At 43.8% G+C, this 144,179-nt stretch overlaps 1 protein-coding gene and 1 long non-coding RNA gene across 13 annotated transcripts; both read left to right on the plus strand.

Annotated features, from left to right (window-relative positions):
- Window positions 1-3,788: 3,788 nt before the first annotated feature.
- Window positions 3,789-93,895, plus strand: LOC139181669 (uncharacterized). Of its 10 annotated transcripts, none has more exons than XR_011565445.1 (11): window positions 3,789-4,031; window positions 7,649-7,763; window positions 10,700-10,775; window positions 11,375-11,398; window positions 11,861-11,938; window positions 29,957-30,080; window positions 31,827-31,868; window positions 43,790-43,881; window positions 64,861-64,938; window positions 81,674-81,843; window positions 84,614-85,103. It is a non-coding gene; the product is annotated as an uncharacterized lncRNA (long non-coding RNA). The 10 variants fall into 10 exon arrangements; XR_011565447.1 differs by having other exon boundaries at window positions 81,778-81,843; XR_011565448.1 differs by lacking the exons at window positions 81,674-81,843; window positions 84,614-85,103 and adding an exon at window positions 92,722-93,895.
- Window positions 93,896-97,949: 4,054 nt separating this feature from the next.
- Window positions 97,950-137,644, plus strand: LONRF3 (LON peptidase N-terminal domain and ring finger 3). Of its 3 annotated transcripts, none has more exons than XM_070784107.1 (12): window positions 97,950-99,209; window positions 101,895-102,013; window positions 105,546-105,668; window positions 109,793-109,948; window positions 112,114-112,378; window positions 113,128-113,218; window positions 122,389-122,503; window positions 124,691-124,812; window positions 127,106-127,264; window positions 128,152-128,314; window positions 129,343-129,492; window positions 132,799-137,644. In XM_070784107.1, the coding sequence occupies exons 1-12, from the start codon at window positions 98,393-98,395 to the stop codon at window positions 132,952-132,954; spliced, it is 2,436 nt and encodes an 811-aa protein (XP_070640208.1). In that variant the 5' UTR covers window positions 97,950-98,392; the 3' UTR covers window positions 132,955-137,644. The 3 variants fall into 3 exon arrangements, with proteins under 3 accessions (XP_070640208.1, XP_070640209.1, XP_070640210.1); XM_070784109.1 differs by lacking the exon at window positions 97,950-99,209 and adding an exon at window positions 99,266-100,558; XM_070784108.1 differs by lacking the exon at window positions 109,793-109,948 and having other exon boundaries at window positions 97,958-99,209.
- Window positions 137,645-144,179: the final 6,535 nt, after the last annotated feature.

Consider the following 144,179-nt stretch of genomic DNA (forward strand, 5'->3'; position numbering starts at 1 on the left):
ATGATCTCCATTTTTGAATGTGGAGTTTTAAGCCAGCTTTTCCATTCTCCTCTTTCACTTTTATCAAGAGGCTCTTTAGTTCCTCTTCACTGTCTGCCATAAGGGTAGTGTCCTCTGCATATCTGAGGTTATTGATAATTCTCCTGGCAATCGTGATTCCAGCTTGTGCTTCATCCAGCCTGGCATGTCTCATGATCTACTCTGCATATAAGTTAAATAACAGGGTGACAGTATACAGCGTTAAGGTCTTCTTGTCCCAATTTGGAACCAGTCCATTGTTCCACGTTCAGATCTAACTGTTGCTTATTGACGTGCATACAGATTTCTCAGGAGGCAGGTGAAGTGGTCTGGTATTCCCATTTCTTGAAGAATTTTCCACAGTTTGTTGTGAATCACACAGTCAAAGATTTTGGCACAGTCAATGAAACAGAAGTAGATGTCTTTCTGGACTTCTCTAGCTTTTTCGATGATCCAACGGATGTTGGCAATTTGATCTCTGGTTCCTCTGCCTTTTCGAAATCCAGCTTGAACATCTGGAATTTCTCAGTTCGTGTACTGTTGAAGCCTAGCTTGGAAAATTTTGAGCATTACTTTGCTAGCATGTGAGATGAGTGCAATTGTGTGGTAGTTTGAGCATTCTTGGGCATTGTCTTTTGTGGGGATTGGAATGAAAATGGACCTTTTCCAGTCCTGTGGCCACTGCTGAGTTTTCCAAATTTGCTGGCATATTGAGTGCAGCACTTTCACAGCATCATCTTTCAGGATTTGAAATAGCTCAGCTGGAATTCCATCCCCTCCACTAGCTTTGTTCATAGTGACGCTTCCTAAGGCACACTTGAGTTCGCACTCAGGGATGGTGGGTTCTAGGTGAGTGATCACACCATCGTGATTATCTGGGTCCTGAAGATCTTTTTTGTACAGTTCTTTTGTGTATTCTTGCCACCTCTTCTTAATATCTTCTGCTTCTGTTAGTTCCATACCATTTCTGTCCTTTATCGAGCCCATCTTTGCATGAAATGTTCCCTTGGTATCTCTAATTTTCTTGAAGAGATCTCTAGTCTTTCCCCTTCTATTGTTTTCCTCTATTTCTTTGCATTGATCACTGAGGAAGGCTTTCTTATCTCTTTTTGCTATTCTTTGGAACTCTGCATTCAGATGGATATATTTTTCCTTTTCTCCTTTGTCTTTTGCTTCTCTTCTTTTCTCAGCTATTTGTAAGGCCTCCTCAGACAACCATTTTGCTTTTTGCATTTCTTTTTCTTGGGGATCATTTTGCTCACAGGCTCCAGTACAATGTTACGAACCTCTGTTCATAGTTCTTTAGGTACATTATCATCTGATTACTTGAATCTATTTGTCACTTCCACTGTATAATCATAAGGGATTTGATTTAGGTCATACCTGAATGTTCTAGTGTTTTTCCCTACTTTCTTCAATTTCAGTCTGAATTTTGCAATAAGGAGTTCATGATCTGAGCCACAGTCAGCTCCCCATCTTATTTTTGCTGATTATATTTTCAGCTGCAAAGAATATAATCAATCTGATTTCGGTATTGACTGTCTGGTGATGTCCATGTGTAGAGTCGCTTCTCGTGTTGTTGGAAGAGAATATTTGCTATGACCAGTGTGTTCTTTTTGAAAAACTGTTAGCCTTTGTCCTGCTTAATTTTGTATTCCAAGGCCAAACTTGCTTCTTACTCTAGGTATTTCTTTTCTTTTTTTTTATTTAATTTATTTTATTTTTTAACTTTACAGTATTGTATTGGTTTTGCCATATATCAGGATGGGGAACTCTAGGTATTTCTTGAATTCCTGCTTTTGCATTCCAGTCCCCTATGATGAAAAGGACATCTTTTATTTTTTTTTTTTTATTTTTTTGGTGTTGTAGAATATCTTGTAGGTCATTGCAGAACCATTCAATTCAGCTTTTTTGGGCATTAGGTGTTGGGGCATAGACTTGGATTATTGTGATATTGAATGGTTTGCCTTGGAAACGAACAGAGATCATTTTGTCGTTTTTGAGATTATACCCAAGTACTGCATTTTGGACTCTTTTGTTGACTATGAGGGCTACTCCATTTCTTCTAAGGGATTCTTGCTGACAGTAGTAGATATAATGGTCATCTGAATCAAATTCGCCCATTCCAGTCCATTTTAGTTCACTAATTCCTAAAATGTCAAGGTCACTCTTGCCATCTTCTGTTTGACCACTTCCAATTTTCTTTGATTCCTGGACCCAACATTCCAGGTTCCTACGCAATATTGTTCTTTACAGCTGGGCGTTGTTTTCCCTTTGGTTCAGCCTGTTCATTCTTTCTGGAGCTATTTCTCCACTCTTCTCCAGTAGCATATTGGGTACCTACTGACCTGGGGAGTTCATCTTTCAGTGTCATATCTTTTTGCCTTTTCATACTGTTCATGGGGTTCTCAAGGCAAGAGTACTGAAGTGGTTTGCCATTCCCTTCTCCAGTGGACCACATTTTGTCAGAACTCTCCACCTGTGACCCATCCATCTTGGTTGACCCTACACGGCATGGCTCATAGTTTCATTGTGTTAGACAAGGCTGTGATCTATGTGATCAGTTTGGTTAGTTTTCTGTGACTGTGGTTTTCATTCTCTCTGCCCTCTGGTGTATAAGGCTAGGAGGCTTGTGGAAGCTTCCTGATGGGAGGAACTTCCTGGAAAGGTAATGTCAGTGAAGACAGTGGACTAACAAAGTCACATTTATGTAGCTAATTCCCTGGTGGTTCAGACGGTAAAGCATCTGCCTGCAATGTGGGAGACCTGGGTTCGATTCCTGGGTCGGGAAGATCCCCTGGAGAAGGAAATGGCAATCCACTCCAGCACTCTTACCTGGAAAATCCCATAGACAGAGCAGCCTGATAGGCTACAGTCCATGGGGTCGCAAAGAGTCGGACACCACTGACTGACATCACTTTCACTTAGTTTCTTAGTGTCCAGGCTGAGTGTGGGGATGGACTGTTTTAATTCTCATACACAAAACATTTTACAAATAATTGACCTTAGGTATGCGTTTATTTTGTAGTGTCATGATCCTTCTGTTCCCCTGAACCCCGGGGAATGACACCTACTCTTCTTACTAGGTGTTTGCTAAGCCCTGAGATACTAATTAAATACCTAGCTTTAACAGTTTGCTAAGCCGTTTAGGTGGATTATTTATTTAATTCTCACAAACACCTTGTGAAGTTGGCACTAATTCATTTTTTCAGAACATCAGGAAAACACAACTTCAACAAAGCTGCCTTATTCTATTCGTTTCCCCCCCCCCCCTGAAGGGATCCAGGTTCAAGATTATTTGGCCATTCTGTCCTCTTTGAGGAAGTGATGGAGGCAGCCTCCATCTGCTCCACTTTGGATCTGGGTCACCCCTCCTTGGGATTCCTGGTGGCCCAGATGGTAAAGAATCCGCCTGCAGTGCGGCAGATCTGGGTTTGATCCCTGGGTTGGGAAGATCCCCTGGAGGAGGGCATGGCAACCCACTCCAGTATTCTAGCCATGGGGAGAATCCCCATAAACAGAGGAGCCTGGCAGGCTACAGTCCATGGGGTGGCAAAGAGGTGGACACGACTGAGTAACTAAGCAACAGCAGCACCATCAACTTCCTTCGACGTGGCGGCTTCACCCTGGGGTCGGTGACCCCTCTCATTGCAGAGGTCCCCGCCTCGGATTTGGCTGCTCGGCAGACCGGAAGCCACCCCACCCCCTCCCGCGCATGCTCCGACCATCAGGTGCCCGCCGCGCCGGTTTTTCTGGTTTCCGGCTACCAGGGGGCGCTAGGACCCAATCGCACGTGCTGGGAGGGGCGGCGGCCAAGTGGTCCGGGAGCCGCGCGTTGGGGCGTAGGGGACCGTGGCTTGGAGCCCGGGAGGGCTGCGAGCCTACTCAAGCTGCTTTTCTTCTTCCATCACCTTCTCCTTTCGCTGTGCACGGGCCACGCAGTGGAACTGCAGCGGTGAAAACGACTGAATTTGGGGCCCTGTAACCTCCTGGCAACCCTGAGGAGCGGCAGCGTGAGTTTCCCGGGTACCAGGAGGCCCTGGGAGGAGACACCTCACCCTGACTTTGTGGCAGTTTTTGCCATCCTGTAACGCAAAGGAGGGACTTGGTCCCAACCTTTCGCTTAGATCGGAGAGGTGCCCTTCCATCCTCTTGCCCTTGGAGGGGTGTGCTCTCCTCTGGAGTATCCCAGGAGACGGGCCTGGGGGAGTGGAGTTTGTATCTTTCAGCTGTTCTGGCAGTACTTCCTAGCCCTGTAAGGATTAACCAAATTGCTAGAAAACCCCCAAACAAACAAAGAAAAATCATTAACATTTTCACAGATATGCTAGAATAGAACAATTCACCGTTTATGAACAGGGCTTGAGAGCTGCAAGAAATGAACTTGTTACCTGACTACAGTTTATTGCTTGGAGTAGGGGCCTAGGCACACTCACACTTAAACTGGCAGGCCACAGATTGTCCAGAGTACACACTGGGATCACCCAATCGGAAATGGATTCTACACCTCATCGTGCAGTATTCAGAGATGCTGACTTTGCTGTTTCTGTCAGCACAACCCAAAGCCCCAGTCGACAAAAATGCATCCGAAATTTCATTCACCACAATTCTTACCAGGTCTTGCCATGGAGGACAAAAGTTAATTTAGATAAAAACGAAATAATGTAATAAATTAATGGTATAAGAGCCTTATATTTTGGATACCATTAAATTCACTCATTTTGAGTGTACACTTGTTTTTAGTAAACTTTAGTAATTGTCACCACAGTCCAGTTTTAGAGCATTTTTATCACCCCACTCCACCCCCTAAATTCACAAAAGACTATTTGTAGTTTATCTCTCCTCCCGCCTCTAGTCCTGAGCAGCCATGTAAACTGCCTTCTGTCTCTGTAGTTGCTTTTTCTGAACAGTTCATGTGAATGGAATCATACAATATGTAGTCTTTTGTGAATGACTTCTTTCACTTAACATAATGTTTTTCAGGTTCATCCATGTTGTGACATATATCAGTACATCATTGCTTTTTATGGCTAAATAGTATTCCATGGTATGGATATAGCACATTTGTTACCCATCTATTGGCCGAAGGACATTTATTTCCACTTTTTGGTTATCATGAATAATCCTATTGTGAACACATATGACGACATATGTGTTCAGTTCTCTTGATTTCACTGCTCTGCTCCGGTGCTGCCATATCACCCTTAGCAGGCCCTTGTTATAACACTTAGCACACTGCAGAGTAAGCTTGGATTCATTTTCTGTCTCTCCTCTAGAGAGGGCAAGGACCATGTTCACTTGTTCCCTGGTCTAGGAGTGGTATTTCTGGATCATAAGGTAACTGCATGTTTAACTTCTTTAGGAATTTCCGGACTTTTCTAAAGTGGCTGCCATGTAATATTCCCACTGGTAAATGTATGAAGGTTCCAGTTTCTCCACATCCTCACCAACACTTGTTTTGTCTTATTGTCAGTATCTCATTGTGATGTTAATTTGACTAGACTGAGTGGTAGTTGGTTTAGCTAGTTTTACTTCACTTTAATGAATACCTGTTTTAATATTTTACTGAAGGAGCTGAAATGAATAACACATGGTCACTCTTTGCAAGGAGCTGATGTATAGTTCCTTCAGGGAGACAGGTAGAGAAACAGATAATTACAGTTACAGTGTGTTAAATGCTCTGAAGGAGTTGAGCACAGCTCCCCAGGAGCTGTGGGGAGCAGAAGAAACCTAACGTAGCCTGGGGAGAGGATGGAGGAAAGTATTAATTTTTTTAATTGAAATATAGTTGGTGTACAATATTGTGTTAGTTTCAGGTATACAACAAAGTGATTCAGTTCTATACATATGTTTTCAGATTCTTTTCCATTGTAGATATTGAATACATACAAGATATTGGATATAGTTCGCTGCATTGTACATAAGTCCTTGTTGTTTATCTATTTGATATATAGTAGTGTGTATCTGTTAATCCCAAGCTCAATCATAATGAAAAAAGTGTAATTTTTCAATTCCATTTTTTTCATTAATAGACCATATTACAAAACCATGTAATCAATTATTATTATATTTTGGGTTTCATCAATAAAAAATTATGGAAATTTGTTTTTTTCTGTTGTTATATAAGTACCTACATAGTATTTTCAATTTTGCTTCTTGGCCCATATAGCCTAAAATATTTACTATCTGACCTTCACAGAAAAAGTTTGCCAACTCCTGGTTTAGTAGAATAAACAGACGTAGAAAGCAGTTGCCATGTACTTGTTGGGTGACCTTGGGAAGTCACTTTACTTCTCTGGCCTTGATTTTTATTATCTATAAAATAGAGATAAAGGGTGATGGGTGGATGAGATAAGCTCTAGAGTGAAAACCCGCCCATCCCCTAAATTTTTATAAATGATTTAGTTTTGCAAATATTTGACATACTACTGTGTTCTAAGAACTTGTTAGAGGTATTGAGGATACAGCAGGAAATAATGTTCTTGTCCTGAAGAAGGATACTGCTCTAAATGAAAGGAGATTTAGGTTGCAATGTGTGATCTGAGATTGGATCTTTAATTTGAATAAACTAGCTTTATAGGGAATTTTGGGGGAAAGTAGGCAAATATAAGTATGGATGGGTCTTAGATGAGATGAAAACTTTTTTTTAAGTGTTTTGACTATGCCTCATGGCACCCCACTCTGATACTCTTGCCTGGAGAATCCCATGGATGAAGGAGCCTGGTAGGCTGCAGTCCATGGGGTCGCTAGGAGTCGGACACGACTGAGCGACTTCACTTTCACTTTTCACTTTCATGCATTGGAGAAGGAAATGGCAACCCACTCCAGTGTTCTTGCCTGGAGAATCCCAGGGACGGATGAGCCTGGTGGGCTACTGTCCATGGGGTCGCATAGAGTCGGACACGACTGAAACAATTTAGCAGCAGCAGCAGCATGGCATGTGGGATCTTAGGTTCACTGCAGTGGAAGCTTCTTAACATGGAATGGTAGAGGTTGATAATTGAGAAAAAGCAGTTATAGAGTTACAAAGCATTGTGTGCATGTGTTATGTCATTTTGGTAGAAAATACATATATATATTATATATACTTAGAAAAAGATCTGAAAGGATATATACTTAGCCGTTAATAGTGACACTTTCTGGGTGATAGAAATAGACAGTTTGTTAATTTTAATTTAAATTTATTTGTTTTTAATTGGAGGATAATTGTTTACAATATTGTATTGGTTTCTGCCTTATAGCAATATGAATCAGCCACAGGTATACATATGTCCTCTCCCTCCTGAACCTCCCGCCCACCTCCCTGCCCATCCCACCCACTCAGCACCGGTTTGAGCTTCCTGCAACATACAGCAAATACCCACTGGCTATCTGTTTTACATATGTAATATATATGTTTCAATGCTACTCTCTCAATTCATCCCACCTTCTCCTTCCCCCACTGTGTCCACAAGTCTGTTCTTGTTTCTAATATTTTTATTTTCTAATTTTCCACAATGAACAAATACACATTGCTTTTGTAAAAATAAAAGATTCTTTCTAATTTAAAGCATAATCTGTCTTCATGGTGCTTACCTGCTAGTGCCCCTTTAAGTATTAATATTGCCAAATCTGTCGTTTTTTTTCCTAGGGAAACACAAGTAAGAATGGAGGGTGCTCTTCTCCCCAGAAGCTAACAAAGGGTCAGTCTTTCTCTGTGAAATGGCTGTAGAATATAAACGGAGGCTCCTGGCATTTCCCTACTGGTAAGTAGAGCTTTCTTATACCCTGGGCTTTAAAATGGGGTGGGATTCTGTAGGATGGCTGGCATTAAAAAAGAAGGCCTAGCAAGGCCAAGGTTGACTATGTTCAGCTAAGCACCATGCCTAATCTGATAGTGGATACAGGTTTATCTCCTCCAGTGATGGACACATCAGGATACTGAAGCCAGATGTGATCAAGCATTTAAATCATGTAACTCCTACTCCTTTTATTCTAGGCCAGGGATCCATAGACCCTGACAGCTATTTTTGTAAATAAAGTCTTACTGCAACACTTTACATATTGTCTATCACTGCTTTTGCCTCACCATGCTAGAGTTGAGTAGTTGTGACAGATGTAAGTATATGACCCACAAAAAAAAAAAAAAAAAATTACCATCTGGCCCTTTAAAAAAGAACAAGTTTATGGATCTCTGTTCTAGGCTCACAAGAAAACTGTCTTAGTAGGTGAGCCTGTGGGGGAGAGAATACCCATTTTACAGTTAAATTAATAAATTGATGTTCTAATTTATAAACTTCATTCTCTTCTAAGCTTTATTAGCATGTGTCAGTATTCCCAGTTTCAGATGACTCTAGATTACTCTTTAGATTGGATTTCTTTTTTTTTCAAATTGAAATATAGTTGACATGAAATATTATGTTAGTTTCAGTTGTACTATATAGTGATTTGATATTTGCATGCCTTACAAAAGGATTGCCCTGGTTAAGTCTAGGAACCATCTGTTCCCATACAGTTATTATGTGTTATGAACCATATTCCTTATACTGTATATTACATTCATGTGACTTACTTATTTTATAACTGGAGGTTTGCACCTCTTTATTCCCTTCATCTATTTTGCTCCCACCACCCTCCTTCCCTCTGGTAGCTACCCATTTGTTTTCTGTATCTGTGAATCTGCTTTCATTTTGTTTGTTTTTTAAGATTCTATGTATGAGTGAGAGCTCACAGTATTTGTCTTTCTCTGTCTGACTTATTTCACTTAGCATAATATTCTCCAGGCTCATCCACATTGCTGCAAATGGGAGAACTTTTATGGCTGAGTATACTCCATCGTGTGTGTGTGTGTGTGTGTGTGTGTGTGTGTGTGTGTGTATAGCACATCTACTTTAGCCATTCATGTATCAACGGACCCTTTAGCTTGCTTCCATACCTTTGCTTTTGTTTTAATAAATAGTGCTGCAGTGAAAATTGGGGTGCGTGTATCTTTCCAAATGAGTGTTTTTGTTTTCTTCATATCAATACTCAGAAGTCAATTCCTGGGCCATATGGCAGTTCTACTGGTAATTTTGAGGTACATTCCACAAAATGCTTATTCATTACAAAGGGCAACCTAGTAACTTCACTGTGGAGAAACCTGGCAGACACCACCTTAACCAAATGATCAGTTAAGATTAATAGTTATGGAACAAACTGATATCATATGCCTCTTGATAGGATGCACTGAAAAGGACACAGTGTCACATCTCTAGTATTCTTGCCAAAACAAATCGTCTACATTGAGTCATGATGAACCATCAGAGAAACCCAAAATTGAAACAGCCAGTATTTTTCAAAAGTGTCATGGTAATGAAAGACCAAAAAACAAACAAACAAAAAGACTAGGGAACTATGCCAGGTTAAAGGAGCTGAAAGGGACAGGTGTGATCCTAGACCAGGAAAAGGACATTGTTGGGGCAATTGAAGGAAACTGAATACAGTCTATTGATTCGATAATTGTGTTGTATGAATGTTAATTTCTTGATCTATATTAATAGTATTATTTTATGATTATGGCAGATGTTAACATTTGGAGAATCTGGGTGAAAGATATGTGAGGATTCTTGGGGCTATTTTGCAGCTGTTTTTTGTTTTCTGTAGTTTCAAAATGAAAAGGTGAAAGTGACATGGGAGTCATTTACCACACCCCCAAATAGCCATAGGTGATCTGACTGCAATCTGCAGTTTGGCTTATAGGGGAACCAGAGTATAAGTGGGGGATCAGTCAGGAGACAGTCGCAGTAGACCAGGAGAAAGATGATGATGGCTCAGACAAGGGGATGGCAGTGGAGATCGAGATGGGTGGATGGATTCAGGATACTTGTTGGCATCTCCACCAGAAGGACATTGAGTAGGAAGGAATAGAAGGGAGAACCATCTCCTCTGAAAAGGATGTTCTCTGGGCATTATCTTCAGATAAAATATAGAGCAGAAGAGACCCTGCATGTCCATATGGGTTCTTTTTGTTGTTGTTAGTTTTCTGGATTCTAAATTCTTGAGTATGGAAACTATATTTTATCTTTTTTTCCTCTCTGGTTTTCAGTAGTGTTCCTCTCATCCAAGGGAAAACTAGGAAAGAAGCTTTCTTTGGTTCCCTCCTGTGTTTGCTTCTGCCAAGGACTTTTCTCTTGAGAATCCCTCTCTGCTCTTTTTTTAAACTTAGGACTATATCTTTTTTGTCAATGATTTTATTTATTTATTTATGGGTGTGCTGGGTCTTAGTTGCTGCTTTTCTGTAGTTGCAGTGAGGCGCTGGCTACTCTAGTTGTGGTGCGTGGGCTTCTCATTGCGGTGGCTTCTCTTGCTGTGGAGCTTGGCCTCTAGGGCACGCAGGCTTCACTAGTTGCGGCTCCTGGGCTCTAGAGCCCAGGCTCAGTAGTTGTGGCGTACAGGCTTAGCTGGTCTATGGCATGTAGGGTCTCCCTGGACTAGGGATCGAGCCCGTGTCTCCTCCATTGGCAGGCGGAGTTTTTACCACCAAGCCACCAGGGAAACCCTGTCTCTGCTTTTATTATGAAAGGGTTTGAATTCTGTGTTCTCACTCAAATTGTGACCTTTACAGAGCCCCATTGGTTAGTTTGGGTTTCCCTGTGATGTGCCTTTCTCTACATTTAGGTCTTTACCTGGAATACACTCAATAAAATTTTATCTGTTTTGCAAGGCTCAGTTCAAGAACCACCCACTCCGAGTTGTCTTCCTGGATTTTCTCAGCCCAAAGTAATCCTTCTTTTTCTGAGGTAAGTCATAAATCTTGTTGTTGTTCAGTTGCTAAGTTGTGTCCAACTCTTTGTGACCCCATGGACTGCAGCATGCCAGGCCTCCCTGTTCATCACCATCTCTTGGAGTTTGCCCAAGTTCATGTCCATTGAATCGGTGATGCCATCCAACCATTTCATCCTCTGTCACCCCCTTCTCCTCCTGCCCTCAATCTTCCCCAGCATCAGGGTCTTTTCCAGTGAGTCAGCTCTTTATATCAGGTGGCCAAAGTATTAGAGCTTCAGCTTGAGCATGAGTCCTTCCAATGAATATTGACGGTTGATTTCCTTTAGGATTGACTGAATTGATCTCCTTGCTGTCCAAGGGATTCTCATAGCTCTTAGTTTATTTGTTTTATTTAGACCCCATTCACTTTTTTACAGTCATACTCACTGCTTTGTGCTTATTTGGCTTTGTTTTGGGCCATGCCGCAGCATGTGGGATCTTAGTTCCCCTGCCAGGGAAGTCCCTGTACTTGTTCATATTCATGACTTATATCCTCTACCTGATTTTAAATTCCTTAAGGGAAGGTACTTAGGTTGTTCAACTTTAAATGAATAATTTTCTTTCTCATCATCAGGTACAAAAGAGGTTCAACAGTGAGGTAAGTTGATAAGTTCCCCAGTGTACTTGGAATCTAATCTTTAGTTTCTCTTGTTTCTAGTGAGGACTTTTCCTGTGAAAATACTAGAGTCATTTCCTTTGTCCCCAGCAATCTCCTTTGTAACTTAAAGCCTGTGTTCTATGATTTTCTTTGCCATGGTGTTGATGGAACTGCTTCCACCAGGGGGAGCTCCTTACTATATCTAGGTTAATTTCTTTTTCTTTAGAGGCAAAAGAAAGGAGACTTCATCAGGCAAAATATTGAAGCAATGGGAATACAAACAATAGGAAGTAGGAACTTGGGACTTGGGACTTGATTTGCTTCCAGCACCAGTTGGCCCAAATACCATTTAATTTGTCATATTGGGTCTCAGTATGATTCTGGCCCATGTGTAAAGATTTCCCTCTCCCCAGTCATTTATTTCATCTACAGATATATAATAATCATGTACTTTCTGTCAAGTATTGTAGATGCTGAGCTTCATCTGTGAACAAAACCTACCAAGTCTCTGACCACATGGAATTCATGAGGTGGACGCAGGTGGGTAACAGATAATATGTAAGATAGATAGATACAATGTGTAGTATATTAGATGGCGATGAGTGCTAAAGGAGAAAGACAATGCAAGGTCTAATAGGCCATTGTAAGAACTCTGATTTTTACTATAAATGACATGGGAAGCATTGGGGAATTTTGACTGGGAATGGTATGATCTGACACGTTTTAAAAGGATCACTATTGTTTTCTGTATAATACATTATATCTAAGAGAATAAGCTTGGGCCAGACTGGTAACAGTGAAATTTGGGAGAACTTGTTGGATTTGGGGGTGCATCTTGAAGTTGGATTTGCTGACAGATTAGATGTGGGATGTGAAAGAGGAGTCAAGGAAAACAGAGTCACCATGTTGCATAGCACCAATAGCATTGCCTAAAATGTGGCTGGTGCTCTCTGGAGTGACACAACACAGTGTTTCTGTTTGAGACAATGCCAAGGTTTTCATCCTGAGTAGCTGAAATGATGGAGTTAGCACTAACTGCAGTGGTAAAGACTGTGGGAAAAACAGTATAAAAGAAGTTAAATTGAGGATGTGTTGAATTTGAGACGCCAGTCAGACATCTAAGTGGGGTTGATGAGTGAGCTGTAGGGTACAGGAACATGGCACTCACAGGCGTGGTTAGGGCAGGAGGTAAATGTTACGAAGTCACAGATGTCCAGATAGTATTTCAAGCTCTGAGACGGATGAAATCTCCAGGAGTGAGGATAGTTAAGAGGAGGGGACCACGGACCCTGCCTTGGGGCACTCTGCCAGCCAGAGATTAGGAAGATGATGAGGAACTAGCAAAGGAGACTGACAAGGAGTGGCCAGTAAGGTGGAAGGAAAACCAGAAGAATGTGGTGCAGCCGAAGCCTCGTGAAGAAGGTGCTTCCAGGAAGAGGGGATGATCAACTGTGATAAGTGCTTCTGGTTGGCCAGGCAAGGTGAGGGCCCAGAATGTTCGATGGACTCTCGCAACATAGAGGCCCCTAGTGACCTGGATAAAAGCCTTTTCAGTGGACAAAAGCTTGATGGGAGTGCGGCCAAGAGAGAAGGGAAGGAGAAAAATTGTACCTGGGGAATATAGACAAATATTTTGAAGAATTTTGCTGTCAAGAATAGGAGAGAGATGAGGCAGTAACTGGAAGGGTGTGTGGGAGGATCAAGAGAAAGTATCAGAATAGGAGAAAATAGAGTCCAGAAATAAACCCACACACCTATGGTCAATTAATCTACAACAAAGGAGGCAAGAAAATATGCTGGGAAAAACAGTTTCTTCAGCAAGTGCTGCTGGGAAAGCTGGCCAGCTACATGCAGAACAATGAAGTCAGAACATACCTTCACACCATAGACAAAAATAAACTCACGGTGGGAGGAATAATGGAACGTTTGCCCCAGGAGTACTCACCAGTCATCGGAGTTCACTAGTCCTTGGTCACATACGTTTCTGGTAATTCTCAGAGAAGCAAGGTGTTGAGGGAGGGGAAATTGCCAGCAGGTTTGACTGGAACAAACTCCAAGGAAACCCGTGGACAGCCTTTAATAAAACTTGACCCAGAACCTCCACAGTTAGGAAAGGGGAGAGTACCTCCACGTGTGGAAGCAAACAGTTGGGGTCATGAGCTATAGCCAGCCCCCTAGTCTATTGGGTGATTCTAGCCTCCTGTGCCCACTTTGGTGGATCTGGCCTCCATTATACTGAAGACAGCCTGTACATCTACCTCCAGAAACATTATCTATTATTATTTACAGAAGGGAGAGGGAAATAAATTCTTGTAGATGCTGTGAACATGACAAAACCCCAGGTGGGGTGTGAAGCAAGTAGGAAAACTGACATAAAATTTAAGGTCACAGTACCACAGTACCACTAATGCCTTTGACTGTGTGGATCACAATAAACTGTGGAAAATTCTTCAAGAGATGGGAATACCAGACCACCTGACCTGGCTCCTGAGAAATGTGTATGCAGGTCAGGAAGTAACACTTAGAACTGGACATGGAACAACAGACTGGTTCCAAATAGGGAAAGGAGTATGTCAAGGATGTATATTGTCACCCTGCTTATTTAACTTATATGCAGTGTACATCATGCAATATGCCGGGCTGGATGAAGCACAAGCTGGAATCAAGATTTCGGGGAGAAATAGCAATAACCTCAGATACATAGATGATATTACCATTATGGCAGAAAGCAAAGAAGAACTAAAGAGCTTCTTGATGAAAGTGAAAGAAGAGAGTGAAAAAGTTGGCTTAAAATTCAACATTCAGAAAACTAAGATCATGGCATCCAGTCCCATCAGATCAGATCAGATCAGTCACTCAGTCGTGTCCGACTCTTTGCGACCCCCTGAATCGCAGCACACCAGGCCTCCCTGTCCATCACCAACTCCCAGAGTTCACTCAGACTCACATCCATCGAGTCAGCAATGCCATCCAGCCATCTCATCCTCTGTCGTCCCCTTCTCCTCCTGCCCCCAATCCCTGCCAGCATCAGAGTCTTTTCCAGTGAGTCAACTCTTCGCATGAGGTGGCCAAAGTACTGGAGTTTCAGCTTTAGCATCATTCCTTCCAAAGAAATCCCAGGGCTGATCTCCTTCAGAATGGACTGGTTGGATCTCCATGCAGTCCAAGGGACTCTCAAGAGTCTTCTCCATAGCAAGTCCTAGAGAACAGCACATTGGGAAACTGGACCATTGTCTTGGATTCCTGATGTTCTTGTGTGTCTCATTAACAGCCCAGTCTTCCCAGTATTTTAGGGCTTATCATAGAAAAATATCTATTACTCTAGAAATTTTGGTCTGCCATTTTTGATGCCCACCTCTCTGATTCCACCTTTTAATAAATTGGCATGAGGTTTTGGTATAATCTGAAAATGACATTTTAGAATAAATTTAATTGGGCAGAACCACTTAGGCTTTACTCTTGGTTGTCTTTTGATATGAATTGTTTCTGGACCAGTTTGTCTAAGTCCTGGCTCTTATTGGTTCATATGAAATAATGTTATCTTCACTTCTTTGTATATTATGTATAAATTAGAAAATGAAAAATGTGTGAATAACATTGTATGAAATAAAAAAAAAAAAAAAAGAGTCTTCTCCAACACCACAGTTCAAAAGCATCAATTCTTCGGCACTCAGCCTTCTTCACAGTCCAACTCTCACATCCATACATGACCACAGGAAAAACCATAGCCTTGACTAGAAGAACCTTTGTTGGCAAAGTAACGTCTCTGCTTTTGAATATGCTATCTAGGTTGGTCATAACTTTCCTTCCAAGGAGTCAGCGTCTTTTAATTTCATGACTGCAGTCACCATCTGCAGTGATTTTGGAGCCCAGAAAAATAAAGTCTGACACCGTTTCCACTGTTTCCCCATCTATTTCCCATGAAGTGATGGGACCAGATGCCATGATCTTCGTTTTCTGAATGTTGAGCTTTAAGCCAACTTTTTCACTCTCCACTTTCACTTTCATCAAGATGCTTTTGAGTTCCTCTTCACTTTCTGCCATCCCATCACTTGATGGCAAATAGATGGGGAAACAGTGGAAACAGTGAGAGACTTTATTTTCTTGGGCTCCAAAATCACTGCAGATGGTGACTTCAGCCATGAAATTAAAAGATGCTTGCTCCTTGGAAGAAAAGCTATGACCAACCTAGACAGCATATTAAAAAGCAGAGACATTACTTTGCCAACAAAGGTCCGTCTAGTCAAAGCTATGGTTTTTCCAGTGGTCATGTGTGGATGTGAGAGTTGAACTATAAAAAAAGCTGAGCACCAAAGAATTGATGCTTTTGAACTGTGGTGCTGGAGAAGACTCTTGAGAGTCCCTTAGACTGCAAAGAGATCCAACCAGTCCATCCTAAAGGAGATCAGTCCTGAATATTCATTGGAAGGACTGATGCTGAAACTGAAACTCCAATACTTTGGCCACCTGATGTGAAGAACCAACTCATCAGGAAAAGACACTGATACTGGGAAAGATTGAAGGCGGGAGGAGAAGGGTATGACAGAGGATGAGATGGTTGGATGGCATCACCAACTTGATGGACATGAGTTTGAGTAGGCTCCAGGAGTTGGTGATGGACAGAGAAGCCTGGCGTGCTGCAATCCATGGGGTCACAAAGAGTCAGACACGACTGAACAACTGAACTGAACTGACCACTAATGATGTCCTTATTCCCTGGGCAGAAGTGGGCTTCACAGCAGAACCCCCTGTCTAGCTGGGCTCAATTCTTAGCTGTGTGTACTAGGAGCGATGGCTTTGAGAACACATACAAGTTTCACTGATCACCAGTCACCATGTTCTTTTTTTGTATTTGAACTTGTTTCCATGTCTCATGTCTTCAAGGCCCAGCTCAAGTGTCACTTGTTCTGCAAAACCTTCTGTGAGCCCCATCTCAGACAAAATGCATCATTTCCTTCCCTGAGTTTCCAGACCACTTTTTCTCTTTCTCTCTTCTCACACCTGTAACACTGAGGTGTGTCTGCCTGTGAATGCAAGAGATGGCAGAGTACAGTGGATAAGAACACAGGCTTTGGAGCAAGGATGCTTGGGTTTATATAAATAATATATATATATATATAATATAATATATAATAACATATATAATATATAATTATAATGATATAATATTATATATATATATATATATATATATATATATATATATATATATATTTGGCTGTACCAAGTCTAAGTTGCAGCACATGAGATCTTTAGTTGTGGCATGTGGGATCTAGTTTCTTGACCAGGGATCAAACCCAGGCCCCCTGCATTGGGAGCATTGAGTCTTAGCCACTGGACCACCGGGGAAGTCCTGGCTGCATCTCCTTGTGCCTCAGTTTCTCCTCTGTCTCATCCAAATAGAAAAGTAGTAAGATGAAAGCAATGAATACATGTGAAGTACTTAGAACAGTGCCCAGCATGTAATAAGTGCTCAATAAGCTTTAAAAAATATTTTTATGGGAGTAGAGTTGATTTACAATGTGGTGTTACTTTTAGGTGTACAGCAGTATAAGCTTTTGTTATTTGTCTCTCTTCTCCTTGAGGAATAAGACCACGCCCTTTTGTTAGCACTGAGCTTGGCACAGAGTACTAGGTGCTTAATACATATTTGTGTGACTCAACAGGTTTCTAAATCAAATTCAAGTTCGTGTTTAACAGTTTCATATGTGTATGGCCCTTTCATCAGCTCACTTATTTATTGCTGTGTTCCACAATGTGTAGTGGTTAAGAATGAAGGTTCTAGAACCTGATGCCTTGGTCTGTGTTGTTGCTTAGTAACTTACTAGCTTGTTAGCCTCAGCTTCCTCATCTGGAAAATGAGAAAAAAATATAGGAAGTTAAACAGTTACTAAACATTCAAATGTTAACTATATCTATTTCTAATCTTATTAATTAAGTGACTTAATATATACCTCTAATGTTCTATGGACTGTGTTGGACAACAGAGATACAGAAATGAGTAAGGCTTGGTTCCTGCTCTAAGAGAACCCCTCTGCTGGGGAAGGCAGCAAGTCAGTAGGTATAGAGCCTAGCAGAGGAAGGGAGCAACTTTTTGAGAGGGACCAGTGAGGGGAAAAGGGAGGGTCATAAGGTTTTTTTAGGGTTTTCCCTGGTGGCTCAGTGGTACAGAATCTGCCTGCAATGCAGGAGATGCAGGAGACCTGGATTTGATCCCTGGGTCGGGAAGATCCTCTGGAGTAGGAAATGGCAACAAACTCCAGTATTCTTGCCTGGAGAATCCCGTGGACAGAGGAGCCTAATGGGCTGCAGTCCATAGGGTAGCAAAGAGTCAGGCATGACTGAGCCACTGAGGACCCATGTAAGGCTTTTTGGAGCAGATACATCCTGAGCTTTGAAATCTGTGGGTTGCGGATCCTGGAATAAGAATGTCAAATAGGTATCAAAATCCTTTTTGTGGTTCATTGGAAATGAGTTTTAGAACAGACGTCTCCCACTGATTTCCTGAATAAGACCCCTTTATGAGAGGTCCCACCCTCTATTTTGAAACCGAGAGAAACTGTTCTGGGCCAACAACAACGCATCATCAGTCCAACCTAAGTGCACCAAAAATGGTTTTAAACAGTTTTCCTTCAGCAAAACTCCTCTTTCCTTTTGTCGTTAAGCCAGAGGGCCCGCATGAGCAGAGGAGCACATCCCACAGGCCTCTGGCCTGCCTTCATCCTCCCTCCCAGTGGATTTTCTGAAAAGGTTGGCACTCTCTTCCCTTCGTCACCCCCACCATCAGGTGACAGGCAAAGCAGAGAGACATGTTTTCTAAGAAAAGGCCAGGACCCTTTTCTCACTCCCACCTCTCATAGAGATCTCTCCGAGATGGTGGGATGGGGCTATATTAACATTTTTGAGATCAAGGACAGGGTAGGGGTAGATGAAAATGTTGGTCTTTTCTCTTAGAAAACCAATAAAGCCAGTGACGCTTGTCTATATTCCCCAAGTAGTTCATAAGAACAATAGAATTCAAAGTTCCTGGTGTTCCTCTGGAGCTGATTTTGGCAAGTGATAAGCAGCTTGTAAAAGGGCTTATTATTGAGTGGAGCTTTGGCTGCCTGACTTTTAAGGTTGGTTATTTATTTTGCATGTTGTATAACAGGAGCATTGGGCAATGCTCAGAAGAGGCCTTCTGGGTCAGGGAGTAAGGGCTGCTCTGTCTCCTCCTGCCAGAAGCAGATTCCAGCGCGGAGTGCGAACCCAAGCCATGGCTTTCCTGCAACCCCTAACCACCAGACAGGCCTTCTCCTTAGGGGTTGAACATTTCCATCAAGTCCCAGCCCCAGAAAAATAGATGTGTGTGTAATTTCTCCAACTCACACTGATAACGTGACCTGCCTTTGAAAGACCTGTTTTTAAAGACACACTGTGGTCATTTGCAACAGACAGTCATATATAGGGTCCCTGGCATCTCCGTAGGTAGATGCTCTGAAATGTAGGACTTTGAAGAGTGCCCAGCCCAAATTGTCCCCAGTCCTTTTGGTTCTAACGTTAAAGCACGTACCTCCTATCTCCTGCTGGTCTCAACTGGCTCCCTGAGAAACATACAGACATTTTAGAGACAGTGAATGAGGGAAGTTCTTCTTTCTCCTGTTCTAAACTTTAGGAAACTGAGCCAAGGCTCTCAAGAACCTGCGATGGTCTTGATAGAGAAAAACTTAGTTGTGGCTCTTTTTTTTTTTCACTTTTCTCTTGTTTGATTTTTATGGCAACCTGAATTTATGAGGATGTTGTGTTTATAGAGGCTATAAGCCAGCGTTTGTGTCTGGTCATATTAGTACATTGGGAGACAGCAGGAGATTATAGGTGCCTGGGCAGAGGTTTCATGAGCTATTGAACGAGTTGTAGATGCTTTATGATATTTAGAAGACACATGTCTTGGGAGAGGCAGCCTTTACACTTGAAGTTACTGTTTCAGGATGGACCCTCCTTTCTCAGAGACAAGGTTTTGTTGAAGAAAGTCTTGGAAAACATGTGAGAAACAGTCATCCTCATAGAGTTTATGAGTGTGACTAGGTTAATTTCGTGCACTAAAGTCTCAAGCATCGGGGATGGCCCAATGCTTTGTCTCCTATATTAGTCAGGATAAGCTAGATTCTGCAGGGACTCCTGCTCAGTCGTTCAGTCATATCTGACTCTTTGCAACCCCATGGAGTGTAGCCCACCAGGCTCTTCTATCCATGGGATTCTCCAAGCAAGAATACTGGAGTGGGTGGTCATGTCCTGCTCCAGGGCATCTTCCCAACCTGGGGATCAAACCCAAATCTCCTGTATCTCCTGCATTGGTAGGCGGACTCTTTACCACTGAGCCACCTGGGAAGCCCCAGACTCTGATGCAGTAACAAATAAGGAACACATATGTCGCTCACATAAATAAGACTTGATGCAGAATGGTTGGCTCTCTTTAATCTTGTAGTAGTGCCATCTGGCACACATGACCTCCAAGGGCACTGTGGCAGAGGAAAAGACAGCTGGAAGCCCACAGGCCTTCATTGCCTCACCCTGGCATTGACACATCACTTCTGCACATATTTCAGTGGCAAGAACTTATCACTTTGCCCGGTCTAGTGGCAGGGTCATGTAGAAGCATACCTGGTCTATCTGGTGGCTGTGAAGAGTCTCTCCTATATCCTCTGGGGACCAGCTGACCCTTAACTTGCCACCACACTCTCAGGGAATGTATGAGTGATGTTGATTTCCTAATTCTGCAAACACCAAACCAGCTCTCCAACCTGACAGACAGCGCTAGTTGTAGCTAACGAGAGGACACAGGACAGGCAGTGCTTACCTGTTTGTCAGCTGCAATCCTTTGCCTTGTCCTCCCTCATCGCTCACATCCTCATTCTGCTTCTGTGTCAAGACTCACACTCATGTAAATGTAAGAATGGCTCCCAGCTTAGACACCTTTGCCACTCTGGTCCCAGGATCCAGGTCTGACTGGAGCTGTGGGAGTATTAAGTGAGAAAGTGGAAGAGCTGCTCTTTCCAAAGTTCTCACAGGCTGGGCAGGCATTCCCTGTCTCTAGTGGTCCTCAGGCCCCAGAGTTGAGGCACCATAAATTAATCTACAGCAAACCCTCTGACGAGACTGAGGGAGCAGAGTTCCCCAGTGTCCACGAGTATCACTGAGAGCCAGGACTTACTCCCCTCCCAATGCCGAGTTCTCTTTAGTTATGGTGGCCCTTCTCCCAGGAGGAGGATGACCAATGGAGCCATTTCCAGATTTCTCTCTAGAGGTGAAGACCAAATTCCCAGAAGGGACCTGAGAGTTAAAAAGTGGTTGGCTGCTCCTGACCTGACTTATCATGTGTAGCTGAACCATAACCACTAGAGTATATTAGAGTGTGTGTGTGTGTAAAAATCAATCCTGTGGTGCTTGGGGACTTTGGTTGCCCAGCCCTTGGAACAATTTGCTTCTTTTTGTTGTTGTTTTCCCTTGGAATCTCAGGTGCAAGCAAACTAAGGAAATAATTGAGTCTTCTGGCTTTTAGTGTCTTCCAGAGGATAGGGGTGGCTGGGGTCAGTGTAGACCAATCCAAGGAGTGTATATTTGCCAGAGTTGCTGCCCATCTTCCTTGTTTCTGGCATGTGTATCTCTCTGCAAGATGAGCCCTGGACCCGATGTAAGTTATCCACAGGGTAGCTGGGTGGCTGATGACCTGGTTGGCTTCGAAGGGTATGAGGGTCAGCAATGTAATGAGGTAGGGGTTAGCATGGCTGTATCTGAAAGAGAGTCATGATGATGAGTTTTTCCTTTCTCTCCTTTGACTTCATTGTGATATTCTGTGTGGGTCCTGTTAGCTTGAATCTGGGCGAGACTCATCCAAATAGTTCTTAGATACAAATCACATCCCTTTACCTTCTCGAGTCACTGCCAAGCTCATTATGGTTAAAAGATTTCTAAGACGAGGTACAGCACTCACCTCGGTTAGAGTCTACCATTTAAATGTATTTCATACATATGAGCATTATGTCCTTTATATGTTTTTCATTGTTTCACAGTTATTCCAGATTGAACCACTTTTTTAAATGTCTTTGTTTTCTTTATTGGGAAAACATCATTCAATGGTGGTTGTTTATGTTCCTCTCTTTCTTTCCCAGTAACAAAATTTTAATTCTTCACTTTGACATTTTCATGTCTTCCTCTTTGTGTTTCATATTCCTGCTGTTAATTGCCACTCTCCTCACTAAGTTTTCTCCCCCTTCCCAACATTGAAACCTAAGCCTTCTTCTCTTTTCCATGTCTTCAGTTTGAGATGTTGTGTATGAATTCTAGTAAAACTTTTTTTTTAAGTGATCAAAGATATTTAACTTTGAGCCAGTTAGAATCTCACTGACTTATGTGATCTTTCTAAGGACTTCAAAGTAATTCACCTTAAAACTAAAATAGTCCATTGTAGTACTGTGTTTATCATCTCTATCTGGGAACTAGGTAGGGGCACATTTTATCCCTTCTGTCTTTCCTTTTGTTGTTGTTAGTTTTTTTTTTTTTTTTTTTTTTTAACGTGTTTAATACTATGTTCAATGAACATAGCATCATTAAATGCTAAACCTGTCTATTTATCCTTGTGGGGTCTTAGTTAAGGCATTTGGGATCTTTGATCTTCACTGCAGCATGCTAGATGCGGGATCATTATTTGTGGCATGCAAACTCTTAGACGAAGCATGTGGGATCTAGTTCCCTGACCAGGGATCAAACCTGGGCCCCCTGCGTTTGGAGTACAGAGTCTTAGCCACTGGACCACCGTGGAAGTCCCTTCCTTCTCTCTCAAGAATGGTCAAATCAAGGTGCAGAGGTGATAACTTTTCCGTTGTCATCATCCTGATTGTTGTTTGATGTCCAGGCCAAAGTAAGAAATTGCTAGCCTATGGATTCTGCATTATTCCCTCCATTGTAAGCTAAAAATGATGCTAGGACAGGCTGAGGGAGACTGCTTTCCATCATGTGTGGATTAATGGTCTGGCAGAGGCAGGACTCTGGATTTAGAGGCCCCCAGAAGATAGGGACCCCAGCATCTAGGCAATCCTACTTTCATATTTTGTGCGTAGCTGGGTCTTCGGGGCCTGACCCAGCACTCCCAGCAGAATCCTGTGGTCATACTTTTATACATAGAATGTGGACACAGTGGGGGTTTAGCTGTCAATAATATTATAAACAGTAGAAAATTTCAAGTGTTGCTTCTTAAAGTAACAAGTGATGGCTGAGGGTGCAAGGGAGAATGACCTTCTCGGCAGCTTATCAAACGAAGTGTCAAGTGTGAAATGGTTTCTAAATTGTAAAAGTATGAAACACATGATGGCCATTGGTATTGCATTATAAATTGCATGAGTTGCTTTTCTGCCAAGATTTTAAAGAAGGACATCAAAGATCTCAAGTATTGCTGTAGTTCAGTTCAGTTCAGTTCAGTCGCTCAGTCGTGTCCGACTCTTTGCGACTGCACGGACCGCAGCACACCAGGCCTCCCTGTCCATCACCAACTCCCAGAGTTTACCCAAACTCATGTCCATTGAGTCGGTGATGCCATCCAGCCATCTCATCCTCTGTCGTCCCCTTCTCCTCCTGCCCTCAATCTTTCCCAGCATCAGGATCTTTTCCAGTGAGTCAGCTCTTTGCATCAGGTGGCCATCTGCAGTGATTTTGGAGCCCAAAAAAATAAAGTCAGCCACTGTTTCCACTGTTTCCCCATCTATTTGCCATGAAGTGATGGGACCAGATGCCATGGTCTTCGTTTTCTGAATGTTGAGCTTTAAGCCAAGTTTTTCACTCTCCTCTTTCACTTTCATCAAGAGGCTCTTCAGTTCTTCTTCACTTTCTGCCATAAGGGTGGTGTCATCTGCATATCTGAGATTATTGATATTTCTCCTGGCAATCTTGATTCCAGATTGTGCCTCATCCAGTCCAGCGTTTCTCATGATGTACTCTGCGTGTAAGTTAAATAAGCAGGGTGACAATATACAGCCTTCACGTACTCCTTTTCCTATTTGGAACCAGTCTGTTTTTCCATGTCCAGTTCTAACTGTTGCTTCCTGACCTGCATACAGATTTCTCAAGAGGCAGGTTAAGAAACTTCAAAATTCACTTTGCTTACCTTCTGATTAGGGCATTTTTGTTTTGCTTGAACGTAGAGCCCATGGCTGAGTTATTTTTTCTCCAGCTTCACTGAGGTATAATTGTATGCCAAAAACTGCAAATAATTAATATATATAATCTGGTGAGTTTGGACACATGAATGGACCTAGAAAACATTAGGCTAAGTAAGATAAGTCAGTCACAGAAGGACAAATACGACATGAGATTCCTCTTAGATGAGACCTCTAAAATAGTCAAAAGTAAGGATGGTGGTTGCCAGGGGGTGGGAAGATGGGGGTATGGGGGAGGGGTTGGTATTCAATGGATAGAAAGTTACAGCTATACAGTATGAGAACGTTCCAGAGACCTGAATTACAAATAGTGTTTACAGTTAACAATAAGGTTCAGTTCAGTTCAGTTCAGTTCAGTTGCTCAGTCGTGTCTGACTCTTTGCGACCCCGTGGATTGCAGCACGCCAGGCTTCCCTGTCCATCATCAACTCCCAGAGCCTGCTCAAACTCATGTCTATCGAGTCAGTGATGCCGTCCAACCATCTCATCCTCTGTCATCCCCTTCTCCTCCTGCCGTCAATCTTTCCCAGCATCAGGGTATTTTCCAGTGAGTCAATTCTTCACATCAGGTGGCCCAAGTATTGGAGCTTCAGCTTCAGCATCAGTGCTTCCAGTGAATATTCAAGACTGATTTCCTTTAGGATTGACTGGTTTGATCTTCTTGCAGTCCAAGGGGCTCTCAGGAATCTTCTCTGACACCACAGTTCAAAAGCATCAATTCTTTGGCACTCAGCTTTCTTTATGGTCCAACTCTCACATCCATACATGACTACTGGGAAAGCCATAGCCTTAACTAGATGGACCTTTGTTGGCAAAGTAATGTCTCTGCTTTTCAGTATGCTATCTAGGTTGGTCATAACTTTTCTTCCAAGGAGCAAGCATCTTTTAGTTTCATGGCTGCAGTCAACATGTGCAGTGATTTTCAGGCCCAAGAAAAGAAAGTCTCTCACTGTTTCCATTGTTTCCCATCTATTTGCCATGAAGTGATGGGACCAGATGCCATGATCTTCATTTTTTAATGTTGAGTTTTAAGCCAACTTTTTCACTCTCCTCTTTCACTTTTATCAAGAGGCTCCTCAGTTCCTCTTTGCTTTCTGCCATAAGGGTGGTGGGGTGGTGTCATCTACATATCTGAGGTTATTGATATTTCTCCCATAAATCTTGATTCCAGCTTGTGCTTCATCCAGCCTGGCATTTTGCATGATATACTCTGCATATAAGTTAAATAAGCAGGGTGACAATATACAGCCTTGACATACTCTTTTCCCAATTTGGAAGCAGCCTGTTGTTCATATGTGGTTCTAACTGTTGCTTCTTGACCTTCCTACAGGTTTCTCAGGAGGCAGGTCAGGTGGTCTGGTATTCCCATCTCTTGAAGAATTTTCCACAGTTTGTTGTGATCTACACAGTCAAAGGCTTTGGCATAGTCAATAAAGCAGAAGTAGATGTTTTTCTGGAACTCTCTTGCTTTTTCTATGATCAAACAGACGTTGGCAATTTGATCTCTGGTTCCTCTGTTGTTTCTACATTCTGCTTGAACATCTGGAAGTTCTTGGTTCATGTACTGTTGAAACCTAACTTGGAAAATTTTGAGCATTACTTTGCTAGCGTGTGAGATGAGTGCAATTGTGTGGTAGTTTGAACATTCTTTGGCATTGCCTTTCTTTGGGACTGAAATGCAATAAGGTATCACAGGCTTAAAAATTTATCAGTGCATTTTTTTTTAATATCATCTGGTTTCTCTCTGGATCTGCCTAAGGTCAAGATGTCACCTTTTTAATTTCCTCAGCATTCCACAGTTTTGGGGAAAAGGCAGAGGTGTTCCTCAGTTGCAGGTTAGAGCAGATTCCCCAAGCTCATGTTACCCCCACTTTGTTGGCACTTCCCTTTCTTATTTTTTTCAATTTATTTGTTTTTAATTGAAGGATAATTGCTCTACAGTATTGCGTTGGCTCTCTGAAAGAAGAATCTGGCACAGCTTCATGTTTATTCTTGGTTATTCTTCCCAATTTACTGTCACTCAGAGCTGTCTGAGCCAGGGAGTTGGTGTGGGGACAGGGGATTTTGAGGCCTGGCCTGATTCCAGGCAGATATCCAGTAGCACAGCACTTAACCCCAGGTCAGGCTTCTGGCAACTTCTGTCCTCTGGAATTTTGCTCTAAACCTAGAAAGAAGAAAATAGACATAAACTCCCTCAAACACAGAGCGATAGCACTGGAGTCACCAACTTTATTCCCCAGGCCTTTTCTAGTGCCTTGCTTACAACATAGCTCTAAAGAATGTTGTCATCTGGTTCCTAGCTATACAGATTAAAAGCAACAGGAAGAGATATTGGAGTGGGGGATGGCGTGGGCGGCCGGGGGAAGAAGCTCAGATATACTGATGGGAAGTCATACTGACAAAATAGCACAACATAATAAAGCATGTTGATTCTGATTACCCTGAGTTAGCTGGGAAAAGATTCAAGTGAATTAAGAACTCTGGGAAGCATGTAATATATACATGTATATTTCATGTCATCAGAGATAATCTTTAAACATTTTGGTGTTTAAAGGATACGATTTGCTTATCTGTACAAATCCAGTTGTTTCTAACTGCTATACCTTGCCTAAGCCAGAATTATGAACTATTTCTTGCAATGACAATATAATGCTTTTTGATAGTAAGATTTGAAGCCCTGAGCAAAGCTGAAATTGTCTTGTCTTATAAGAGTGATTCGGAGAAGGCAATGGTAACCCACTCCAGTACTCTTGCCTGGAAAATCCCATGGATGGAGGAGCCTGGTAGGCTGCAGTCCATGGGGTCGCTAAGAGTCGGGCACGACTGAGCGACTTCACTTTCACTTTTCACTTTCATGCATTGGAGAGGGAAATGGCAACCCACTCCAATGTTCTTGCCTGGAGAATCCCAGGGACAGAGGAGCCTGGTGGGCTGCCATCTACGGGGTCGCACAGAGTCGGAAACGACTGAAGCGACTTAGCAGCAGCAGCAGCAGCATGAGAGTGATTCAGGCATTGAGCAAGAATGTGATTTGAATCCTAAATTCATTCATTCTCAGATTTGGTCCTCAGTAGAGGCATCCCATTTCAGACTTCATCTGAGGCTCCCTCAGCTACCTCGAGGCTTTTGCTCACATTTTGGTGATTGGCCTAGGAGCTGCCTGTGATCCTGCATGGAGGCCCGAGCTGCATGGGAGGGCAGCTCAGGGCTTGGGGATACCAAACCGGAAGTGACCTCAGGCCTCAAAGAAGTCACTGCCAGCCTGTTGCCTGGGTTCACTGTGCCAATGAACCAGCCCAGCCTCGTTGTCACCACCTCTGAGTCAGAAGTCTGGGCAGGGTGCAGAGGCTAATATGCAGACTCCACTCTGGCAGCCTGTCCCATTCTCATGGCCTTGAGCTCTCTGCCCAGCTGCTGTGAACTGGCAGTCCTTGGGTGGGAGGGACACTGGTTGGGCCAGGGCTTTCTGCTGCTGTCAGAGGCATCTGTGATCAGTTCAGTCCAGTCGCTCAGTCGTGTCTGACTCTTTGCAACCCCATGGACTGCAGCACGCCAGGCCTCCCTGTCCATCATCAACTCCCGGAGCTTACTCAAACTCATGTCCATTGGGTTGGTTATGCCATCCAACCATCTCATCCTCTGTCATCCCCTTCTCCTCCCACCTTCAGTCTTTCCCAACATCAGTGTCTTTTCAAATGAGTCAGTTCTTCACATCAGGTGGCCAAAGTTTTGGAGCTTCAGCTTCAGCATCAGTCTGTCCAATGAATTTTCAGGACCGATCTCCTTTAGGATGGACTGGTTGTATCTCTTGCAGTCCAAGGGACTCTCAAGAGTCTTCTCCATCACCACAGTTCAAAAGCATCAATTCTTCGGTGCTCAGCTTTCTTCACAGTCCAACTCTCACATCCATACATGACCACTGGAAAAACCATAGCCTTGACTAGACAGACCTTTGTTGGCAATGTCTCTGCTTTTTAATGTGCTGTCTAGGTTATTCATAACTTTTCTTCCAAGGAGCAAGCCCCTTTTAATTTCATGGCTGCAGTCACCATCTGCAGTGATTTTTGGAGCCCCCCAAAATAAAAAGTCTGTCACTGTTTTCATTGTTTCATCCATTTGCCATGAAGTGATGGGACCAGATACCATGATCTTCGTTTTCTGAATGTTGAGTTTTAAGCCAATCATGTGCAATCACCTCCCTCCTTTTGCTGGTTGATTAATAGTCTGGGCACACACCTCTGCTGGCAGCAAAGTCTTTTGTTCACCCCTCTCACTGCCTGACTCCCCACCCTATGACACAGAGCGTGATTGCCTCAGCTCAAAGCACAAGAAGAGTGAGGCTGCAGAGCCCATGCAGCAGGCAGAACTGTGGCTCCCTTAGCCCTCGCCAGCATGATGCCCTGGCCCAGCCCTTTACCTCCGCCCTGTTCTGTCCCTTAATGCACTTCACCAAGGGGTGCTTGCTAATTGGTCCATTTACCCCATCCTCCTTGTTTGGGAATGACTCTCATGGCAGTAGGACTACTGAATGGGGCACTAAAACGTGGTAAAGCACTGGACTGGAAATCAGGAAAGCTGGGTTCTGGTCCTGGATCAGCTGTGGGGTCTTAGAGCTCTTACTCCTCTGCCCAAGGGGGAGGGGCAGTGGTTGCATTCAATGATCTCGAAGGTCCAAGTGCTCACTCTTCTATTCTCTGTCCTGTTCATACAGACAGAAATGGGCCATTTTTGAGCATACCTTCTCTTTTCCTCTGTCTCCATATCTCGCTTCACCTGAGCTTCTCTTGTGGTGAAGAAATTCTGAATCTCTTTCTTTGAAAAGCTGGCCAGGGAATATGGCAAGATTGTATTCTCGATGCCTGAGTTCTGGGAGTTTTTATTTTGGAACTGATGTGGAATCCAGGATTAATACAAATACGGTAGTCCCATCTGAAAGTTTATCATTGAACAGCAGGCAGACCAGCCCAGCTACCCGTCTATGTCACAGTGAGGTTTGGAACTCGACATCTCAGCCTCAGTTTACTCTCTTGCACGTGAGTTGAGCGGGTGCAGGAGGACTAGGCTGTGCCCTTCCCTCTCATCCTCAGCACTTCCCAGAAAGGAAAGGGAAGGCTGGAGAGGGTGTGGCAGCAAGCTGGGTCATGGATACCTGACAAATGGCCGACTTTATTAAATGCCTACTGTCTGGTAACTGAGCCAGAGATTGTGGAGCAGGGAGGCTAAGAAGGCAGCTTTTGACAAACAAACCCTGCCTGTTCTTGGCTTTTGGGCCTGCATCAAGTTGTTTTCTCCATTTGGCATGCCCTTCCTCTCTTCTTAGCTTATTTAAAACCCTCACAATCCAGCAAGTTCCACCTCTTGCCTGAAGTTCAGCAACCTTTTACTGAGGACCTCGCCATTCCCCAGCCCTGTTTGGGGGATACAAAGATGAATAGATATGTAGTCCCTTTCCTGAGGCAGACTGTACTGTATATATTTTCCTGCTTGGGTCATGGTGGCTTCATATTTCTTCCTTTCTTCTCTCCAGCTAAAACTGAAGCCCCATTGAGGACAGAGGCTATATTTTGTGGGCTCCACAATGGCAAATAGATGGGGAAAATATGGAAATAGTGTTAGATTTCATTTTCTTGGACTCCAAAATCAGTGTGGATGGTGACTGCAGCCACAAAATTAAAAGAGGCTTGCTCCTTGGAAGAATAGCTATGACAGACCTAGACAGTGTATTAAAAAGCAGAGACATCACTTTGTCAACAAAGGTCTGTATAGTCCAAGCTATGGCTTTTCCAATAGTCAGGTATGGATGTGAGAATGGACTATAAAGAAAGCTGAGCACTGAAGAATTGATGCTTTTGAACTGTGGTGTTGGAGAAGACTCTTGAGAGTCCCTTGGACAGCAAGGAGATCCAACCAGTCAATCCTAAAAGAAAGCCCTGAACATTCATTGGAAGGACTGATACTGAAGCTGAAACTCTAATACTTTGGCCACCTGATGCAAACAGCCAACTCATTTGAAAAGACCCTGATGCTGGGAAAGACTGAGGGCAAGAGGATAAGGGGGCAACAGAGGATGAGATGGTTGAATGGTATCACTGACTCAGTGGACATGAGTTTGTACAAGCTCTGGGAGTTGGTGATGGACAGAGAAGCCTGGCATGCTGAGGTCCATGGGGTCACAAAGTATCTGACATGACTTAGTGACTGAACAACAACAACCACTTCAAGTTGGGTGATTCACTAGAAGGATGACTCACAAGATGCAACAGCAGGTTTTAGTCACAGCTGAGGTCTTACAGCAAAGGATACAGAGGAAGGCAGTGGGAAAAATACACACATCGCTCGAGGATAACCTTCTGAATTTTTCCCTACCCAGGGCCACACAGGAACAACTCACAGCAAACTACAGGGACACTCATGACATGTCTGTGCCCAGGGAAGTCCACCAAGTCTCCAGGTCTGAGGCATTTATGAGACAAAACTCAAGTCTCAAATGAAAGGTACTTAAAGCCAGGTACATCATAACTCTTCTTAAACACGCCTGAGAGGACCTCCTGAGCTGGTACAATACACACCATTTCTCTGGACAGCATGGTCAGAGACATAAAGAACCTGCTGAGGGCCATTGTCCCAGGGGTATAGGTCACAGGTCAGTTATGATGCCAGGGTCCCTTGGAGACATACAAGGACTGATACACGAGACTTTCTGTATTAACTCTTTCTTCTAAACTGTGTCTGATACAGTTCATGTCCCCTCTCAGTGTGCCCAGCGTGAAGCTACACAAGACCTGGCCTCTTCTTTGAGCTCCGCTCAGATACACGTCACTATCTACTTGTCTTCTCCAGTCCCCTAGACACTGGCATGTGAATATGTCAAAATCTGAACCTCAACACCCCCCACCCCGCCACCACTCTTCCCCATCTCAGTAACTGTCAGCATCATTCACTCTATTGCTTGAGCCCCAAACCTGGGCATCATCCTTGATTCTCCTCTTCCTTTCACCCCCTCATCCACAGTCGATCCATAATTCCTATTTTTAAATTTTTTTTTATGTATTTGGGTGCGCCAGGTCTTAGTTGCAGCACTTGGGATTTTTAGTTGTGGCATAACTCTTAGTTGCAGCATGTGGGATCTAGTTCCCTGACCAGGGATCAAACCTGGGCCCCCTGCATTGGGAGCGTGAAGTCTTAGCCACTGGACCACCAGGGAAGTCCCTGTAATTACTATTGATTCTCACTCTGAGGTGTATCCCAAATGTGACCACCTCTCATTCTGTCAACCAGTCTGGTCCAAACCACCATCGTCTTTCATTTGAAATACTCATCTGCTTGGGCTTCCCTGATGGCTCAGTGGTAAAGAATCTGCCTTCCAGTGCAGGAGATGCAGGAGACACAGGTTCAATCCCTGATCTGGGAAGATCCGCTGGAGTAGGTAATGGCCTACCCACTCCAGTATTGCCTGGAAAATCCCATGGAGAGAAGAGCCTGGCAGGCTACTGTCCAGGGGGTTGCAAAGAGTTGGACACGATAACTAAATGACAACATCAAAGCTCCATTTTTTTTTAAAGCATTTGTTTCTTTCAGTTATGTGCTGATATAATCCAGTGTAACTTTTATTATAAGTATTTCAGTTATTAAGAAAAAGAGACTTAATATATTTTTAAAAAGTAAAACTAAAGTTTAGTGCTTAAGGTTGCAACTTGCTGCTACTGCTAAGTCGCTTCAGTTGTATCTGACTCTGTGGGACCCCATAGACGGCAGCCCACCAGGCTCCCCCATCCCTGGGATTCTCCAGGCAAGAACACTGGAGTGGGTTGCCATTGCCTTCTCCATTGTGTGAAAGTGAAAAGTGAAAGTGAAGTCGCTCAGTCGCGTCCGACTTATAGTGACCCCATGGACTGCAGCCTACCAGGCTCCTCCATCCATGGGATTTTCTAGGCAAGAGTACTGGAGTGGCTTGCCATTGCCTTCTCCGAGGTTGCAACTTGGGTACAAATTAAAAAAGAAAACTAAAAGAATGCAAAGAGGGATTGGGATGGTATATATATCAGGTTTCTGAGGTAGCTGGCAAGGTTCTACTTCTTGACCTAGATGAGAATAAGAAGGTATGACTTTATAATGCTCTATTAAGATGTGCAGTGTTTTATATGTTATACTTTATAATTTAAAGTAATTACAAATATGTATATCAACTATTCAAATGTCAATTATTTTAATGCAGATACCCTTGTGTGTTTTCATTTCAGGATCCCTGAAGACTTCCTTATGGATTTTGTCTCTGGGAACACGTAAGTTCCTGTATGAGTTTAACAGAGAATTTAAAATGTGTATCATCACTTATAGTCAGAGTCTTACAAATGAAAACAAAACATCATTTCCCTTATCAAATTGGCAGAGACTTTTCAAAAATGTTGTTACTCAGTGTCAGCCAAAGTATGAAGATACAGGTACTTATATGCCCTGCTGGTAGAAATGTAAATGAATACAACCTTTCTAGAAACCCAGTTTGTAGTCTGGAACAAGGGTCTGAAAATGTTCATATTCTTTTTCCCAGTAAGTTCAATTCTAGGAGATTTATGTGAAGGAAATGATCAGAGATTACATGCAAGAATGTGCCTTGCAACAATTTTGTAATGCTGAAATCTTGGAAACAACAGAGATGTTTAACACTCAGGAAATAGTATCATCACATGGTGGAATATTGTGCAGCCATCAGCATGGATGGTTTTGAATATTGGCACATAGAATAATGATGATGGTAGTGGTGGCCAGGATTTATTAATCACTTACTATTTGCCAGGGATGACTATACCTCTTTAAATGAATTCTTGTATCGTTGCAGCAGTGCTTTGAGGTGAGTACTATGATTATTCACATTTTGCAGATAAGAAAACTGAGGTTCAGAAAGTTATAGAACTTGCCCAAAGTCACACTATAAGTAGCAGTAGAGCCAGAGCTTGCATCCAGGCCTGAATACTCTAAATTTACATATAGGCTGTTAATAGTAATAATCTTTAAGTGATAGGATTATAGTGATTTCTTTTTTCTACTTTAAATTATCTTTTATACTCTTAATTTTATACAACCATCACTTATCAGTTTTATAATCAGAAAAAAACAGCAGCTCCTCCCAGGTATTCCTGCCACCCAAGGATATACCGACTTCTGGCAGAAGTCTCTAGGAGCAAAGGGAGGGCCAAGGGCCTTGGGGCGGGAAATACTGAAGAGTTTCCTGAGGCTCGGCCTCCCCAGCTCCGTGGCTAGTCCACACTTTTCCTGAGAACACTGCCCCTTCACTGGACTGGACAAGCAGCCACCTTGGTCTGCGTTCTTTGCTTCTGTACAAGTAGAATCTTGCTGAGAAAAGGAATAGCATATGGGCAGAGACAAGGGCAGGAATGGCCTGCTTTTTTAATTTCCTACTAAAATTGCCTCCCTGAATTCCTGTGTCTCACACTGCTTGCCTCGTAGCTGTGCCCTATGTAACAGGAGTTCCAACTTGGCATCTCTGGTATGCTCTACCACCTCTACCCTTATACCAGGGCTCAGGCAGCCTCCTTCTGGCTCTGACTAACCAGCAACCTTGTTTAGGGGGCTTCATGTGGCTGCCAGTGGGTCATCACCACTTTGTCTTATTTCCATGCGTGTATCCGCTACTCCACCTTCCTCCTGATCACAACTGGTGTTTTCCCTAAACTGGGATCTTTTAAGGGAAGATGAGGCCAGAAAACGCAACAGACTCAGTGTGACACCCACCACCCCCCACCTTTCTGTAGACCTGGGAAGACTTACTCAGTGCTCCTGCCTTACGAAGAACAAATTGGTCCATGAAAGAAAGACATTCTGGGAGTCTGCCCCAGGTTAGCCAAGAGACCTGGGCATGAAACTGAGCGCTCTGGCTTCCTGGGCCCCCTGTGCTGTCTATATTTAGCCAAGCTGCCCCGAGCCTTGTCCACCTTGACTGAAAGCCAAAGCAGGCAGTTTGCTTATAAATGTTCTGTGCCTGCCAGCTCATGCCAGCCAACCATTTAGATATCAGTTTTAAAATGCGAGGCTCCCCTTGCACCCAACTCCGAGGGTCTGCAGAGAATACACACCAAGGGCTCCACAGCCCAAGTTTTTCCCAAGGCCAAGAGTGACCTCAGCCAAGTGCCTGAAAACGAAAGGCGTGTCTCTCACCGCTTCATCTTGGCAGGGCTTAGCCAGCAGCTCCCTCTCAGTCCCACTGTTCCTGGTCACAGTTCTTTGAGTGTGTTGACCTACTTTCTCCCCTTCAGAGGAAAGACAGAAACCAATAAATGTCTCGCTAGAACTCTTGCTCAGAGGAATGGTGACTCTGTCTTCTGGCCCCTCATCCTTTCCCTGCTCCATTATCACTCTGCTCTGCCCACTTCAAGCATGACTGGAGAAGAACCCTGAGTGTTGCTTGCTGTCCCCATTTTACAGCTGTATTTTCAGAGGCAGCATGGCCCACATATCACAGGGATGGGGACAGACCCTGCCCACCTTTCCTTCCTTTCTTTTTTCTTCTTTTTTTAAAAAAATATTTATTTACTGAGCTGTGTTGGGTCTTAGCTGTGATGCATGAGATCTCCACTGTGTCATTTGAGATCTTCCCTTGCCGTGCATGGACTCTCCAGTTTTGTTGCATGGGCTAGGTTGCCCCATAGCATGTTGGATCTTAGTTCTTCAACTAGGAATCGAACCTGTGTCCCCTGCATTGCAAGGCAGATTCTTAACCAATGAACCACCACTTTCTTTCCCTAGTACAGCCCCCACTGTTAAGTGCCATGTGCTGTAGTGAGCTTGCTTCTGCATGAGAACCTTTTGGAGATCTGCAGGGTGTCTCTGATTTTGTGACTGGTGGCATGTTGAACTAAGAGACATCCAGCTTGACCATTTCCTACATCTTTGGCTTGGGCCTCTGAAAAGTGTCTCAGGTGTCTCAACTCTGTAGTTGCCTTGACAGGCAGAATCCTTCTTTGGACGGTGTACACAGGTGACTCTGCAATACTCTCCATTGAGATTTTTAGTGGCAAATTGATCATTTTAAGCTGTCTTTACACTTCCTAGTCTGCATGCCATTGCCCACTTCATCTAGCCATCAGTTACAATCAGCTTGGAAAATACATGCCCATTTTAGTATCAGTCTGAGAAAAATTAATTAGGTGGATAAGTCTGCTGCGGTTCAGAGGTAGGGTATGGCTACGTCATATAATGAATTCCAGAGTGCCTTTGGGATTATCAAGGGGCTTTAATAAGCTGCCATGTCTATTCTCCATGACTGTAGATAATCAAATTGATCTTATTTAGCTCCCCTATTCCTGGCTGCTTTGTCTCCTTTCTTCCCAACTCGTCCCTGTGTGCATAGCAGATTATATACAACCAGCCTGTCTTCTAGCATCCTATCAGATTTCATTGACATTGGGTAACATGTGGTTTCAAAAAGATTGCAGGTCCTTTTCACCAGCTCTAAACTTATATTAGAGTCATGGTGGCCACAGGAGCCTGCACCTCTGCAGCAAGCTGGGCCAGGGGTGGGGTGAGCCCTCCCCAAGAGAGCTGAGCCAGCAGCAGGTGAGGAGACAGGGCATAGTTGCAGACAACAGTTGGGGATCTCTGCTTTTGGGGGACCTTTCCTACTTGTGGCTGTGAAGTGTCTGTCCCCCCGCCCGACCATCTGGGTTGATTGGAGGCAAAATGAGAATGAATAACAACAGGACCTCTGTCTCCCCAGGACTGGAGAGGGGCGGGGGTAACTGGGATGAACTGTGGGCAGTGGATAGAAAGAGTGATGTTACTGAAGAGGTGAATGATGGAAAGGATGATAATGAAAATTATTACCTTAAAGGATACCTCAGAGTTTCCTCAAGACTCTGAAGTGAGAAGAGCCAATCTTGTCATAGGCAGCGCACTTCGATGCCTCACTGGCCTAGGAGCCCTCCTGTAATGAGGGCAGTGTTTCTTTGTGCTCTCTAATATGGTGGTCAATAGCCACATGTGGCTTTGGAGCACATAACATGTGGCTGGTGTGACTGAGGAACTGAATTTTTAGTTGTAGTTAATTTTAATTAAATTGACCTACATGAAATGATGCTCATCATCACTAATTATTACAGAAATGCAAATCAAAACTACAGTGAGGTGTCACCTCACACCAGTCAGAATGGCAATCATTAAAAACTCTAATAAATGTTGGAGAGGGTATAAAGAAAAGCTAACCCTCCTACACTGTTGATGAAAGTATAGGTTAGTACAGCCACTATGGAAAACAGTATGGCAGTTCCTCAGAAGACTAAAAATAGAATTACCATATGATCCAGCAATCTCACTCCTGGGCATATATCCAGACAAAGCTCTAATCTGAAAAGATAACACGCACCCCTATACTTGTAGTAGCACTATTCACAAAAGCCAAGACATGGGAATAAACCTAAATGTCCAGTGACAGAGGAATGGATAAAGATTTGGTGTATATATACAGTGGAATATTACTCAACCATAAAAAGAAGGAAATAATGTCATATGCAGCAACTGAACGAATCAGGAGAGTATTACACTAAGTGAAGTAAATAGCAAAGACAAATACCATGATGCCACTTACATGCGAAATCTAAACTATGACACAAATGAACTTACTTACAAAATAGACCCACAGACATAGAAAGCAAACTTATGCTTATCAAAGGGGAAAGGGGGTGGGGGAGAGAGAGATTGGGAGTTTGGGATTAGCAGATGCAGACTACTATATATAGGATGGATAAACAATAAGGTCCTAGTGTAGAGCACAGGGAACTATATTCAATATCCTGTGATAAACCATGATATAAAAGAATATGAAAAAGAATGTGTGTATATGTATGCGTGTGTGTATGTGTATATATAATGTATGTATAAATGACTCACTTTGCTGTACAGCAGAAATTAACACAATATTGTAAATAAATTACACCTCAATAAAATGTAAAAAATAAATACATAAATTGACCTACCTGCATGTGGTTAGTGTTTCTCCAGTGGGGCATCACAGCCCTAGAGTCACAGTTGACTCAGGCAAATGGGGCCGTCCACTGCAGAGCTGTAAAGTACCGACTACAGCCGACAGCCCTGGCATAAATCCTGGTTTGCCATTTACTAACTTTGTAACCTTGCAGAAGTTACCCAACCTCTTTGAGCTTATTTTCTCATCTGTAAAATGGAGAGTCTAACAGTGCATAAACCACAGAAAGCTGTTGGAAAGATTGAATGAGGTAATTCATGTAAAACTCTCAGCAAAGTGCCTGACATCTGTGACGTGCTCACTAAATGGTTACTGTCAGGATGTTTTGATGTTAAGATGTAATGATGTTTAGACCTATCTTATTTTTCTGTGCTTTGGTCCTAGTCATTGAACATCAGTAAATCAACCTGACTTGCTAAGTGCCTGGAGGTGTGAGGATGATGACATTTGCCCTTATTGGCTCCTTTGAGCTCCATAGCACAGGATCTGTTATTTGATTTTGTAGCTTTATTGAGTCTGAGCTCTGAATGAAATGAGGTTTTTTAATGAAAGAAAAGATGAAATTGTCAAGGTCAGAATAACATGAAAAAAAATCACATGTCCCACGTTCCCAATTTTCCATTCATTGAACAGGCATTTATTTGCTGAGAGACTAGTGATTACAAGCACAGACATTGGAGCTAGATTGACTGGGCTTGTATCCATTACTTACTAGCTGTGTGACTTGGACAAAGTTACTTAACCTCTCTGTGTCTATTTCCTACTTCTCAGTTGAGCATAGTAATAGCAGCTGCCTCATAGGGCTGTTGTACATATTAAATGAATCATACAATGGAATATTGCTCCACCATAAAAAGAGTGAAATAATGCCATTTGCAGCAACATGGATGGACCTAGAGACTGTCATACTGGACAAAGTAAGTCAGAGAGAGACAAATACCATATAATACTGATACATGGAACCTTAAAAAGTGGTACAAATAAACTTATTTGCAAAACAAATAGAGTCACAGATGCAGAAAATTATGGTTACTAGCGGGAAACTGGGGTGGCGTATGTGTGTTTTCATTCACTCAGTCATGTCTGACTCTTTTGCGACCCCATAAACTATAGGCCACAAGGCTCCTTTTGAAATCTCCATGGAATTCTCCAGGCAAGAATACTGGAGTGGGTTGCCATTTCCTTTTCCAGGGGATCTTCCAGACCTAGGGATTGAACCCAAGACTCCTGCATTGGCAGACTGATTCTTTATCACTGAGCCACCTGGGAAGCCCCATACACTACTGTATATAAAATAGATAACTAATAAGAACCTACGCAGTAAAGAACTCTACACAATACTCTGTAGTGGCCTAAATGGGAAAAGAATCTAAAAAAGAATGGATATATATCTATGTATAACTGATTGACTTGCTGTACACCTGAAACTAACACATTATTGTAAATCAACTATACACCAATAAGTTTTTTTTAAAGATTAAATGAATCAGTGCATGTAAAGCACTTATCAAATCACTTAGCACTAATAATAAACTGTGAAGAAAGCTGAGTACTGAAGAATTGATACTTTTGAACTGTGGTGCTGGAGAAGACTCTTGAGAGTCCCTTGGACTGCAAGGAGATCCAACCAGTCCATCCTAAAGGAGATCAGTCCTGGGTGTTCATTGGAAGGACTGATGCTGAGGCTGAAACTCCAATACTTTGGCCACCTCATGTGAAGAGTTGACTCATTGGAAAAGACCCTGATGCTGGGAGGGATTGGGGGCAGGAGGAGAAGGGGACGACAGAGGATAAGATGGTTGGATGGCATCACCGACTCAATGCACATGAGTTTGGGTGAACTCCTGGTGTTGGTGATGGATAGGGAGGCCTGGCGTGCTGCAATTCATGGGGAAACAAAGAGTCGGACACAACTGAGCGACTGAACTGAATTCAATAATAAGCACTTGATAAATATTGGCTGATGTAATTAACTATATGCTCGGCACCATATTAAGTGCTGGTAAAACAAGCACCATCACTGCTTAAGGTTATCGGCTAGTAGAGGGAGAAAGCTACATGGAAATAAAAATATAATAAGATATAGACAATAAAGACGGAAGCATGCTCAGGATACTGAAGGGACATCAAGAAAGAAGAGATCCAAGTTGGCTTGGAGGGCAATATGAAAACTTTTAATAGAGCTGGAGAACAGTTAGTGGTGAACAGTTAGTGGTGGGGTGCGTTGAAGGTAGGTACATGTTTGTAGAAATAAATAAGAATGATGTGTCCAGAGAACTAAAGGCAGTTGATCAATTGGTATGCCTAGGATGTAAAGGAGAGGGAATAAATGGAAGATAAGGTTGAAAAGGTCAGCAGGAAACAAATCCTAAAAGACCTTATACATTAGGTTTAAGAATTTGTACTTTATCTTGAACAATGGAAAATCATCAAAAGGTTTTAAGTAGGGAAATACCATGATTGGGCATTTTAGAAGGACCCTGCTGGCATCGGAGAAGGCAGTGGGAGCCCACTCCAGTACTCTTGCTGGAAAATCCCATGGATGGAGGAGCCTGGTGGGCTGCAGTCCATAGGGTCGCTAAGAGTCGGACACGACTGAGCGACTTCACTTTCACTTTTCACTTTCATGCATTGGAGAAGGAAATGGCAACCCACTCCAGTGTTCTTGCCTGGAGAATCCCAGGGACAGTGGAGCCTGGTGGGCTGCCATCTATGGGGTCGCACAGAGTCGGAAACGACTGAAGCGACTTAGCAGCAGTACTGGCATCAGTTGGGGGGAAATACTAGAGGCAGAGATGCCAAGCTAAGAAATTACTGTAGTCATCCAGGCATAAGATGATGAGGTTGATGACCTAAAGTAACTGTCATGGGGATGGAAAGATGGGGAATAGTACTGGAGATTGAATTGACTGATGAATACAGAAGGAGGACCAGTTTTGAAGAGGAAGTTGATGGAATCATTTGGGGCCATATCAGGTTTATATAAGGCATTTGGAACTCGTGGAAGAAGGAGGTTAGCACTGGACATACAAATATGGGAGAAATTAGAACTCTGCATCAGGCCCCTTTTTTCTCATTCTCCACTTTCTTCCTAGGTTATTTATTCCCAGGGCTTTAAATACTATATCTATATTGATAAGTTCAGTTTCTAAACTTCCATCTCTAGCCCTGACCACCTCACTGAGGTCTATCTAGACTTCTATAGCCAGCCATCTACTTAGGATCTCCAGTTGGATGACTCACACACATCTCAAATTTAATATGTCCAGAACTTGCTTGCTCCTCCCCTTGTCTTCCAGTCTCAGTGGCACACACTGTCTGTCTAGTTGCTTCAGTGAGAAACAAGGGTCAGACACTCTGGTTGTTCCTTCAAGTTGCCTTTGTAAAAATTCCTTCCTCTTAGTCCAACAAATGGACTTAGGAACAAACTGGACTTATGAATGCATTCTTGGAATGGAACTCATTCATAGGTAGGGGTCTTACTGTATGTTTATTGGAGAGGGGACTGGTGGAATTTGCTGGGTGAGGGATGGGAGGTGAGGGAAAGGAAGGATCAAAGGTACTTGTACAGTACCTGGTAGGTGCTCAATGAATATTTGCTGAATGAATGGGTCGGGATATGGATGGAAGTTGAAGCTGTGGGAAATGTGTGATCTTAGGATCACTTCAAGGAGAGCCTGAAGAGTAAAATGAGATTCTAAAGAGATGTGCAGAGGAAGGGATGCTTACAAAAGCAACTTGAAGGAACAACCAGGGTGGTAGGAGGAGAAGCCAGAAAGTGTGAGAGTACAGAAGGCAGTCCTGCTTCCCTCTCCAGAAGTAACCAATGCTAACAGATGGGTGGGGAGCCTTCCAAATCATCTTCTATATATTTACATACATTCACAAATGTTTATATTGCATGCATATGTAGTTTGGGGTTTTATGTAAATGAACTCATAGTACATGCATTATTCTAGTGCTTGCTTTTTTAAAAAAATAACAGCTTTATTGAATTGAGCTGTACTTTGCACACCATACAATTCACACATTAAAACTGTACAATTCAGTGGTTTTTAGTATATTCATGGATGTATACAACCACCATCATAGTCAGTTTTTGGAACATGTTCATCACCTCAAAACAAAACCCTGAGCCCTTTAACTGTTACTCACTTATCCCCAGTGCCCACCCACAGCCCAAAGACACCACTGATCTCCTTTCTGTCTCTATAGATTAGCCTATTTTGGACTTGCCTATAAATGGAAGCATGTAATACATGGTCTTTTCTGACGGGCCTATTTCTCTTAGCACATGTTTTCGAGGCTCATCTATGTTATAGCATGAATCAGAGCTTCATTCTTTTTACTGCTGAATAACATTCCATTGTACATGTACACCACATTGTTTTTATCAGTTCATCAGTTAGTGGACACTGGGTTGTTTCCACATTTTCAGTTCAGTTCAGTTCAGTCGCTCAGTCGTGTCCAACTCTTTGCAACCCCATGGACTGCAGCACAGCAGGCCTCCCTGTCCATCACCAACTCCCGGAGTTCACTGAAACTCATGTCCATTGAGGCGGTGATGCCATCCAGCCACCTCATCCTCTGTCATCCCCTTCTCCTCCTGCCCCCAATCCCTCCCAGCATCAGGGTCTTTTCCAATGACTCAACTCTTCACATGAGGTGGCCAAAGTACTGGAGTTTCAGCTTTAGCATCAGTCCTTGCAATGAACACCCAGAACTGATCTCCTTTAGAATGGACTGGTTGGATCTCCTTGCAGTCCAAGGGACTCTCAAAAGTCTTCTCCAGCACTACGGTTCAAAAGCATCAATTCTTCGGCGCTCAGCTTTATTTACAGTTCAACTCTCACATCCATACACGACCACTGGAAAAACCATAGCCTTGACTAGACGGACCTTTGTTGGGAAAGTAATATCTCTGCTTTATAATATGCTATCTAGGTTGGTCATAACTTTCCTTCCAAAGAGTAAGCGTCTTTTAATTTCATGGCTGCAATCACCATCTACAGTGATTTTGGAGCCCAAAAAAATAAAGTCTGACATTCTTTCCACTATTTCCCCATCTATTTGCCATGAAGTGATGGGACCACATGTCATGATCTTAGTTTTCTGAATGTTGAGCTTTAGGCCAACTTTTTCACTCTCCTCTTTCACCTTCATCAAGAGGCTTTTTAGTTCCTCTTCACTTTCTGCCATAAGGGTGGTGTCATCTGCACATCTGAGGTTATTGATATTTCTCCCAGCAATCTTGATTCCAGCTTGTGCTTCTTCCAGTCCAGTGTTTCTCATGATGTACTCTGCATATCAGTTAAATAAGCAGGGTGACAATATACAGCCTTGATGTACTCCTTTTCCTATTTGGAACCAGTCCAACCAGTCTGTTGTTCCATGTCCAGTTCTAACTGTTGCTTCCTGACCTGCATATAGGTTTCTCAAGAGGCAGGTCAGGTGGTCTGGTATTCCCATCTCTTTCAGAATTTTTCACAGTTTGTTGTGATCCACACAGTCAAAGGCTTTGGCATAGTCAATAAAGCAGAAATAGATGTTTTTCTGGAACTCTCTTGCTTTTTCCATGATCCAGCGGATGGTGGCAATTTAATCTCTGGTTCCTCTGCCTTTTCTAAAACCACCTTGAACATCTGGAAGTTCACAGTTCACATATTGCTATCTGTCATGAATAATACTGTTATGAACATTCAATTACAAGTTTTTGTGTGGACGTTTATTTCCATATCTCTTGAATATATACCAAGGAGTGGAATCGCTGGTGTTTTGCTGAAAGTTTTCACTTTTGTCTCAGGTTCAAAGGATTTGTTAACAAAATAAGCCACTCGTTATATACAAATAAATAATACAGATATTTATTAGAGGATTATCTAATAAATATAGATAATTTTTATAAATTATATAAATTTAAAGATAAATATAAATAATTTTCAACATACTAGCATTAAAAGAAAAGAGAACTAGAAAGAGCAGAGAATACATCAAAAAATTGGGTTTTGACCAACATCCAGACTTAAAGTCCTGTGTCACAGCACATCTGGAGTCCCGAATGGGAAAAGGGTCCCAGGCAGTGTGTCCACTCCGTGGGTGAGACGTCAAAGATGGCAGTTCAGCATTCCTGCTTATAATCCCAGGATGGACACAAACTGATATCATCATCAATCTGTGACCAAATTGCAAGCCTGGTTTCCTGTTAAGGCTGTGTGTTTTGTCTTGTAAAACTTGGAATGTTGCTAAGCCTATAGCAACACTTCTGTAAAGAAAGCTGAGTGCTAAAGAATTGATGCCTTTGAACTGTGGTTGGAGAAGACTCTTGAGAGTCCCTTGGACTGCAAGGAGATCCAACCAGTCCATCCTAAAGGAGATCAGTCCTTGGTGTTCATTGGAAGGACTGATGCTGAGGCTGAAACTCCAATAATTTGGCCACCTCATGCAAAGAGTTGACTCATTGGAAAAGACCCTGACGCTGGGATGGATTGGGGGCAGGAGGAGAAGGGGACAACAGAGGATGAGATGGGTGGATGGCATCACCGACTCGATGGACATGGGTTTGGGTGAACTCCAGGTGTGGGTGATGGACAGGGAGGCCTGGCGTGCTGCGATTCATGGGGTCACAAAGAGTTGGACACGACTGAGCGACTGAACTGAACTGCTAAGCCTGGGGCTTGGTTGGCCAGGCCCCCTCCAGGTTCTCAACAATCTCAAGATTCCGCCCCCATCTTATCTATGGTGCTGCACGTCTTGCACTCACAGCAGGCAGTCACTCCCAGTCACTCCCAGTCAGGGCAGTGTCCAGGCAGGTTAGAAGCAAGGTCAGAGATCTGCTCTGCTTTGTCTCTGAAGCCTATACAAGACTATTCATTAAATTTCCCTAACACTGGAACGTGCAGTAGCTCTATGTTTGAAATTTTGAGAAACTACCACACATTTTCAAAGTGGCTGTACCATTTTACATTCTCACCAGGAACCCAAGAGGACTGCAGGTTCTCCACATCTTCAGCGACATTTGTTATCTATCTTTTTGATGATTGCCATACTCAGGGTGTGATATCACTTGCTTTTTAATTTAGGGTGCGTTGAATATTTGTCCATATCAGCACTTATAGATTTCTTGCATATATAACCACATGTAATATTCCACAGAGACCATCCTTTTCAAGATGATCCTGTCCTGTACCACTCTGCTCTTTCCTCCCCCAGGGCTCAGCAGCATGGACACAGAAACAGCAGTGGTGGCTGATTGCATTGATCCAGATTTGGAAGTTGTGTGGCAGTTAAAGCAGAAGGATAAGGTGAGAATGGTGTTGTGGTAATGGTGAGAGAATGCTTGAAGTGAGTTACCAACCCTGGTGCATATCATGATGGTGACAGCCACAGAGACAAAGAGCTGGAATGGGTGACATAGCACAGTGGCCAGTACCTTAAAAGTAGGGGTTCTGCCCATGTTCATTGCAGCACTGTTGACAATAGCCAAACATGGAAGCAACCTTTATGTCCATCAATGGGGGAATGGATGAAGAAGATGTGGTGTGTGTGTGTGTGTGTGTGTGTGTGTGTGTGTGTAATAGTATTCAGCCATTAAAAAGAACACAACAAATGTCATTTTCAACATGGATGGACCTAGAGATTGCCATACAGAGTGAAGATGCTTGGGGCTGGTGCACTGGGACGGCCCAGAGGGATGGTATGGGGAGGGAGGAGGGAGGAGGGTTCGGGATGGGGAACACATGTATACCTGTGGCAGATTCATTTTGATATTTGGCAAAACTTATACAATTATGTAAAGTTTAAAAATAAAATAAAATTAGAAAAAAAAAAGAGTGAAGTAAGTCAGACACAGAAATTATATGATATCACTTATACGTGGAATCTAAAAAGCAATGATACAAATAAACCTACAAAACAGAGACTCACAGACTTAGAGAATGAACTTATGGTTACCAGGAGAAAGAGGGGGGATAGTTAGAAAGTTTGGGATGGACATATACACACTGCTGTATTCAAAATGGATAACCAGCAGGAATGACTATATAGCACATGGGACTCTGCTCAGTATTATGTGGCATCCTGGATGGGAGGGGGTTTGGAAGAGAATGGATACATGTGTATGTATGGCTGAGTCCCTTTGGCACTCACCCGAAACTATCACAATGTTGTTAACCAGCTATACTCCAGTACAAAATAAAAAGTTTAAGAAAAAAAGTAGGGGTTTTGCATGACACTGGAAACATAGTTTTTTGTTTTATTTTGCATTTACCCATTTTCTTTGTTAAGGTTTTCTTTCTTTTTTTAATTGCATCATTCACTGTTTGCCTTCTTAAACAGATGGCTCAGAACATAATATAACCTTGCTTTGTGACTCAGAGTCGCCATTATGACCATCTGCTTTTGCCCTGGACCTCTGAGGCATGTAGTAATATGTCTTTCCCTGTTAAATGGGTCCCAGATTTCTGTGCTTTTGAAATTCTATCTTGTTTCGTTTCCAGCTTTACTCTTTTTGGTGTCAGAGGCTGGGACCAGTGTATTCTAGGTTCTTCTAATGTATAGATGTTTCACCAAGGGCTGACCTCATATATCTCCTGTGAAGTTCATGGATTTTATGATAGCAGTTTGGCAGTTTGTTTAGATGTTTTTTCCTCTTCCAGGTTTGTGCTTGTGTTATGGCAGAGGTTATGAGAAATCTGATCTCCAGAGAAGTGTTTGTGCTTCTTTAATTTGATACAAGCTGTTTTTGGCAAGCTAGTTTTCTAGCATTGAAGAATTGAATGAATAAGTTTGTATTTACCTTATCCACGCTCTTTTTAATGGTAGAGACCTGCTTAGTCCAATACAAGCAGCCACTAGCTACATGAAACTTTTGAAATTTAAATGTAATTAAGTAAATCAGATTAAAAATTCATTTCCTCATTAGCCCTAGCCACATTTCAGGTTCTCAGTAGTCACATGTGCCTAATAATGGCTAGTGTATTGGAAAGTGCAGATACAGAACCTTCCCATCATCATAAAAAGTTCTAATTTTCAGCCATGGTCTAGACTTTGAATCAGTCTCCTCTCAGACTGGAGTTTTAAACATGAAACTTGTGCAGCAAACATTTAAACAGCGGCCATCTTCCTACTACTCTACAGTACTCTTTGACCTTCCACCCCCATCATGACCCTTCCTTGCCCTCTGTTAGTGTATTACTTCCTGTTGCTACTATAATAAATTACCACAAGCTTCATGGCTTAAAACAACATAAATGTATTATCTTACACTTCTGGAGATTAGAAGTCTAAAATTATCCATTTTTCAGCTTCCAGAAGCCCCAGGCATTCCTTGGCTCCTGGCCCCTTCTTCTATCTTCAAAGCCAGCACATAGCATCTTCAAACCTCTCTCTGGGTGTCTGACCCCTGCTTCACATTGCCTTCGTTAATTCTAACCCTGCTGTTTCTCCCTTATGTGGACTCTGTAATTAGATTAGGCCCACCTGGATAATCCAGGATAATATCCCCATCTTAAATCCTTAACTTAATCACACCTGCAAAGTCCATGTAAGGTAACATCTTCACAGATCCCAAGGATTAGGACGTGGACATCTCTGGGGGTCACGATTCAGCATACTGGAACGGGCAGTCTTCTCCAGTGGCCTCTTGTTTTCCTTGAAGATCAGTGCTGCACAGAGTATGCTGCACACTGATATGCCAAGGTTTTCTGCAGAGAAAGGAGAATATTTTAAAATCTTATTTTCTGATTTTCTGCCTACATCCTGTCTGGAAATATTAATGCCAAATTTTGGTTGTTCTGACTCCTCAAAATATGATCCTGTGAGTACAGGGCCACTAGAGTGTCATATAGGCCAGACAGATCCACAGCTGATTCAGCCTCCAATCAAGAGTGTTTCCCCATGGTAACACAGTTGCTGCTTCAGGGCTGGTCTCTGCCAGCCTTTCTTCTAAAAAACAAACAGACCACAGTCATAAACAGAAAAAACCCTCCTGAACTGAGAACTTGTTATATTACCCAAAGCAAAGCCTCCTGAGCATCTCTTTACCAAGAGAAGGGTGGCAGATGAAAGCCGGAGTCATTCCTAGGAGAAGCAGAAGCAGAAACCAATGTGAAATTGGACTTCTACTTTCAGTCTGGACAAGATGGCGTAGACTCATTGCTCCCTATTCCTCTGAGCTGAGTATAATTATGAATCCTAGAAATAATTCAAGAGGCAACCAAAGGAGAATTCTAAAAGAGGTAAAGAAGAAGGCATAGTGGCTGGGAATTCCAGGACTGGAGAAACACCATGGTAGCCTTATGACTTAACACCCAACAGAAGGCAACACAGGCCCAGCATTTCCCAGCTCCCAACCTAGCAACAGATGGTTGCTCAGGTAGGCTCCTCTGGATTGAATGGGAGTCCTGCTGACAATACCAAGTGAACATGGCAACTCCAGCAAGGAAATGTAGCAGGGAGCCCCACTGACAATAAGCAGTCAGGAGAAGTGCTTTCCTTTCCCACCAGGCCAGAGACTCCCCTAGCCCTCGAAAAGATACTGTGCAAACAGGGCACCATCAAGGGGAAATCCTATTGGAACAAGCAGTCTGGCTCAGGAAGCCTTTTGTCCTTATGATCTTAAGGATTCCCTTCTCCCCAAAAGATATACCAGGCATACAGCACTGGCAAGGGGTGGGGGAGTTGCCACCAGAATAAGCAAAGCCAGGTAAGATGTGCTGTTTTTAAAGACTAGAGACTCACCTCCTCCACCTAGAGACATGAGGCAGCGCAGCCTGGTGAAGCATCTTCTGCTCCCTCAGGCAGCACCAGCAGGGACCAGTGAGGTCCCCGTCAGCACCATGTTAACCAAGCTGAACAAAATTGCACCACAGAGGCTCTGAAAAGTAAATTGTCATTGAAACCATAGCCTACAAAGTAGGCTAAGATTTGTGTGCTAAAACTAAACATTGTCCACTCAAATAAAAGATTTAAATTGTCTCCTAACATAGAAGCCAAATGTCCAGAATACAATGAAAAATCACCCATCATACCAAGAACGAGAGAATCACAACTAGAGTGAGAAAAGACAATCAACTGACATCACTACCAAGATGAATCAGATGTTAGGATTATCTGACAAGGATTTATTATTTTTTTACTGAATGATAATTGCTTTACAGAATTTTGTTGTTTTCTGTCAAACCTCAACATGAATAAGCCATAGGTATACATATGTCCCCTCCGTTTTGAAACCTCCCATCTCCCTCCCCATCCCACCCTTCTAGGTTGATACAGAGCCCCTGTTTGAGTTTCCTGAGCCATACAGCAAATTCCCTTTGGCTATCTATTTTACATATGTATGGCACCCCACTCCAGTACTCTTGCTTGGAAAATCCCATGGACGGAGGAGCCTGTTAGGCTGCAGTCCATGGGGTCGCTAAGAGTTGGACACGACTGAGCGACTTCACTTTCACTTTCACTTTTCACTTTCGTGCATTGGAGAAGGAAATGGCAACCCACTCCAGTGTTCTTGCCTGGAGAATCCCAGGGACGGGGGAGCCTGGTGAGCTGCCGTCTATGGGGTCTCACAGAGTCGGACACAACTGAAGTGACTTAGCATAGCATAGCATAGCATAACAATGTAAGTTTCCGGAGAAGGCAATGGCACCCCACTCCTGTATTCTTGCCTGGAAAATCCCATGGACGGAGGAGCCTGGTAGGCTGCAATCCATGGGGTCACTAAGAGTCGGACACGACTGAGCGACTTCACTTTCACTTTTCACTTTCATGCATTGGAGAAGGAAATGGCACCCCACTCCAGTACTCTTGCCTAGAGAATCCCAGGGATGGGGGAGCCTGGTGGCCTGCCATCTATGGAGTCGCACAGAGTCAGACACGACTGAAGTGACTTAGTAGCAGACTTAGCAGCATGGGGAGAGGGGAGGAGAGGGTGAGATTATGGAAAGAGTAACATGGAAACTTACATTGCTGCTGCTACTAAGTCACTTCAGTTATGTCCGACTCTGTGTGACCCCATAGAGGCAACCCACCAGGCTCCCCCATCCCTGGGATTCTCCAGGCAAGAACACTGGAGTGGGTTGCCGTTTCCTTCTCCAATGCATGAAAGTGAAAAGTGAAAGTGAAGTCACTCAGTCGTGTCTTACTCTTCAAGACCCCATGGACTTCAGCCTACCAGGCTCCTCCATCCATGGGATTTTCCAGGCAAGAGTACTGGAGTAGGGTGCCATTGCCTTCTCCACCTCTCCCCATGTCCGTAAGTCTATTCTCTATGTCTGTTTCTCCATTGCTGCCCTGTAAATAAATTCTTCAGTACCGTTTTTCTAGATTCTGTATATGTGTGTTAGAATACAATATTTATCTTTCTCTTTCTGACTCACTTCACTGTATAATAGGTCTAGCTTCATCCAGCTCATTAGAACTGACTCAAATGCATTCCTTTTTATTTCTGAGTAATATTCCATTGTAAAGAGTGCTGCAGTGAACAATGGGATACATGTGTCTTTTTCAATTTTGGTTTCCTCGGGGTATATGCCTAGGAGTGGGATTGCTGGGTCGTATGGTGGTTTTATTCCTAGTTTTTTAAGAAATCTCCATACCATCTTCCATAGTGGCTGTGTCAATTTACATTCCCACCAACAGTGCAAGAGGGGTCCCTTTCCTCCACACCCTCTCCAGCATTTATTGTTTGTACACGTTTTGATGATGGCCATTCTGACCAGTGTGAGGTGATATCTCATTATAGTTTTGATTTGCATTTCTCTAATAATGAGTGATGTAAAGCACCTTTTCATGTGTTTGTTAGACATCTGTATGTCTTCTTTGGAGAGATGTCTGTTTAGGTCTTTTTCCCACTTTTTGATTGGGTTGTTTGTTTTTCTGGTATTGAGTTGTAGGAGCTGCTTGTATATTTTGGAAATTAATCCTTTGTCAGTTGTTTCATTAGCTATTATGTTCTCCCATTCTAAGGGTTGTCTTTTCACCTTGCTTATAGTTTCCTTTGCTGTGCAAAAGCTTTTAAGTTTCATCAGGTCCCACTTGTTTACTTTTGTTTTTATTTCCATTACTCTAGGAGATGGGTCTGGAGAAGGCAGTGGCACCCCACTCCAGTACTCTTGCCTGGAAAATCCCATGGATGGAGGAGCCTGGTAGGCTGCAGTCCATGGGGTTGCTAAGAGTCAGACACAACTGAGCGACTTCACTTTCGCTTTTCACTTTCATGCACTGGAGAAGGTAATGGCAACCCACTCCAGTGTTCTTGCCTGGAGAATCCCAGGGATGGGGGAGCCTGGTGGGCTGCTGTCTATGTGGTCACACAGAGTCGGACACGACTGAAGCGACTTAGCAGCAGCAGCAGCAGGAGGAGGTGGGTCATAGAGGATCTTGCTTTGATTTATGTCATCGAGTGTTCTGCCTGTTTTCCTCTAAGAGTTTTATAGGTTCTGGTCTTACTTTTAGGTCTTTAATCCATCTTGAGTTTATCTTTGTGTGTGCTGTTAGGAAGTATTCTAATTTCATTCTTTTACATGTAGCTGTCCAGTTTTCCCAGGACCATTTATTGAAGAGGCTGTCTTTGCCCCTTTGTATATTCTTGCCTCCTCTGTCAAAAATAAGGTACCCATAGGTGCATGTGTTTATTTCTGGGCTTTCTATCTTGTTCCATTGGTCTATATTTCTGTTTTTGTGCCAGTACCATACTGAGAATTATCTGACAAGGATTTTAATGCAGCACCACAAAAAAGCTTCAATAAGCAATTGCCATGTCTCTTCCAAAAAATGAAGGCAAAAAAAATAGGAAGTCAGAGCAAAGAAACAACAAGTTATAAAAAAGAAACAGCAATTATAAAACTGAAGAATACAATAGCAGAAATTAAAAACTTGCTGGTTAAGTTCAATAGTGTAGTGGAGATGACAAAGGATAGAATCAGTGAACTTGAGGATACACCAATAGAATTTACTCAATCTGAGCAACACAGAAAAACATAGACTGGAAAAAAAATAGAGCCTCTGAAACCTGTGGGAAATTACAAAAGATCCATGTCAGAGTCCCAGAAGCATACTAAAATCAAAGTGCAGAAAAGGGAGAAAGCTATAGACAAATATCTCATGAACTTAGAAAAATGTTCAACAAAACATTAGCAAAATGAAACCAACAATGTATAAAAGAATTATACACCACGACCAAGTGCAATTTATTAAGGTATGCAAATCTGGTTCAATATTTTTAAAATCAACATATAAAAACTTGAAAAAAAATCAGTCAACATAGGCTACCATATATATCTGACTCTTTACGACCCCATGAACTGTAGCCCACCAGGCTCCTCTGTCATGGTACTCTCCAGGCAAGAATACTGGAGTGGGTTGCCCTTCCCTTCTCCAGGGCATCTTCCTGAACCAGGGATTGAACCCAGGTCTCCTGCATTGCAGGAGGATTCTTTACCTCCTGAGCCACCAGGGAAGCCCCATCCACATGCCCATATCAATTAGCAAAGAAAAACACATTTGATAAAATTCAACACTTATTCATGATAAAAACCCTCAGTATACTAGGGGTAGAGGGGGACTTCCTTAACTTCATAAAGAACATCTAAACATAACAGCTAACATTATGTTTAATGGTGAAAGACTGAATGCTTTCCCTCTTAAGATTGGAACGAGGGAAGCATGTCTGTTCTTATCGTTTCTAGTCAACATTGTGCTGGAAGTTCTGGACAGTATAACAAGATAAGAAAAAGAAATTTAAAAAATACAGATTAGAAATAATCAAGCAAAACTGTCTTGCAGAAAATTTGATCATCTGCACAACAAATCACAAGAAATCTTTAAAAAAAAAAACCTTCTAGAACTAAAAATTGAACTCAGCAAGTCCATATGATATAAAATCAACACAAAAATCAGTTGCATTTCTATATAGTAATTGGAAATCTAAAATAACACCATTTACAATTGCCCCAAAGACAATGAAATATCAATATTTAGGTATAAACTTAACAAAGCAGGTACAGGATTTGTATGCTGAAAATTACAAAACATTAATGAAAGAACTTGAGATTGACTGTGTTCATGGACTGGAAGATTAAACATACTAAAGATGTCGGTTCTCCCCAGATTGATTTATAGGTTAATGAAGTCTCTATCAGAACCCCTGCAAGGATTTTTGTAGACAGAGATAGGCTTATTATAAAATTTATGTGGAAGAAATTCCCTGATTGCCTAGTGGTTAGGGTTCCGTGCTTTTACTGCTGTGACCCGGGTTCAGTACCTGACCAGGGTACTGAGATCCCACAAGCCACTCTGTGCAACACCCCCCGCCAAATTATATGAAATAGCAAAGGACCTAGAGTAGCTAAAAAAGATTTTTATAAAGAGCAAACTTTTATAAAGCATAAACCAATGTAAAGGCTTACAATATAGCTACACTAATTAAGCCAGTATGATAACACAGATAAATGGAACAGAATAGAGAACCCAGAAACACATCCACACTAATTTGTTCAATTGATTTTTGAAAGTTATCAAATCAGTTCAGTGGAGGAAGGATAGCCTTTTAAACAAATAGTGCAGGAGCAATTGACATCCATGGGCAAAATAAGTGAATTTTGACCTAAACATCACACTGTATATAAAGACTAATTCAACAAGGATCACAGACTTAAAGTGTAAAACTATGAAACTTGTAGAACAAAAGCCACAGGAGAAAATCTTCATGGTCTAGGGCTCAACAAAGTGTTCTTAGACTCGATAACCACAAACATGATCCATAAAAGGAAAAACTATTAATCATATTTCATCAAAATAATGAAGTTTGTTCTATGAAAGATCCTATTAATATGAGCTACAAACTAGAGAAATTATTTGCAAAGTACATATCTGAAAATTATTTTATTTCTTTATTTTTTGGAGGCTCATTACAGTATTGTATTGGTTTTGCCATACATTGACATGAATCTGCCACGGGTGCACATGTGTTCTCCATCCTGAACCCCCCCTCCCACCTCCCTCCCCATCCCATCCCTCTGGGTCATCCCAGTGCACCCTGTATCATGCATCAAACCTGGACTGGCGATCCATTTCACATATGATAATATACATGTTTCAATGCCATTCTCCCAAACCATCCCACCCTCGCCCTCTCCCACAGAGTCCAAAAGACTGTTCTATACATCTGTGACAAGGATTTTTATCCAGAATATATAAAGAACTCTGAAAACTCAAACAATCCTGTTAGAAAATGGACAGAAGATATAAACAAACTTTTCACTAAAGAGGATATACAGATGACACATAACGCATGAAAAGATATTCAACATCATTAGTCATCAGGAAAGTGCAAATCACAGCCACAGTCTGATATTACTACACACCTATCACTTCAGTTCAGTTACTCAGTCGTGTCCGACTCTTTGCGATCCCATGGACTGCAGCATGCCAGGCTTCCCTGTCCATCACCAATTCCCAAAGCTTGCTCAAACTCATGTCCATTGAGTCAGTGATGCCATCCAACCATCTCATCCTCTGTTGTCCCCTTCTCCTCCTGCCCCCAATCCCTCCCAGCATCAGGGTCTTTTCCAATGAGTCAGTTCTTCGCATGAGGTGGCCAAAGTACTGGAGTTTCAGCTTCAGCATTAGTCCTTTCAATGAATATTCAGGACCAATTTCCTTTAGGATGGACTGGTTGGATCTCCTTGCAGTCTAAGGGAATCTCAAGAGTCTTCTCCAACACCACAATTCAAAAGCATCAATTCTTCAATGCTCAGCTTTCTTTATAGTCCAACTCTCACATCCATACATGACCACTGGAAAAACCATAGCTTTGACACACCTATCAGAACAGCTAAAATAAAAAATATTGATACCAAATGCTGGAGAGGATGCAGAGAAACTGGATCATTCATATGTGTATTCTTCAACATATTAATGTTTAAATTAACTGTAGGACATATGTGCCATGGAATCTCAGCAATAAAAAGAAATAGGGTATCCGTTCATGTAATAACTTGGATGAATACGTCTTAAAGAGTTATATACTGTATGATTGTTTATATAATACTAATGAAATGACAAACTGTATAGCGATGGAGGACAGTTAGTGGGTGCCACAGGGGTTAGAAAATGGGGTAGATAGAAGGTAAGTATGAATGCACAGGGAGCAGCTGGAAGGATCCTTGTGATCGTACAGTTCTGACCTTATTGGTTGATTCATGAACCTACACATGTGATAGAATTGCAAACAACTCAATCCACAGACATATACAAACAAATGATTACAGGTAAAGCTGGGGATATCTAGGCAGGATCAATGGTTCATGGGCAGTATTGGTGCCATGGTTGTGGTATTGTACTACAGTTTTATTAGCTGTTCCCACTTTGGGAAACTGGGTAAAGTATGCATGGTGTATCACTGCATGATTTCTTACAATTGCATGTGACTCTACAATGATCTCAAAATACAAAGTTCAATTAAAAAAAAAAAAAACAAAAACAATTGGGGCCTTGAATATTTCTCCAGAAGCTGAACTATGGAATCTGGCTCATTTGCGGGCATGAAACTAGTTGGCCATCTGACTACAGAGTAGATAGTTATGAAGAACAGTAACTCCCCCAACTTGGGGATACAGTCCCTTTGGGAGCCTGTAATAATCCAAAGAGGTATTGTTCACCTTCTGGAAATTCTCAATGACCAAATGTAATTGAAAATCACTTTCATGAAATAACAAACATTTGCTATATAAATCTTCATCTTGGAGAACCACACTAGAAAATCAAAATAGGGTATCTCTAACCTCTCCATACCCTAGCTCTTCCAAAACAGGAATCACCAGCCTGATCATTCTTCATACAGTCAATGTCTGAGATCTGAATGGGCCTGTTAAGTCTGTATAGTGAACAGCTGTCACCCCTAACCCTGGGCAACCAGAAGGCTCAGACCATTGAGAAACGCTGAGGGGGAATGAGAAGCTGTGGACGATTGGCTGCAAACCCCATTCCATTGCTCGGCCAAGGGCTCCAAACGGATACGCCACCTTAAGATTCAACATCTTCCTTAAGAGGAGCTTAGAGGGTTTTTATGATCTTTTCCTAAAAGCTCTTTTCCTGCTTGTTCTTCAGACCTGGAACATCTTGAACTTATCACTTGCTTTGATCAAAGAGAAACCTCATTTCACAGAGGACTAAACAAACAGTGGGGAAAGCACATTTCCCCTTAATAGTAGTTTTTTTTTTTTCTTTAGTGACTCAAATTTAATCTTGGCAACATTGGCTTTTTTTTTTTTTAAAGTCCTCACAAATTTTTTGTCTGCAAAAGAGATCATTTGGAAGTTTGCTTTGGTTTTATGATTTAATATCTAAATTACTAAATTGGCCAGGTTAAAAACCTTGACCTTCCGTAAGGTTTTAGGTTCTGAGGCAAGAATACTAGAGTGGGTAACCATTCACTTCTCCATGGGATCTTCCCGACCCAAGGATCGAACCTGGGTCTCCTGCATTGCAGGCAGATTCTTTACTATCTGAGCCACCAGGGAAATGCCTATATCAGGATTCCCCCCAAACTCCCTCATGCTGCCCCTTTGTAGTTACACCCCCCCCCCAAACCCTGGCAACCACTGATGTGTTTCCCATCACTGTAGTTTTCTCTCTTTGAGAAAGTCATAGAACTGGAATCATACAGTAGAGAACTTTAAAACTGGCTTCTCTCAGCATCATGTCTTCAGGATTCATCACATTGGTGTATCTATCAGTAGTTCATTTAAGATCCTTTTTTACTTAAGAATTACTCCCCAATTTCATTAGTTTTCTAAGCAGGCTTTGTAGTAGTGTAGCAACAGAATAATCTATATGCAATGAAATCACCTTTGGTAAAATGACTGACAGTTACTAAGGTTTTTCTTATCCAGTTCTTCATCCGTTTCTGCTGATAAAAAAAGCAGAAGAGGCAAGAAGTAGATAATAATTTCTAAACAAGCATCATAGAGTTCTAAAACCAGCAAGCAGCACCCTTGACTGCCTGAACTGTTCTCAAACCACTTCTCTCACCACTTGAGAAACCTACCAGGACAGCAGTGGCCCTCTAGACACATGCCTCCTGCGCAGAAGCCTTCCTGTTGATTCTCGAGCCAGCTTCACACAGAAGAATGAGTACAATTGTCTAGAAAGTCACATCCCCACCACCACCCATCCACGGATCCCACCCATACCCCCTGATGACACCCACATCCCCTGCAGTGAAATCATGGAGTTTCAACCACTGGACTGTCAGGGAAGTCCCTAAGGTGACTTTTTAAGGAATTCTTGAACTGCCCTCCTGAGGAACCCCAAATGTCTTTTACTAAAGATTTGTCATAGCAGAAACTTCTACCATTAGAATCACTCATTTAGGCTAAGGAGTTCCAGAAGACCTCTCTTTAAAAAATGCAAACATGTCACATAGGAGGATATCCCGTTATGAAGTTGGGCCCTGAAGGGCTGAAACAAAACCTTCTGATCTGAGGCAGAGGCCAGATTTGGAGTGGAGCTCAGTGCTAAGACCTGGGACCCCAGCTTAAATTAGAGGTGAGGTCAGATGACTCTACAGGGCCAAGTGGCAGTGGTGTAACAAGCAGGACTTTATGAGGCCTTCCCAGGAGAGCTCTTCCCCCATGTCCTCTGCTTTAGCTCCTCTCTGAAGTACCTAGATGATAGGATTTGATGCAGATTTCCTCAGTTGTTTTGCAGATGTGAAAGTTCAGTTCAGTCGCTCAGTCGTGTCCGACTCTTTGCGACTCCGTGAATCGCAGCACAGCAGGCCTCCCTGTCCATCACCAACTCCCGGAGTTTACTCAAACTCATGTCCATCGAGTCAGTGATGCCATCCAGCCATCTCATCCTCTGTCGTCCCCTTCTCCTCCTGCCCCCAATCCCTCCCAGCACCAGAGTCTTTTCCAATGAGTCAACTCTTCACATGAGGTGGCCAAAGTATTGGAGTTTCAGCTTTAGCATCAGTCCTTCCAATGAACACCCAGAACTGATCTCCTTTAGAATGGACTGGTTGGATCTCCTTGCAGTCCAAGGGACTCTCAAAGTCTTCCCCAACACCACAGTTCAAAAGCATCAATTCTTCGGCACTCAGCTTTCTTCACAGTCCAACTCTCATCCATACATGAGCACTGGAAAAACCATAGCCTTGACTAGACGGACCTTTGTTGGCAAAGTAATGTCTCTGCTTTTGAATATGCTATCTAGATTGTTCATAACTTTCCTTCCAAGGAGTAAGTGTCTTTTAATTTCATGGCTGCAATCACCATCTACAGTGATTTTGGAGCCCCCAAAAATAAAGTCTGACACTGTTTCCACTGTTTCCCCATCTATTTCCCATGAAGTGATGGGACCACATGACATGATCTTCGTTTTCTGAATGTTGAGCTTTAGGCCAACTTTTTCAGTCTCCTCTTTCACCTTCATCAAGAGGCTTTTTAGTTCCTCTTCACTTTCTGCCATAAGGGTGGTGTCATCTGCATATCTGAAGTTATTTATATTTCTCCCAGCAATCTTGATTCCAGCTTGTGCTTCTTCCAGCCCAGCGTTTCTCATGATGTACTCTGCATATCAGTTAAATAAGCAGGGTGACAATACACAGCCTTGACGTACTCCTTTTCACACAGATGTGAAAACCCCCCACCAAATTGAAAATGTTAAGTACTTGATGATCAGGAACACATAGCCCCAGGCCTCCCGGAGCCTAAGGACTTAACCCCTGTGACACTATCCTCTTCCCTAGCCATCAGAGAATCCTGTGTGAGTTGATCACATACCTGTGGACCCTGTGCCCCACCTGACTTTTTAAAAGTGCTTTGTAGAAACCCTTCAGAGAGCTCAAGGCTTTTTCGAGCAGGAGCCACCCGCCCCCTGGCATGGCCCTGCAGTAAACCTTTCCCTATTCCAAACTCCACCTTTTCAGTTTGTTTAACCTCACTGTCAGGTGCACGAACTTGCATTAACAGCAGGAGACACTGGGACCCAGGGAAGTGGGCTGAAAAGGGGTGGGGAGAATGTGTCAAAAGAGGCAGTGGGACATGCTAAGAACAAACATTGCCTGTGTCCTCAGTACAGCCAGGTCATGCCCTGGTGGCCCCACTCTGGAGTCAGATCGCTAGATGCTGTGTTTGCTTCTGTCTTATCTATCTACTAAGTCAATATGAGGTCGAAGCTCTGAAACCCAATTCAATAAGAGTGTTTATGAATCCAGTGTACTTAGCCAGTGTGAAGGAGGAAGCCACCTTCCGACTGCAGGAGGGCTTTCCTTTTTTATTCAGTTTCCCTTTCTTTTGTGTTTATAGTCTTTTCTCCTTCTCCCCAAAGGCACGTCACTCTGAAAGTCCTGCTTGTATTAATAAAAGCAACTCGATGGCCAAGTATCAGAGACTCTAGGTGGAGGGTAAACCAACTCATTTCCTGTGAGGGAGGGAACTCAGCCTCGAGTGGTCAGACTTACCCCGAACTGAGGGCAGTAGGACGACCCTTGCACACCCATTTAGCAAGCCAGGGCCCCCTTAGCCTGGGGTTAGCTGGGGCCTTGGTCTTCTTCACCACTGTTATTTTACAACCTCTTGCTCCACGCAGACACGTACAACTAATGAAGTAACTGTTGGCACGTCTGCCAGTAACACAGCTCATTTCTGTTGATTAGTCATAGACCAACAATCAGTAAATTGGTAGATTGCACTTGAGCTGACACATTTTCAATCTAACGGTTCATAAAACAGAGGGCCACTTATTTTATGTATATATAAGTGGCTCTTAGTGCATCAAAAGGATGTTTAAAACAACAAAGGAATAGTCAAAAGTGCAGTTTATCATCTTGGTAACATTCAACGGCAGCCCTTGGTTAAATAAGCAAAGCAGCACACAGGCAGAGGGTGGAAGCGCTGGGGCAAGCGCAGGCTCCTTCCTAAGGGCTTCTGGCCATGGCACCTAGGGCTCTAGGCAGGTGTGCTGAGGGGCTGCCCAGGGAGCAGGAGAACTGAGTTGCAAGATGGTTCAAACCTTTGCAAAGAAAGAATCGCAGAGACAGTGCTTTCTGAGAAAGAGCAGAAATAAAGTAGACCTAGGAAGCTAGTTGGGCGTCCCTGGTGACTCAGTGGTAAAGAATCCGCCTGCCAATGCAGGAGGTGCGGGTTCAACCCCTGGGTCAGGATGATCTTCTGGAGACTAAAATTGCAATCCACTCCAGCATTCTTGCCTGGGAAATCGCATGGACAGAGAAGCCTGGCGGGCTACAGTACACGGGGTCTCAAAGAGTCAGACATGACTTAGCTACTCAACAGCAGGAAGCTAGTTAAGTGTTTGAGACCCAAATGCCAATGGAAAAAGCTCTGCATCTTTAGAGCTGATGCAATTGGAGCCTTTCATGTTGAGGCATGAACATTTACAGCTGGGCCACAATCTCCCCTACATTTCTGTTCATCTGATTTTCAATTTCAGTTGTTCATTCTCTATACCCAGCCCCACTGTGGGACTGCGCACTAATTATCTCATGGTGGTGATACCATCTGCTGAAAAGGCTGGCAGCTGAGCCATTACCATCTCCCTGCCTCTACCTGCCCTGGTACATGAACCAGAAGGCAGTGTACTGTCCCCTGTGCCCTACTCAGGGGACTGACTCAGCCTCACAGATTGAAGCAGAAACTGAGAACTTGACCCATTCTCCAGACTGGAGCCTTTGCCTATGATGTTTAATACTGAAGTTGGGGGACTCAGCCTGTGTGGTGAAATATTTGGCTAAACTACCTTCCTGTGTGGGTCCATGCACCTGTGATTGATTCATGGGCCTAGGTCTGATCTACATGAACAAGGGAATTTCTTGACCACCACTTTTACCTCTCTCCCTGGCCACCTGGACACAATTAAAAGCCATCTGGTCACAAGAGGGTTGAGGGTGTAGACAAGACTGAATAATCCTATCCTTGACCCTGGGAAAAGAACTGAAAGGATCTGATGTATACACAAATCAGTTGTACCATCTTTTTGTAGAAATGGCAGCATGATCTTTCTTTGTAATCCCACTCAAAGTATTTTTAAACTTCAGACTAGGAGTGAGGAATCCAGGCGTTGACACTGGTAAATTGTTGCAAGCAGGCAGCATGGAAGAAGGTGGACAGGGCATACAGTCCCTAGTCTAATCTCCCCCTGCCCATGAAGTTCTGAAAGTTTGGTGAGAATAGTTGGTGAGTTAGAATAATAATTAAGCATATATTCTTTTATATATGTTAAAATACTCTTAATGCTTATGACAACTGTGAGGGATGTTACAGAGAGAGGAACATGTTCACTGTCTCCTCAAAAGTTAGCAGGGACAGGGAAAAAGTCTTGATTTTTTTAAGTTATTCTTTATTTTTACTTATTTTTAATTTTATTTTTATTGGAGTAGAAAATCTTGATTTGACCAGAGAAAAAAGGTGGTTTGTTTTCCCCTTTTGAGCCATTGATTTGATCTCCAGGGAACACAGCCTTACTGTTGCAAGGCTGGGCACGGACATTAGTAGCAAGAAGCCAATCACATTTTTTTCCTTTTGACTCTCCTTTTCTTTTACTGATCATATTTTGTGATTGTTCAGGTTCCTTGGATTTTTTCCCCTGTTATCATTAGCTTGTAAAAGAATGTAGTCAGCTTCCCCCATTTGTATGAATGTAGGAGAATATTAATACAGCTACAAGAAGAGCAGAGATAAGCCAGAAGTCAAAGAATCAGAGTGTTCCAGCCAGAGGAGCCAGAGAAACAACTGAGACCAGCCCTTCACTTGTTTATGTGTTTTTTGTTGTTGTTGTTGTTTTTTATTTTGTTTTGTTTTGTTTTTTTGCCGCTCTTCCCTCATAGCTCAGTTGGTAAAGAAACTGCCTGCAATGCAGGAGACCTGCGTTCAATCCCTGGGTTGGGAAGATCCCTTGGAGAAGGGAAAGGCTACCTACTCCAGTATTCTGGCCTGGAGAATTCCACGAACTGTATAGTCCATGGGGTTGCAAATAATGGGACACGACTGAGCGACTCACTTTCACTTTCACTGTTCAGTATGTGGGATCTCAGTTCCCCTTCCAGGGATTGACCCCCTGCAGTGGTAGCTCAGAGTCTTAACCACTGGACCGCCAGGGAAGTCCCAGCCCTTCACTTTCACCATGGGGAAACAGAGACCCCGAGAGGGAAGGTGGGTCATAATTCCCCTTTCTGTCCTCTTTCTGGAATGTGATATATGATTTTAGTGCTCCATACTTTCCTTTCTGATGATAATTTGTAAAAGTTATTATTAGGCACTCCTGGGGCACAAAGCCAATTAGGTTAAGGAGTGGTACAGAGCTGTATGATGGTAGGGAACCTAGACCCAAAGTAAACATTCCCCCTGGACCATCAGATCTGGAGTTGGCGCTCGTTTGTGTTGTGTTGGCATTCCCCTAGGTACTAGGTACTGTCCTTGGCCTGATTGTCTTCTGTTGGGTTGGCCAAAAGTTTCATTTGGGTTTTCTGTAAAATGTTACTGCAGTTCTTAGGCTGTTCTACCTGTCTCAGCGGATAACTCATCCCTTCTCTAGTTCAACACCCACCTTGTCACCTGTCCATCTCTTTACAAATCTCTGCTCTTCCCTTATACCCTGCTGTACTTGTAACCGCAACAAAACCTCTGTTTTGTTTGAATAAAAACAAGCAAAAATCTTTTCAACCTATGTCTCCCTGCCCTCCAAGCCTTGCCAGCCAAGCCTCTTGAAAGAATGGTTTGTATTTGATGTTCTAAGTCCTTCCCTTTCATTCACCCCAGTGCCAAACTCAACGGGCACCTTTTAAGTCTTTATTTTACAGGATCTTGCTCTGCAGCATTTCTCACTGTATTTGTCTGCCTGAAACTCTTTTTCCTGACTTTTCTTCTCTGGATTCTTCTACTCCTCTGTCCCTCAAGGATCTTAATCGATAGTAGTTATATCTTGGGTTCATACCCAGCTTACATCTCCTTTACTGCAGTACTTCCCAAACCCATAATCTCTCAGGAAGGGATGGTAAAGCCCCCGACACAGTCAATAGGTCTAGTGATGGCTCTCTAATGGGAGGTGGATACCATACCTGTGGGAGTCCGTTCTTTCTCCCCCAGAATGCAGTGAGATAAAGGAAGCAGACGGCAGGGAACTCGGGTGAGGGGTCACACCGACTCAGAGGCTGACCCTATGGTTGTGATTGTGTGAGTGGATGAGTGACTAGAAGGCACTTCCGGGCAGAGGAGGCAGCGTGAGAAATAAAGGCACTCTGCCTGAGAAACAGGGAAGAGATCCCGAAACAGGGAGGGGTACAGAGGAGCAGACAGAGTAGCAGAGGGGGAAGCATGGTGAGAGGAACAGGAGGGAGATGGGACTGAGGAGAGGAAGCATGGGAGAGGGCACCCAGGGGAGTTTTGACTCTCTGTGAGGGGCTGTGGTGCTGGCTGCACTACATTTCCACGTGACTTCCTGGATCCTTGTAATGACTCTCTCTTTTCACTACCTTATTTTAGTGGGGTTTTGTTTCTTGCCACTTTTATCCTAAGGTACCTCTTCTTTTGTGGTGTTGGAGAAGACTCTTGAGAGTCCCTTGGACTGCAAGAAGATCAAATCAGTCAATCCTAAAGGAAATCAACCCTGAAAATTCATTGGAAGGACTGATGCTGAAGCTGAAGCTCAAGCTTCAATACTTTGGCCACCTGATGTGAAGAGCCAACTCACTGGAAAAGACCCTGATGCTGGGAAAGATTGAAGGCAGGAGGAGAAGGGGACGACAGAAGACGAAATGGTTGGATGGCAACACCGACTCAATAGGCATGAACTTGGACAAACTCCGGGAGATAGTGGAGGATAGAGGAGCCTGGCGTGCTGGGATCCATGAGGTCTCAAAGAATCAGACATGACTTAGCGATTGAACAACAACAATCTCTTCTTCCACCACTTCCTCAACCTCACCCTGAGTGATCTCCTCCACTCTTTTTTCAGTTTAAAATGTTTTTATTTGATGCATATAGTTTTTTTCTTTTTAAAAAAGCATACCAAAGGCTTATACAAAAAAAAAAAAAAGGCTTATACAAAGTGATAAGCAGAAGACCCTATGCCCACCCCTTTCATGCTTCCCAAAAGCAATCTCTCTTTGAAGTATTCCTTATGGTGTTTACCTCAGTCATTGAAAAGAATATGATTATCCCACTGTTTCTTTGTTTTTTTTCCAGTAAAATATACATTGCACAGATTTACCATTTCGACTATTTTATGTGTACAGTGGCATTAAGCACAGTTGTGTTGTGGTACAGTCATCACCACAAGCCATCTACAGAAGTTTTTCATTCTCTCAAACTGAACTTCTGTATCCAGTAAACAATAACTTCTCATTCCCTTCCTGCCCAGCCCCTGGTAATGACTCTTCTAGGTCATGTCACTATAAATTTTATTCTAGGTACATCATATAAATGGAATCATACAATATTTGTCCTCTATTGTCACACTTATTTCACTTAGCAGATGTCTTCCAGGGTTGTCTATGTTGTCATATATATCAGAATTTCATTCCTTTTTAAAGGTTGAAACATATTCTATTTTGTACACATACAACATCATATTTTATTTATCTTTTCATTCATTGATGGACATTTGATCTATTTCCATCTTTGGCTATTATGAATGTGCTGCTGTGAACTCAAGTGTATAATATCTGTTTGAGCCTCTGCTATCATTTTTTTGGGATATATATATATCTCCAGAAATGGAATTATTGGATCATATGGTAATTCAGTGTTTGCTTTTCTGAGGAGCACTGTGTTGTTTTCCACATTCTACTGTTTTCTTATCAAACACTTTTTAAACATCATTTACTGATTTTGTGTTATGGTAGCTGAAGATCCATCCACTCTTGAAGTATTCTCTAGGCCTTGTGTGCTGATGACTTTCCATCTATATTTCCAACCCTCACTTTCCCTTGAGCTTCAGGCTTATATTATCCAAATGCTTGCTGGACATCTCCATGTGGATGTTAAGCTCAGCGTATGCAGAGCATAATTAAAATGCTTGCCCCTGGTCCTTCCCAGACTTTCTCTTCCTCTGGTTATTATATGCCCCTTCATCAGTGAATGTCACTAATGTCTACCTAATAACTCAAACAAGAAACCTGTAGAGGGGTGGGAAGGGGTGGGTGGGAGGGAGATTCAAGAAGTAGGGGATATATGTATACTAATAGCTGATTTACTTTGTTGTAAGGCATAAACTAACACAACATTGTAAAGCAATTATCCTTCAATAATAATAATAACAAAGAAACTTGGAGGTTATCACAAATTGTTCCTGGACCTTACCATCCAATGGCTCGCCAAGACTTCCAGATTTTACCTCTGAAATATTTCTAAACTCCGTTCTCTTTTCTTCTTACTCACTGTCACTGCCCTAGTTGAGATCTTCATCATCTATTGATTGAACCACTTGCAGCAGCCTCCTCCTAACTTGTCTCCCTGCCTCCATTCTTGCCCTCATTTAATTCTATTGCAGACTGACCTAGGCCAATTTAGCCTCTAGCACCATCAGGTACTTTTCAGTGAATATCAGTAGTTTCCAATGTCTAGAATTATCTGTGGGTTGTAGTCTTCATCCCTCAGGGCCTCCATACCGGCTGGTATGTTCCACTGAAAACAGGACTTCGACCCAATTCTGCCAAGCATACATTTATTAGCAGTTGGGCATAGTCCTACAACCTGTCCTCATAAGCTCCAGGAAGCCCCACGCAGGAAAGGTTCATTTGAAGCACATTTAGCAATTCTCCAGCAATATCATTTTAGCTAAACTTCTGGTCAAATCAGGCAGCAGACTCATCCATCAAGTGTCAGGAGCCAGGACCGAATGGATTTCTAGACCTAGAATGTCACTCTGGAAGTACCAGTGTTTTAGGCCCCCTTGATGCAAGGGCAGACAAAAGCAACAGTCCATAAATCTGGAACACTATTTATTTAACAAGTGAAAGTTTATTTCTACCATCCTGTATGTAATGAGCAAACCCTCTAGTGTAGATTTAGGTAGAGTGGTTGAAGCTTTCCAGTAGCTGCTTCTGGAGCATGAACTCATAATTAGAGCCCTTCAGATGCAAACTAAGCACTGCTAGAATGTGTTCCTCTTTGAGGTGCTTCAGACAGTAACTGTCCTTAGAATTTATCTATATGTTCATGTATATGTATAGGGGTGTGTGTATCTTGCATTGTCTGTGCTGAGGTTTTTGTTGTTTTGTTTTTTGGCTGCATGGCATGTGGGATCTTATTTCGCCAACCAAGGATCAAACCTACAGCCCCTGCAGTGGAAGCGAAGTCTTAACCTCTGGATCACCAGGGAAGTCCCTGTGCTGAGTCAAGGTAAATTTCAGGCTATATAACAAATCTATCCTCCCCATGGACATCTGTCCATATTGTTCCCCTGCATAAAACCCTTCCCTTTCATGGTTCCCTGTTGTCTATAAAATCAAGTCCAAACTCTTTCAAGTGACATGCAAGGCCTTGCCAGACAACCCCCTACCACTTTCTTTTCTGTACTTTACACTCTAGTCTAGAATTACCAAGTCACTTGTAGTGAAGCCCCACCCATGATGCTCTCCCCACCTGCCTAGCCCACCTTTGCTCTTTCCTTCACCTGGCTTATACTCACTCACCCTCTATGACTCAATTCAGGCAATTAACCCTTTAAAGAAGTCTTCCCTGGAACCTGATGGAGTTAAGCACAGAGCTGGACACAACTGAAGCAACTTAGCATGCACGCATGCATTTAACATTTGAATAGCACTTACATATGCCAGGAACTATTCTAAGCACTTTTCAACCTCAAAACAACTCTGTGAATTAGGTTCTATTATTATCCCTCTTTTTAGATAAGGAAACTGAGGCAGATGAAGGTTTAACTTGTCCAAGTTCACATAATTGATGAGTGGCAAGTCACACTTCAAACCCAGGCTGTCTGGCTGCAGAGTCTGTGTGTATAGAAATCCATAAGCGATGCTCTGTGTTTTCATAGCACCATATACATACCTCTATCTCAGCATTTAGTATAGTAGTTTGAAGTTCCTTCTTTGAGTATGTGCCTGCGGCTTTGCCATCAGGACCTTAAAGCTTAATAGTCTCTGAAGTATGGTGTAGGGTTAGATCATGAAGTTTGGAATTAGCCATACCTGGGGTTGAGTCCCACCTCTGCTCTGTACTAAGCTGTCTAACCTTACTCAACCTTTCCATGCTTCCTTTTCCTTATCTGTAAAGTGAGAATAAGAATACCTCATGGGGCAATGGAAAAACTGAAATGAGATGATATGTCTAAAGCACCTAGCACAGGGTCTGACATAGCTTTAAAAAAAAAAAAAAGAAAAACTCTTGGTAATGCTTGACTATTACAAATAGTTATTATCTCCACATCTCTAGCAACTGGCACAGTGCCTGAAAAACAAACATTTGAGAAATACTTGTTGAACTGAACTATTATGGAAATCAGTAGACTGACATAGATATCTGAAGTATATCTTGTGTGTACGACTTCAGAATTGCTCCCCTGTAGTTAAAACAGGATGTGCCGTCTCACTTTGCTAGGGAACTTATGAGTTTTACCTCCAAAGGATAGATAGCCCTGGAACTCTCCAGGTATATAATGAACAAGCGTATCATTCTGGTCCTTGCAACCATTAGTTTTATTGTAGCTGAAGCTCAAAGAGGATAGCTCATCACCTTGAAGTGAGTCTTGTTATCCTAAGTCATCTCATCATCTTTCAAACTGAAAAGAGAACTCCATTTCATTTCCTTTTCTTAGAAAAGGCTTCAGGACTTCCCTGATGGTCCAGTAGATAAGAATCTGCCTGCCAACGCAGGGGACGTGGATTTGATCTCTGGTCCTGGAAGATCCCACATGCTGCAGGGCAACTAAGCGCAAGCACTTCAACTAGTGAAGCCTGCATGCTCTAGAGCCCATGTTCTGTAACAAGAGAAGCCACCGCAATGAGAAGCCCGCACACCACAACTAGAGAAAGCCCGCGTGCAGCAATGAAAACCCAGTACAGCTAAAAAATTAAAATGAAAAAGACCAAGAGATTCAGAACTCCCCAGGGCTATCCATTCTTATCAAATCTCTGACCTTTTGGGGTTCTGAAATTCCTATGTAAATTTCCTTCCCAGTATCCCAGAGATTTGAATTGTTGATGAAAAAATTCAATAGTCAATCTATGAACAGAATGGAAATTTTTTAAAAATTTATTTTATTTTTAAACTTTACATAATTGTATTAGTTTTGCCAAATATCAAAAAGAATGGAAATTTTTAAGCCAACCTGAAGATTATAACCTGGGAGACAATCTCTCTCAGAGAACTCAGAACTGTTCTGCCAATTAGAGATCAAAGAACAGTTACATCCATTTTTGAGACAAAGGGTTATACATCAGATATTGATGGTTTACATAATTCAGATGTGTACCTATAAAGTACTGGGTTACTGTGACCCCTTACAGTGTTAAAAAGGAATATTATCCCCTAAAGGAGTTATCGAGTAATATGTCATCATGACCCCTTACAAGATGAAGAAGGAATGTTGGTCTCCTAAAAAGTGATTTTGCCAGCATTAAGACAGAATATTATCTCCTAAAGGAGTTATCCAGTAATATGTCATCATGACCTCTTTCAAGATTAAGAAAGAATGTTGGTCTCCTTAGAAGTGATCTTGCCCACACCGGGAGAACATTGTTCTTTATGGTTGAACAGGTATTTCTGTCACTGGGGAGATCTGGTTGGTGCATAATGCACACTAGATGTGAGGGAGGAGGTCAGAAGGCAGAGAAAAATTTTATGTTTATGCTTTTCTTTACTTGCCTTAAAATGTGAATTTTTATTTCATCAGTATTAATCCTGGTCATAACCTAAAATCTTACAGTTTGATTAAAGCTCTGATTGTTACGCTATCATTTTTCTCTTTTTTAGAAGAACCTCACCCATTAACACAAAAAATGTGCAACTAACTGAGGATTCTGGATGCTTAGATGCTAAAGGAATAATGCCTGGAGTGTGGGTTTGGTCAGGGCAGGCTGCCCGAAGAAGGTCTCCAGGCAGATGGTGAAGAGTTGGTAGATTTCTGATGGCAGGGGCTTCCCAAGTTGAGGAAAAGGCGTTGGGCATGAGTCAGAGACCATAGAGCGTGTAATAAACTAGAGGTGAGGCTAGCAGTTTTATGCTTAGAGCAAAACCTGGGATTCCCCTCTCTTTTTCTGTCCAGATGATCAGAAATAAATCCTGGAGGGTCCAGAAACACAGAGATCAGAAATGTTCATCTCTAGAAAAGTGCACTGGGCCAGACATGAGGAGATGCGGTCTCTCATTCTGGTTCTACCACCAGTTTGTCCCATAATGGCGGGCAGGTCATATATACCCATTTTAGACCATTTTCTTGACAGTTAATTAGAGATAGATATGTAATCAGACTATCACACAGAGCTGGTGGGAGGATTCAGTGGAAACTTACAAATATCCATCAGATATAAGTTACTGAGATACTATTATGAAAATGTAGATACCACAGGAAGAGAGACCACTTTCAGCCTTGCAGTCTTGCATGTTATTGAATAATAAATGCCAGCTGCTCAGAGACTCCAAGAAATAGGTGTCAGGTGCACTGAAGATAAAGGATTCTTTTTAACAAATGAAGAAACCAAAGTTCAGAGAGGTTAAATCACTCCTCAGTTATTGAGCAGGAACTGTGCTAAAGCCAAATGTGAACTACTTCACTGCTTTGTTTTCAGAGCCTGAAAACCTAGTTGGATTCCTTTGGCAGGCCCTTTAAGAGGGAGAATTGGTGGGAATTTCAGGAATAGTGGAGAACTAATGAGGGCAGTATTTTGGAGGTTGGCAGCTGATCTCAGATACAGGTAGCTTAATCTTTTTGTGTGCCTTAATCCACTCTGACCCCTAGAACTAGAGGTTCATAGACCTCTAGTACGTATGACGGAGAAGGCAGTGGCAACCCACTCCAGTACTCTTGCCTGGAAAACCCCATGGATGGAGGAGCCTGGTGTGCTGCAGTCCATGGGGTTGCTAAGAGTCGGGCAGGACTGAATGACTTCGCGTTCACTTTTCCCTGTCATTCATTGGAGAAGGAAATGGCAACCCACTCCAGTGTTCTTGCCTGGAGAATCCCAGGGACAGGGGATCCTGGTGGGCAGCCGTCTATGGGGTCGCACAGTCGGACACGACTGAAGTGACTTAGCAGCAGCAGCAGTATGTATGAACTATGTATCACTCCTTTTGAGCCTCACTTGGAAGAAGGAACCGGCAGTTGATAACACTGAAAAGAGTGGCAATATCCTTTTAAATCAGTAAGTATTTCTGAAGTGAGGACTGGGCAGAGAGAAAGCAAGTGAAAGGAAAGCGAGCTGGCGTGGAGAAGATCTGCACTCCAGTGGATCAATGTGCAGAGTGGGAATTCAGGTCTATACAAGAGAGCGTGTCCATGGCACTAGTGGTGAGAGGGAGAAAGACAGAGACATCTTCATTATCTTCCAAAACAGAGTTGTACAGTTCTGGAAGACCTTCGGGCCACTCCATGAAGACACTGGTATAGATCCTCTTTCCATTCTCTCTGGCCTCTTTAGCCAACACTCAACATGAATATCATGAGAGGTTGCTGACTGTCTTTCTAGAAACATATTTAACCAGTTTCTTCATGCTATTTCAAAATCTGAAAGTAGAAATTCTAAACTTTATAACCATCTAAAAAGGAATTTAGGGCAATCTTATGACATTGTTGTGGAGGTTCCAGGCTTCCTCTTGTAATGCATGGAAGGTTTTAAAGCAACTGTTCTCTTTGACTAGCTCAAAAAATCCTCTTTCCTCCATCTCCTGTTTTTTAAGATTTTTTTTATGTGGACCATTTTTATAGTCTTCCTGAGCACCACAATGAAAAGCAGCCCCTGCTCACCACAACTAGAGAAAGCCTGAGCACAGCAATGAAAACCCAGTGCAACCAAAAATAAAAATAAATAAATTATCTTTTAAAAAAAGATTGGGAAAGTCCAGAGGAACTGGCAGTGAAAATATAAGCCAGTCATGGGTATATCATGACAATGGCAATAGCAAGTACAAAGACCCTAAGGTGGGCTTCACTGATGCATGTTTTCCAGATGTGGCCTCAGTGAGGACTCCACCACACTGAGAAACTGGTAGCATTAGCCCAAGGTTTCTTGGTGGCTCAGTCAGTAAAGAATCTGCCTGCAATATGGAAGACCTGGGTTCAGTCCCTGGGTTGGAAAGATCCCCTGGAGGAAGGCATGGCAACCCACTCCAGTATTCTTGCCTGGAGAATCCCCATGGACAGAGGAGCCTAGCAGGCTACAGTCCATAGGGTTGCAAAGAGTTGGACACAACTGAGCACAGCACACAATATTGCTTCTGTTTTATGTTCTTTGGGTTTTTTGGATGGAAGGCATGTGGGATCTTCACTCCCCATCTAGGGATTGAACCTGCACCTGCTGCACCACTGGGGAAGTCCCTCTCCATCTCCTTGAATCTAGTCTGCACATCTGAGAGAATTCTGATTATACTTTACATGACATTGGCATCTGCTCCTATCACTTCATGGCAAATAGAAGGGGAAAAGGTGGAAGCAGTGACAGATTTTGTTTTGTTGGGCTCCAATCACTGCAGACGGTGACTGCAGCCATGAAATTAAAGGATGCTTGCTCCCTTGGAAGGAAAGCTATGAGATAGCTAGACAAGGTATTAGAAAGCAGAGACATCACTTTGCTGACAAAAGTCCGTGTAGTCAAAGCTATGGTTTTTCCAATAGTGTACAGATGTGAGAGTTGGGCCGTAAAGAAGGTTGAGTGCCAAAGAATTGATACTTTCGAATTGTGTTGCTGAAGACTCTTGAGAGTCCTTTGGACAACAAGATCAAACCAGTCAATCCTAAAGGAAATCAACCCTGAATATTCACTGGAAGGACTGATGCTGAAGCTGAAGCTCCAATACTTTGGCCACCTGATGTAAAGAACTGACTCATTGGAAAAGACCCTGATGCTGGGAAAGACTGAGGGTGGGAGGAGAATGGGACGACAGAGAATGAGATGGTTGGATGGCATCACCAACTCTATAGACATAAGTCTGAGTAAACTCCAGGAGTTGGTGATAGACATGGAGGCCTGGCGTGCTGCAGTCCATGGGGTCTCAAAAAGTAGGACACAACTTAGGGACTGAGCCACAACAACACTGGTGCACCATAACACTGGTGCCCAAGGGCCATTCCCATAGCAAAATCCCACCTTTTACACCTGTGTTAAATGAAGGGGTTGGTGGAAGTTCAAATCCATGTTAACATATGACTTTAATCGGAGACTGAAGATGACCCCTTGTTAATAATTTGGCATATGAATCATTTAAAAAACAAAACACTTTTGTTGTGGTGAAGATAGGTGCTAGAATTCACCCTCATCACCTCATCCTGAACGTACATTTTACATAAAATTACTCAGATTTTCTAACAAGTTTAATAGTATGCTGTTATAACATAATTGCAATATTATACCAGAAGTATTATCAATGCTAAGTACTCTCCAATTTAGAATACATGAATAAATTCTCTAAAACTCTTGGGAAGAGTATCCATTTTCCCAGCTAAATAATCTTTAAGTTCAAAAGGTAAAAGAAATATTTCTTCTTATATGGAAAATGGATATATATGGGAGTAGAGTTTTGATAAGCATTTGTGAATTCCCTGCTGGTAGATTTAAAAACCTCCTTGGCAAGCTCAGCTCAGTGCTCTTTGATGACTTAGAGGGGTGGGATGGGGGTGGGTAGGAGGGAGGCTGAAGAGGGAGGGGATATATGTATACTTATAGCTGATTCACGGTGTTGTATAGCAGAAACTAACACAACATTGTAAAGCAATTATCCCCTAATTAAAATTTTTTAAAAATGCCTCCTTGGTGACCTCATGGCAACTAGGGATACTATGCCCATTTCTACCTAGGGGCCAAAGTAGAGTGTCTGAAGAATTATGTATCCATTAAGGTAACATTAATTTTGTCGTTTCAACGTACAGCATCCAAGGTCACCCTGGATGCTGATAACCAGCCAATAGGTGGGAAAAACAGAAAGAGTAGAGAAGGGAGGTGAGCTTTTTAGATTGGCCTGAATGTCACCCACACCCCTTCCACCAGCATTCCATTGGCAAGGACTTGTCAGGAAGGCCCCACCTAAATGCAAAGGAAACTGAGAAATGGTAGTTCTTGTCTGTGGAGCCACTTCCCAGTCACATCTCAGGAATGATGGAAGGACAATATAGATATTTGGAGGCTACCTAAGTGACTTTGTCGAAGTTGTACTGTGGTAGTAACTAAGTTCTTACCTCAACTCCAAACTCTGCTTTGTAATGCCGGCAGTAAGGCACTACGAGCCACATTTCTGCTTTGTTGGCCAACTGTATGTTGTTGTTGTTGTTCAGTTGCTCAGTTGTGTCTGACTCTTTGAGACCTCATGGACGCCAGGCTTCCTTGTCAATCACTATCTCCCAGAGTTTGTTTAAATTCATGCCCATTGAGTCCATGATGCCATCCAACCATCTCATCCTCTGTCGCCCCCTTCTCCTCCTGCCCTCAATGTTTCCCAGCATCAGGGTCTTTTCAAATGAGTCAGCTCTTCACATCAGGTGGCCAAAGTATTGGAGCTTCAGCTTGAGCATCAGTCCTTCCAATGACTATTCAGGACTGATTCCCTCTAGGATGGACTGGATTGGATCTCCTTGCAGTCCAAGGGACTCTCAAGAGTCTTCTCCAACACCACAGTTCAAAAGCATCGATTCTTCAGCGCTCAGTCTTCTTTATGGTCCAACTCTCACATCCCTTCTTGACTACTGGAAAAACTGTAGCTTTGTTAGGTTCTGCCAATAGGGGGCAGTAGAAGGAGACCGCAGAGCTGGAGAAGGTAGAGACTTCCTGCCTATTTGCTTGCGGTGGATTTTCCTGTCTGTGGTTCCTGTACCACTGCAGCCTTGTGTGTTCACCCTGCAAACAGCAGTGCCTTCCTGTAGCGTCAGCTGAATCTGGTTGCAGTTTTTCCAACACTTGGAAGAATCTGCCTCATCATGTCTGCTCAGAGACACTACCAACAATCTGTCCCCCCTCTTCAGAAGTCTTGGTTCCAGCAACACAGGCACCTTCCTCCAAATTCAGACATCTTGGCATCAGTTGGCAAGTACCCCCTTTTCAGAAGCCTGAGGTTTAGCTCCAGGGAGCCCCTCTCCCAAGTTCTAGTAATTACAAACTCTTCTCTTCCCACACCCCTGAAGCTCCAGGGTGATAGCTGCTCCCTGCAGTTTTTACCTTTGTGGCACCTTAGAGGAACACTATCCAATAGAAAAATAATGTGAATGCTAGTTTTTAATTTTCTAGTGGCCACGTTAAAAAAGTTTTTTAAAATGGTGAAATTAATTTTAATGATGTATCGTGTATATCAATCTGATCTGCTTTCATTTCAGTATATGATCACTGTAAAATTATTAATGAGATATTTTTATATGAAGTTTTTGAAATCTGGTGTGTCTTTTATACTTACAGCACATTTCAATGTGGAGGATAAATTTCACCAGGAATATTTGATCTATACTTAGATTTCATAAAATTTACAGTTGAAAATATAGATTCACCAAATCAAGTTGTTCCAAACATAGGTCAAAGTTTTCTAATAATTTAATTGAGTATCAATTTGTAATTTTTATTTGGAAATAACTGTGCCTCTACTTAATTGTATTGTGCCAATTAATTGTCTTGTTTTGACAATGACTCTAATTATGGAAAATATTACTGATGAGGGACGCTAGATGGTCAGTATATGCAACCTCTCTGTAGTATTTTCTGTTTTTTTTTTTTTTTTTTTTTTTTGCAATTTCTTGTGAAGGCACAGTTGAGTTTTAAGAGTTCTTGACATATTCTGTATACAAATCCTTTGTTAGAGATGTGATTTACTAATATATTTTCCCAGTCCATAGCTTGTCTTTTTATCTTCCTAACAGGGTATTTCACAGAGCAAAGTTTTTCATTCTGAGGAAGTTCAATGTATTGATTTTTTTCCTTTTGTATATTGTGCTTTTAGTGTCATGTGTAAGAAGTCTTCGCCTAATGCTAGGTCATGAATATTTTCTGCTATGTTTTCTTCTAAAATTATATAATTTTATATTTAAATCTGTGACCCAGTTTGAGTCAATTTATATGTAAGGTATGAGGTTTAGGTCTAGTCTTCTTATTATATTTAATACCTTTGCCTATGGATGTCCATAAAAGAAAGATTGAAGCAGGAGGAAAAGGGGGTGACAGAAGATGAAATGGTTGGATGGCATCATTGACTCAATGGACACGAGTTTGAGTAAACTCTGGGAAGTCCCTGTAATACACCTTAAAATCAGGTAGTGTAAACCATCTGAATGTGTTCTTTCCTCAAAGTTGCTTTGACAGTTCTCAGTCATTTCCATTTACATATGAATTTTCAAATCAACTTGTCATTTTCTATAAAAGTTCCTATTGGGAATTTGAAAGGGATTGTATTAAATCTGTAAATCAATATGGGAAGAATTGTTGTCTGAACAATATTGAGTCTTCTGACCCATGAATAGGTATAAATCACTTTTTAGATTTTCTTTAGTTTCTCCCATCAAAGCTTTATCGTTTTCAGCATACAAGTTTTGTACATCTTTTCTTGCCCAAATGCTTTGACCAAAACCTTTCAGTTCAGTTCAGTTCAGTCGCTCAGTCGTGTCCGGCTGTTTGCGACCCCATGAATCGCAGCATGCTAGACCTCCCTGTCCATCACCAACTCCCAGAGTTCACTGAGACTCACGTCCATCGAGTCAGTGATGCCATCCAGCCATCTCATCCTCTGTCGTCCCCTTCTCCTCCTGCCCCCAATCCCTCCCAGCATCAGAGATTTTTCCAATGAGTCAACTCTTCGCATGAGGTGGCCAAAGTACTGGAGTTTCAGCTTTAGCATCATTCCTTCCAAAGAAATCCCAGGGCTGATCTCCCTCAGAATGGACTGGTTGGATCTCCTTGCAGTCCAAGGGACTCTCAAGAGTCTTCTCCAACAGTTCAAAAGCATCAATTCTTCGGCGCTCAGCCTTCTTCACAGTCCAACTCTCACATCCATACATGACCACAGGAAAAACCATAGCCTTGACTAGATGGACCTTTGTTGGCAAAGTAATGTCTCTGCTTTTTAATATGCTGTTTAAGTTGGTCATAACTTTTCTTCCAAGGAGTAAGCGTCTTTTAATTTCATGCCTGCAGTCACCATTTGCAATGATTTGGGGGCCCAAAAAAATAAAGTCTGACACTGTTTCCACTGTTCCCCCATCTATTTCCCATGAAGTGATGGGACCAGATGACATGATCTTCCTTTTCTGAATGTTGAGCTTTAAGCCAATTTTTTCACTCTCCTCTTTCACCTTCATCAAGAGGCTTTTTAGTTCCTCTTCACTTTCTGCCGTAAGGGTGGTGTCATCTGCATATCTGAGGTTATTGATATTTCTCCCAGCAATCTTGATTCCAGCTTGTGCTTCTTCTAGCCCAGCATTTCTCATGGTGTACTCTGCATATAAGTTAAATAAGCAGGGTGACAATATACAGCCTTGACGAACTCCTTTTTCTATTTGGAACCAGAACCTTTAGTCAGTGCTAATATAAACAGTGAGAATGGACATCTTGATTTATTACTGATCTTCTTATAGAGGAAGAACTCAGTCTTTCAACATTAAGTATGATGTTAGGTATAGGTTCTTCATAGATGCTCTTTATCAGGTTGATGAAGTTCCTTTCTATTGCTAGCTTGCTGAGAGTTATTATCAGTAATGGATGAAAGAGCTGAGAAATGGAGGCTTTAGACCTCACCCTACCTTAGTCAGAGTTGTTCTGTTTTATGTTTTAAGTGTGGATTTTCTCTGTGAAATGTGTTTACAAAATGAATTCAACTCCTAGTAAGAGAAAAATGTTTGAATAACACTACCTTATACAATAGGCAAATGTATTAGTCAGGCAAATTCTATTAGTCCAGAAAAATAGAACCAATAAGATAGATAGATATGTGTGTGTGTATAATATAATATAATGAAGAATTGGTTCACAATATTATGGAAGTAAGAAGTCACAAGATCTGCTGTCTGCAAACTGGAGGCTCAGGAAAGCCAGTGGTATAATTCTTAGAAAATGGATGAAGTCCAGTCCAAGTCCGAAGGCCTGAGAACCAGGGAAGCCAGTGCTGTAAATCTCAGTACAAGGGCAGAAGATCAATGTCCCAGCTCAGGCAAGCATACAAGAAGCAAAAGGGATGAATGTCTCCTTCTACCTGGTGTTCTATTCAGGCCCTTGATGGATTTGATGATGCCCACATTGGGGAGGGCAGTCTACTTTCCTGAGTCCACCAATTCAAATGTTACTCTCATCCAGAAACACCCTCATAGACACACCCCAAAATGATGTTTAATCTGAGTACCCCTTAGGTCAGTCAAGTTTACACATAAATTAAATCATCACAGTAAGTTATTGGAAAATTGAATATAGATTTTTAAAATTTCAGGATGCTAGGGGCTGGTGCACAGGGATGACCCAGAGGGATGGTACGGGGAGGGAGGTGGGAGGGGGGTTCAGGATGGGGAACACGTGTACACCCGTGGTGGATTCATGTTGATGTATGGCAAAACCAATACAATATTGTAAAGTAATTAGCCTCCAGTTTAAATAAATTTATATTTAAAAATAATAATACATTTTCCAATGAACTAGGAACACATAGGGAAATCTTTTGAAAGACTATTCCTACATCCTTTGTAAAATCTAAAGGATTCTGAGGCCATGCTTGAAAATGCAGGTTCTGGGAATTCCCTGGTGATCCAGTGGTTAGGACTGTGTACTTTCACTGCCTAAGGCATGGGTTCAGTCCTGGGTTGGGGAACTAAGATCTTGCAAGAAGTGTGGTACGGCCAAAACAAACAAACAAAAGCCAACAAAAAACCCCACTGATTCTCAGCCTCTTAAGTAGAGTTCTAAGACTGAGAGGGAACTTTCCAGAGAAGATTGCTCTCACCTTCCACCCCCAGGAATGGTAGTGCTAGAGAGAAGATGTGGCAAGTCTAGAGAAGACATCTCTCACTGTTCTATATCTTACCAACAAGACAGAAGTTCTGCACAGCCTTGGAGTCCCTTGGGATCACAGACTGCTTGAGGGCAGGAACTGTATTACGTTCTTTTCTGTAGCTCCTCCAGCTGTCTCTCACAGTTCTTTAAACATCTCATGTGCTCAATGGATAAATGGTACATGAGCAAATACTTTTTTCCATCCTACCATCTCTTGCCCCTTCGTTTTTGAGCTCACTGGGCCCAGCTCCAGACAGACCTGTGAAACAGATCAAGTTTGCCTCTGGTGCCCTTTGCTGAGCAGGTGGTCCTGTCTCCTGAGTGCCCATTGTGTCCTCTGACTCACCATGGTTTCACTCTCAAATCCCAGAAAGGCCTGTTCTTCCTAGGCAGCATCGCATACCTCACCTGAGCTTCCTCATTATGTGTTCCTTATCTTGCATTCTTCAAAGGTTTCACAAAATTAGGGTTAGGCCACCTGGCCAATGAGCATTACAGAGAAGAGAGCCTTCAAACTCTTGCCTCAACATGCAACTTGGGTATCCATAGTACTTTCCTCCATCTCTCATCTTCTTTAAGCACTGAGCCCACCCATGGTGAGCAGTACTTACCCACCTCCTAAGCCCCCTTTTCTCTCTCTGAGGACAGTTTTGTGTGATCCTGGGGTTGTTTGTTTTTTAAGGTCAGGTAAGCCTCAAGAATAGAGCAAGCCCTGCTTGGATCAGTGTATCCTTGTTATTTGTTGGGAAAATAAGGTATTCATCATACTGAATGAGACTGTCTTTAATTAAAATGACCTGTGATCACAATGTATTGATTACTTTTCCTCTGAAATTCATAAACTGACTTTGAAAACAATTCCAAAGAAGGAATTACAAAAGGTTTTGAGCAATAGAAGCTTCCCAGGGCAGTATCTTTGAAAGACTAGTTCATTTATATGTTTAAGTTAAAAATGTGTTTAGAGAAAACTCAAATATTTCTCTTAAAAATTATTGAACATCTACTCTAGGGAACAGAGTGTGCTATTTAGAGGTTAAGAGCATTACTCTGGAGCTGGACTGCTTGGGTTCTAATCCTGTGTCTGTACCTAAGTTACCTGTATAGTCTTGGACAAGTTACTCAACCTGTTGTTTCCTCATTTTTAAAACAGGATAGTCCTTCCCATGTAGGGTCACTGTGACAAATCAGTTGAGTTAATCACATAAAGTGCTTAGAATGCAGGACCTGGTACATAGTAAGGGCTTATTTTCTTGGGCTCCAAAATCACTGCAGATGGTGACTGCAGCCACAAAATTAAAAGACACTGGCTCCTTCGAAGAAAAGCTATGACAAACCTAGACAGCATATTAAAAAGCAGAGACATCACTTTGACGACAAAAGTCTGTCTAGTTAAAGCTATGGTTTTTCCAGTAGTCAGTCACGTATGGATGTGAGAGTTGGACCATAAAGAAGGCTGAGCACTGAAGAATCAATGCTTTCGAATTGTAGTGTTGGAGAAGACTCTTGAGAGTCCCTTGGACTACAAGGAGATCAAACCAGTGAATCCTAAAGGAAATCAACCCTGAATATTCATTGGAAGGACTGATGCTGAAGCTGAAGGTCCAATACTTTGGCCACCTGATGCGAAGGACTGACTCATTGGAAAAGATTCTGATGCTGGGAAAGATGGAGGGCAAGAAGAGCAGTGGGTGACAGAGGATAAGATGGTTGGATGGCATCATCAACTCAATGGACATGAGTTTGAGCAGACTCTGGGAGATAGTGATGGACAAAGGAGCCTGGCGTGCTGCAGTCCATGGGGTCACAAAGAGTTGGACACAACTTAGCAGCTGAACAACAACACATAGTAAGGGCATCATATTATGATTATTATCATCATAACAATGTTTGAGGCATTGTGTTAGAAAACACTTAAGGTAATACTTAAAAGGCATATCCCTACCTTCAGGAAGTTCACAGTCTAATAGGAAATACGATGTATAATTTGTCATCATAAAATCTGATGGGTGCTCTCAGAAATGCCAATGGTCATGATGGGAGGAGCAGCTGACACGAAGAGGGCTCTAGTAGGGAGAACATCTCAGTACAGTTCTATAAAGCACCAAACACCCTCCACTTCATTCAGAACATTGTGTCCTGAGAATAGGAGTGTCAGTACAACCAGATGCTTGATATTCATAGTAGTGATGAGAACAGAAGGACCTGAGAGTAGAGATCACACTTTTTACTAAAATGCTTCCCCCTTTAAAAAAAAAAAAAAAAGAATGGTTTGCAGTGTCAGTCCCTGTGAAAGTATTTAGTGCTCGTCCCTTCACTCCGAATAGAAACCTGTCTGGACAGAGAATTCATAGACTCTATCATCAATATGTCTCTCTGTTTACAGTTCCCGTTTCAAAAACTGACATACAGTATTGCTCTGATCCTGAAAGAATTGAATAATCTGGAAGAATTTGCCATTTTACCCAGAGAGTTTAGTGATTTACTCTGGATTAGAATTGCATCAAAATTTAAGAATAGTAACATTAAATAATGAGATAATTTACACTTGAGGAGTGCATTGTTTCATTACTGTATCATTTTTTATGGTGCAGAAATTAGTTTTTTCAATTAAAATATTGGTTGCCTTTTTTTTAAGCCAGAGTTTCCCCCTCTCAGAAATAGTTATGAAGATGACAATTTGTGTTGCAATCAGTTATTTTGTATGATTCATGAAGAAACACTTTAAAAATAACTTTGTAATAAAGATGGAAAACTGTTTCTTCACGATTGTGATTCATCATAATTATTTTTGAACATTTGGTAAATCCTATTTCTGGGAATTTTAAGAAGTGCTTGAAAACTCTCTCAAAGCCTGCTTAAGGCTCTCATTTATGAATTCTGCAGAAGCTTCACTTTGTGAAGAAATGGGCTTGAGGTCGTAAGCATAGTATGAGACAGTGTGGTTAGATGTTTCTGCCCTCTCCTCATCTTTTCAGTTTCTCTTCTGAGAATTGGAAAGTCAAAGGATTATTTGGGGGAATTAAAGTAATTGCAAAGAAAAAGAGCACAGGCCTGAAACCTTTCCAAAATGGCATGTTCTGTGCTTCTGGGCCCAAGGGGCAAGCAGTGGGTGGGGTATGTGCTGAAAGGTTTCTCTTTCACAAGAGAGAAAGGTGAGATTTCCATACCAATTCTTAAGAGAACTGTGATGGAGCCACAGATGTGTTTTCTTAAGAAAGGGAGAGAGAATATGGCAGTCGTAACTGGAGCCTCCACATGCTATAATTGGTGTTTGTTCCAGATTTGCTTGGTTGCACTGAATTTCCTGCTTAAAGTTTGTAATTACTATTTGGAGAATGGGCAACATACCATTCCAAGTTGTACAGAATGAGCATACAGCTGTCATCTTCATTTTCCTCCAAAGGCTATTTCCTCCAAACAGTTGGTCCTAAAGTGAAGGATTTTATTCTGCTCTGTGGCTCATAGAGTAGAGCAATCATAAAGTGTATTGATGTTGGCCAGAAAAATCTGCATTCTGAGCATGTGTGTGATTAACACCCTTATTGGATACAAACGATGCCAAGAGTTTCCAACCTTACCTGGAACTTCCTAAGGGTAGTGAAAATGAATTTTTCACCAACTATGGCTGCTTTAATTCCTGGTGCACTACTTTTTAAATTTATCTTATTTATTTTTGCCTGTGGTGGGTCTTTGTTGCTGCCTGGGCTTTCTCTAATTGCAAGGAGTGGGGGCTTCTCTTATTGCGGAGCACAGGCTCTAGGGCCCTCGGGCTTCAGTAGTTGCAGCACATGGGCTCAGTAATTGCAGCTCCTGGGCTCTAGAGCATGGGCTCAATAGTTGCAACAGTAGACTTAAATGCTCTGCTGTATGTGGGATGTTCCCAGATCAGGAATCAAACCCTTGTCTCCTGCACACCGGCAGATGGATTCTTTACCACTGAGCCACCAGGAAAGCTATATTGCTTTTATTTTTTTTTAATCTATTAATTTAACTATAGTTGATCAATAATATTGTATTAGTTTCAGGTGTATAGCTTCAGATTCTTTTTCATTATAGGTTATTATAAGATATTTAATATAGTTCTCTGTGCTATACAGCAAATCCTGTTGTTTATTTTACGTACGTTAATGTGTATCTATTAGTTCCATACTAATTTATCCCTCCCCTACTCTTTCCCCTTTGGTAACCATAAGTTTGTTTTCTATGTCTTTGAGTCTGTTTCTGTCCTGTAAATAAGTTGATTTGTTTTTTTTTTTACATTCCACATATGTATTTGTCTTTCTCTGCCTGACTTATTTCACTTAGTATGATATGTGTATGGAAGTATTTCATTTTTCTTGTGGTTGAGTTATATTCCATTATACATATGTGTGTGTGTATATACACATATATACCACATCTTCTTTATCTGTTCACCTGTCGATGAACACTAAGGTGTCCATGTCTTTACTATTGTAAATGGTGCTGCAGTGAACACTGAGGTTCATGTATCTTTTTGAATTAGAGTCTTCATCTTTTCCAGACATATGCCCAGGAGTGGGATTGCTAGATATGGTAGTTCTATTTTTAGTTTTTAAAGAGACCTCCAGACTGTTTTCCATAGTGGCTGTACCAGTTTACATTCTCACAGTGTAGAAGGGTTTCCCTTTCTCTATACCCTCTCTAGCACTTATTATTTATAGGCTTTTTGATAATAGCCATTCTGACCAGTGTGAGGTGCTACCTCATAGTTTTGATATTCATTTTCTCTAATAATTAGCAATGTTAAGCATCTTTTCATGTGCCTCTTGGCCATCTGTATGTTGTCTTTAGAGAAATCTCTAATTAGGTTGGATTTCGTGACTTTATTCTGATGTAGAGAATGTGGCAAAATAATGGGATGGCACTTCTGTGATTAGGTTACAGAAGATTGTGACTGCCATCCCACTGGTACCCTCTTTTGCCCTCTTACTTTAATGAAGCTTGATGCCATATCTCCACGTGCTGTATGGGGAGACCCACATCCAGAGACTCAAGGAAGCCTGTGGCCAACAGCTTATGAGGAACTGAATCCTTTGTCCAACAGTGTATGAAAAACGGAATCCTGCGAACAACCATGTGACTGAACTTGGAAGCAGATCCTTCCCTTCAGGTGAAGCAGCATCCCTGGCCAGTGCCTTGATTGCAGGCTTGTGAGAGGCCCTGAAGCAGATGACCTAGCTAAGCCATGCCTGGATTCCTGAAAGTGTGTTTTAAGCAGCTAAGTTTTGGGAGTAATTGGTTATACTACATACTAACTAATACACCTTCCAGGAGATAGCCACTGTCCTAAGTGTGCTATCATCCTCATGTGTGTTAGTCACTCAGTTGTGTCTGACTCTCTATGACCCCATGGGATGCAGCCTGCCAGGCTCCTCTGTCCATGGGATTTCCCAAGCAAGAATACTAGAGGGGGTTGCCATTTCCTTCTCCAGGGTATCTTCCTGACCCAGGGATTGAACTTAGGTCTCCTGCATTGCAGGCAGATTCTTTACCATCTGAGCCACCAGGGAAAATTGTAACATTCCCATGCTGCTACTGCTGCTAAGTCGCTTCAGTCGTGTCCGACTCTGTGCGACCCCATAGACGGCAGCCCACCAGGCTCCCCCATCCCTGGGATTCTCCAGGCAAGAACACTGGAGTGGGTTGCCATTTCCTTCTCCAGTGCATGAAAGTGAAAAGTGAAAGTGAAGTCGCTCAGTCGTGTCCGACTCTTAGTGACCCCATGGACTGCAGCCTACCAGGCTCCTCCACCCATGGGATTTTCCAGGCAAGAGTACTGGAGTGGGGTGCCATTGCCTTCTCCAAACATTCCCATACATGTGTTTATATATATGCTACATTTGTATGTATCATTTCTATGTATACCTGTACACACATTATATATATATATATATATATGCATATATATATACACATTACTATATATATAGTATGTATATACATTATATGTATATAGAGTATATACATGTAATACAATTACTTTTACAATTAAGAACATGTAATACATTTACCATATAGATATATGTGTATATATATATTGTTGTTCAGTCACTCAGTCATGTCCGACTCTTTGCAACCCTGTGGACTGCAGCGTGCCAGGCTTCACTGTTCTTCATCTCTCAGAGTTTGCTCAAACTCATGTCCATTGATTTGGTGATGCCATCCAACCATCTCATCCTCTGTTGTCCACTTCTCCTCCTGCCCTCAATCTTTCCCAGCATCAGGGTCTTTTCCACTGAGTTGGCTCTTTGCATCAGGTGACCAAAGTATTGGTGCTTCAGCTTCAGTATTAGCCCTTTCAGTGAATATTCAGAGTTACAGTATTACCCTTATACCAAAACCAAAGATATCACAAGGAAAGAAAATTATAGATTATTATCTTTTATGACTATAGGTACAAAAATCCTCAACAAAATGCTAGCAAACTGAATCTAACAACATATAAAAGAGTTATGGAGAAGGAAATGGCAACCCACTCCAGTACTCTTGCCTGGAAAATCCCATGGACTGAGGAGCCTGGTAGGCTACAGTCCATGGGGTTGCAAAGAGTCGGACACGACTGAGTGACTTCACTTCACTTCACTTCACTTATGCACTATGAAAAGTGGGATTTATCCTAGGAATATACAGTTGGTTTAACATCTGAAAATAAATTAATGTAGTATATTGTAATGATTGAATAAAAAAGAATCACATGATCATCTCAATAGATTAAAAAAAAAAGAATTTGACAAAATCCAATAGCCTTTTATGATAGAAACACTCAACAAACTAGAGATAGAAAAGAACTTCCTCACCTTGACAAAGGACTTCTATGACCCACAGCTAATCTACTTAATGGTGAAAGTATAGGTGCTTTATACCCTTACACTTAGAAACAAAACAATGTCTGCAGCTCAACAATTTAATGGAATTCTATCCAGAGAAAGTAGGTGGGAAAAAAAGAAATAAAAGGCAGCCGCATTGGAAAGGGAAAAGTAACATTATCTCTATTTGCAGATGACATGATCTTGTATGTAGAAAATCTCAAGGAATCTGCAAAGAAAACAAAACACCTACTATAAGTAATTAAAAAGTTCAGCATGATTGCAGAATACAGGATCAATATACAATAATCAATTGTGTGTCTGTATACTTACAATGAACAATCCAAGAAGATTACAAATTTAATTTACAGTAGCATCAAAAAGAATGAAATATTTAGGAATAAAGCTAAGAGAAGGAATATACAACTTATACTCTGAAAATTACAAGACTACTGAAATAAATTATTTGGGAACACATTCTATGCTCATGGATTGGAAGACAATATTATTAAGATGGCAGTTCTTTCCAAATTGATCTATGGATTTGATGCAATCTATATAAGAATCTCAGCTGGCTTCTCTTTAGCAAATGGCAAGCTGATTTTAAAATTCACAAGGAATTGCACGTGGCCCAGAATAGTCAAAGGAATCTTGAAAACGAAGAACAGGGAGGGGACATATGAATACCTATGGCTGATTCATGTTGATGTTTGGCAGAAACCAACACAATTCTGTAAAGTGTTTATCCTTCAATTAAAAAAAAAAAAAATCCAACAATCTCTTCCAAGAATTGAAGAATATCTTCCTTCCAAGAGAAAGGAAAATATATGCCCACAAAAAACCTTGTGTATAGCAGCATTATTCATAATAACCAAAAGGTAGGTATGTGTGTGTGTGCTCAATAGTTCAGTCCTCTCCGACTCTTTGTGACCTCATGGACTGTAGCCTGCCAGGCTCCTCTGTCCATGGAATTTTCCAAGCGAGAACACTGGAGTGGGTTGTCATATCCTACTCCAGGGGATCCTACTGACCCAGGGATTGAACCTGTGTCTCTTGCGTCTCCTTCATTGGCAGGTGGATTCTTTACTACTGGTGCCATCTGGGAAGCCCCAAATCCAAATGTCCATTAACTGATGAAGGCATAAAGTGCTATATCCATACGATGGAATATTGTTTGGCCATAAAAGGAACAAAGTGCTTACTGATACAGGCTACAACATGGATGCATCTTGTAAGACATTATACTGAGTCGAAGAAGCCAGTTACAAAAGACCACATATTATATGATTCCATTTATTTGAAATGTCCAGAATAAGGAAGTCTATAGACAGAAAGTAGATTGGTAGTTGCTTAGGGCTGGAGGGAATAGGGAATAGAAAACTAAAGGCTATGAGATATCTTTCTGAGGTGATGAAAATGTTCTAACATTAGTGATGATCACACATGTTGGTGAATAGACTAAAAACCATTGAATTGTATAATTGAAATGGATGAATGTGAATTATAATTAATTATAATGTTTATGGATATGAATTATATCTCAATAAAGTTGTTTTAAAAATAAGCTAGTCATTCATAGGGCTCATCTCATTTGCTTTCCATCTCTCTAGGATCACTGTTCTTTGTTGCCTAATATATAGTGTCTTGAAAATTGTTGCTTCATATTGTCTGGATTTTTTTCTTTTGGTTGTTTCATGCAGGAGGGCATGTACAAATTCTACTGTGCTGTCTTAGCTAGATGTAGCAATATCCCTATTTTTTAATTGAGGAAACTGAGGCCAAAAGCAGCTAACTGGCTTACCAAAGTTCATACTAGTGGCAGAATCGGGTCTATAACCAGGATTTCCTGATCTCTCAATCTGAAGTTGAAACAGGATTGTTTCTCACCTCTGCAGCTTCTAGGGCAACTTGAGAGCTGAAGGTTAGTTACCTAGTCCAAGTGAATGTCTGGGCCTTGTGGATCCCTAAAACGTACGATCAGATCTCTGCCTTCCCTTCAATCAGCAAGTATTTACTGCACACCTGTGTGCATTTTCCACAGTTTATTGTGATCCACACAGTCAAAGGCTTTGGCATAGTCAATAAAGCAGAAATAGATGTTTTTCTGGAACTCTCTTGCTTTTTCGATGATCCATCAGATGTCAGCAATTTGATCTCTGGTTCCTCTGCCTTTTCTAAAACCAGCTTAAACATCTGGAAGTTCACGGTTCACATATTGCTGAAGCCTGGCTTGGAGAATTTTAAGCATCACTTTATTAGCATGTGAGATGAGTGCAATTGTGCAGTAGTTTGAGCATTCTTTGGCATTGCCTTTCTTTGGGACTGAAATGAAAGCAGACCTTTTCCAGTCCTGTGGCCACTGCTGAGTTTTCCAAATTTGCTGGCATATTGAGTGCAGGACTTTCACAGCATCATCTTTCAGGATTTGAAGTAGCTCAACTGGAATTCCATCACCTCCACTAGCAACAGTTAGCAACAGAAGCAACAGTTAGAACTGGACATGGAACAACAGACTGGTTCCAAATAGGAAAAGGAGTACCTCGAGGCTGTATATTGTCACCCTGCTTATTTGACATATGCAGAGTACATCATGAGAAACACTGGGCTGGAAGAAGCACAAGCTGGAATCAAGATTGCCAAGAGAAATATCAATAACCTCAGATATGCAGATGACACCACCCTTATGGCAGAAAGTGAAGAACTAAAGAGCCTCTTGATGAAAGTGAAAGAGGAGAGTGAAAAAGTTGGCTTAAAGCTCAACATTCAGAAGACTAAGATCATGGCACCTGGTCCCATCACTTCATGGGAAATAGATGGGGAAACAGTGGAAACAGTGTCAGACTTTATTTTTCTGGGCTCCAAAATCACTGCAGATGGTGATTGCAGCCATGAAATTAAAAGATGCTTACTCCTCGGAAGGAAAGTTATGACCAACCTAAACAGCATATTAAAAAGCAGAGACATCACTTTGCAACAAAGGTCCGTCTAGTCAAAGCTATGGTTTTTCCAGTAGTCATGTATGGATGTGAGAGTTGGACTATAAAGAAAGCTGAGTGCCAAAGAATTTATGCTTTTGAACTGTGGTGCTGGAGAAGACTCTTGAGAGTCCCTTGAACTGCAAGGAGATCCAACCAGTCCATCCTAAAGTAGATCAGTCCTGGGTGTTCATTGGAAGGACTGATGTTGAAGCTAAAACTCCAATACTTTGGCTACCTGATGCGAAGAGCTGACTCATTTGAAAATACCCTGATGCTGAGAAAGATTGAGGGCAGGAGCAGAGGGGGACAACAGAGGATGAGATGGTTGGATGGCATCACCGACTTGATGGACATGGGTTTGAATAGACTCCGGGAGTTGGTGATGGACAGGGAGGCCTGGTGTGCTGCGATTCATGGGGTCGCAAAGAGTCGGACACGACTGAGCGACTGAACTGAACTGACTGTGTGCATTACATTTTGGGAGACATTCCTGGGCACAGAAAAGCAGGGACTACCATCTCTGACTCACCAAGAGGTTCACCATCTCTTTGGGAGAAAAGGCCGTACATGAAACATCTCTATGATTCAAACACATTTACCTATAATATAACGAATGACTCACTCAACTGTGCAGCCAGGAGAGGTAGGAGGAGTCACTGTGTGAGGGCTTTTCTCAGGGAAGTCTTCCAAGAGGATGGAGAGCTTGAGTTTCAGAAGAAGGTAGCATCCCCTGACTGAGCGAGGCCAGAAAGGCAGGATGTTGTGTTAAAGTGCACATGACGTCTCAGAGTCTCCTTGGCTATAATAAAAGCCTGAGTCTTGGGGTGGGGGAAGGAAGGGGATGTTATTATAGGAAAACAAGTGTCTTCTCAGGTCATGAAAAGCTGGTTTGTCCACTTGAAGTTACAGGACAAATGTTCCAGACCCTAGCTATTCAGCCATTCTCTAAGCATCTACTGAGCACTTACTATTTACTGGGAGTTGTGCTGGGGGCTGGAGATTGACAGATGTCCAGGATTTGTGACTTGCCCTAATTCATGGTCTAGAGGGGAAGACACTTGGACTTCAATGACAGATTTCCTTAAAGGAAGGTGCTAGCTTTCCCCACCCCACTCCCTGTTGGTCAACAGAAGTGGCCACATCCTTTCCTTTGCATATCCATCATCAGGGTTGGGAGAGGAGAAACGAGGGAAGGACCAGGGTCACAACAGCTGGAAGAGGTCTCTACTTCCTGGCGGGCATGGCAGGGCACACTCCCTGATCAGTCCTGAGCTCTGCTTTACAGCCCGGCCCCAAACTCAACCCTCCAGGAAGCCTTCTCTTCTGTATCTGCTCCCCTTGCGACCCCCACAGGCTCTCCTGATTGCACTGAGATGTATGGACACTGTTTGGCTCCCTTGGAAAAGCACAGGCCCTTTAGGGGGACGGTCCAGACATTCTTCAAGTTTGCGACACCCCCCATGGGGTCTGCACAGGTAGGTGTCTGTTGACTGAATCACGGGGCTTTTGAATCCGTCTCACTGTCAGTGGTGCTTCTCTTCTACCTGCCCAGGCCTGGCTGTCTCCAGAGGGTCTTCCCGCCCTCTTCCCATCTCGCTTTGGCTCCTCTGCAAAGCCTCCTGGGAGGTTTCCACACCTGTGGCCAGGTGTGATGCTTGTGCTGCTGTGGTGGTGGGTACGACGAGGGCCTGCGCCCCCAGGTGAGGCCCCAACCCCACGGCCACAGGGAGTGACTTGTGCTGTCACTGGCCTCCTAGACCACGTGTCACGGCCAGACCGGGCTGTGGGTGCTCACCGAAGAGAAGCACACACACAGGGGTGCCATCTCCTTAGGAGAGACGAAAGCCCTGAGGTAAAGAGCACAGGGTGCTGAGTCCCAGCCCCTCCTCTGTTCACGGAAGCCGCGGGAGGGCAGGGAACCAGCAGGCCTGCGGGAGTCTCTGGACTCGACCTGGCCTGCACATCTCAAGGGGGTCACTGCCCAGGCCTGTGGCCTGGAGCCTACCCCCACCCCTGGGAGTGGGGTGGAGTGTCAGGGCTCCATCCTTCCTGCTGAGCAGAAGTTCGGCCCTGCGGGGCCCTGCTCCTGGCTGAGCTGTCACTGCCAATGGCCCCTTTTCACTCACAGCCTCCCCTAGCTTGTGGGGTTTGAAGCAAGAATAATTGTGTCATCTCACTGTCTAGGTGGAGAGGGTCCCGCCATTCATAGACACTGCTCCTCCCCCGTCTCCTCCATGCCTCAGGATAGGCATATTGCCTGGTGGGCTTTTTCCATAAACTGTAAATTCACCTCTTCATTTTCCCTCTTCCTGCTGGCTTTATAACAAAGAATTGCAGTTCCCCCAACCAAAAAAAAAAAGTCTTAGCCAGTACAAGTGTCTGAGAGAGAACCAAACATTCCCATACATCTTGGTCAGCAGTTTAAGTCTGATAACACCGTGCTCAGCAACTACAGAACAGGGACATATGCCCTGCTGAGCAAACAGTTGGGTTTCAAGGCAAATCCCTAATATCTATGAGCATCTTATGGAGTCAGAAACCCACTTGACCCAACATTCATGACAGAGTGGTTTTTCACAATTTAAAGGAATATTTGTTTAAAGAGATTCCAAAGTTATTGAATCTGAGTGACTATGCATTTGCTTGTTCTCTTCCCCTGGGTTTTCAGATAGGTGTTTGTAGAAAGAAAGTGACTCATTCTATCCCATAGCTAATTTGTGGCTAAGCCTAGGACTTGGGCTCACTCTTTCTGAGTCCAGGACTCTTCATCTGAGCCTCCCTGGGATTTGGTCAGGGTTTGCTTCCAGGTTGAGGTTTAAACACTAAGTGGAATGGAAGGAAAAGAAAATGTCTTGAAGCTCAGAGGTGTGAAGGCTTAGGACATTGACAACCAATTAAAAACTCAGATAAAATGCCTCTAAGAGGATTATATGCTGCAGAGCAGTCAGTGGGGAAACAGGACTTGAGTTCCTGCAAGGGGATTTATACATAAAGATCTAGGGACTCGTCTAACAGCATATTTGGGAGGAGTGAACAGGAGATGTCAGGGTGGAAAGTCAGAGTCCTGATAAGATACTTTCTGGCTCTGGGACCTGGTACAAATTATTTCACCTTCTTCAGCCTCTGCTGCTCATCTCAAATGAAGGAATGATGCTAATACCAGAGTTATTCCCAGTCAATTGAGGTCATCCCATCAGTCCCTACATCTGCTCCATGTTATCCTAAATGTCTTTTGAACCCCCCACTTCTCTCTGCCCTTGTGGTTCCTTCTTTAGTTCATCTTTCTACCTGGTCTGCCCCAGGCTGCATCCTTTACATTCTGCTCTACACACTGCAGCCAAAGAGATCTATCTTTCTAAAACTCAAAGCCAGTTACATGGTGAATCTGCTTAAAACCCTTCAATAGCTTCTTATTACTCTCAGGATAAGACCCAAATCCTGGCCCTGGTCTACAAGGCCCTTCATTTTTTGGCACCTGTCTATCTCTCCAGGCTTATCTCACACTGCTCCTCTCTCTTAAGTTCCAGCCTCAAGCCACAATAAACTAGTAGCTGTTCCCCAATGAGGCAGCCTCTCTCACCTCCAGCCTTTGCATAGCTTTTACTTCTAGCTAGAACACTCAGCCCACTCCAGCACCCTGTCCTCCCCCTAACCCTGTAGTCCTGTGGAATCCAGTATCCATTCCACCCACCTGGGAAGTCCTCTCCCAGTCTGACCTGCTCCTTCTCTGTGCTCCCCAGCATCCCATGCTTCTGACTCCTTGGCACTCATGGCCCTGATTGAAATGACCTTTTGCCTTGTTTTCTCCGACTCAGCTCTGCAGGATTGTGACTTATCATCATTATGTTTCCAGCAAAGACAAGTTGAATGAACGATGTATGTTGAAATGATTCATAAACTACAACTTGCTACACCAGTGTTAATAAGTATTATGTAATATTACAGTGTTCAGGTTGGTTAATATTGTTGGCCTACTCACCCATTTTATAATAACTAATATCAGATTTCAGTTACATCATCCTGGTCCCTTATTATGCCCAATACTAATAAAGGTTACCATTTATTGAGCAGCTAATCTAGGCTAGATTCTGTGGTGAGATTTTAGATGTGATTGCATTTATTCCTGATTATATTAGGTTGGCCAGAAAGTTCATTCAGGTTTTTACAGAAAAACTCAAATGAACTTTCTGGCTAATCCAATAGCAAGCTAGGTGCTATTATAAACATTATTCCCATTTTTCAGATGAAAAAAGTAAGGCAAGCTCAAAGAGGTTAATTAGCTTTCCCAATATCAAATAGCCAGATTTTGAATCCAGAAACTTTGAGTTCATGATCCAAACCCTGGTTCTAATCATCGCTCAGTTCTGCCAGAGTTTCAGATAAGGACACTATCAACAGAGTGAGAAGCAGCCCATGGAATGGGAGAAAATATTTATAAATCACATATTTGAGAGGGGATTGATATCCAGGATACACAGAAAACACTTAAAACTCAACAACAAACAACCCAGTTTTTTTCATTCTTTTTTTAAATTGAGATATAGTTGATATACATTATATGTTTCAGATGTACAATACAGTGATTCACAATTTTTACAAATTATTCTTCATTTATAGTTATTATAAAATATTGGCTATATTCCCTATGTTGTATTATATATGTCCTTGTAGCTTATCTTATACCTAATAGTTTGTGCCCCTTAATCCCCTACTCCTATGTTGCCCTTCCTCTTTCCCTTTCCTCACTGGTATCCACTAGTTTATATCTGTGACTCTGCTTTTTTTGGTTATATTCACTAGTTGGTATTTTTTAGATTCCACATATAAGTGAGATCATACAGTACTCATTTTTCTCTGTCGGACTTATTTCACTTATCACAATACCCTCTAATTCCATCCACCTTGTTGCAAATGGCAAAATTTCATTCAGCCACATACAATCTTATTTTAAAATAGGAAAACACTTAATAGACAAGTCTTCTAAGAAGATATACAAATGGCCAATAAGCACATGGAAAGATGCTCAAATCACTAATCACTGCTGCTGCTGCTGCTGCTAAGTCACTTCAGTTGTGTCTGACTCTGTGCGACCCCTTAGACAGCTGCCCACCAGGCTTCCCCATCCCTGTGATTCTCCAGGCAAGAATAGTGGAGTGGGTTGCTGTTTCCTTCTCTAATGCGTGAAAGTGAAAAGTGAAAGTGAAGTCGCTCAGTCGAGTCCGACCGACTCTTAGCGACCCCATGGACTGCAGCCTACCAGGCTCCTCCACGGTGGAATTTTCCAGGCAAGAGTACTGGAGTGGGGTGCCATTGCCTTCTCCCACTAATCACTAGGTAAACGCAAATCAAAATTGCAATGCTATGCCACCTCACACCCCCTAGGGTGGCTATTATAAAAAAGAAAACAACAGAAAATAACAAATGTTGGCAAGGTATGGAGCAATTGGAACCCTTATGCATTGCTGGTAGGAGCCACTGTGGAAAATAGTATAGTGGATCCTCAAAAACATTAAAAATAGAATTACTGTACATCCAGCAATTCCACTTCTAGGTATATATATCCAAAGGAAGTAAAAGCAGGGTCTGGAAGAGATATTTGATACTTGTGTTCATAGCAGTATTATTTACAACAGTCAAAATGTGGAAATAATCCAAGTGTCCACTGATGGATAAATGAATATACATACAACAGATTATTTTTTGGCCTTTAAAAGGAAGAAAATTTTGACACATGCTACAACATGAATAAACAATGAGCTTATTATACTAAGTGAAATAAGCCAGTCCCAAAAGGACAAATACCACAGGATTCCACTTATTTGAGATACTGAGAGTTGTCAAATTCACAGAGACAGAAAGTCAAATGGTGGTTTCCAGGGCTGGAGGGAGTGGGGAATGGGGTGGTTATTTAATGAGGACAGAGTTCTGGCTTTGCAAAATGAAAAAAATGTTCTGGAGATGGGTGGTGGCAATGGTTGCATAAGGATATGAATGAACTTAATACTGAACTGTATGCCTAAAAATAACTAAAATGGTCAATTTTGCATTTTGTATATTTTACCACAATTTATAAAAGAAGATCCAAGCCTAATTTTAACCATTTCCCAGTCCTGCCCAAGGCTTCTGATATTTTCCTTCTGATGAATGCTTGCTGCTTTCCCTCCAGATAACCTCCCTTTTCTTTCTTTTTCCTCCTGACACTAGACTGCTCTCTACCAAGATCTCCAGAGCCTCACATCGGTCAGTGCCCCCAAAGAGGCAGAGTCCAGCTTCAGGCCTCTAGCCTTCTCTCTTTTGGGGAAGAAAATACCTCTACTCTGAAGGCAGCCAGCACATATTTTACTCACAACAGTCAGCAGATGGCTGTGGATCCCAGGAATCACATCAGGACAAAGCTCGCTGTGCATTTTCCATCACTGGTAGCTATCCCAACAGTGACGTGGGGCATCGTTATTAATAGGTGAAGGACAAAGAGAGAGGGGAAGTGGCTTGGGTTGAGTCACACAGCAAAGTTAGAACTCCCAACTCCCAGCAACTGGCCTCACCCTGGGCTCTATCCCGCACACCTGGCAGCTCCAGAGACTTTCTCCTTTTCGTACTCTGGGCCATGAACTCTCTGGTTAACCAAGAGGGTCCAACTTGTCTTGCAGAGAAATGAAGCAAAATCTTCCTTGGGACGGTATATTGTGGTCTTCCTGTTTCTATTGATTGGCAGGAAACTGAGTGCCCCCTACTTACTGAATGACCTTGAACACATCATTGAAAGTCCCTGGACCCTCAGGTTTCCCTTCAGTAAAGTGTAGAAAAGAGTTATTGGTGCCTACCCCAGAGAAGCTGTGGATGAGCTAGGGAGAGGATCGGTGTACCCTTATCCAATTTATTCTGCATTATCCTTTACGCGGGTGAACTTCCCGGCTGAGCATAATCACATGGGTGGGCTTTAAAAATACAAATTCCTGGGCGTTGACCAACCTGGCTTACTTGGATGTCTTCTCTGTTCTCCTGGCCAAGTGGCCCCCAGTATGAAGGGAACCCCCTCGAGTTGAGCAGTGGGGTGGTCTTTAACCTTTCTGTTTAAATCCTCTCGACTCAGCTTAAACGAACCTTTGCTAGGACATGGGAGACATTGCGTTCTGTTTCAAGCTCCCCCTTGGACTCCCTGTTCTCCCAATTTTGGCACTTCTCACATACTGCTTGTTATTTTTACTTAACTGTTTCAAATCTTTGCCTCTTATTTCCTCAATTAGCTATCAGAGGATAAAAACAGTGTCCTGCCCTTCTCTTTTGACCCCCCAAAATGCCAGCTCCATTAGCACTTAGTACCTCTTCAATAAATATTTGTTGAATGGCAGATCTTGTAATTCGGAAATCTGAAATCATTTCTTATTTATTTGGGAGGGGTTCTGTGTCCTTTGGAAGCTTTCTGGTCACATGGAAAGAACTTTAAACAAAGAGGCAAGAGCCCTAGCTTCCAATCTTGGCACTGTCACAAACTCCCATTGTGACCTGCAACAAGTCGCCTGCCTTCTCTAGCCCTCGGTCCCTCACTTGAGAAACCAGGACTGATATATAAGTTTCTTTCAGCTCTGGATTTTTTTCACTACTGTGGTTAGCCAGGGGCAGCCTTTGTCGTGTCAACATCCTTAATGTCTACCATGCCTTTTTTTTTTTTTTTCCTGTAAGAAGTATGTCATTGATGGATCACTCCCAGTTTATAAAATGAGAAACTCAACTAAAGAACAAGTAAATACTTTGGCCAAGCTTCCACCCCTAGTGTGTGTGTGGGGGGAGGGGATGCGGGGCAGGGGTTGCTCATTCCTCACTGCAGCTCCCTGGCTACGGCTGGATTCTTCCCTTCCAGAGCTGTTACCAGTCTTTCCCAAGTGTAGGACTGCCCACCCTCTTTGTGAACAATCCAGGGCCAAGGTGTGACATAGACCAGCTGGGTTTCCTCTTGTCCCTCTGCTCACTGCTATCTAGGGCCAGAATGTCCACTGCAATGTTCAGTACGATCTGTTTCCATGTTGTTCCCTGAGGAGGAGATGAAGGACATGAGGCCAGTCCTTGCCCCCTAGCCAGCATGGGGAAAGCTGTGCTACCATATGTAAGGGAAGCCCTGGGAGCCAAGTGCCTGGTTCAGAGAAGATGCTCAACAAATTTGTTAAAAGAGGTGAAAACTGTCAACGTTTTAACTTTTTAATTTTAAGGAAGGGAAAGCCTTTCTTCAATGAAATCATCCCCGAAGCTCACTAGGTGAAACTGGTGAATGCCCAGTTGCCCCAGTTGAGGGGAGCTGGAGTCAAGCCCTGCCTGCTCTCTCCTCTGGGCCCCAGAGAGGATCCTCAGAGCTCAGGTGGGAAACTTGCTGTGAGTAAGCTGAAAAGAAGGGACAGATCAATTCGTGGGCTTTTTCCTGGTTAACCTTAGCTAGGAGGGGATCCTGGCCAAAAAAAATAAAATAAAATTGGAAGTTTGAAGGATCCAGCCCTCTAAAGAGAATATTCGCATCTGAAAAAGAGTCATCCATTTCTCCTCTCTCCTTAGCGTCATCAAGTTCTAGGAACTTCAGTTATTAAGGGCAGAGGAGAAGAAGTTTTGAGTAGATTTGTTTAAGTTGGTTCACCAATGAATATCAATGGAATTGTTTAAACAAAGAAGGAAAGAGAAGCATTGTGGTAATGTTTTCCAGTGTTTAATAGAAACCCATTTGGTGTCATCCTGCAGGCAGTCTTGATTTGAAAATACAATGTAAAACTCTCATGGAGTCTGGTGAGTGGATGGTTCTGCCTTTTGCACCATTGCTCCCTGTAGTTTGAACAATCCTAACTTCATGGTTAGCCATGGGCACCCACAGCTTCCCAGAGGGGCTACCTAATGAGAGCATCTCTATTCCAAGTCTGCAGGCCTGCCTGACTTGGCCTTCTCCTTGTCTCTCCACCCATGACAGGTAAGGGAGGGAAGCCAACTCAGGGGATGCTGACTTGTCAAGGTGGTCCAGGGAACAAAGCACACCCCAAATCTGCATCTGGAAGACAATTTTGGATAACCAATATCTAGTTTTAAAACTTGTCAAAGAGATATAATTCTTGAATTAAGAGGTTTTCATTATTATCCATCTCATGGCCCTTTCATATGAATCTCTTTACCTGCCCCACAGACTATCCCACCTCACAGGTGCCAGAAGAGGCAAGCAGATAATTAATACTGGGAATCCTGCTACAGACTGTGTCCTCCACCTGAATTCATATGTTGAAACATAATCCCCCATGTGATGGTATTTAGAGATGCAGCCTTTGAGAGGTGATTAGGTCATGAGGCTGGAGCCCTCATGAATGTGATTCGTGCACTTAGAAAAGACCTCACAGAGATCCTTGCCCTTTCCACCATGTGAAGTTAGCACAAAGACAACTGGCTTGAGTCAGGACAATGATTCTTACCAGACGGTGGATCTGCCAGCACTTTGATCTTGGACTTCCCAGCCTCCATAAATGAATTTCTCTATAAGAAATACTTCTTTTATTTGTAAACCACCCAGTCTATGACATTGTGTAATAGCAGCCTGAACAGACTAAGATGGACCCCATTGAATAACAGGGGAAACTGAAAGATAAAAGGAGCTCCCCTTAGACAGCGAGTCAAGAGGAGCCCCATATTCTCCACAATTGCCTGGCACAGACCTCTCCTCTGCCTCCTGGCCAGTCCCCTGACTTCCCTAGCTTCAAAATCTGGCTCAAGCCTGACCTTGAAAAAGAGGACAGCCATCTAATCACCTGCCCTTCCACCAGTACTGCTGACTTCACCCCCTTGTCCAAGCCACCACCTCCTGTAGCATCTGGACTAGTCTTTTGTACTTAATTAGTTGAGTCGGGTATCATGACATCTAGTCTTAGGATAGAAGGCACTCAAGGTTCAAGGGGAACTTGGTCATTAGGACCAAGAGCTTGTCAAGGTAAAACCTTGTGGGAGGACTGGCCCAAAGTCTCACATCAAGTTATGACAAAGCCAGGGCTGCTAGCCAAGTTTTCCTATGTGTGCCTTCTTGGCTATATCCTGAGTTCCTCGGTTTCTTTTCTTGGTCCCCTCCTGCTATGTGCCCGTGTCCCTTCTCCCCTTTGACCCTCTCCCCCTGAACTGTCTGAGAGGGAGACTCTAAGGATTGCTGCACAGTACCTGTTCTCTGGGACCTTGGGGTTGACTCAAGGGGGATTAAAGAGTGGAAACAAACATAGCCTGGATGGATCCTGTGGTTCTTAGCTCTGCAACATAACCTGTCATTCTTGACATTGGTTCAGAAGCCAAAACGTTGCCTCTCAGAGTCTTAGATCACTTACCCAAGGTCATTCAGCTCAGAAACGGTCATAGCAGAAGCCCATTGTATGTCCTCAGGCCTATGGGACAGCACTCTTCCCCAGACACCGCTCCAGGCAATATCCAGGGCACGATGACTCCCGAGGCGCACTGAGCCAGAAGCGAGCCCAGACCCCCACCTCCCTGCTCGGTGTAGCGGGACCCCAGGGGAAGTGCGTTATTCCTTTAAGTCTCTGAGCCTGTCTGCTTATTTGTGCTTTTGGCTCCCTTCCGAAGTGTGGGGGCGGGAGGGAGACACAGTGTGGGCGGTTCACTCTGGCCTTCTGCAAGTAAGCGGGGCACCCTCGACACAGTAAGCCAAGCACTTAGGCTGTGCGCAGCCCCCTGTCCCCCCCCACCCCCACCCCACTGTGACGTGCCAGTGTCAGAACTCTCCGTTCTGGAGCAGCGGACCTGGTGGCAGCTGAGCCGGCCGCTGGAGCGCGCCGGGACTCGCAGACTTTCTCCTGAGCCGCGCTCTGGGTTCCTGTCTTCCCCTCGCGGTTCTCCCACGCCCCCAGAATACCCACTGACCCAGCAGGCCTTGTGCTCGCGGCCGCGCCCATCCAGCCGGTGGCCCCCAGGGCCTGGGCGCCGGCCGCCCGCCCAGGCGCAGGTTCCATCGCTGGAGGGGAGAGAGGTGAAGAAGCAGGGCGCGCGGGGGGCCTCCTCCCGGTCCGGGCCGGCTAGCGCATCTTCTCCGCTTGTTCTTTCCGCTCTGCGAGCGCAGCCAAAGTGCTGAGCCCGCCGGGCCCGCTGCTCGGAGTCACTCGCAGCACAGGAGACCAAGCGCCCTCGGATAACCACACTTACTACCTTTGGGGGATTCCCTGGGGAAGGTGGCCGGGGACCCCGCATGAGAGGAGCTGGGGCAGGGACCCAGGTGAAGGGCTGCCCCGAACACTCCCAAGGTGCTTCCGTTCGCAGACAGCCGCTGTCGCCCCTGGGAGCGCAAACCTCCTAAGAACCTAAAGACCTGGAGGACTGTGCTTCTCGAGCGGGGAGGGGGCAGTTAGTGAGCGGCTGGCGGAGACCTGTTTGCTGACGGCTTTGAAGGTGGGATGGAGTAGGGTTTGGAGACGGAGAAGCCCAAGAGTAGACACTGGTGCTTTTTGTTGTTGTTGTTTCTTCTTCTTCTTCACTTTTCCAAAAAGGAACCACATCGCGAGGGGAGAAATAAGACAGAGTGTAAACACAAACAACCGCAAAAAGAAGCCAAGAAAAGCGAAGCCAAAAGAAGCAAGCGCAACACTGTTACAAAACTGTCTGGTTTTGTAACAATCGCCCCGCCGCCGGCCAATGAGAGGCGAGGCGGCGCATCACGTGGTGCCGTTTTATATAACACTTTGCTGAGACAAGACAGTTATTAGGCGGCGCGGGGCGGCCGGCATGGAGCTCGCGGAGGCGCGGCAGGGACCGGCGCGCGGCAGAGCGGCGGCGGTGGCAGCCCCGATTCCCTCCAGCCGCCGCTCCCAGCTCCGCGTTCCCGGCCCCTAGACGCCTCTTCTCCACGCGTGTCCCTCTCCCTATGGATTCATTTCAGGCTGGACAGATGCTGAGCTTGCCCGCCGAGCTCGGCAGCAACAACTTAGAGCTGGAGGAACCGGCAGCATCAGCGGCCCGCGGAGACACGGGCCCCCACCCGGAGGCGGCTGCAGAAGGCCCCGCACCTCTACCGACTCGGCCGCCAGAGCAGGAGCAGCCTCCGAGGGCCTCGACGCCGGAGTGCAAAGTCCTGCTCACGCAGGCCGACGCCCTGGCGTCTGGGGGGCGCCTCCGAGAAGCCCTCGAGGTGTACCGACAGCTCTCCGAGCGGCAGCAGTTGGTGGCCGAGCAGCTGGAGCAGCTGGTGCGCTGCCTGGCCGAGAACGTCCCGCAAGCTGAGGAGCCGGCGCCGGAGCCCCCAGACGGGAGCCGCGCTGGGAGCTGTGCGCTGGCGGCGGAAGAAGCAGGGGCGGTGACAGCCGCCGAGGCCACCGAGGTGTGGGATGGCTTCAAGTGCCGGAAGTGCCATGGATTTCTCTCAGACCCCGTGTCCTTGTCCTGCGGCCACACCTTTTGTAAACTGTGCCTGGAACGCGGGCGGGCAGCCGATCGGCGCTGTGCGCTCTGCGGCGTCAAACTCTCCGCGTTGATGGTGACCACCGGGCGGGCGCGCGGGACCCGGCGGGCTGGGCAGCAGGCGCCGCCGCCGCTGCGGGTCAACGTGGTGCTCAGTGGCCTCCTTGGCAAGTTGTTCCCGGGCCCAGCTCGGGCGTCGCAACTCCGGCACGAGGGCAACCGGCTGTACCGCGAGCGCCAGGTGGAGGCGGCCCTGCTGAAGTACAACGAGGCAGTTAGGCTGGGTGAGCCCACCGTACCGCCGGGGCCGGGGCGGGCCGGGGCTGGATCCGGGAGGGGAGCTGAGGGTGACTCCGGCGGAGGAGGGCGCGCAGACCGTGGGATGGACCGCGACTGGAGTGGGGGCGGGGAACTCTGGAGTTCCCTCTCCGACTTTTTCTCTGTGTCTGCCCCTTTTCTGGGTCTCTGTGTGTCTCCCTGCTCTTCGTCTTATGTCTCCTGTGAGCTCGTGTGTTCCTGCGTGTCTCAGTCCCTGCTTCTCTTTGTGTCACTCTGTTTCCTCTGTCTTTTCCTTTCTCTCCGCATCTTTGTCACTCTGGCTCTTGGTTGGTGTCACCGTCTCTGTTTCTCGGGCTCGCCTTCTCCTTCTCCCTCTGCGTGCCGCAGCCCCTCTTACACCTGCCCGCACCTTGCAAATCGGGAGGTGAACTTCGCACCCTTCCCACTGGCGCGCCGGGGCCCCTGCGCTCCAGACTGCCGGGGATGTTCTGTCGGCGCCTGTGTCTGCCGCTCCCTCCCGGTCCGGGGCCGCCCTGCCGGCCGGGAGTTGTCCCTTCCGGGGCCGCGGTGGGGTGGGTCCGGCATGGAATTAGGTCAGGAGAGCACTGGTTGCATAAGGGCCGCGAGCGGCCCGGGCCGGGCGGCCCCTCCTCCGCGCGGGCGGGCGGGATTGTGTAACGGCTGAGGTAACCGAAGTGGGCCACGCTCGCCTCGGAAACCATCCCGGGAGCGTGTGCGGGCGGGGGGGGGAGGCGGCGGGCAGGAGCTCTCGCGCCCCGCTGCCCTGTGACTCATTGTCACCGCTTCCTATCACACGGTCCTCGGCTGAAATAGATGCCCTCCCCGTCCCCCCTCCCGCGCCGCCTGCCCGCAGCCTGCGCCCTCGCTTCGAACCCTAGCCCTCCAGCCCAGAGGGCGACGGGCCAGGCGACGGCTCAGGGATCCCTGAGGACACTGGACTGACTGCCAAGGGGACCGCCTCTGCCCAGCTTTTCCGTGCCGCCTGAGGATGGGTGGGTGGGCTCTGCGGCCTCAAGGGCAAAGTGGGCAGCCCCACGCCGCTGGCCGCACTAGGGCGCCTGAGTTCCCTTAGGCAACGACTACCCCAACCCCCCACGTCTGGACCCAGGAAGTGGCCGCCCAGCGACGAGCGACGGGTATTGCCCAGCTCGGGCCGGCTGCCAGGAGCTCAGCGGTGGGGCGCGGTGTCTGGCGAGGCGTGCCAGGGAGAAGGCGACAGGGTTGGGCAGACAGGGTTCTGGGATCCGAGGGTGCCCTGAGCCCTGCTTGGACGGTGAAGGAGGGGATGGGCTGCAGTCTCCACGTGTTGAATCTTCACCCGACCTTGCAACAGGTAATGGGGGAGGGGGAAGAATGAAGGTGGACTGGGGAACACTGGCACCCCCCAACCCCCGACGCATGTGCCCAAACAGAGCACCTTGTCAGCTGCCACCAGGCTGGCTTGTGCTGCAGGAAATGAACAGAGGAGGCTGTAAACTCTTAACTGATGTCTTCAGAGCAAGTAATGGGCACCCACGCAAACCTTCTGCACACTCCTGGGGGAAAACAACAACAAAGCCTGTTCCCACAGCAGAAGCTGGAGCCCAGTCTGTAGGGAAGAGCAGGGCAGTATGAAGGAGACAGGTAGAGCCTGCTGAAGCCCAGATCTCAAAGGAAGGTTCCATTCCTGATCGAATCCAGGTCTCCGGCATTGCCGGCAGATTCTTTACCAGCTGAGCCACAAGGAAAGCCCCAGCTGCCCCTTAAGAGCCAGGAAAGCCCTTTCCTTCCCTCTTCCTCCTCTGTCTTGGTTACTGTCATCACTTTTCCCTGGGGGTTCATCCTTGGACCACCAGAGAATCCAGGGGCCTCCCCAACAAAGAGTATCGTTGTGCTAGAAAGTGGCCAGTCTCTCTCTCTATTATTTTAAGTGCTATACTGTACTTCAGAAAAAAAGGAACCTGTCTCTTACCCCAGATTCAAAGTCTGTCAAGGTAGCAATGACTCTACCAGCTAGCTAGGCTTTGAGCAGATGCCTTCAGCTCTCAAACTTGATTTTCCTTGAAGATTGGGTTGCTTGAACCAGATGATCTCTAAAGGCCTTTCCAGCCCTGGGTCTACCGATTTAGAGTATTGATGAGAGCCAACCTCACTTTATTCCCAGAAGCCTTGTTCCAGCCCATTTATATCTGCCCATCTATAATGAGATGATGGAGCCTTGCAAATGCATTTCTGTTTTCTTAAGAGAAACTTCATATGTGTTGGGGTTTGTAGACAAAGATGTTGCTGATAAGACTAACTTGGACTTGTCTTCCTGGTGGCAAGAATGGGGATCACATCCAGCCACCACCTTCTCCCTCTCCCCTGGCCTGTTTCCTTGTGGGCAATACCTCACTCAGAAGCTAGGCTGCCAGTTCCTAGCCACAGCCATGAAGCAGGGCGCCAGAATTTGCTCTGTGTCAGAACTGCTAATCACTACTGACCCCACAGGCCCTCTAAGGAACTGCTTGAGAGAGGGGGGATAATGACTTCTTTACAGTTGGGAAAGCTCAGACCCAGAGTGGCTGGGGGTGTGGTAGGCAGGGCAATACTAGGGCTGGAGATTAAGTTTACTCTTTTGGGTCCTTACTAGAGAAGTCCTAGATAACTTGCCATTTTGCTCAAGGTTTTTTTTCCTCTCATTTTGGCAGCTCCAAATGACCATTTGCTTTACAGCAACCGGTCTCAAATTTATTTCACCTTGGAGTCTCATGAGGACGCATTGCATGATGCCGAAATAGCATGTAAGCTCCGCCCCATGGGGTTTAAGGTGAGTGTGGGATGAGAAGGATGGGAAGGAATTGTAGTGAGGACAGGAAGTGGCAGGGAGGACTGCCACTGGGGGTGGGGGGAAGCGGTGGGTAGGGGCACTAGAGCGCACTCAGAGCAGGGGAAAGGCTCTTCACAGGAGCTGGTGGGGGAGTCCCTTGACAAAGGGTGACTTAGGGGTCTGCGAGAGAGATGAGTTCTGTCCCAATTTGATCTTAGACTGATGACTTGCAAAGCAGCCTGGAATTTGTGATTCTTTAGAACTTGAACTTGGGAGCCAGACTGCCCGAGTTTCTGTCCTAGCCCTGCTACTTTTACTAGCTGTGTGGCCTTGGCCAAATTACTTAACCTCCTTGTGCTTCATCTCCTCACCTATAAAATGAAGATATTCAAAGCATCTACTTAACAGGGGGAGACTACCTGTTGTGAGGACTACATGAGCTAATGCAGGCAGATACTTAGAACAATGCCCGGCATATAGCATTGTATGTATTTGCCAACATCAGCATCATCACCATTATTTTCCCATGACACTAGAGAGAGGAGGGGAAGAGAAACATTGCAGTTTGGTTCTGCCATCTTAAGTCCTTAATGTAGTCAGTCAGCCTGCTGCTTTCCCTAAACATGTAGGTCACATGAGGGTGTGGGGTGGGAGTGGGGAGGGGAGAAAGACAGGTTCAGCCTCTCTCAAGATGCCAGGATGCACAATGTCACTTCCTGCATCTGTGTCCGGCCTCCTTCAGGACTAGCCTTCAGCCACATGTCTATAGTTGGTTTAGAAGATTAGATTTGAGCCTGGACTCTATACCTGCAAGCTGAGTGACCATGGGGAAGTCACTTCACTCTCAGAACCCTAGGCGTCCTTGTTTGCAAAACATAGATCTTGCTTTCTGCCGTAATCACCTTGCAGGGGGGCAGTGCTGGTTCCAGGTCAGCTTGACCAAGAGTCTGTTCTGTGAACCATAACATTGGGTTTTGGTGTAGTGCTCTCTCTACGCAGCCCCAGGATGATGTCCCAGGATGATGTCCTCTGAAACCCACTTCATCCAAGGCCAAGTCCATAATCCCTTATCTGAATCCCATAGGGCTGGATATGTTCAGAATCCAGAATGTTTCCAATTTCACTAAGACCAGGTATCAGCTCCGGACAGTGCCCCATAGTCAAACACAATAATATTTCTGCAGCATATTACATGAAAATTCACACTAAATGGGAAGAAGACTGTAACACATATCGTTTTAGATCAAGATTTGCCACCTAATGACTTTTGATGTCAAGCCTATGAAAATGTTGGATTATCAGCCTTTTTTTTGGATTTGGGGAACTTCAGATAAAACACTGGGGAGCTGCATACTGGGGTCATTAATGTCAGAGTGAATCTCATACTCTTTCATAAGAAAGTTTTCATGCGTGATGATAGATTAGTATATCCTCTTTCCCAAGGAACACGTTTACGGTTTATTCAAACTCATCAATGTCTTAACCAAAAGGAACTTCACTGGGAGTATTTCAGGCCTTGTAGCAGTGCAGGCCAGTGAGCTACCTGGGGTTAAGAGGACGTCTCTTGTAACTGTTTTTGCTCCCATTCTAAACCATATCGGGGCAGGGACCTCGATAGTGCAGTGGGAAACAGGGCTAAGTAAGCAGTGGACCATTTTGGATGAAATGGGAAAAGTGACTTACCCAGTGAAGGAAGAGTTGGTGAAAATATTAAACAGAAGTTCATTTTCCCTAAGTGCTGGGTTAAGCAGAGAGGCAGTGATGATAGAACTTTATGGACTTGGGAATTGAAGGAAGACTGGAACTGATGCTTCTGATTCAAAGCCACCTCACACCCCAGTTTATGGATTTCCCACCATTTCTTTATGCAACGCTCCTATGAGAGGTGTTCACTTCATTCATCCCTATTCCAGCCACCCAGCCAGGGCTGGAACTCTCCTGCAAGCGTGACAACTGAGCTGGCTGCCCTGAGCAGGTGGAGTATATGGGTTGCTACTTGGTGTGATTGGTCAGATCCCCAAAACTGCCAGTCTCCCAGCACTTAACACCCTCTAGCCACCTTGAAATGTCAGGCAGGCCTTTCTCCAGAGGGCTCTGGCAAGCACTGCTGGGAGCATCCAGCTCCAGAAGGAGGGGGAGGGCACAATTCGAGGAGAGGCCCCCAAGAGGCTTGGAGCAGGGGCCACTGCTCAAGAAGGCAGATTCTGGCTGGCTCCTGTAAGCCAGGCCCAAGCCAGGAGGCACCAGGGCCCACAGAGGCATGTCTGAAGGGGAGGTCCATGTATTAGAGTGCCCAGCAGCCACAACCCGGATTGTTGCCTTCCCTAAGTTAGACTCGGGGTCAGCATGTAGGCAAAGGCCTGGGGAGCAGGCCACTGAGGGGCAGCCTCTAAGCCAAGCTGCCAGGCATGGAGAGAAGACAACCCTCTTCTCACTTCTCTTCTTTCTCCCCCATCTTCCCCAGGATGCTCCTCTCCTACCCTTTAAGGGTTCTCCCCCAGGGCAGTTTGACTTGGACCCTGAGAAACACTAAAATTTCTTATACGATTTCAAGATGTGGTGAGGGAGCAGACATGAGCTGAGTTCACTGGAGCCAAAGCATTTGTGCAGCCCCTGGTTAGCGTTCAGAAGGGCTTGGTGGGGAAGCTCCCAGTGCTAGTTCCAGCTTTGCCACTAGCTGCCTTCAAGGTCTTAGAGAGGTCACATGGCTTGGCTCACTTGGGCCTCCTCTAATAAGTGATCACTGAGTGTGGGTGGTCACTCAGCCAGTAACATGGACTAGGTCTCTGCTTGACAGACTGGTTAACAGGAAGGCCCATCCAGGCAGGTCCTGAAAGCTGGTTAGTGTGACCTCAGATGGGAGTTCTTGCTACATCTGATGCCTCCTCCAATACAATCGTGGGGCAGGGGGTGGGGGGTGGTGGTAGTATGGCACAGTGGTTGTGAATCTGGTCTTCTATATCAGTCATTCCCAGGCTGTCAATCTGATTCCACAATTTTCCAGCCAGGTTACTTCAGGCAAGTCACTTCTCTGGGTCTCAGTTTTATTTTCTTGAAAATGGGCTTCAGAACAATTGCCTACACCAGCAGTCCCCAACCTATTTGGCACCAGGGACTGGTTTCATGGAAGACAAATTTTCCACAGATGTTGGGGGGTGTGGGGGGAGATGGTTTGGGAATGGTTCAAGTGCACTACATTTATTATGCTGCCACTGATCTGACAGGAGAAGGAGCTCAGGCAGAAATGCGAGTGATGGGGAGCATCTGTAAATATGGATGAAGCTTTGCTTGCTCGCCTGCCGCTCACCTCCTAATGTGTGGCCCAGTTCCTAACAGGCCACAGACTGGTACCGGTACAGTGGCCTAGGGGTTGGAGAGCCCTGGCTTACACAATAAGGCTGTGGATAACATAGTCCTTTTAAAGCCCTCACATGACAGTGAACACCCAGGAAGTAATTTAGCTGATGTTATGAATGATAGCAATGTCAAGAGGTGGAGAAGAATGGGACTGAATGTTCATGTTTTCTTCCAGGCACACTTCAGAAAAGCGCAAGCCTTAGCCACCCTTGGCAAGGTGGAGGAAGCGCTAAGAGAGTTTCTATATTGTGTATCCCTCGATGGAAGGAACAAAAGAGCAAGAGCTGAAGCCCAAAGGGTGAGTTGAGATGACGTCAGGTCCAGCTGCCCAATGGGCTTCCAGCCCTCTGTCCTCTCCAGGGCAGGGAGTGAGGGAACTGTGCTCCCTAGGGTTGGGGGTCCAGAGTGGATGGTTTCCTGGGTTAAGGGGACAGGAGCAAGACACAGGTGCCAGTTGATGACCCAGAAACACCATCCTTTTGGCACATACAATCAGATTGAGCAGTTCTTACATTTCTGTAGGAGCCTGTGAGGAATGTGCTTGATTCTTTGACTCAGGGTCTGGGTGGTCAGTAAGAATACAAACAAAAAAAATAAAACCAAATAAGTTAACGTGGAGATGGAGGCCCACGGAGGAGACTCCAGCTGTTGGCCAGAGATCCCGGGTGTGAGGCAGTTTTAGAACTTTCCTTGGGCTGAGTCACAGCTTCACCAGCCACACAGGGTGGCCAGCTCCTCACAAGGGGTGTTGGGTCCCATCTGCCTTGCCATATGCAGAACTGCAACCTTCAGCTTCTTTGCTAGAAATGAAACACATATGTGATATAAGTTGGGGACCATTACACTATAATCCAATCATCCCAACTCTTGAGTCGCTGGAGGATGTGGTTGTTATTTTTTTTTTTTTTAACTGCATGAGATACTAGGCACATTAGTGAATGCTCAAGCAACCTCAATTCGTAGACTTTGTTTCTTATTGTTCTGCAGTGTGCTCTCTCAGTGTCTGGCTTGTTGGCCTGGCAATGGGATGTTGACAGTCAGTGGGGACTTCTGCTATGCTTGTGCCCCACCCCCTGTTCACCACCGCGCCCTAGGTGCCTCTGTCCCAGGGTGCTTTGGCAGAGCAGTGGATGAAGAAAGGGAGCAAGAGACAGGACTGGTTTCTGAAGGCTCCAGAAAGGAATCTTCAGCAAAATCATTGAACTAGGGGCAGCTGAGCACCGGAGGTTCTGGGAAGTTACTTTGGGCTGGTTAGTAGGAGCTAACCAGCTGTTGGCTGGTGGCAGGGAATTGCTCCAAGCTGTGGACCCTTCCCCAAATCTTAACTGTAGTCCACAGTGTGAGTAATAGTAATAATGACTAGCATTTATTGAGCGTTTCTTGTGCACTGGGCACTGTTCTGTGGACTTTATGGGGAAGCTATAATTAAATCCCCACAACGTCCCTATGAGAGTAGGTACTATCATTTATCCCTATGTTACAGATGAAACAGATGAGGAAGCTGAGGCTTGGTGCCTTTCCTGAGGTCATGAACCTAATGATCGGTGGAAGAGCAACCAAACCCAACTCCTCCTGCTTCCAGAGTCTGCCTTGTGAGCTGCTCCACTATCCTACTGGCCCGGGAGGCTGAGTCAGGAGTCTCAGCACCCACTGCTGAGACTGGGGGAGAGGAGCAGTGGGGTTATCCAGCTCTGGGATGTATGCACAAAGGTGGTTAGAAGAACAGAGTATGCAAAGACCAACAGAGGCAGGTGTGGATCTGGGAGACAGTGATTTCTTTACTCTCATTTGTCCATTTCCCAGTTGGCCTGAGAGGCTCTTGGTGTCATCATTTGGGTTGATCCTCTTTCCCACCCACTTTATAGACCACCTAGTATCATTTCCCAGGTGGCTGAGTGGTAAAGAATCGGCCTGCCAATGCAGGACATGCAGGTTCGATCCCTGGGTTGGGAAGATTCCCTGGAGGAGAAATGACAACCCACTCCAGTATTCTTGCCTGGGGAATCCTATGGACAGAGGAGCCTAACAGGCTACAGCCCATGCGATCAAGAAGAGTTGGACACGACTGAAACAACTTAGCATGTAAGCATGCATGCAGTGTCATTTCCACAGCTGCCTTAATGGGATGGGGCAAGAACTGTGCTAAGCTCTGGAGACCCAAAGAGGCATAAGCCACAGTCTCAGGCCTCCAGGACCTTACACTCTTGCACTGGTTCTATAATGTGATATAAATGCCAGATAATACAATCGAACATTTGCCTGTGATGAGTGTTCCAGAGTTCTGAAGCTAAGGTGAGAATTTAGAGGCAAATTTCGATGGCGGGAGTTGAGGACATGGCACTTAGTTAAGAACGCTGAGGACCCTCTGTGCTTGTTTGCTGGGTTGTTCCCCTCTCCAGGGATAAAGATGTGACAGAGATGGTCCAGGTTCACTTGCCATGAATTAGCTGCCCTTGTCACTTACAGGCCTGGGTTTCTTTTTAATGTTTGTCTTTACTTCAGATTCTTTTTGGACTTCTTGGCCCACTTGGGCCTTTTCAAGGCTGACGCTGAAGTGAAGTTGACTTCCATTAGTATGTGGAATGCTCATTTTCACTGAGAGTTGACCCCAACTTTTGTTTTCCAAGGCCACTGGGAAGGCCTTCAATGAGGTCTTAGGTAGCGGAAGAGGAAGCTCAGTGCTGCTGTTCCTTTGCCTAGTTTCCTTCGAGCTTCCCTCTCTGCCTCGCTTCCCCTCCCACCACACTCTGCCCTCGTATCCTTGTACCTGGGGGTTTCCCTATGGCTTGCTACTTCTCTCTGGGGGAGAATTCCAGGGGGGAGTGCTTCAGAGGTGGTTCCTGGTGGGTCACTCAGAGCCCCCTGAGAGCCCAGTTTGGCTCCAGTAAAGGAGGAGTCTCTGAAAGCTGGCATTTACAGCCCTGGTCAGTGTGAGAACCTCCCATCTCATTCCTACACCAACTTAGAATTGGAAGGAAACAGAGACATCTGTCATCTGGGGACTTTGGGCCTGAACCCTAGGCATCTCTCTGGGCCCTAGGATGGCTAGTGTCTTAACTCAGTTCCGTCCAGTGTGATGAGTATTTACTGGACATTAGTCGTGTGCCCTCCAGAAACAGAGCATCTGTAGAGAGCAAGACTTACATTTGCAATGCAATTTGAGGCTAACACCAGACTGGGGAGGGTGAGGCACTATCTTCTGGTGCAGTTGAGAACACGGAATGATGGGAGAGATCAGAGAGACTGGAGGAAGAGAAGATGGGAGACCTGGAGCTGAGCCTTGAAGGATGAGCAAGGCTTAGCCGCATGGAAAGTGCTGGCATCAGAAGAAACATCATGAGGAACTGCTGGGGCCCAGTAAGGAAAGAAATCAAACTGGAGAGAGTTTGATCCCAGTTTCGGTCAGATTCCCCTGATCAGTTAATACCCTGTTCCCTAGAGGAAGGGGTAGGGCACCCTTTAGTTGGTCTCAGCAGAAAACATGTGAATATATTTTAGAAGCAAGTGACCTGCCTTCCTGGGTTATGTGTTACATACAAAAATACCTATGTATACAGATAATTGGCACTTTATCACAGGAGAGAACTGAAGCAAGGATGCGGGTGGTTGATGGGGCAGCCTCCACTAGATCATGCATCTTTGACTCCCAGTCCCTTCTGGATCTTTTATCTGCCCCACCCCCATTCCCAGCTTATCCAGTTGCAAAGGAAGCCAACCATAGACTAGACCAGCCTGCCGCCCCCCACCTCCACCCCAATCATTGAAGTGACTTGACATTCTCTGGAAAGTGAAGGCTAGAAAGTAGGAAGAGAGGCTGGGAGAAGAGGGAAGAAGACTTGGCTCTGCTTTTACAAACACATCACTGCTGAAGGGATTCAAGATCCAGGGCTGATGGTCGGGGAGGAGAGGCAGGACAGGCAGACAGGGAGGGAAGAAATACAGAGGAACCTTGGTGACATTTGTTGCCTTCTACCCAGGGGGGCATCTCGGACACGACTCCAGGTCCCCCAGCTGATGTTGGGCTCCTGCCTTCTCCTCGGCCTCTTTCCTCCTAGACAGGTTTTGAAATCCCCCTGCAGATCTTTCTGTGGAAGGGTAGCAGCGGAGTGGTGTAACTGGCTAGGGAGACAAAGGCAGATCTGTAGTGCCTTTTCAAAATTCAGATTCCTGGCCACACTTCAGACCCAGGGGAGCCAGGCATGGGAACTTGGAACCTGGAAGTCTCATAAACTTCCCAGGTGATTCTGATGAGCCGAAGGAGGATCCCTGCCCCACTGTGTTGGGGTCTTTGGTCCAAGGCTTCCTCCCTGGGGTTTTGCCCCACAAGCTGTACCCTTTGTCCCTTCCTGCCCTCCCACCCCTGCCCTTCACCCAAGCACCTGTAGAAACTTAAGTAGTGAAGTCTTCTGTTTTATGTCCCAGCTTCTCCTTAGTTTCTTTACACCATCATTCCCGGGGGCCTCTCAGGAACATTCTCCCGATATACTGAAGCTGTTGGCACCTCACCTTAGATTAAAGGAACACGTAGAGTCATTGGCTACTGAAGGCACCATCCATAATCTACCAAAGTTGTCACAGGTAAAACTCCACTCACCCAGCTCGCTCCTGATGCTTCGTTTGGCTGTTTTGTGGGCAAACATGGAGAGTAAGCCCTCACCCTCCTACTTTGTTTGGTTCCCGAGAAAGAAGAAATAGAGTTGCTAGTGGCTGTCTTCTTTGCTGAAAGGCTATTTAAAGATAAAACTGGATTTCAGGCAGGGGCCCAGGTTGATGATTTATTATGTTCAATTTTCAATTCTTTATCAGGTCCAGTTGAGAGAGGTGACAGAACTAGGAAGGCCCACTTCCCCAGGAGCCATTCGGTTGGGGTGAGCTTAGGGGCAGAGCCTGGGAAGAGGGCCTGACAGCCCCTCCTGTCCTACTTTTTGTTTGTTCAAGCTGCTGGTCTTTGAGTACCAGCTGAGTTCCTTGTGCAAAGACATCTCCATTTGATCCCCAAGTGGAGGTCATTTCATATTCCTGCACTGTGTCTTACACGTAAGTAGACTTCCAGCACATATGTGGAGCCGGGGAGAGGGAAGCAACTTAGAAAGTGTTAACTTTCTGGGATTTGAGTCTTTGAAAACCATGGTCTCCAGGCCCCAACTTTCCAAGCAGAGGGCAAGCGGGCAGAAGCTGGGGCTCAGAAGCACAGATACGTAGACAGAGGCGGGCTCTGAAGATCTAGGCAGCTCGAAGCACCTGCCTGCGTGCTATCCATGCCCTGTGTTCCTCCCCTGTGTGTGAGCCCTAGGCTCTCCATGGCTTCTTGGTTCTCTGACAGGTGAAAATCTTATATTTCCCTGACCTCTTTCCCTGCTCTGGAGAATGAACAAAATGCAGTGCCTGACTCAAAAAGGCTGGGTGGTGGGGGCGGGGGGGGTGATGGGCAGAACTTAGAGTATATCCTGAAATCAAAGCAGTGCTACATGCTAAGTCACTCAGTCGTGTCCAACTCTTTGCGACCCCATGGACTGTAGCCAGCCAGTCTCCTCTGTCCATGGGATCCCTCCTGGGGATCTTCCCCACCCAGGGATCAAAGCTGCATCTCTTATGTCTCCTGCATTGGCAGGCGGGTTCTTTACCACTAGCACCACCTACATTTCAATACTTCTTTGAGATCATTATTACCGAATTGAGAACCATAATACTGAACCCAAGTACCTGGAGTGACTTCTAATTGCAGCCCAATTAGAAATGAAGAAAAAAAGCACCCCTGGCTTTCTTGTATGACGAAGCTGAGGAGTAGGGACTGGGTTTCTACCCAAACTTTGCCTTGCAAAGCACTGTTCTGTGTAGACTCTGACAAGGGCTCATGGAAAGCTGAGGATGCGGCAGTGCCATAGTGCTGATAAAACCCTGAACTCCCCAGGTTAGAGACTCAGAAAAGTCTTTTCCTCCTCACCTCATCATTTTCTCCCAGCTGTGCACTCCCCATTTTTCATCTATCTACCAGGGTTTTTTTTTGTTGTTGTTGTTGTTTTTTTTTTTTTTTTTTTATTGGAGTTGGAGGGAACACAACAATCTGAACATTTTGACCCATACACTTTGAATGTAGAGAGAGGGGTTCTCCACGTAAAACTGCATAAACACTTTGTCATTGGATTTTTTTTTTCTCCTGGACAAAAATTCTTGAAAAGGCTAGAGATGTTATTGATCATTTTGCCAGATGATCTTGTCTCTTTTTCAGACTTTTTGCCCAAAATCTAGTGAAAGGATTCATTTGTTCCTAGTTCCTTTGACCAGTATAACATAGCTCTGGAGTGTGAGGGCATTTGGTAGGCCTGTGAACACACCTGCACCAGAACCTTCCCGAAAGTTCTTTGGAAGCTGGATGTGGGACTGGAGGATGGCTGGGAATGGCAGTGAGGGTGAGAGGAAGGGCCGAGTGGCAGGATCTACCCTCACTGCACTGCATGCCTTGGTGTCCCTCAGGTGGTGACTGGGGACTGACTGGAGAGGAGTGGAGACCGGCACTGCACTTGGCATCTTGCCTTCACTGCTGCCCAAGGACTGTCTCCCTGCATGCCTTACTCTGCCCCATCTGGGCCTTCTGTGCCCTATGACTGCCGCCCAGTTAAGCTACCTGTCCTCTACATGGTCAGGACTGGGCAGTGTTTTCTCCTCGTCCCTTCTGGAGACAATTATCAGAGGACAATGTTGGGCCCCAGTAGATTCTGATGTTTGGCTCTTTCTTCCTCCAGGAAACGCCCGAGCGCCCACATTGTTCCAGTCAGGAGGGGGCAGCAGCCAGGGGCCAGGGGGGCAGCCTGATGAACCCAGTCACAGTGACAGGGGATGGGCCGCAGGACCACACGGAAGACTCGGTTGGAGCAGAGGAGGAGAAGGGGGTCGCTGCCTCTTCCCAAGCTGCCTCCATTAAGACTGGCAAATGCCAGGAGAAGAAAAGGAAGCACTGCCAAATTGAACCCCAAGACCCAGAGAGGCCTAATAAAGCGTCTAAGCCAGGTGCAGACTCTACCCAGGGAGTTGGGGGCTTGGAAGGGAGCCCGGGCTCAGCAGTGTGTGGAGGCTTCTACCCTCCACACGATGGCTCCTCTGCTCTGCCACTTCTAGGGTGGCTGTGGGGTTTCTGTGAGAGCAAGCAGTTCCTAGCATCCTGCCAGTGCCCCATATGAATTATAAGGGAAAGCCAGGGCTTATGGGCAAGCATAGTGTCAATAATGACATCTCACGCCCTTGATGGTGTCACTTCCTTCCAGGCCAGCCTCTCTGCACCCCCTTCCCCATTCTGGGGAAGTCAGACCCGGGCAGTTCCATCACGCCTCATCCTGCTCGTTCCCAGTCATGTCCCCGTAGGTAGGCATCTGAGAAGCAGCAGCTGCAGCTTGGTATCTTTCCAAGAGTGGCTGCCAGTGCCAAGATTCAGTGTCAGCTATGAAGGCCTGGCTCAGTCCGTGGAGTCGTTGCAGCTGTTTGTCAAGAGTGAGGTGCCTGTTCCATTTAAATGAAGCCCCCCCCAGGGCTCCCAGACAATCCCTGACCTACACATTTCTTTCTTTGGGGCTGCTGGAAGCCTCCACATGCCTGTATCAGGGTACCCCATTCTCAGTGGCTCACTTGGCCACTAAATCAATTCTCGGGGAGGTGATGAGAGTGGCTGACTGAAAAAAAATATTTGGGTTCTTTGGCCTTAGAAGTGCTGTCTTGTGACACCAAGGTTGGTTCCCCTCTGACTTCTGCTCTCTACATCACAGATCCTTCCACTGACCCCAGGGCCAGGCCTGCGCTCAGTGTCCCGCTGGCATCTTTTGACGCCTCTGACCTTGAATGCTCCCTCTGTATGAGGTATGTGAGGTGCCCTGTCGCTTACTGCCCGAGAGGTCTTCCCCTCTGGTGTCTGCACCTCTCTGCTAGTGACCTATGGCTTGGTTGGTTAGCACAGAAAAGCATGCTTCTAACAAAATGGAAGTCACATTGACTGTCACACGGGTGAGCTTGTGTCCCTTGTTTACGGATCACATGCCCCGCACTCCTGCCTTGGAAATACCTAGAGAGCACGAAGGAAACTGTCTACTCAGAGGTCAAACGGACAGTCCACAGGCTGGATGTCTTTTGTTCAGGCCTCATGGGATTTGGGAGGTTGTTGTTAAGGTGAATGTTTAGAGACAGGACACTCACTCCAGTTGGTCATGGCCCCCCTCCCTTGGCCACTGCCTTCCTCACACATTTGCATCACTTTCCTGGCCTCTATTTAAGTTTGGGACCCTGGAACTAATTTCTACTGGCTACTAGATCAAGATCTCAAAGCAAGAGTGCCAGTGTCAGCCTCACAGGCCTATTCTCTGGAAGCCAAGGAGAGGGCTGGACTCATTTTTGGTCTATACCTGCCTGCGCAGTGGTCAGTAGTGGGCATGTAGGACTTGGCTAAGAGTCTCTCCTCCACCTACTGCCACATTGTCTCAACTTTCTCAGATCTCTAGAGATACATGCCTCCCCCCACCCCCACCCCGAAACATATACAAATAGGAAACTGCTGCAGTCATGGTCTGCAAAAACAAATGACTTTCACTTGTTTCATTTCACAACCCTGGCTTTGTGGCTAAGAGGAGGTCTCCAAAAACAGATGGCCTGGGTTTCCACCCAGGCTGTGCCACTTATTGGCTGTTTGACCTGGAGCAAGTGACTTTCTCCACCACTGTTTTCTCATCAGTAAAACAGAGAACAGTGGTACCTGTTCTATGGTGTTGTTATGATTAATTGCAAAAATCTATTTGAGACACTTAGAAGAGTGCCTGACATATAGTCAGTACTCAGTAAATGTTAACTTTTTTTTCTAGACCAGAGGTTCTTTAGCTTTAGGTCCATTGACCCCTGAGGGGGTTCTGTGTATGGATTCTAGTAGATCTAGGAATTCCCTGATGTTATATGTAAAAGTATGTGTGTGTGTGTAAGAGAGAGAGAGAGTTTTCCAGGACAAGGTCCACAGCTTTCAGTAGATTCTCAAATGTGCCTTCCCCTTGGCAAAAGAGCTCTAAAAGGAGGCTGAGACATTTGCACAAAAGTTGTTAAGATGCCTGAACCAAGACAAGAGATGTCAAGGAAAATCTTTTGGTCCAGCCAACGGAGGCCCCTCAGATGTCTTCTTGCCCTTTACAAGTACATATGCCTTCCATGTCAATCCCAGGCATTTGTCACTGCTCAAAGTGACTTTTCTTGTCCTCTGAATAAAAATGAGTAAGGCAGCTGTTACCTGAACACGTACTTTTCCTTTTTTTCTCTCTCTCTCAAAAAAAAAAAAAAAAAAAGAATTGTCAGATTTGCTTGTAAGCTCAGACAGACTTGATAAGGAATGTAGCAGCACTTGAAGCAAGCCCTGCATATATTGTCAGAGCTCTAGGTGGAGTGGGTTATACCAGCTGTATAACCCGGTCCCTTGTGCCCCCTCCCCATCACAACGATGTAGCAGGTGGGTCAAGCCAGAGCCAAGGTGTGAGACAGACAAGCTCTGCTTTCCAAGCTGAGGTGTGGGCCCCCACAGGTAATGCCATTATGGTGTTCAGGCAGTGATGAGAGCCAGGGTCTTTCAGATGTCAGACTTTGATAGACTTGATTCAGCTTATCCTCCTGGACACGACTCCCGACATCCCGGGGATGCAAAATCAAACATGCAGACTCATCCTGTTTGTGTTTTCCCTGAGGGCTAAGAATTCTGAGGTTGAAGTTCTTTTGTTCCCTTCCGTCTGCTTTCTCCCTTTCATCTTGTTTGTCCCTGATCTCAACAGGGGGCTTCAGAGAAGGGTTAGTAATTTGGTCCAAGAAATAAACACCAAGAGGATAAGACCCCCTTCGAGTTTGCTCACTCTGAGTTGAAAAGCCATTATTTCCCTTATCCTGCCCCTCTGTTCTAAATGAGACTTCAAAGCAGAAACCCATCTTTGCCTGGAGCAGCTATTGTATGGGCTGCTGAGTTACACGGGGGACACTCGGGAGCTGCTTGATGGTGAAAAAAAACCTGCCAAGTCTAGAGAACATTTCTGATCTCAAGGGTCTTAAATCTGGAGCCCTAGTTCAGAAACATGTGGTTCCCCTTCCAGCAGGGCTTGTCTCCAAGTCAGAAATCGTATGTTGACAGAGGCCATTTCAGATACATGCTTTAGTTTGAATTATTGCAGTCTTGAAAAAGTTCCTGTTTCCTGTAGTGTTTTTATTTTTCTAATCATGATTAGAATTATTCTTAGGTTCTGTCATGACTGTCCTGTGTCTTTGGTGGAGAGAGTTTATGGTGAGAGATATTTTCAAGCAATCTGCCAGGTCATGAAACTACACATGTGTACCTCCTGTGCAGGTTTCAAGAATAAAATCCAATGCCGTGGTGCTGTCTTGGTTGAAGACGAGTTAGAGTAGGAATTGATCTGTTGTGAGTCTAGAGAGAAAATCAGGAGTTGCTTATAAATTCCTCAGGGGAAAATGGTGGAAAGAGTGAATGGAACGACCTTTGATGGGTGACCTAAAGAGAAACTTCCCAGTGTCCGAGTCCCCCTTGCTGGACGGAACAAGATCTGCTGGGGGAAGTTGCTCTCTGATTCCAACACCTCAGAACTCTCCTCCTCCGTCTTTAATGACTGCCAATCCTCCCTTGAGATTTACCTGCTCCAGATACCCTTGCCCTGGGGTCACCTCTGGGCCTGCTGTGGAGCAGGAATGCTGGATATTTGAACCAGTTACCTAATGGCCCAGTGGCCCCTTTGTCCATTGAAATGAAAAGCTTTATATTTAACCTAGTTTGAGCTGCTCAAGTAGCTGGGTGTTATGGAGTCAGTTCACTGCTCTCTCTCTCTCTCCCTCCCTCCACCCCTTCCCTCCTCCTTGTTCCCCCTTTGCTCTCATTTGATAGCCACACAAGAGCACAATACAAGGATGTAACTGGTGGGAAAAGATAGCTATTTCCAGACAAGCCAAACATTTTATCCGGGCTGACATCTAACTGAAAGCATTTATTATTACTATTGTTTACTCCATCACCCTGACAATGTAAAATGCTTTCTTGTGAGAAAATCTGGCCCTACACTGATTTATAAATCCCTCCCTGAAGTCTTTTCTGAAATCATTCTAAAGTGATAAATAAAAGGGAGAGGAATTTGAGTATATATTTCTAACTCTATGTCTATATAGAGTTTCTCTCTCGCTCTCTCTGGTGGTGGGGAAGGGAAGGGAGAGAGACAGAGAAGGAGAAAAGGGTGTGTTTGTGTGTGAGTGTGTATCTACATGTACATGGATGGTGTTTGTTCCAAGATCTAGATTCACACACAGTCGTCTCTGTGTCATCTAGTGGAGAAGGAAGATGGGCTTGAGAATCACATGTGACTTCACATCCCAAGTGCTGCTATTTACTAGCTAGCTGTGTGGCCTTGGGCAAGTTATTTAACTTGCCTGAGCCAATTTCCTCCATAGTAAAATAGAGCTAATCCAATTAACTACTGCCTATGACTATATAAAGCTAATTGATATGAAAAACAGCAATGCACACATTCCTGATAGCAAGAGAAATGCATTCCATCTGTTCCCAGTCTCTTTACTCAGTCAGCCTGAATAGAAGTGGGTTGAGTATTGAAAGATGATACATTCTAAGCATCTGAACCTTGAATTATTTCAGAGCAATAATTATGCAGCATCTGTGGCAGCATTCTTGTTTGCGACCACTCGAATCAGGGGCATTTTAATCATAGCTCTTGGTAAGAGTTGCTGTATCCTTTTGTGTCTGCTACATTCATCTGCTCATTAAATGTCAGTAGTTATTGCAATTAACTGGCCAGCTATATCATTATTATTTGTATGTGGATTACATTCTTCAGTGAACAAAAGGCCCAATTTTGAAATTCTCAGGAAAAAATAGTTTTACAGATACAGGTTCATCAATCAGTCTTCATCATTAATGTCATCGAATAATGTATAAAAGGCATTCAGATTAACAGGTTTCAAATTACTGAGGAAATGAGATCGTCTGTCTTGGCTGCTTCTAGTAGTTAGATCACAGCAGTGGTTCACAAAGTCAGCCTGCAAGTCACAGTCTTGAGAAATACTTTAAATTGTGAAATAGATACACTGGGAAAGTACATAAAAATAGGAATGGATTCTCATAAAATACTGTAAAGAGGCTACTCATGCAATCCCTTTCAGCCCAAGAAAGAAAACGTTAATTACCAGGACTCCGGAAGCTGCCCATATGTCACTTCTAAATCACCACCCCCTCCGCCACTGCCCCTAAAATCACTATCTTGAATTTTATCTCTTCTTTTTTTAAAAAAAAAAAAAAAGTCTTACCACTCTTGTGTGTATCTCTAAATAGTGCAATTTCATTTTTTCCTGTTTAAAAATACTTAATGTAAGTTGAATTATCCAGAATGGATTCTTTTGTTGTAACTTCTTTTCCTCGGGATGAAGATTTATCCATGTTATTGCACGTTGGTGAAATTTGTTCATTTTCACTAGTGTATAGTGTGCCATTGTATGAATTTAACAAAATCAGTTATATTCTAGATGGATATTTGGGTTGTTTGTAGTTTAGGGCTATTACAGACAATGCTACTATGAACAGTTTTTATGTCTACTAGTGTATATATGTGTGTGTTAGTTGCTCAGTCATGTCTGACTCTTTGTGAACCCATGGACTGCAGCCTGCTGAGCTCCTCTGTCCGTGGAATTCTCCAGGCAAGAATATACTGGAGTGGGTAGAAGATTCCCTTCTCCAGGGAATCTTCCCAACCAGGGATCGAACCCAGATCTCCTGCATTGCAGCCGTTGCCGAATTCTTTACTGTCTGAGCCACCAAGGAAGTGTATATATAACTCTCCCCATTTTCAGTGGGTTATCTCTCTTTTTCTTACTGACTTGTAGGAGCTCTACGTATGTTCTAAATGTAAATCCTTCATTAGTCACCTTGTTGCAAATATCTTCTCCCACTCTGTGACTTGCCTTTTTGCTCTCTTAATGGCACCTTTCTTTTTTTTTTTTTTTTTCCTGTTAATGGCCTTTAGTTTTTAATTTGGTTTTTCAATTTTTATCAAAGTTGTACATGCATATAGTTTAAGGAAGAAAGCCATTCTATGAGGCTTATTAAATAAAGACATTTTTCAACATGAAAGGTCTCTTAATGGCATCTTTCAATACACTAACAAGTTCTTAAATTTAATATGGTAACAATGATCAATCTTTTCATTTACGGTTAGCATTTGTGTGTGTGTGTGTGTGTTTAGGAAATCTTTTTTTCCCCTTGAGGTCATACAGATATTCTATCTTGTATTCTAAGAGCTTTACTCTTTGTCTTTCACATTCATTTTTACAGCCCACATGGTGTTGCTTTTTGTGTATGGTATGAGAATCAGTCCAACTTCTTTGCCCCCTGCGGATAGCCAACTATCCCAAATAGCACTTATTGAGGATTCTATTTATGTGTGGAAAATCTTCTCTCTGTTTTGAAGTGCCACAGTTTTAAAAATCAAGAATCTGGGTCTGAATCTATTTCTGGGTTTTGTATTCTATTCTACAGATCTGTTTGTTCCTGTGCTAGTCTTACTGCTTTTCAATCAGTACTGTTTTATAATAAATTCTCATAATTTATAATTTATAATATATATATTTATATATATATATATATATAAATATATAATTTATAATAAATTCTCAAAATAAAGTCTGGTAGAGCAAGTTCTCCCACGTTGCTGCTCTTCAAAAGTGTCTTGGCTCTTCTTGGCACTTTGCCTTGCCTTATGAAGTTTAGAAATCAACTTGCCAAGTTCCACAAAAACAAACAAGTGAAATAACCCATTGGGGTCTTTCATTGGGACTTAGTTAGGTCTTCTTTTACTTTCAATGAAATGTTTGCAGTTTCTTACAATAGAGATCTCATGAACTTCTGTTAGATTTATTCCTGGGCACTTGATTTTCTTTTTCATTTTTTGGTTGTCTTTTTGAAAAGATTTTTATTGGAGCATAATTGATTTACAATGTTATGTTAATTTCAACAGCAAAGTGGATCAGTTATACGTATACATATATCCACTCTTTTAAAAATTCTTTTCCCATATAGGCCATTCTAGAGTATTAAGTAGAGTTCCCTCTGCTATACAGTAGGTCCTTGAACACTGTGTGCTGTGTCACTTCAGTCGTGGTCCGACTCTTTGTGACCCTCTGGACTGTAGCCTGCCAGGCTCCACTGTCCGTGGGATTCTCCAGGCAAAAATACTGGAGTGGGTTGCCACTCCTCCAGGGAATCTTGTGACCCAGGGATAGAACTCATGTCTCCTGCATCTTCTGCATTGGCAAGTGGGTTCTTTACCACTAGTGCCACCTGGGAAGCCCCCGGTAGGTCCTTGCTGCTGCTGCTGCTGCGTCACTTCAGTCAGGTCCGACTCTGTGTGACCCCATAGACAGCAGCCCACCAGGCTCCCCTGTCCCCGGGATTCTCCAGGCAAGAACACTGGGGTGGGTTGCCATTTCCTTCTCCAAGGCATGAAAGTGAAAAGGGAAAGTGAAGTCACTCAGTCGTGTCCGACTCTTAGCGACCCCATGGACTGCAGCCTACTAGACTCCTCCGTCCATGGGATTTTCCAGGCAAGAGTACTGGAGTGGGCTGCCATCGCCTTCTCTGCAGTAGGTCCTTATTAGTTATCAATTTTGTATATAGTAGTATGTATATGTCAATCCGAATCTCCCTCCCCACCTTACCCCCTGGTAACCATAATTTTGTTCTCTATGTCTGTGACTCTATTTCTATTTTTTGAATAAGTTCATTTCTACTTTTTTTTTAGATTCCACATTTAAGCGATACCATATTTGTCTTTGTCTGACTTCACTCATGGGCACTTGATTTTCAAAAGCAATTGTAAATGTCATCTTTAAAAAAATCTATTCTCTCATGCTTCTTGTTGGTATGTAGAACTACAGTTGTGTGTATGTGTATTTGTCTAGCATTCTTGCTAATTATCTCAATTCCTATTAATTTTAATAATCATTCTAAGATTCTTTTAGATTTTCTAAGTTCATCATCATACCATTTATGAATAACAACAGCTTTTTTTTCCTTTTCAGTTTTCAGACTTTTTTTTTATCCCTTGCCTTAGTACACTGGTTAGGACCTCCATTAAAGATCTGTTTTTGAAAATTAATTTTACTTTTTGCCCAATTTAGTAACTAAAATTTATTAACTCAGTTAGATACATTAACTACTTTTTAAACACATTGATACTATTTAAAAAGTAGAAAACAGTAAATATATGAAAAACTTCTTCCCAGGTCCAGACCTTTCTTGGCTTGTTAAAAATAACAAATCTCTTGAATTGCAAACTTTATCAAGTGAGACTTTGCCATGTCTGTGTTTTTAAAGTTCCACAGGGGACTCTGATAATTAGGTTTAGAGACCAATGGAGATTTGTCCATGCAAAGGTTAGTAGGATTGTGTAATTCAGTGACTCCCAACTCTGGCTGCACATTAAAACCACCCAGGGAGCTTTAAAAATCCTTATGCCTGGCTCTTACCCTGGACCAACTGATCTGAATCTCTGTAGGTGAGGTCCAGTCTCTATAGTTTTTAAAAGTTCCCCAGGTGATGGGGGAGGGTGGTCTAGGGAGAAGCAAGAGGGAGGGTTTGCCCAGGGACACAAGGAGACATTTGGGGGTGACAAGTATGTTGATTATCTTGATCTTGGAGATGGTTTCATAGGTGTGTACATGTGTCAACACTTATCAAATTGTACACTTTAAGTATGTGCAATTTATTGCATGTCAATAATATATCTAAAAAGCTACTTAAAGAAAAAACAATCCACATGATTCTCAAACACAGCAACGGTTGAGAATTATTGTTCTAATAGAAAGGGCATACGGCTGGAAGGGGAAGTTGGAAAGACTTTCATTCACTCTGGATCTGTTTCATTCTGGCTGGTGAGCTCCATGTTTTCTCAAGTACTTTTCAGCTCTGATGTTTTGATTCTTTTGCTCGCCTGGCTGTGTGGCCAGGCTGCTGGTGCACCTCCTGGCCACACGAGGGGGCTGTGCAGCTTGCAGCCTCTTCCTCTCAACTGAACACTCTAGTGAGGTCAAAATAAGCTGTTCTGGCGTCTTTCCCTTCTTTCTGTCCTCTTGGAGAGTGCGAGCTCCACTTCTGAAGCATCATCTTCAGCTGCCTCCATCCAGTGGTCCTGCTGCAGGTGAGATTTTCATTAAGCAAAATAAATCCACGAATCTCTGAATGTACAGAACAGCTTTTTAAAAGAGGCTCAGATTGCTTTGAAAAAAATAGCCAGTTCCTGCAAAGCAATTAAAATAGGATCTAATTAGAGAATATGTATGTATACACATGTATCTATGTATGTGTCTGTCTGTCTATTAATAAGCATAGTAATAATCTTACTCTACTGCCCCTGGGTAAACGGTCCATCCATGTAAAAGGCAGTATGTTTGTTACAGGTGCAATTTGGAGATCCTTCAGACTGTAAACATTGTTTAGATGAAAAATGGAATCAAGGTTAGCAAATAAACCTAGTCTTTCCCATTTAATATTATATGAAGTGCTTAAATATGGTAGTGTGTGTATTTATCTCTGTGTGTCTTTATCTATGTGTTTACGTATATCCAGGTGAACAGGTTGGCTAAGTATTTTAGAATGGAATCTAATCAGATACTCTGGGCATTCATCTTCATTTTTCTGGGACCTGACAGGGAAAAAATCTGGATGCTCTGGAAGAGACTGACTAGAACTAATGTTATAAAATGATCTAGCTATGTCCTAAATTTTAATAAATGCATTATTTGATGCATTTAAATCCAGCTCAGAAATAAAAAGCAAATGGTTTTCTAAAGTGTAAGGGATTGTTTTTTAAAAAGGAAAAAGAACCCCCCTCTTACTCCCACACATAGACTTTCTCAAATAATACTGTAAAAACCTTAACATTCAATAGCTCTGTCTTTTATGTTTGGTTTGATTGCAATTTTCTTCCATTTTGATTCCTAAATTTCAGATTATTCTACGAACCAGTCACAACACCCTGTGGGCACACCTTTTGCTTAAAATGCCTTGAAAGATGTCTAGATCACAATGCGAAGTGTCCACTGTGCAAAGACGGTCTTTCCCAGGTAAAACGTTGTTTCTTTCTTGATCGGGTTAGTTTATTTGGAATTGGGCATGAAGACAGTATCCTATTGGATCCCAAGCCACTGCACTGTGCTAGAGCAAAACACCCCTTCAGACCATCAATTTCTCCTGTCTTAGAGCCACCCCTCCTCTCTCCACAAAGTCCTCCAGAGAAATGAGGCAACAGCTAGCTTTTTATAAACTGCTAGCAGTGAGATCAGTCTGTGTTGGAAACAAAAATATCAAAATGATAATAAACATGAATCAAAGTGGTGATAAACACAGATCAAATTGATGATAAACATGGATCTTGGTTCTAATCCCATCATGGCCCCTGATTCACTGGCCTTGGCTCATTCATCTATGAGCTCCAGTGTTCCTTTATCATCAGTGTTTATTCCATAGTTTGAAGAGATCACCCCCAGGTCCCCAGGAAAACCTCACAGCCCTTCATTGTGGTCCTTGTCCCTCTCCTCAGCTTCCTCCTTTATTATTAGCAGGTATTTGTATGCTTGAAAATCTCTGGGGCTTCCAGGTCCTCTAAAATGAATCACACAAACAGCCACCTTTGCTTTTCAAGTGGATTTGCTGTAATTTTCTATAGCACAAGAAGATCTGGGAATCCGTCTTGTCACCCCTCTCCCCCTGCCAGGGACTTGTTTGCCACATTTTACAATTAGTATTCATGTTCCTTGACCCCTGTCATCCCTGAGGAGAAGCTGGAGATGATGCAAGACTCTCTCTTGGTGAATGTAGATCCAGAGAAGTCACATGTTGAGCTTTCCCAGCACCCCACCATTTAGACTAAGGGAAGGAAGTGAGATAATCACCCAGGATAGCCCTGAGGGTGTGTGTTGGGATGGGGGGAGGGTCAGTGTCATGTCTGGCCTGGGTAAAGAGGGGGGATTGCTGTACTGATTGTAGGTGAGAAGCCCATGGCTGTTATACTTAAATAATGCATTCGTGTTGTGGGAACATTACAACATTCAGAACAGCAGAAAGAAGGAAAATATACTGTTGACATTTTAATATGTGCCTTTCCTGGGTTTTTGTTTTAGCATCAGCAGAGATGTCACCTCCTTTTTGGATAGGCTACCTTCTGAGCCATTGCTTTCTCCCAAAGACTGGGCAAGCCTTTGATTTTCCTTCAGCCAGGCAATGCCAGTGGCTAAGAAGGCATCCTGGAAGCAGAGGCTGTGGGATCCTGGACTTAGGGGCTAGAAGTTATTTCCACCTGTCTCTGGGTATTCACCTGGGGTCATACTTGCACCATTTTCCAGAGAGAGAAATATCTTATTCCGATCATGTTCACTGCGGAATAGACAGACGTTGGCAAAGGGGAAAATGTCTGAAGCCTGCAGTGTTATACTCAGGAGCTCCCCCTGCTGGGTCTGTGTGGGTAGTTTCCATAACCAGCAATTCTCTGCAGATGTTGTCATCCCCATTGTCTGGTTCATGCTGTTAACACCCACTCCTTACAGCTCCTTGGATATGCATAGACTAGGGGTGTTTGGGATAAGAGTAATAGTGACAGTTGAGCCTGAGTTAGGTTCTGAAATCAGGGTTTATAACGTGAATTTAATGATATCTAGATGTTATAATAAAAAAAAAATGGGAAATGAAATCACCAGTATTTAGTTTATTTTAAAAATACTTAAGTTAGAGGAGAAAAATAGTTATAATATATAGACTCAAAATATCCAGAAGCCAAGCACTGAGAGTGTGGCAGGGCAGGAAAGGATGAATGATTTTAAAATTGCTTTTTAGTTCCCTGAACCATTTGACCACGGACTTGCAGCATATCTCAAGTGGAGAACATTCTGGGAGCTTATAAACACAATAATCAGAAAAAAGGAAAGGAAAGGATTGTCTCCCTTAATTGACAAAAAACATGATCATAATCAATTTCAGTGTTTTAGGAAGGCTATGGCATTTTTAAAACTTCAATGCAGGTGTTTTTCCTTGTTAAAATATTTTTTCTAATTATAAAAGTAATTCATTGCATGTGTTTTTTTAAGGTAAACTCTAACCTCCAGAGATTATATACATTATGATCATATGAGCTGCCAATGTGTCTATCAACGTTACTCCAGTATGTTGGTCACTGAAGTGTTCTACTGATTACATCAGCAGTGCTTTGTATTTCTCTGATGACTGCATAATATCTAACTGCCTTGTTCCCCATGTAGTGCTTGGCATCAAGAAAGTACAGCAAAAACGTCATAATGGAAGAGCTAATAGCTAAATTCCTTCCAGAAGAACTCAAGGAACGAAGGAGGCTTTATGAAGAGGAAATGGAAGAACTTTCTAAGTATGCACACTGCTGTTTTCAGTTTCATTCACGCCAGCTCATAGAACTGAAAGTGCACATATCTTCCCCATTTAATGATACCATGCTGATAGCTTGAAATTGGCCACAGTGAGAGTGTTGACACCGTGAAAATTGGCAAATGCAGTAACAAGGACTTCCCCTCCCCACCCCTAGAAAGCTGATTGTTCATTTACCAGCTCACCACTGAAGAAACTTAAGTCAAACCACTGACCAGGTTATTGGCACTAGTAGCTGGGTGTCATGGGCAGGATTAGATTGGAATACGTTATCAGGGGAACTGAATGAAGTATAGTTGACCCTTAAACAACATGGATTTGAATCATGCAGTTCTACTTATATGTGGATTTTTTTCAGTAGTAAATACTGCAGTACTGCATGATCCAATGTGTGGTTGGTCAGATCCATGGATGCTGAACCGTGGATAAAGATCAATGAAAGTGAAAGCCACTCAGTTGTGTCCAACTCTTTCTGACCCCATGGACTATACAGTCCGTGGAATTCTCCAGGCCAGCATACCGGAGTGGGTAGCTGTTCCCTTCTCCAGGGGATCTTCCCAACCCAAGGATTGAACCCAGGTCTCCTGCATTGTGGGCAGATTCTTTACCAGCTGAGCCACCAGGGAAGCATGGATAAAGAGAACTGGCTCTAAGTTACATGCTGATTTTCAACTGTGCAGAGGGTCAGTCCCTGTAACCCCCGAGTTGTTCAAGGGTCAGCTATATTCTGAAGACAGTCTTCAGATACATAAGGAGGTTCTATGAGGTAAAGAACTTTGATGTCAGTCAGACCTGGGCTTGTGACACAGTTTTGCCACAAAGTGAGTAGACTTCATGACCTTATACAAGTCACTTAATGTCTTTGGGCCTCAGTTTCCTCATCTGTAACTTGGGGATAATAGTAGTTCCTACCTCAAGGACTCACTATGAGGATCAAATGAGCTGGTGCAGAATAAGCACTTAATAAAAGTAATGGTAAGAATGCTTCTGGTTATTATGATTCCTCTTCCATCACAGGTGTTGTGAGAGGTAGCGAGTAGGGGTGAGATGGAAGTAGGGCTCCAAACTCTCTGCCTCAGGTAGCAGAAAAAGCAGCGGGAAGTCACTAATTTCTGCCTCTCGTACTGCTGCCCACTCATCTCCCCATTCCCAGTGGAATTCTTACAGTGTTCTGAGGATGAAGTTCCCGAGGAGGCTGTTCTGGGTTTATGCCCACCCCATAGAAAACATTGTTAAACTGAAACCAGTTCGTTTGCACCTCTCCCTTTGACTAACATGTTTCCCTGGGAAGCCAGAAGTGCAGTCCTTCTTTTCTCATTGACATATTAGATCTACTGCAGGAGTCTTTATCTTTCTTTCTGATATTAAGTTCACCTTGAATCTTTCTGAACCCTCTTCTCATGTATCATTTAATGTCTTATTAATAAAAACTGGAATTTACTGGGGATATTCCTTTAGGGGAATCAAATTTAATCCTTTTGAGATTTGGGCAGACAATCTTATATTTGTTGGCAGGTTTAGGTTCAGATGTCCCTTGGATTTACTGGACAAACAGAACTGTGATCGGGAGGAGCTGGCCTGGTTGGTGGTTCTCCATCAGGCTGTGTCTGAATCTTCATGGGCACAGATTGAGAGGCAGACTCGTAGGTCTTGATTTCAGAGCCACTGCACCAGAGTCTCTGGGAGGGCGAGGTGCAGTGGCCAGGTTGTCTGTGTTTAAGGTCCTCCAGTGACTCCAATGCACAGGAGCATTTGAGCATCACTGGGCTATATTACTTTTGCCTCTCTACTGCTCCCTCCTCCCAGCTGGACCTGCCATGCACATCCTCTGGGAGCTTTGCAAATGGGAGATGCTCACAGGGATCTTGCAGAGATTTTCCCACCATCCCTCTGGAGAGCTGGGTTCACTTTTACCACCAGTGCCCTTCCCCATACTGCCAGCAAGACACCTGGAGAGATTGTTTGGAGTGGAGAGTATGAAAGAAAGAAAAATATGAGGTATAACTATCATCGACAATGTTAAGGTACTAGACAACTTCATTACCCAAATTAGAATGTATAGAATATCCATTTTAATCATAGCCCTTAGGCTAACCTGTGCATCAGGTAATGGGACTCAGCCTACAGCATCAGATGCATTTTACTATTTTTTATCAGCTGTCCACACTTTATGCCTCCTTGTCTTCCTGTGGGGGATCCACATGGTGAAATTCGACCAGCCTTTCTCTGTTCTGCTCCCATGCTGTGAGATCCATGTCATTTGCTCTTCCTGACAGCTTAAATAAGAACGTGCCTATTTTCGTGTGCACCATGGCCTACCCCACGGTTCCTTGTCCCCTGCACATCTTTGAGCCTTGCTACCGTCTGATGATCCGTAGATGCATTGAGACAGGCACACGACAGTTTGGCATGTGCCTTGGAGATCCTGTCAAAGGGTAAGCGAGGAATTAGGTGCGTCAAGGGAGGTTGGGTGGAAAGGATTTGTGGTCTTACTTCGGGGCCCTTCCAGGTGCGTTTGTAAGGATCAGGATCCCTCTGGCCCCTAGTTTTATCATGTAAGAGGCTGCCTATTTAAAGGCACCCCAGGATCAACCTTTTGTTAAATGGCTGATACATATTCTAAAACTTGTTTTATAAGAGTATGAGCCCTGGAATTAAACTGCCTGGGTTCATATTCTGGCTCCAGCCTTGGAGGAAGTTTGACTTCGGGCAAATAACTCAACCTTTCTGTGACTCCGTTTCCTTATCTGTAGGATGTGTACAATAATAGTACCTACTTCTCTGGTTTGTTGGAAGGACTGGGGAGTTAATAATGCACATAAAGTACTGCTGCTGCTGCTGCTGCTAAGTCGCTTCAGTCGTGTCCGACTCTGTGCGACCCCATAGACGGCAGCCCACCAGGCTCCCCCGTCCCTGGGATTCTCCAGGCAAGAACACTGGAGTGGGTTGCCATTTCCTTCTCCAGTGCATGAAAGTGAAAGTGAAAGTGAATTCGTGTCCGACTCTTAGTGACCCCATAGACTGTAGCCTACCAGGCTCCTCCGTCCATGGGATGTCCCAGGCAACAGTACTGGAGTGGGTGGCCAGTGCCTTCTCTGATAAAGTACTGAGTACAGCACAATAAACGGTAACAGTTACACATTAAGATCAGTTTTCACACAAGCATTGCCTGTGGTGTTATTGCAGCCATAGACCCTGGGACAGACAAGAAGGCAGAAGTCCCTCAAGACACAACATGGGGTATAAAGATGGAGTGGGGATAGCGGGCAAGGGAAACAGCTTATCGAGAATTTACTTTCATAACTCCATTCCCTCTAAACAGGTTTGCAGAATATGGCTGCATCCTAGAGATCAGAAATGTTCAGTTCTTTGCTGATGGCCGCTCAGTGGTCGACAGCATAGGCAAGAGGCGCTTCAAGGTCCTCCATCAGGGCCAGCGGGATGGTTACAACACAGCTGACATCGAATACATTGAAGACCAAAAGGTGAGGGTGGCCGGTGCCAAGAATTCTGAAGCCAGGCTCTCCATGTAGCTTGGCAGATCAAGATGATTGCAGGAGGATTTCTCGGCACTGATGGAAGCCTGGGGATTTCTTCCCCATCTGCTGCAGCCACACTGAATGCTGCCGGGTTGCAGTTCAATTGTGGAGCAGCAGTGCACAGCCGTGTCCAGCCTTCCCCTGCTTACTTGCTGAGTTGTATCTGTGCATGAAAGGTTCCGAGCCAGATCAACCCTGCAGCCCATTCACACTGGAATTGGGTCTCTGCCAGGGATACCAAGATCTGGAGCTCAATCTACGTGTGTGTGTGTGTGTGTGTGTGTGTGTGTGTGTGTGTATATATTTGATTTATTTATTTATCTTTTACAACTTTTTCCTTTGAGACAATTGTAGATTCACGTGCACATTTCTATTTTTAAACATGCAACGTGGCCAAGAGCCCTTCCTGATAATCCATCATTCCATTAGGGAGAAAGAGGACATGTCCAGTTAATCCTGGGTTTTCTGAATTAATGGGTAAATTATCGCATAATCATTGATATTTATATTCACTACATAGTACAAGAGTAATAAACATTTGCTCAGTGAATAAATGTATTTGCCTTGGAAGATAGAGTTACATGCTGAGACACAGACACATTCATGTCCCTCTTCCCAGGGAGCAATGGGAAAGCAGATGTCAAAAATGAAAAGGAGAGAGGTGTGAAGCAGCACAACCTAGCTGAACAGCACGCATCCACTCAGGCCAGTTTGCATCGCTAGTTTTCTATATGTCTGGCTGTTTCAGCTCATTTACCCAGCTGAACCTTTCTCCAATCCACCACCCTCAGCAGTATTTCCACACAGTCCATCATCCAGCTGAAGAGCCTTTCACACATTACACAGCAGACAACCAGAAGGGTGAGCCTTCCCAGAGGGCGGCAGGAGGGATGCTCAAAGAGCCATGTGTCAAAACGGGTTCTAGGTGTGATGGAGAAGCTACAGAACACTTCCTTCTACTTTGGTACTTTCAGGTTCAAGGAGAGGATTGTGCTGAGCTCATGGGATTACATAGCTGTGTTTATGAGCAAGCGTCATCATGGTTCCATTCCCTCAAATCATCTCTGAAGAACCGGATACTCAGTCATTTTGGCCCAATGCCAGAGAAGGATGCTGACCCCCAGGTATATGAGAATGTCTTTTTGTAATCAGTCATTCCCACCAGGTAAGAGAGCCTGGGTTTTGTGATTAGATGGGTGTGTGCTTTCCATCCAGCAGATTTAGTGTAGAGGGTTAGATGGATCCAAATTGGTCTCATTTGGCTAGGCAATGGGCATCATGGTTAAGAACAAAAGGACCCCAAGTTAGACTTGGGGTAACTAAAGTAAAGCAGTAGGAATTTGGATCAAAGACAGGTTTTGAGAGATTAGTTAGGTGAGAGGATGGGAACACAGGCACCATCAACAGAAAAGTCTTTCATGGGAGTCCAGATGCCCACTGTGGTGATGTGTTAGGGTGACAGGAATCACAAAAGGCCAGGCCTAAAAGAAGGGGATCTAGGGAAACTGAGACCAAAGGCTGCCATGTCTCAGGGGCTTCAGAACTCTCTTCCTGGTTGCTCTCTTCCCCATTGCTCAGGGCCAGCCACCTTTCAGGCTCCAGCTGCAGGACCACAGAAACTTTCCATACCCAGCTCCCTCGAAGCTTAGCCCTGGAGGTCTAGACCCTTATCATTGTCCTTGTTATGGATGAGCAAGTTTCCTGAGAAAACTGACCCAATCCTTAAATCTACCCTTTTCTCTACTATAAAAGAGCTCACTAGATTCTAACAGATCAGTCTATTTCCTGGAGGGATAGGTCCATGTGAGAGATCCAGCTACAGATCAGAAAAAAGCTCCCCAGGAAAGTGACGGTAGCTAATTTTCCTTAAGCTTTCCATGCCTAGTGTAAATCAGGGAATACTGTCTCTCTAGGACAAGATTGGAGGTGTTGTAGTCAAATATTAATATTTTCACACCATCACCTTTCCACATTCTGAGCTAGCTCTGCAATATCATCCCCATAACTTCCTTGATTCTTGACTTATACTCATTGTTGACTCTGTCACAATAGTTAAATAGAGTATGTAGGTTCTGACATCCATGCTAAAAGATTGATCCTCCTTACATGTGACCTTGGGCAAGTCCTTTCCCTTTTGTCAACTTTCCCCCCATCTCTGAAATGAGGGAGGTAGACGACGACGTCTCTAAAGTTCCTTCTTCCTCTTGCCTTCTGAGGCTGTAAAACACCAATCTCTTCCCTAATGGGCTGAAGTGCCTTGTTTTCTCCAGACCGCAAATGTGGCTCCTTCCCCCTATTCAAAGGCATCATGAATGTTGGAGGGAGAAGGGCAGTTAATGCTTCCCAGTGATCAGGCTCCTGGCTCTGGGCCAGTGTGACTCATGATTATGACAGAGCTCTGAGAAAGCTCACGATCAAGTTGAATATTCCCCTTCATCTTCTGGAAAGCATTCTCCCCCAGTCAGGCAGAAGATAGAGATCAGTAATGGTGACAGCATCTTCCATAAAAGAAAACACAGATGCCACAGAGCGATTCATAAGGGCTCAGTGACACAGAAAGCTGAAACCTTGGGTTCTGTTTCATTTCTTATGAGGACTGTTAACGTGTTGCTTTGGCAGCAGCAGCAGAAAAAAAAAAATCACATCTAGTTTGAGCAATTCAATTCTATAAGCCCCAGTGGTGCCATTAATAAGAATGTTCTAAGGCTCCAGAGGGGGTTTCTTAGAAACTGCCACATGTATTAACATCAGCTTAAGTATCTTTCTTAATGATCTTGGGAAATACAGTTCAGGATATGTCGATCTAACATTCAGAACTTATCAGAGGAGGGAGGAGATGTTACAGACTGCAGCGAGGGACAAAAAGAATCCAAATGAATCTAGAGACATAGAGAAGCAAAGAGGAAGCAAGGGTTGGGAGAAAATTAGGTGACCAATTTGGAGGCAAATAATCCCATGTGTAGATAGTTTGACCAGAATGTGGTTCTCTGCAGTCCTAAAGCCAACCTTCCCAAGGATGTGGGCAGGAAGCTCATTTGCGGCTTAGCAGGAAATAAGTTGGGTTTCCCTGGTGGCTCAGTGGTAAAGAATCCACCTGCAATGCAGGAGACATGAGTTTGATCCCTGTGTGGGGAAGAATCACTGATGAAGGAAATGGCAACCCACTCCAGTATTCTTGCCTGGAAAATTCTATGGACACTGGAGCCTGGAGGGGTTGCAAAAGAGTCAGACATGACTGAGCAACTAAACAATAACAAACAAGAAAATAAGTCATCAATGCCTACAATGTGTGCCTGGGCCACTGCTGACAGAATTTTGGTGCAGGATTTCTGTGGGGTGGGAAAGCTCTTTATCGAGGAAACCTGGGGTGGAATATATTTCCATGTGACTGTGTTTTGCAATTGGAATTTTTGCAAAGTTTTCCTTTGGGACTGTGAACCATTGGCTCTGGTTTTTGGGGAGAAGCTAACTGTGGCCCATATAGTGACCTGGCATATGTAGACTCTTGCCTTCAGCCAGAAACAGGGAAAGGAAGGGAGGTAAGAGACACACAAAGCCTAAGAGGCCATAAGAACTGAAGGCTCACATGCTTTGCACACCAGGCCAAAGGGCCTAAACAGAATCTAAGAGGTGGAAGAGGCTGAATAGTCATCTCTCAGTCTCCACGGGGGATTGGTTCCAGGAGGCCCCTTCTATAAAGTGATGCAGAGCAATGAGTACAACCAGCCGTCTGCATCTACAGGTTTCACTTCTGCAGATTCAGCCAACCAATTTCAATCCGTAGTTGGTTGAGTCTGTGGATATGGAGGGCTGACTGCAGTAGCTAGTTCAGCTCATGAATTCACACTGGCTAGAAGGTATGGGGTATTTGTTAAGGTATCAATGTGTCTGCTTTAACCACTACCAAAAATAACTGTAGTGTAAACTAGATAGAGAGCAAAAGTCATAGAGATGGGGAGCTAGGGCAGCCGTATTCCGTGAGATCTTCAGACACCCAGGCTCATTCCTGACAAAGCTCTACCCTCCTGTAACTGCTGCCCTCATCCTCCTGAGTGAAGAAAGTGATCATCACTATGTCCACACTCTGGCCAGGGGAAAGGGAGAAAAAGATGAAGGCGAGGGCACATGTCCCTTTCCCAGAGAATGACCCAGAAGTTATACGCATCAATGCCTCTTACATCTCATTAGCCAGGACTTTGTCTTATGGCTGCAAGGGAGACTGAGCAATGTAGCTTCCCCCCGTCGGCCCCAGTGGCTGTATGCCCAGCTAAGATAAAGGGAAATAGATATTGGGAATGGGGTGTAATTAGCAGTCTCTGCCATACACAGAAGCAGTTCCACCTGGATTGTTTCCTGGCAGCTTTGGAAGCCTGCAGACTGGGATTGCTTCTGTGGGAATAGGATGAACCCATACCATTTCTCTGTTGCAGATCAACCCGAATGGCCCAGCCTGGTGCTGGTGGACGTTAGCGGTTCTTCCACTGGAAAGCCGAGCTCAGCTCCCGTTCCTAGCAATGAGGTCCCTGAAGGATCGGCTGAATGGTATTCGGCGAGTCCTGGCCTTTATATCCCGAAACCAGAACTAGTGAGTGGATTGCTGAAAAGGAGCCCCCACGCTCCCCCACCACTGTGGGGGAGTCATCTTGTAAATATATCTAATTGCAATAACATCTTAGAAGGAAGTATCAAACAGAATCACTCTCCTGCTATTGATCAGAGAGAAATTAAGTGAAAAGACCAGAAAAATGTGATCTGTTTGCAACTTTCTTCCTGAAGATGCTTCTTGACATGCTGCACAACTACATGCACAGCAGAGGTTGTTTAAGAGCCCAGAAGAAAAAAAATTTTTTGATTTTGACATAAAATTTTCTCAAAGTTTAAAGTGGTTTTGCTTTAATTTTCTGTCTTTCATAGAGGAATGACTGTGTGGTTGAAATGTGATACCCAGTTCCTAATCATGTTGTTACATTATCTTACTGACTTTTGAGATCTCATTCCAAATGTTTTAAGATTTTATATAGCATTGTGTAAAATAATGTTCATAGTTCTTTCTGTTTTAATAATTTATTTTTTGCACCACAATATCTTTTTTCCCCTACATGTGTGTTTGTAACTATTTAAGTGTGCATTACTGAAAAATACTGCTTTATTTATTGCTGTGGTTTACCATGTACCTAGGGGGAAGTAACAATACTAGAAATGTGTGGTTTTTGCTTTAATGGTTTGTGCTACATGTGACCCCAGTTCTTGAACCATTTCAGTATCTATCCAATTGGATGCTTAAAGTTCAGCATCATGCTAAGATCATCTATCTTTACAGATGCTATTTTGCTTTCAATTTGAATGCAACAGTAGAAAACACTTATGGGATTTGGCATAGGTTATGGAATAAGCCAGGGTGCAATAAAAATAATCCATTTGCTATGGAGGTAGGATGAAGGAATTATTTTTCTGGACTCAAGAGATGAATTAGAGGAGTATATTTTATTACAATCTCCCCGATGCATTTATTTCAGCAATCTAATTATATCTTAATTTCTCTCCAATTCAGTTAGAATGGGAAGGCAGGAGAATATGTAACTCTTCAGAGGTGATGGTTTTCAGTCTGGCATGTCACAGCCATGCCCAGTTAGCCTCCATACCCCGCCTCTTGTCAGTCAGGGTTGTGAGGATCATGGCCTGGCTAGCATGTGTGGAAACACTTGATGAGGATGGTTCATTATTAAAAGTGTAAAGAAACCAGGAAAAAAAGATGTAGAACCCTTTTAAAAAAAAACTCTCAAACTACCTTTTTGCTTTTTAAGTCTTTTCAAAGGAAGCAGACAGTTAATCCATTATTTTATATAAACATGATCTTCCCTCCTTGTTGTGATGGGCTCAAGATTTCAACACAGGGGAGGAACAGTGATAAGAGGGTAAGAGTGAGGTCTTGTTTAGCTTGCTTAGTGCAGTTTGGTTTCTTTAGTGCCAGGACAACCTGAAAACAGGAGTGTTATAACAACCAAGTGAAAAGATTAGGGCAGGGAAGAAATGAATTGTGTTATTCCTACCTTCACGTAAGTAATCCCCCATGTGACTCTGGACAGCTGTGATGCTTGACTCATGTGCAGCCCATCCACTCTGTTCCCGTGAGAGGTTATTGCCGCAAGTAATCAGCCTGACTTCTTCCATTACCACCTGTGGCCAGAAACACAAAAGGGAGAATGAGTTGATCCAGGCAACAGAAAAGAGATTCATGTAAGCAGAAACCAAATAACCTCTTCTGCACTTTCTTAACGAACACCGTGTTGTCAGAACATTGTGGTCCCAGGTTGGGTGTTTGGAGCCCAACTGGGCCAGTAAAAAATGGAAGTATAGGAGTGATTACTGCCCACGCAAACTCTCCCAGGCTCAGGGAGGAGGAAATGAAAGGCTCCCGTTCGCACCTGGTGCCCAACCAGATGGTCAGAATACAGTCCTAGGACAATAGTTTCCTATTATCTGGCATAAATGCAGCAGAGGGTCATAAGTGTCTCTGATGCTAGATGTGTTACTTTTGTGATTTCAGTTTTTCTGAGAACCAGTTTGTCATCTAGCAAATGGTGATGACGAATACTGCATGTAGGGTTGTTATTAATACAACATTAAGTGAGATAATATACATACATCACTTAGCATAGTGCCTAGCACATAGGAGTCATTCAACAAGTAACTGCTATGATTAGATTATTCATAGTTACAGAATATCATCAGGGGCTACATTTCCATAAAACCCTGCCTTTACATACAATACCCATTTCCAACCCCTTTACAATTGGTTGAGGGAATTCACACCCCTGATTTTCAGACCATAACTTGATGATTTACATGTAATTCTTTTGGGGGTCAAGTCTGTTTGGGAAAGTGAAAAGACTGGAAAACAAGTGAGGGTTAGAAATAAGGGGGAAATCCCATGCCAGCAAATTTTCCCTCTTTCAAGAGGACTAAAAAGTAGTGTTGTTTGGAGGTCTAGAATTTCTGGTAAAATGGAATCCTTAAATTCTAACTCCATAGAATAACCAACTCATCACTTCTTGCTCTCCAAAATGTATAAAATTCCACATCATAGGATATTTCACATTGATGAGTGAGGACTAACTGTAGCAATAGATCTTGGCTAGGCCGACATGCACTTGCTTCCCAGTACCCTTGGTACACATTTGGATTGTTTTATAGCAAGCTTTTGTTTCAGTAGTGGTGGGAGGCAAGGTGCAAAGCTAAGCCTTGACTTTCTTTGATATGTACTTGAATGGGGTAATCAATTGGACATGACTATTTTGCTGCTTGTGAATTGATTTTGCTGCAAAGCTTAAGAATAAAGAGCATACACAGTAAAAACATAAAATTAAATCTAGGCCAGAAGGACAAGACTTCCCCCTTGGTAGTCAGTGCCATTTATTCAGCTAGTTTATTGTGATTGACCTAGTCTTTTCCTAGTAGGTTATTTTCCCTGTGTGTGTGTGTGTGTGTGTGTGTGTGTATAAAGATGTATATAGGTGTATATAGATGTGCATATATATGTGTGTGTGTGTGTTTGTGTGTGTGTGTACTTGTGTATATATATATTAGGTACCAAGCAGACATTATGCCTTTCTGCTTTGTACTGTACTATTATTGCTGCTAGCTAATAACCAGCAAAATGTAGAAAATGAAAAATGATAAAAGCTAATTTTCTGTAGATAACTTGGAGAAAAGAGTGCTTGCCCCTTCTGTAGCGGGGTAGAGAACTGACTATGTCAACAATTCGCCTTTTCTGAAGGACGACTGCACCTAGCCCACTGCTGCGTAGCACTCTGGGGCTAGCCAAATCACCGCGCATGTGGCGCTTCCAGTTCTGCTTGTGGAGCTGGACTGGGTTCACATAGTCCCCTGTGACTGGGTGTTGCAGCGGTGGAGCTCTGAGGCTGGTTCACAGCACCCAGAGGTCTCTCACTGCCAATAGATCACATACTGTTGATGGACTGGAACCCGTTGGGAACTATGTTTCCCTTCACCAACTCCTTTTCCAAGATGGGAGTGTTATTCAGGGACTCGTTCCTTGAGTTCCTAACATGTTGACTTTGCATCCATTTCTGTTTCCCAAAGCAGAATCATAGCAGAGATGTGCAATCGAGATGCAAATAGAAGGCATCCCAAATAAGAGAAAAGGACAGATTTTCAGCCCATTCTTGGGCATGAGGAATGAGGTTTTGATTTGATCGAAGACAGTTCTGAGAAGCAGCCGGCTGCATGGCCTGCAATTTGTGGCCTTTTCTGAGTGCAAGAAAGAAGGAAAAGGAGCCAAGTCAAATGTATGCATTTGGTTCCTCTTAGAATGATAGCTCCCACTGTTCAACTATTTAATAATCTGGATTATGCACAACCAGAGGTGAAATGAAGACATTTCCCCTTACAAATGGGTGTTTTCAAATGCGTTAAGTTAACCTTGAGAGAGAAGTGCCTGTAATCTCTGTTCCTGGTGTCATTTTAAAGCTTTTGCTTCGTGATTGTGTAGCCGTTTAAAACCTTGTCGCAGCAAATGTGATTAACAAGTTTACAAAGCAACACTGTAGCTTATGCTTCATTTTAAAAGTTGCTTGACATTTATCTATAGTCAAAGCAATGATAATAAACAACAACAAAATCAAAGGAGAGCAAATAGTTCAGTGTGGCTTCATAGGCTTTACCTTAGATAAACTAGTTCCATCATTTTATGCAGTTCTTGGTAATGCCAGGATTAAAATATCAAGCAAGCCATTTAAACAGTGGCAAATGTGTCTTTGTGTTTGTAATTCCCATTGTTTGTTAAGCAGCCATTTTACTCTTGCATTGTAATGACCCAAACGGGGAATAAATATAATGCTTCTTTTTTTTCTTCCCATATTGCTATTCAACTACCTCTATATGCTTGTTGTCTCTTTAGGGTCTTCTTTCCTCTAAATCTATACAAATGAAGTTTCAGCTCATCTATGTTGTAATAACAATGTGATAGAGACAGTCTCTGTGAAAGCTTGTTGTTCATTTAAAAATGTTTCCTATTGTCTCACTTTGTATCTAACACAACTCTACCCATACTGTAGGGCAAGAATTGCCCCAATGACTTCAGTATTTTTTTGTCAGAAGCTGAACTGAAAACGATAAGAACATCGATTTTGTTCTTGTTCCTGTTGGTTGTAATACATTTGACTGGAAGATGTTTCAAGGAAATAGACATTATGTATGTGACAGCGAGGCAGGTGTGAACTGATTAAACTAATTGTTTAAAAATGCACCAGAAAAGCTTGTTGTTACTAATTATGTTGAAACTTTTTGCTAATAACCTGCCACTACTTTGTCAATCCGTTCATATATTGGGTTTGTTTAAAGCAGAGCACAATACCTAGTATATTTTCTTTGGCATGATAAAATGTTCATGAAAGCAAATTACATGTTTTTATTTTGATTCAATGGTGTCTCAACAATAGGCTGAAGCTAAGGCCCACAGCATGAGCCGTTTGACAGGAAAACTGGTCAAATTGGCTAGGACAGTGAGTGATGTTGACTGAGCTGACACTGGCGTAAGAGCTTCAGTAACATCTCACCTCCTTTAGCATATGGGTGTTAGTCTCATGCCAGTGAGGACTTTACACAGGTTCCATTTTACCGCTGAAGAAAAAAAAACATAGGAGTAGAACAATTAAAAAACTGATAGAAAACTCCACTTGGGCCTGACCTTGTTCTTTGTAGCAGAATCTTTCTGGTAATTGAGAAAAATCCGAACTCCTACCAGCCAGGTCCCAGAGGGAATGCTTGGTTCTGTTGGACATGGCCCTTCTATGCCTCATTTGCTGCTCTCTGGTTCTCATGAGATAGAGCACACACAGGCCAAAGGCACAGTCTTCCCTTCAAGGCAGGGCTTCTGCCCAGAATGCCACCTAATTCTCTCTGGAGAACTGGATTGAATCATCTAAAAAGAAGGTCTTGTTCGATCAAAGCCAAAGCCAACATTTCTGCTTTCTGTCTTCTGGGATCCACCCTTTGAGTTCCCCACAGCCAAAGATGCCTCCCTAGAAGGAACTCCTGGTCTCAAAACAAAACAGGAGCCAGAGAAGGGATGGACAAATGCCCTCAACCCACAGGCTCCCAGATGTTTAAACTTTCCTGTCCCCTCTTATGTTCTATGATTTCTTCACTCCTAGGAGGGACTGGGGTGGGATGGGAAAAAGCTGATGTCAATACTCTCCATATTGCTTTCCAGGCAATGCAGAAACTTCCCAGCAAGACTTGTCCATGGTCAGCCCACTGCAGAGCCATGCCCTGGTCAAGGCAGAGGAGGGGGAGGCCCCAGGGAGCCCTGCTCTAGATCTCAGAGTTCACCTCTCCCACCCTTTCCAGTTTTCTGCTACTGATCTCCCCGTTTCAATTGATCCTCACATTGACTGGTCAGTCATGTTTACTGTCCAGACATGTATGACCCAATGTCATGGTTGCGTTACAAAGTCCTAAAAAACCCTTTCCTCTACTTAGTGAAGTGCTTCCCACTAGCCCCCCTGCAAAACACCACCTACCTCTCAATAAGTCAATATCAACAATTTCTGGATACCACAAGTGCAACAAAATTAAGTCCCCAAATAGCTTACTTAACAGAAGTCAAGTTTTGCTATAAAATCTTGCTTCTCTTGGCTTTTAGAGGTGCTTTATGGGACCATCCAACACAGTCACAGGAAAAGGGGAGATCACTGACCCTTTGGACCATGTGCTTCTCCTACAAGCTCCAGTGAGCACTTTCATAAGAGGACCAGGGCTGCGGGTTGGGAGAGCATGAAGTCTACAAATGGAGTTAAGCACTTTGGTTTCAGCAGTCTACAAGGATGAGTTCCAACTGGAGGGAGGGAAAGAGGAAAAGGTTAATCATGACAACTCACGTGACTTCCTTTTACTGCCTTCTGAGAAGAACTTCATGCATCCTCTTCTCATGGTGACTGGATTTGATCTTCCATCCTGGTTGGGGATGCCACTTATGCCCAAACCAAGACTGAAGTCATGTCTTGAGGAAGCACAAGTCATGTTCTTACACCCTTAGATGTTCAAAGGCCCAACTAACATACACTGAGTGTTCCCAGCATGCCAGGCTCTTTTCTAGGTTTTCAAATATTTAGCTTCTCATGAGATCTTCACTCTAATCTGTGAAGTAGATCGCTAGTCCCATGTTATAGGTAGTAAACTGTAGCACAGCCTGGTTACAGTACTTGCCTAGGGTCATACAGATGAAAACCTGGGCAATCTGATTCCAGAGCCCTCGACCTTCATCGCTTTTGTGAGCTCCCCCACAGGGTGCCACAGACTCACCTGGTGGACACTTGGTTGGGGAACCTGCAGAAAGGGTGATAGCAACATTTTCTGTGCGAGCAGCGCCCCTTGACCGATAATGAACGACATGCGGGGTGTTGTGCTCCACATTATCGTGTTTAGTCCTGAGGTGGGTCCTGTTATCATCCCTGTTCTACAGAGGAGGATGCTGCACTTCAGAAAAAGAATGCAACTTGTTGAAGGCCATGCAGCTGACCTTGGGATCCAGGCTGTCTGACTCCACAGTCCTTAGACTGCTTTTCATGAACTCTGCCACTCTAATTTCTCAGGCCTCACATTTCCTATATTCTGACAGCTGCCCCCCACCCCCCACCAAAAGACATCTATCTTCCTGTTGGAAGACCAGAAGCAAGAGATTTCAGGTTGGTTCTTAGGTCCAATAATCCCATCAAGTGCCTGGTCTGTTTCCATCTTTCCCAAATGTTTTTGTTTTGTTTTGTTTGTCTTTTGTGTTGGTTTTTGGCTGCACTGGGTGTTCATTGCTGTGCGTGGGCTACTCTCGTTGCAGTGCATGGGCTACTCATTGCATTTGCCTCTTGTTGCAGAGCACTGGCTCCAGAGCGCGGGCTCAGTAGTTATGGCTGGCGAATAGGCTTAGTTGCTCCATGGCATGTGGAATCTTTCTGGACAAGGGATTGAACCCATGTCCCCTGCATTGGCAAGTGGATTCTTAACCACTGGACCACCAGGGAAGTCCATCCTAAATGTTTTTAAAGCCTCATCATTAATGAAACAACTTCACAAAGAAGGCTGTCTACCTCATCCTTCCCGCTGGGAGCCAGGTGCCAAAAGGGGTGGGGTTTTGTCGGCCATCCATAATACAGGACTATAAATCCACAGATGAAAGGATTTTTTTTAAGTTGAAAAAGGTGTTTTGCATTCTCCTTAGAATAGCCTGTGACATCTTACCGGTTCCCTCATTAATTGTAAGTTAAACACAATCTTTGTGTTTGAAAAATAGATAAGTGAAAAGGGGATGGATCTTCTGATGCTCACATCTCCTTCAAAGTTCAGATGGAAGGGTATTCACCAGAGGCCTTTCCACCTATAGGAACTGGCAGCAAAACAGAGGCTCAGCTACAGTGGTAATTCTTAGTCCAGGTCCTGCAAGGGCAGGACAAGTATTTTCAGGACACATTATATGCCAGGCACTGGGCTACAGAGAAGAATACAACATATCTGTGCCCTTGAGAGGCTCACAGCCTAGAGAAGAAAATGCAGGGTATTACATAGATACACAGAGCATTACTTTCTTCAAAGGAAAAGCACCTAATTTTGCTTGGGGAGGTATTCAGGGAAGGCTTCTTGGAGGAGGTGATATAGAAGCTGAATCCTAAAGAATGAGAAGTTTTCCAGAGGAAAGTATGGAGAGGGATTGAAGAACATTCCAGGCAGAAGAAACACATGAAAAAAAATCTATTAAGTTCATAAAGAGAGCATCAGCCAATGGTGTGTAATATTGTGAGCAGTTCAGTCCAACAGAGCACAGGATCCAAGGCCTGGCAATTCCTGACAGGGAAGCAGGCCCCAGTGTCTCACACTTTTGTTTTATCCTGATTGAAAGCACCAGCCACTGTCTGGGGAGACCTGTGCAGTGAACTTCTGGGAGAAGGAGGTGGGCTAGCATGGGAGAGCCCAGCCTACCGGCCAAGTCAGGGTTCATGGGGTAACTGCCATGGGAGCCGCTTCAGCACAGCCTGACTCCTGCTGTTGAGCCCAGGAGCCCTGTTATGATCCAGACGAGAGAAAGAGAAGCTGGGATGGTTGTGGGAGGGACATGCTTTGGGGAGTGGTTGAAACCTTCAGAAGTGGGGAGGCCATGGTAGAGTAGGGAAAGAAAGGAGTTGGCTGGGCTGGAGTGAAGGGTTGTGCTTTATAAGATCTGGAGGCTTTAGCACAATGGACCCAGATGAATCTTCTCACCTTGATCAACCAGACATAAACAGGGCCCCTATAGTGGGGCACTAGAGCTGCCTTATTGACCTCATGAAAGACAACTGTTAAGATTTCAGAAATTTTACAAGCTGGTTGTTAAACATGGCCATTATTTTTAAATGAGTTGTATAAACTTACAATTAAATAAATTATGTTAAAAACAAAGTAATGGATACTCCAAGTTTATCACTTCCTAATTGTTGTACTACTTTTCACTCTCATTCATGCTGTTGAAGTTATTGAGCCCTCCCGCATGTGTAGGTGGAAATGCTATATCACAGTACGCCACTCACTGAGCACCTCTCGTTCAGTGACATCAGGTTGGTAGCTGAAACCAGCCATGGTGGGAGATGTACAGCTCACTAGAAATTAGGGCTTCTCTTCCAGAGAACAGGTTGCTACATTTTTACCAGCACAGCACCAACTCTGGGTCATTTTCCTTTGTCCATCTCTCAACTTACCCCCAATGCCAATAGCTGTTTTCAGGAAACAGCAATCCTGAAAACTAGCGTGTGTGGACATGCAAAGTGTTAGGAGTCCAGATTTCTGGTGGACTCAGATAATTTATTCGTGCTTTAAGAGTGGTCTTGAGGGGATGCCAAGATGGTGTGATTGACAAGACATTTTCAGACCAACCTTTTCAACCACTGTTGAGATGGACATAATAGACAACAATCCCTTCTATGCTTTTCTTTAAGATCATCCCTCAACATCCACCCCCTTCAAACCACAAGCCTGAAACTATTCTCCTGGCCTAGGATTTCAGTGGAATTAAACAGTTGATTCTTCATCATTCATCTCACTAAGATGGATTGACAAGTCCTTAGCCCAGGTGTTCCCAGCTGGAGAGGTTCATAATAATAACAATACCAGTAGCAGGTAATATATATTGAGTGCTTACTATGTACCAGGTAGTGCTCTTTAGTGCTCACAGCAATCCTGGAAGGCAAATACCATTACCATCCTCATGTTATAGAAGAGGAAACTGAGGCTCAGAGAGGTTAAGGAACCTGTGCACAGAGCACTCAAGCCATGGAGGGAGCTAGGGATCCAAGCAGTCGGCTTCCAGATTGCTCCTTTCTCATCATGGAGGGGAGCTTGGTCCCATCAAAGCTGTCTTCATGGTTCTTCCCTTGGCTTTGCCGGGACTCCTCCACTCCTCTCTCTGACCAGACTGTATTCTCTCCCTGTTCATTGAGGGATGGCACACCTCGGGGCTTATATGTATGGCTGAATTTGACCATTAAGTGAGAAAATCACAGAAGCTGAGAAAGTCCCAGACTGTTTGCATTTTATGATTCTTCCAGTGTATTACAACAAACAAAAATATGAGGAAATACCAAAGATAAGGTTACAAAATTTGTAGTAACACATTCACACATTTAATACAGAGAAACGTAATGCAATATAATTTTGTGAGTCATGAGAGAAGTGGGGCATTTGTCCAATGAGGATAGTTTAAAGATTAAAAAGTTCTAAGAATCTGTTGCACAGCAATATGAACATAGTTAACACATCTGAACTTTACATTTAAAGTTGAATAAGATGGTATATTTTATGTTAAATGCTTTTTACTGCAATTAAAAAAATTATAGCAAGTATATGAAAAAAATGAGGAAAAGTCAAAGATAAGGTTATAAAATTTGTGGTAACACATTCATATATTTAATTACAGAGCAGTTTAATACAGTATGACTTTGCTATTCACAGGCTAAATCTAGTATTTATATAGAAATTTATTTGTATTGCACTGTATGTAGTGTCGAGTGAATTCACTTTCACTTTTCACTTTCATGCATTGGAGAAGGAAATGGCAACCCACTCCAGTGTTCTTGCCTGGAGAATCCCAGGGACGGGGGAGCCTGGTGGGTTGTGGTCTACGGGGTCGCACAGAGTCGGACACGACTGAAGTGACTTAGCAGTATGTAGTGTCATCTGAAAATGGGACACAAGCTTTAAGCTATATGGCGAATATTGTGCTTATCCAGACCTATCAATGAAACTCTGTGAATGTATGAAAAATAGCCTAGTTGTGAGATAACCCCAAACACTGAGGTTGGTCGTGAATGTAAGGCCTTGATCAAATGGCTTTCCTAGTTGCCCCGGCCATGTTTTGTCCTGATCTGACATAAGGCTTCTGGCAGCAGAGGACCTCTCACAAGTGCTGTCAATTTCACACGCAGTTTCATAGCTCTGACCTATACTGTAGCTTCCAGAGGGACCCCACAAGCTTGAAAGTCCTTCCAGGCCAAGACAACCTCTTCTTAACTTTTTTGATCATTCAAACACAAAGTTTAACCTTATTTCATCATTCTTTTTTTAAAAAAAGTTTAAAAATTGAAGTATAGTTGATTTATTGACACAATTTAGTGTTAGCTTCTGGCATACAGTAAAGTTATCCAGCTTGAATAACTGGATGTATATTCATTTTCAGATACTTTCCCATTATACTTTATTATAAAATGTTGAATATAATTTCCTGTGCTATACAGAAGGACTTTGTTGTTTCATCATTCTTTATATTTCTGTA

The sequence above is a fragment of the Bos indicus genome, chromosome X, assembly GCF_029378745.1.
Source record: "Bos indicus isolate NIAB-ARS_2022 breed Sahiwal x Tharparkar chromosome X, NIAB-ARS_B.indTharparkar_mat_pri_1.0, whole genome shotgun sequence".
NCBI lineage: Eukaryota > Metazoa > Chordata > Mammalia > Artiodactyla > Bovidae > Bos > Bos indicus.

Coding starts and splice junctions, on each gene's coding strand:
- LONRF3 (XM_070784107.1), top strand. CDS start 98,393: ATGGATTCATTTCAGGCTGGACAGATGCTGAGCTTGCCCGCCGAGCTC. Junction 122,504..124,690: donor GCAAAGACGGTCTTTCCCAG/GTAAAACGTTGT, acceptor TTCCCCATGTAG/TGCTTGGCATCAAGAAAGTA. Junction 128,315..129,342: donor AATACATTGAAGACCAAAAG/GTGAGGGTGGCC, acceptor TGGTACTTTCAG/GTTCAAGGAGAGGATTGTGC.